General features: G+C 39.6%; 3 protein-coding genes across 6 annotated transcripts; 2 read left to right on the forward strand and 1 right to left on the reverse strand.

Annotated features, from left to right (window-relative positions):
- The first annotated feature begins 237 nt into the window (after positions 1 to 237).
- On the forward strand, positions 238 to 41,157 carry adcy1a (adenylate cyclase 1a). Its single transcript, XM_026944389.3, has 20 exons — positions 238 to 1,209; positions 8,978 to 9,127; positions 13,650 to 13,768; positions 15,078 to 15,189; positions 18,894 to 19,021; positions 22,508 to 22,666; positions 23,534 to 23,675; positions 24,145 to 24,300; positions 24,752 to 24,943; positions 27,173 to 27,270; positions 27,829 to 27,913; positions 28,115 to 28,204; positions 28,342 to 28,595; positions 28,739 to 28,865; positions 30,653 to 30,769; positions 34,503 to 34,649; positions 35,376 to 35,474; positions 36,391 to 36,505; positions 37,751 to 37,875; positions 37,953 to 41,157. The coding sequence occupies exons 1-20, from the start codon at positions 565 to 567 to the stop codon at positions 38,262 to 38,264; spliced, it is 3,372 nt and encodes a 1,123-aa protein (XP_026800190.1). The 5' UTR covers positions 238 to 564; the 3' UTR covers positions 38,265 to 41,157.
- Positions 41,158 to 44,580: 3,423 nt separating this feature from the next.
- On the reverse strand, positions 44,581 to 77,864 carry igfbp3 (insulin-like growth factor binding protein 3). Of its 4 annotated transcripts, none has more exons than XR_008305255.1 (4): positions 76,665 to 77,864; positions 72,647 to 72,926; positions 71,580 to 71,699; positions 44,581 to 44,736 (listed from the first exon to the last, which is right to left on the reverse strand). XR_008305255.1 is itself a non-coding variant. In XM_053242027.1 (4 exons), exons 1-4 carry the CDS (start codon positions 77,041 to 77,043, stop codon positions 44,698 to 44,700), a joined length of 822 nt encoding a protein of 273 aa, XP_053098002.1. In that variant the 5' UTR covers positions 77,044 to 77,860; the 3' UTR covers positions 44,581 to 44,697. The 4 variants fall into 4 exon arrangements, 2 of the variants coding, with proteins under 2 accessions (XP_053098002.1, XP_026800381.2); XM_053242027.1 differs by having other exon boundaries at positions 72,643 to 72,926; positions 76,665 to 77,860; XM_026944580.3 differs by lacking the exon at positions 44,581 to 44,736 and adding an exon at positions 56,873 to 61,010 and having other exon boundaries at positions 72,643 to 72,926; positions 76,665 to 77,854.
- On the forward strand, positions 53,983 to 56,839 carry igfbp1a (insulin-like growth factor binding protein 1a). Its single transcript, XM_026944681.3, has 4 exons — positions 53,983 to 54,575; positions 54,759 to 54,931; positions 55,439 to 55,567; positions 55,867 to 56,839. The coding sequence occupies exons 1-4, from the start codon at positions 54,206 to 54,208 to the stop codon at positions 55,990 to 55,992; spliced, it is 798 nt and encodes a 265-aa protein (XP_026800482.1). The 5' UTR covers positions 53,983 to 54,205; the 3' UTR covers positions 55,993 to 56,839.
- Positions 77,865 to 107,012: the final 29,148 nt, after the last annotated feature.

Below are 107,012 nucleotides of genomic sequence, written 5' to 3' on the forward strand. Positions count from 1 at the left end.
TATGTGGGAACGTTTTTCATGTTTATAGCTCTAGCACATGCAGCTGTCAAAACTGACGTCCCTGTTTTGCGTGTGTATTTGTGTGTGTGTGTGTGTGTGTGGCGGTTTTGGATCAGAAGACGTGCCTCGCGTCTCAAGCCGAAGTCGCGCATGCGCACTTTGCGCAGAGCGCGGGGCCGACACGTAGCCTTGGCAACGTAGAGAGGGGGAGTCCCGGCAACGCGCCGTCAACACTCACCTCGTTTAGGGCCCGAGCACGCAGCACGCGCTCCGAGCGCCCTGTTTCCCCGGAAGACCGGCTCGATAAGGGCGGGAGCGAGAAGAAGAGCGGAGGCGGGCTGCTGCCGGGCTCGTGCGCGCGCTCCGGGCTCGTTATTTTCTCGCCGCACGGCAGACGGCAGTCGCCGGCTTGCAGGCAGTCAGCGGCAGCGCGCGTGGCACGTCAGAGCTGGGCTTTACGCTGGCAGACGTCCTCGAGCTGCGTCGGGGTGAGACCATTCCGGGCCGGTCTGTGCAGAGCCTCGCTTTACTTACACGCACAGATCTGGTGAGGAGGGAGGTCGGATGAATGGCCCCGTTATGGAGGAAGTGCCGGTTTCTCGAGTCCACGCGCGGCGCAGAAAGAGGCGCCTGGCCAGGACGCCGCTTGCGGGGATTCCTTGCGAGGACGAGTTCGACTGCAAGGAGCTAGAGAGCCTTTTTCAGAAGTACAATCTGAAACTCGAGCAGACCGCAACGCTTAAAGCGCTGGCCGTGCTCATCCTCGCTGCGTCCGCGCTCGCGCTGGTCGAGCTGCTGTCCGCTGGCTCGCGCTTCACCGTCTCCAAGGGCTCGCACCCGGTGCACTGCGTCATCTTCACCTCGCTCTTCATCGTCACCAACGTCAAGTACCTGCAGGTGACGCAGCTGCAACAGATCGCCCGGCTCGCGCTGCTCTTCAGCTTCACGTTCGCGCTGCTCTGCTGCCCGTTTCCGCTCGCTCTCGGGCCTGGCACGCAGCACGGCGCGCACGGCGCACACGGACCCGACGCGGCCGCTGCTGCACCTGAGCAAGGTGTGTGGCAGCTCATGCTCGTCACATTCGTCGCTTACTCCCTGCTGCCGGTGCGAACCCTCTTAGCCGTCGTGTTCGGCGTGCTGGTCGCCGCGTCCCATTTTATCGTGACTGCCACGTCTCTAACTGCCCTCAGACCGCGCGTCTGGACTCCGGTAAGACATTTCATGTTTTGTTTGTTCTTAGGAAATTTGCTCAACTCTGGTCCTGTATTTTTCAGCACAGTTTCCCGCCTAAACATACCTGAATTAGACCATTATTTAATGTCCAGGTTCGGTAGGTGTTTGGAAGTCACCAGACTGTGCGTATTGGGTTGCTCTAACCTGCGCAGTCCACGTTGCGTAAACCTCGAGGTTGTTTACACCGCGTGTCTGCGCTGCACGTGCACAGTGACAAACGCAGGCAGGAGGAACGAGTCACGCGCCCGGAGTGGACACAAGTGAACTTGCAGAAACGTTAAAGATCATTCTACTGTACACTGCAAGTGTTTGTTCAGAACTGTAAGCGGTTATTTAATCCTGTAGACCATGACTGAACACTGTAAGAATTAGAGGTGCACGATACCGACTGAAATGATACCCACTAATGTTTTGGTCACCACCAAAATCAGGATTAGGCTATGAATCATGATTACTCAGATAGCTAAGAATTTTTTTCACAAGTTTGTCAATTTAAAGGGATAAAAAAACAAAAAACCCATCTTTTTACGCCATACATTATAAGCCCACACTCACTGTCTGCTTGATTAACACTTGCACATTCATGCATTTATCTAATCAGCCAATCACGTGGCAGCAGGGCAATGCATAAAGTCATGCAGAGACAAGACAAGAGCTTCAGGTAATGTTCACATCGAACATCAGAATGGGGAACAGTGTGATCTCTTTGACCTTGGCGTTGTTGTTGGTGCTAGACGGTTGGTTTGAGTATATGAGTATTCATGCACAACAGTCTATAGAGTTTACTCAGAATGGAGTGAAACACACACACACACACACACACACACACACACACATAAAAACAGCCAGAAAAGAGGCAGTTCTGCAGGTGCAAACACCTTGTTGATGTGAGAGGTCAGAGGAAAATGGCCAGACTGATTTGAGATGACAGGAAGGCTACAGGAACTCAAATGATCACTCTTTACAGCCGGGGTGAGCAGAAAAGCATCTCAAAATGCACAACACATCAAACCTTGCAGCAAATAGGCTACAATAGCAGAAAACTACATCAGGGTCCATTTCTGTCAGCCATGAACAGGAATCGGACGCTACAGTTGGCACAGGTTCACTGAAACTGGACAGCTGAAGATTTGAAAAATGTCACCTGGTCTTTATCATTCATAAGAAGGTTCTTTAATAAACAAGAGTTTCCCAAAATGCTTTGTAACTAATATAATACATACAGATATTTGTAAATTAATGCTTAACCTGACCCATTCGTTATTCACTAAGTACTTCACTATTCGGCGCTGGTGTACGGTTAGATAGAGGCCACTAATTTCTATAAAGAAATGTGCGGAGTTGCATAGCGTGAGTGTGAACCATTGCCCTATATCTGATTAACCACCTTGTCTGTGGCTCGGAGGTGTAGTGGGTATCTTACATACCTCATGAGAAGAGCATGTTAGGTTTGAGTTGCTCAGAGGAAAGTCATATCGTATTTATTAATCATGTTAGCTGTACAAAACAAATGAAGCAAACTGCATTTAAAAACTGTGCGCATGTAAATCAATTCACATGGAACCAAGAAGTTAAATGTAAGAGATGAATTTATGCTGAAGTAAAATATTTCATTTGTGTGGAGCTGATGTACACATTTAAATCAAGTAAATTTAACGAAAATTTTAATTGTGGCATTTGTACTCCCTTTGGTTGTGGTTGTGTACACTGAAAAAAAGTTGACTGAATTTTTCTTAATTTAAATGTGTATATTGGCTCCACGTGAACAAATTGATGTGCATTAACACAGTTAGTTTTTGTACAGCCAACATGATCACAAACAACTTGATCATGTATATTCAAAGCCCTGGAAAACAGCAAACTCCAAGCAGTCAGGATCAAACCCAGGATCCTGGAAGTGCAAGGCCACAACATTACCCACAGCACTACAACACCATATACTGTTTAATCAAATTAATTTAATACTAGTCAGTGCTAAAATCTCTGTGAGATTTGATAATGTTACTGGATAAACCAATGGACCTAGTAAATTAGAAATTTAAATTTTGTTTAAATTAAATTTAGTGTAAGCAATGAAATGACATTTTGAGGAGTAACTATAGTTAGTATAGTTTTGTAAGCTATACATTATAGTTTCTCTTAAATCTGACCGAACACATATTCCCATTTTTCACAGTAGCTCTTCCAGACGAATGTAATTTCTGTAATAAATTTTTGAATGTGCGTGCATCTATTGTCCACTGTTTTTAAATATTGTCTATCTGCATCTATTTTTGCTGTTTAAGTGTCTGATTCATCTATTAAATTTACCTCATGACCGTGAATTGATTGTTTGAATATCGACGCGTGCGGCTTTTCTCCAGACTCGGGCTGCGCAGAGCCAACAAAGACCAGGTTACAGCTCACAAAACAGCATGATAGTAGCATACATCCTGCTTTAAGTTGTTCGTTATTCACTAATATTCATCATTATCATGAAACCCACCCAATAATGATGAATCTAAATGAAACTTAGTTTTTTCCCCATTCTGATATTAGATGGGAACATTAACTGCAGCTCTTGACCTTTTCTCTGCATGATTTTATGCATTGCACTGCTGCCACTGGATTGGCTGATTGGGTAATTGCATGAATGAGCAGATGTTCCTATTAAAGTGGACGGTGAGTGTATATTTTTTTGTAAATATCTCTGAATCAGAATTACATTGCTTCCTAGTCACAATAACTGACTGTTAATCTTAAAATGATAAATATAAACACAATTAGGAGCAATTATTACAAGTAAATAATTAAAGAATTAAGTAAGAAAGTATGTAAATACGCCACTATAGTATACATCAGAACCGATATGCATTTTCAGCTTTAAAGCCTCTAAGTCAATAAACACCGTATCTCAGCCACTTGTGTTTAATTATTTGCAGAAGCCAAAAATCAAAATCACACTCAACATATGATTAATTGTGAGGTCCTAGTGACAGTTAATTCAGCAATGTGATATTTGTGTTGTGTATGTTGTGTTTATGTATAAATGTTGTCACTGTAATAACAAGACCACAGGTCTTAAAATCTAAAGCCACCCCTGTTTCTACGGCTCCATGTGAACAAAGTTTCATAAGCTCAAAGCTCTTTATTATTTCACACTCCTCCACTATTAAAGACTCAGAGACAAATTGAGCAAAATGAGCACAATTCCACTCCTACTTTTTCTGAGATAATTAATATTACAAATATATTACAATCTTAACCCGTAAATGCAACTACTTCAATGATCCAGTACTAATACCTAACATATATATATATATATATATATATATATATATATATATATGTATATATATATATATATATATATATATATATATATATATATATATGTATATATATATATACACACACACACACACATTTATTAACTTATTTTGTCAGACTTCAGACTTCTCTCCTTTTTTGGAGGACAATTTGGACATTTCAGTGCTGGTACAATGTTGAAAAGAATAGAAGAACAGAAAACAAAGAATACAAGGAAAGTGGGGGCCTAACTTGAAAACAAAAGGCAGAGGTGGTAAAAGAGGTGAAGGTTCACTACCCACTTAAGCTATGCATTTAAAGGTGAAACATCTACAATATAACAGCCAGTATCAAAGAAAAACATGTTGATGTTTATGCACAAATTAATATTTCAATATTGAAAATAATATAGTTAATATAATGAGGTAATGTAATGGATCCTGTAGTACTAAAGGATTTAAATGATATGAGAATTTTCAAAAAAAAAAAAATTCTTATGGTACCACAATTTATTTAATAATAAAATTACACTTTTTATATAATATCTCTCTTAGTTGTGTGCCATGAAGATACTGGTGTTTGGTAAGCAGCAAATGATTCAGACCCACTGTGCTGATATATCAGATATTTGAATCTGTGATTATAATTACTAGGTTTGCTTTAAACTTAAACAGTGAAACATTTAGTGCTGTTCTAACCTTTCCATTAGCGCCTGCTAAAAGTTCTGCTATAGTATAAGTATAGTTGAATTTTCAGAACATTTCTGATTTTTAGGATACAATCAGTTCAACATTAATAGCATAGCATATTTTATATATATACACACACACACATATATATAGTGTGCTAGATTCACATTTCTTGTACTATGACATTAAATCAGATTACATATATCAACCATATGAAAGATTCGATTTGAAATATTCTAGCCAAGGACAGTTTGATTCCTGTTAATGTTACCTGTAAAGGACTCTATTCCACTAGGACCACCAGACACTCAGTCATTCAAAGTGAAATTGAAAGTCACCTTTCTGTCTCTTTGTTGGATGTCAATAAGATGCTGCCTAATCAATAAACAGTTCAATAACTAATGCCTTTCATGCAATCAAAGACACTGTTTAATCTGACTTGTCAGTCCATTCTGAGTACTTGTGATAATGAATGTCTTCTGTTTTTATGTCTCTCTACTCTCTCAGGCCACGTCCAATGGCCTTATGGCCTTTTACGATGGTCTTTGGATGGTAATGGAAAATTGTAATATCTGAATGTCTATCGATTGTTCAAGAGATGTTCAGGGTTTTTTGAACAAAACACAAGCAGAGGCTTTAAAGGACTGATGTAATTTCTACAGTGAATACTGTGTTCAAATCAGTGCAGTATGTTTTAACCTGCATGATATTCTGCAAAATTATTTATAGTACTTTTCTGTATCAAAGGAACTTTCTGTATAGCTACTGAGGTTACCATATTGTAATAACACAGTACAACATACAGTGTCATTAACTCAGAGTTTTTCAGTCGTCCATTTTCCCCCTAACAATCAAACAAATCATCATAGCTTTAATAATATCTGCAAAGCAAGGTAAGTGCAACAAATTAAATCACAGGTGAAGCAGTGCAGGAGACCTGGTAGGAGACTACTAAAATATAAATAAAAACAAATTATAACCAAGTTTCTGTTGAAAACTGGATACCCTGCCTGATAATGAGCTAAACTCTTCTTATATCCTGCACCTAAATCAAAATGTAAAAAAACTAAATTAAAGCCTATTATTCAGTAACTACTGGGAAAATAAAGGCTATGTGATTACAGAGTTAAAATTTTTAATTAAAATAAGTATTTCCTAACAGCTGATAAAATAAATTGAATATAACTTTATGTTAATGCTGTATTTTAATAATAAATAAACAAATAAATAAATAAATAAATAAATAATGCCATGTAATATTTTATGTTTTTGTTATGCACATGCGTAAGGTTACAAATTTTGCACCAACTACTACCTACATGTATGTTGGCCTGCGAAAACCCTTCGCATGATGAAATTTTGACATTTCCTATGACATAAAGTTTAAAAATTACTGGTTTTCGTGAAACACAACTGGTTATGTCATTTGACATAATTTGCTGAACCACAAGTAAAGTAAAGTATAGCAAGTTAGTTTACCCCCAAAAGTGAAAAGGGAGAAAATTGCATTTAACAATTACATTTCCAAGTCAACTGACAGGCAGCACCACACTGATTGTCTAAATACAACTGCTGTTTATTTATTTAATTTAATGTCATAAATAAAATATAAAAATATCATAGCCTACATATTGACATGCTATTCAGAAATCCCAACCATTCAGCAGCCATTCCATCTTCAATAATATCCTTTATTTTATTTTAGAAAAGGCAACCATTACAGATTATTAGAATTCATTATATTTACATTATAAACTAGATGTAAACTAGAGTTGCTGTTGTCATCTCTATATTACTGCAGTTGGAATGATCTTAAACTGATTACTCTGAGCTGACAGGCTACATCAAGGAAACAAAGTTTATGATGTAAAATGAGTAATCACTACACCAGCTAAGTAATCGTCACCATCATCCACATCCCTCGCTCTGGTCTTATTACCTGATGTAAATGTCAGTCATGGCATTTAACTTGACTGATTAGTTTTTACTCTCAGACTGACCATTTATACAGCCTCATTTGTTAAACTGGCTCCTTATTTCCTGAAAGTGATCTCTGCAGAAAGCCGAGGCAAGGTTAGTAAGGAAATAAAAAACATTTGTAGATTTTTTCAGTATATTTGTTAGCAGCATCTGGCATTCCCAGGCCGCCACACATATATGAAGTACAGCTTGTTGCTAATAATGGCATTATTAAAGCACTACGCTTCATACAGATATGCGCAAACACCCATTTGACTCACAAGACTACATTTTACAGTTCCATAATCCACAAAACTGTAAAATGAAAAGTATTATGAGGGACCGTCAATGTATTGCAATGTATTTCAAATAACAATGCCAGCCCTTCACTTTACTGCTACAAATGAGAGTTTAGGACATTTGTGATCTGTTTTTGTAAACATTTCTAAAAATATTTAAGGTGTCATCTTAAAATGATGTTGACATTAATGAGAGCATTGAGTAATCTAGACCCTGTGAAATTCTGGCTTAATCAGCAGGATGGTTGACACTGACACTTTCGATTGCTCTAGTCTGCATTAACCATCAGTATCAGACTCAAACCCCCTGGACAAGTCTAATCCCGGGATAAGTTTGAACACACCCCACTCATTATCATATAAACAGCGAGGGGATTAGGAGATGTTGTGTGAGTAAAAACAGGAAGTAGATGAATTAAAAAACACATTCCAGGTAAAGTTTAAAATAAAAAAAGGCAGTAAGTGATGAATGGAGGAATAAAGTACATTTATTTTTAATATACAGGGTGTCCCAAAAGTCTCCATACATAGGGGAAATTAACACTTTTTAGTTTATATTATATTTTAGTTTATATCATGTAGAGAATGTTTTGAAAATTTGTTAAAGTTACATTTTGTTAAAAAGTGTTAATTTCCCCTATGTATGGAGACTTTTGGGACACTCTGTATTTTATTGACTGTTTATTATTAACTTTTTAAAAGCACAATTATTTAACTCACAATATAATCACTTTTTGTATTCGGTCATATTTTTGGGTCGTCAGATAATTAATGACTTTTTTCTTTTAGGCAATTCCATAGATAGGTAGGTAAGATTAAGTTGGAAAACACAGGAATATATATATGTAATATATCTTCTTTTCTTTTCTTTTCTTTTTTTTTAATGAGGTGTGTTAAACTCCTTACCTTTTTAATGTCACTAAGGTAAATCTAAGCAATGCCCCATGAAGCTATTGAGTATGTGAGTTTATGTTATGGTATGTGTTATAGTATGAGCTCAGGTTAATGTCTGTGTGTAGTTTCTCATGCTCTTCCTGTGTCTGTGTGGGTTCCCTCTGAAATTTCTGGTTTCCTTCCACTTCCCCAAAACATTCCGGGAGTGAATGTGTGTGCACATGTGTGTGCATGGGGCCCTGTGATGGATTGGCCTTGTGTCCAGTGTTCCTGGGATAGACACTGGATCCACTGCCACCCTGATGGTTACTGAAGATGAATGAATGAATGAATGAATGAATAATCCCTCTCTGGAAATATGCACATCCTGCTGTTTTCTGTCTCTTGTGTTCTGTCTTCCTGTCCTTTTAGCCATATTTAATTCCTTTGTCTCTTTCCATGATTCTGTCTTTCATCCTCTCCAGAACCCTATCTTTTCACGCCAAACTCTTTTTCTTGAACATGGAATGAGAGTGCTGAATGCTGATTAAATGTAAAATATATACACTGTGTATATACACACAGAAACACACACAAAGTGATTCCCATTTCCCATTACACTTTGTCTCTTTGTAGCTGGTGGCAAATGCAGTGCTGCTGATTGGTGTGAACCTGTCGGGTGTATTCGTTCGAGTCCTTACTGAGCGTGCCCAGAGGAAGGCGTTTCTGCAAGCTAGGAGCTGCATCCAGGAACGCCTGCAGCTGGAAGACGAAAATGAAAAACAGGTCTCAAACACACCACACACAGAGATACCAACATGGTGTCACACCTGTGAATTCATAGCAGTTTATGTTTAGGTTGTTTTACTATTTTTGTGAAGACCATTCACTGACATAATTATATTATGACATAATTAATGCTGTGTTGCAGCTCAATCTAACCATAACCTTAATCATAGTAACTGAAATGAAACATTTTGGCTCTTATTTATTTATTTATTTATTCATTTATTTAAAAATAAAAGCTGTTTTCATCATGGAGACTAGCTAAAATGGTCAAAATTGTCAGATATTCCAGTACTTGTGGGGACATTTGTTCTCCAACAAAATGAAACACACACACATACACACACATGCTTGAAATCAAATAATCATGTATCTCATTTTCTCTCTCAAGTTAAAAAGTCACAAATTTGACAGGTAATTACCTTGCCAGATTGCTTTCATTCCTCCCTGACTACGTTAAAGGTCAACTTTTATCTGCAAACACACACACACACACACACACATACTCACACACATGCACATACACGCATGCATAAACACACACACACACACACACACACACACACACACACACTGATTGGGATCTTGGGTAGAAGTGTAGTGGGCTCACTGAATTAGAATTCAGATCATATGCAGACCAAAGGCCTAATTTGGAAATTGACCAATACGCACACACGGTGCATATAAAATTTAAACAGCTTGCAGAGCTGCAGGACAACGAACATAACAAATTCTTCAGAATATATAAATATCTGCACATGCGATATTTTTTAACAATACCATTGTGAATGCTGAGTGAACAGCTCAGACGTTTAACTAGAGGATTTTCATAAAACATAGCGACCTAACATGCCAGTTCATCAGTGCCTTATTGGGTACAGAAGTAAATTATCACCGACTGATTTGTTAATTAACTAGAATGAGGCAAGAAATGAAGAGATGGTATACATGTTCTTCTCAGATACACTAGAGATAACACTTTCTCCTTGTTCCTTAGCGACTGAAATTGGTTATAATTGTTTGCAAATGACTCATCCACCTCCTACCTAACAAACTCCCCAAATAGAAGGCAACACCACCCACTCTGTACATTAACACACACACATACACACATCTTTATGGTTATATGGTAGTACATACTCAACTCCACAACATTAATATAACTTGTCAGTAGAGTCAGTCAGCAAGTCAAGTCAGTTTTATTTATCATTTGCATGGTTAGTCGAGGCATATGTACATTGAAATTCTTATGGTGAAGCTTGGGTATATTGTTTACAGAATACACAACACACACACAAAAGCGCTTAAACTTATCTCAACTTAAACCTAGCTTAATACAAGAGATACAACAAAATCCAATATACAATATATAATAAGAGAGGAAAGAGAGAGAGAGAAAAAAATAATTAGCAGTACGTAAGACAGTATTGCATTGTTCCAAAGTAAATTGTAAAGTGGCAATGGAAAAAAGTATGTAAAGTGACTCAGTGACCCTGGGAATGTATATGAACTGGCCTACAGTGTATTTAGGAACCTAATAGACAGCAGGTAAAAGCTGTTCTTTAGTCTGTTTGTTCTTGATTGGATGCTCCGAAAGCATTTGTCAGATCTGGAATGCAGTTTGTGTACTAGATGACTGGTTTTCTTCAGGCACTGTGTGCTCATATGGCTGAGAGTCTCTCACCACACTCTGGAGAGCCTTGTGGTTGTGGGCGGAGCAACTGCCATACCATACAGTGATGCTAGTTCGGATGCTCTCTATCAGCAGAAGATGGTGTGGGTGTTAGGGTCCAGTCCAAACTTCTTGAGCGTCTACATGAAATAAAGTTTCAGGCAGGTGGACATTAGTACAGTCTCGGCGTGGAGGGACCAGGTGAGGCCACTGGTCTTCCTGGCTCTTTCTACAACACTATTGTTATTCCAGTCTTTACTTTGGGTTCCGATTCATATCTCTGCCTGGTTTGGCTCGTTTGCTGATTGCCTGACTCTCTGCCTGATTCATGTTGCCTATTACTTCTTTGCCCCTTTGGTTTGTTTGCGTTTGCATCCAAACCTGTGTGCTTTGTGAAAGCTAACAGCAAATCCACCTCTATAACAGGGTACTGGCTTTCATAGATAGTTTTTTTTTTTTTACATGAAACAACTCTATTATAGAACACTTTTCTTTATGGGGAGAAACCAAATAGGTCTATTTGGTCCCCATAAAAAGATGAATACAAGTCCAAAAAAAAAAAAAAATTAGAAGCTCAAGTGTTACAAGTTGCAACATGGGAGGAAGTAATTTAGATAATACAAGTAGACGAAGTAAAGAAAGGTCTAAGTGTGAAGTCTAAGTAAAGAAAAGGCATATAACAGGCAGACAGATTGACACAGGTGTGTCAGACAGACCTTTTACTTCAGCTTGATTGTTGCCACACACACTGACCTTCCTATACTATATAACCCAGCAAAGCCCAGTACAGTCCAAAGCTCAATCTAGTTTCAAACAGCTCTCTAAAGTCTCTTAGAGCAGGTGTCCTGACTCACTGGTAACAGCATGCTTAATCAAGAAGACATTTATCACCTGCTTTTAGCAACGCGTGGCTGACGATGAACTGTAAGTGTTTCCAGGGAAACTTACCTCTGCCATGCCAACCAACTCCAGTGCCAAGCTGTGATCTCCCACTGATATCACCCACTTAGCAGTAATCAGAAAAGTAATGAGCCAACCCTTGTCAACCTAAAACATGTGCACCCCAGATCATTCCAGCACAATTTAGATCAAATTTTTAAAACTTTGGAATAAGAGGAATGGTGGGGTGGAGAAGATTCTGAAATGTAGAAGAACACTTTCAATAAAATACCTATGTAAGAAGCAAAAAGTTCATTTTATTGTCCTGCTGTAATTTTGCATTACATTACATTTCAATAATACACTCTGTGTAATACATACTATAAAAGTATGTGGACAATTGAGCATCACACCCATATGTGCTTTTTGAACATCGCATTCCAAAGTTGGCCTTCACTTTGATATTTCTGGGAAGGCTTTTCCCTAGATTTCGAAATGTGGATGTGGGAATTTCTGCCCATTCAGTCACAAGAGCATTAGTGAGCTCAGGCAGTGATGTTGGGTGAGGAGGCCTGGCACACGGTCAGTGTTCCTGTTCATCCCAAAGGTGTTCAGTGGGGTTGAGGTCAGGACTCTTTGCAGGACACTCAAGTTCTTATACGCTAACCTTGACAAAGGTCATCATGGAGCTCACTTTGTACACAGGAGCATTGTCATGCTGGAACAGATTTGGGCTCCTAAGTTCCAATGAAATCTTAAAACTACAGCATGCAAAAGAAATTCAAGAGAACTGTGTGCTTTCAACTTTGTAGCAACAGTTTGGGGCAGAACCACATATTGGTGTCCACATACTTTTGGCCATATAGTATATGAGAGATCAAAATTCATAACGAGGTTTAATGCTGTGGGAAGTCACAGCTCGGAATGACGTAATTTTTCGACTTCCATGCATTTGAGCTACAAAAGTGGGGAAAAAAATCATGGATGCCTTCATGTTCGTCTTTTGTTAGCGACAATCTAGCCAGCTAACTGTGATGAGTCATATGTATTTTCTTCTTCAAAACAGCGAACTATATAGTCACTGTTATAGATTTAACAAGCAAATATGTCTGATTGATCTGTATGCTGATTGATCTGAAGCAAATACTTGTATATAAATTATAACTCATTTAAAGGTAAGCGGTACTACTTTGTTTACGCTGACGCTGTGAGCAACCACGTTGATTTGATTGCAGTTGATGAACTCGGAGGAATTCCTGAGTAGGAATTCCAAGTTAAGGGGCTGTTTTCTTTGGGTTTTTTTTCCTGGTCTGTTACTGGGAAATAAATCGAATGCAGCATAAGACACATGACAGGAATGACAGGAAAAACAACTGCAACCATATCAACCTATTTTTAGAACTTCAAAACCAAAGGTAATTTTTAGGCTTAGTACAAATCCTGTACAGTTCTGAAGCACAATCTACTTTTGTGGGTTTTATTCCTCTATTACCAGCACAAACACTCAATTTGAATATACTTTTGAGCTACACTTTGCTAATTAAATTGCCATAATTTCTACATACTATCCATTGTTGAGAAGGGCTTTTTCGATGATTTAATGGCTCTCTAAAGTTCTACATGCAACTCTTCTCATTCTCTTCTGAAAGAGAAACCTTTGTTATTGTATTATGTGTAGAACCTTTAAGAGTTCTACCAGAGGGACAAACTGAAGAACAGAAGTGTTTTAACAACAACAGAGAGAATAAGATGGATTAATAGACAATGTTATAACTAGAGTAAATTGATTGTTCATCTGGGGATCAAGGTTCTATAGTTTGCAGAACCGTATGAAATGTAGAACAATTACCTATCCAAAGAACCTCTCTGGAACCCCTTTCAAAGAATATATCACTTATAAACAGATTGGGGAGGTCGATTTAATGGGAGGGGCCTGTTTATGCAAATCAGTGTTTATTCTTCTTCTTACAGGAACGCCTCCTAATGAGTCTGCTACCCAGAAACGTTGCCATGGAGATGAAGGAGGACTTCCTCAAACCACCAGAAAGAATCTTCCACAAGATCTACATCCAGCGTCATGACAATGTGAGGTACAGAGAGAGAGATAGAGAGAGAGAGAGAGAGAAAGAGAGAGAGGGAAAGAGCTAGAGGAAGGGTGAAAGAGTCAATGGGAGAGAATTGACAGTTCATTGACTATAGGTGTCACTTCTATTGCACTTAAATGGGGAATGAGAATGCTCAGTGAGTCAGCAGGAGTCAACTGCTCTCCACTCACTCACACAAGCTCCTGAGTGTGGCTCACAGCCAAAGTCTGCATAGCTCCCAAAGCTATCCCTATCAACTCGAGAGCTGCTCAATTAGCTCTCACTGCCCACACACATTCAGAAAGAGACAGAGAGAGAACGAGGGGGAGGACTGGGGGAGTCATAGCACAGAAAGCACATTAATCACACGCACATGTATCACAGAGACAGATCTCACACTGCCAGTCATTTGTAAGATCATGTATATAGACATTGCCTTTAAAGAATGTGTGAGCGGCAGTGATGTAGTATTTTAGAATACATTAGGAAGCCCAGTGCCGAGCAGCTGGAGGGTTTCTGAGTTGATCCCAGGGTTTGCATAAGCAATGATGGCCTGACCTATTTTCATAGGGCTCTGAACTGAATTTCCCATTCGTGGATTATTTCTGTATGTATAATCAAGACACTTAAGCAGTGTTATATTCAATAGTCATATTGAAGTCAAAGTTAGGACCACTTTCTACTAAAAGTTAAGGTAACTCATGACCAAACTACTTAGAAGTTTCTGATGTTAAATGTTGTTATTTATCAAAAATAATCATAATGCTCTAGTCTTACCATGTTTATATATGTTTACGTATGGTAAAAAAAAATTAGAGTTTTACTGTTGACAAACAATTATTTTATCCCCCCATTTTTTGACAGTGTATTACAGTAATACAATTACCGGCAATAAAGACAAATACATTATGCTTTTGAATATACCTGTGAAAGCAAAATCTAAAAATCTATCTACCTCCTTTTTTTCACTATCTTTTTTCACTTTGCATGTTATAAAGCATTGGCTCGTCAATAACTGAAGGCGGGGCAGAGCACCTTATACCAACTGTTCAACAAATGTTAATCTTCAGAAAGTTCTTATTCACAATTCCATACATTTAAAATTGCATTGCAATACTAATTACCTTTTTTGAGTGACCAATGATTAAAAAAATGTTGCTATTAGTTCCATCGATTTGCTCGCCTTTCTTGATGTTGCAAAATCTTGGGCCACTGTAGGGACACCTGCCCCTGTTTCTGTTCACTAATTTGTCACCCATCTGTATTACTGGTGTGAATTTAGATAACCAACACTCTTTATTTTCCTTCCCTTTAGTATCCTTTTTGCAGACATTGTTGGGTTCACCAGTTTGGCTTCTCAATGCACAGCTCAGGAGCTGGTCAAACTGTTGAACGAACTCTTCGGGAAGTTTGACGAGCTTGCTACAGTAAGTCATGTGCCTGTGTGTGTAAAAGAAAGACAGATGTTCTCTTATCTATAGAGACACCCATGTGCATTTATTTTAATACAGTTACACACATTATGATAATGATATCTGTATATCAGCATATAAACTTCACATAAAAGATTTATTCTCTGAGGTAGATAGGTTTACAATAAAACACAACACATATTGCTATTGTGTGCACAGTTATGGGTAGTTTTATACAGGGATTTTATATGCAAATTACTCTTGGATACCTTGAAACACAGCACTTTTTTTTGATAGTTTTAGGTATTTTGCTTTTTATTGGTTACATATATTTTTCTCAACCAAGTCTCACAGAAAAAACATCTGCATGCAACTTATCTGCGGCAACCTCTATACATTGAATGTCAGCATTCTGGCACAAGCACATGTTGCATATGCAATGCAATGTTACATGCAGAGCATTTCACTTGAATGTTCTGCATGTCATGTTCTGCACCAACGTAATTTAACCAAGCTCACTTCTACCACTATTTTATTTGAACATGATTGATATGTAATAAATAATTTTACCTCTTTTTTTGCGTATTGAGCATAGCGTTTTCATGACATATAATTAGAATTACCATGCTCATGAAATAAGCCTAACTTCAGGCTTGTAAGCAGGCTTGCAAGTTACGTTGTATGGCAACGTGGGTATATTCAAAACATGGAAAGTCCCTGTATTCTCTGTATCCTGAGGTATTTACAGGGTATTTTGAAAATACCTGTGTTATTGTACTGTGTTACCATGTGACTTTCAAGCGTGATTGTGTTTGCAGAGAAGTGGACAAGTTAGGCTTTTTTCATGAGCCCTCTAAGTCTAATAATATTTAGTGAAAAGCATCGACTTTATGTATGAATGCTCAGTATGTTTAAAAAAGATGTAAAATTATTTATTACATATCGACTTTATTCAAATAGTGTAGTGATGGAGGTTAGCTTGGTTATATTATGTTGGTGCAGAATGTGGCAGAGTTTGGTACTTTGCTATGCAATGTAATGCTTGTGCCAGGATGTTGATATTCAACCTATAAAAGGTGCTACAGATGCGTGGTGCTACACATACACTGTCCATGGTGCTGAAGCACCAGCTGTGGTTCTCATAGCAGACTGTAATGATACATTGAAGATACTGACAGGTCACCAATACAGGAATCAGTCTAGTGTTCTCCAGTTTTCTTTTTAATTCAATATTTATATTAGTTTTGCATCTTTATCCTGGTGTGAGGGTTTGAATTTTAATATATTGCCAAAAGTTTGTGGACAACTGACCAGAACACTCATATGTGCTTTTCCCATTCTAGATTTAGTTCCTCTTTAGTTGCTGTTATAATAACCTCCACTCTTCTGGGAAAGCTTTCCACTAGATTTTGGAGCGTGGCTGTGGGGATTTGTGTTCATTTAGCTACAAGAGCATTAGTGAGATCAGGCACTGATGTTGGTGAGGAGGTCTGGGGTTCAGTCGGTGTTCCAGTTCATCCCAAAGGTGTTCAGTGGGGTTGAGGTCAGGGCTCTGTGCAGGACACTCAAGTTCTTTCACTCTAAACTTTGGCAAGCCATGTCTTCTTGGAGCTCGCTTTGTGCACAGGGGCATTGTCATGCGGGAACAGGTTTGGGCCTCTTAGTTCCAGTGAAGGGAAACTGTAATGCTACAGCATACAAGGACATCCTATACAACTGTGTGCTTCCGACTTTGTGGCAACAGTTTGGGGAAGGCCCACATATGGGTGTCATGGTCAAATGTTCACATACTTTTGGCCATATAGTGCATATAGTGCATTTGCTTTGTCCAAATATCAACACTTTTGTACAGTACTATACATTTACCCAAACACTGCTCTTGTTAATCTTCTTGATGATGTTTCTTGTTCAAGATGATTTGATTAAGTGTTTGGTCAAACACTACACTTTGGGATACACTCATTTATTATTTATTCCTGGCGAACAATATCCTTACATTTAACACCTCAATTTAGAATCTGCTCATTCGTGCCATCTCTTATTTTATTTGTTACTCTGCTTTTCTTATCTTTTTGCTACCTCTCCCTCTCTTTCTTGGGATCTGTCACTTTTCATTTTGTATGCCTCATATATCACATTATAGGATCCTTTGCTAAATTCTGTTGTTTTATGAAGAGATTTTATAAAGTGTTTATAAAGTGTTTTACACATTAATATTGTCACAAACAACAGCTTTTTCTTTAGTCTGAAATCCTGGCAGCAGCTGGAAAATATTTCTAGCACAGATGGTGTGTGTGTGTGTATGTGTGTGTGTGTGTGTGTGTGTGTGAGTGGGTATATGTTTGATGTGACAAGGGGTTTCCTTTCTTACTGAGGTAGCAGACATAAGCCCACTCACACACATACACACACACACACACACACACACACACACACATATGCATCTTCATTTCAAAAGATTTTCTTTTTTCCTCCATTTCTCCTTGACAGGCCAAAAAAAATCTAATTTACCAAAACACTCAAGAGCTTAATTAAAAGTGAAATGATATTATCTATGTCCATAATCCATTTCAAATGAATATTGTTTAGTGCAGGAAGTTAGTTGCTGTTAGAACATATCCATTGAAGGTAAACATCATTCATAACACTTGCAAAGAACCATACTCTGTCTGTAAATTTTTTAATGAGAATCTTGGTTTAATGACAGGATGTCCAAATTAAAATTAGTAAAATTGTTGTTCAGTTGGCAGATTTTCCCTCAGGCCAGCGTCCTTATTGTCCGGAGATTGTGAGTTTGAATCCCGTCGATGCCACGGTCAATATTTTCCATCATGCACATGCTAGTCTTCTCCCTGCCCAGTTGTTAGCTGACATAGGATAGTGGAATAAAATAATTAATTAAAAACATTTAATTAAATGAACAAATGTGCAAAATGTCAGGCTTTAGGTTTCATACTGAGTGATGGAATGAAACAAAATGCAAAGTATCTATATTAGGATCTACAGTATAATAGGTCTGAATCTGTGTTCTCCTTCTCTCTTCCTCTCTGTCTTGCTTTCCTAAGCCTGAGTGGGAGGAAATCTACTTCAATAGTTTATCATAGGAATTGTAGCAATGCCCCTGTTTGGCATATTCACTGAGCAACGCATGCATGAGTGCACGCACACATGCACACACACACACACGCACACACGCATGCACAGGTTCTCTTATTTATTATAACAATAAAAATCTATTTCAGGCTGATTAGAGGGCATTGTTAATGTATAAGAGGGCAGTGGTAGCTCAGTGGTTAAGACATTGGACTACTGATCGGCAGGTCAGGAGTTCAATCCCCAGCACCACCAACCTGCCACTGCTGGGCCCTTGAGCAAGGCCCTTAACCCTCAACTGCTCAGTTGTATTTAAAAAAAAAAAAAAAAAAAATGTAAGTCGCTCTGGATAAGGGCATCTGCCAAATGCCATAAATGTAACTGCTTAATTGACTCGCTAAAGTGAATTATTCAGTCACTAGTACTAACAGGAAAGGTATGTACAGAGTTCAGAATGTGTGGATGGAGTTTAGTGTTTAATAATAAATGATGAAAACATGCTGATTTAACAGAATAAAATGATGCCGAGCCATCACACTTTTGACGGAAACACTATTTTTCCATCTGTATCCATCTCCTGTGTGTTTGTGTGCGTGTGTGTGTGTGTGTTTGTGTGTGACTGAAAGGAGAACCACTGCAGGAGGATAAAGATCCTGGGGGACTGTTATTACTGTGTGTCCGGTCTTACCCAACCCAAAGCTGACCATGCCCACTGCTGTGTGGAAATGGGACTTGACATGATTGACACCATCACGTGAGTGTGTACCCACCTTTAACACACACATTTCTGATAAAATACACACTGCTCATGACATACTTTATCCTTGAAGCATCTTTTTTTGCAGATGGTTCATTTGGATGTGAACGCTTTTCTTTTATTCATGCATTTTCCTCAGTTGTAATTTCTGAACCAGAGTTTATTAAAACAGATAACTCTTTTGCCTTTCTAAATGCAAGCGATTCCAAAAACCTTCCAGCTTTGAAACACAACAAAGCATGACCAGCTTTACTAGGACCCACATGGGTAATTGCAGAACAATTGCACTGAATGATTTCCGCTAAATTCTCCTGAGACCGTTTTGTTTGTATGCAAAAAGAATGTAGACTTTTTATTGCTTACAATGTAACAGGGGAATTTGGAAAATGAGATGATATTTCAGTAACTGAGAAAGACTAATTCTCAAATTGTATTATTGTACTTAGAGCAAGTATTACTTCTTGTATCACTGTAGTGCTATGGTAGGCTTTAATAATTACTAACTTCAGAGAGTAGGTGCTTTTGCTGTAATGAAATACATTTTACATTAATTTGACAGTCTTCTTTACTGACATGCATAATCATAAAATAATTGCGTTCTTCCGCAAGTCTGGTAAATCTGAAAAAGTACAGAATTTAAAGGCAGTCATTTCTTCAGACCCAAACAGGCCCTGTAAAAAATTTACTGTAAAATTTACAGTAGTTTACTGTCAGCAGAGGTCCCAGTAAAGTATTCTATATTTACAGTAAATAATTGTAAAACATACACTTTATTTACAGTAAAGTACTGTAATATATTTACTGTACTTTTTAATTACTGTCTTTTTTATAGTATATTACTATATGTACAGTAAGTATGTCCAGAAATATACCGTAAATATAAAATATAATCCACTATGTTTGCCCATTTGGCTAATGCTTTTATTCAAAGCAGCTTACAATTAAGGCAGGATACAACTGAGCATTTAAAAGTTAATAAAGCATTCCTTCATAAAACTAGAATTTCATATACATTTTTGTAGTGGTATGTATTATTCTGTTGCACAGTATTGTATCCCTTAGTGTCAGTGCTTTAACAGAATTCATGATTTTCTATAGGTTTTCTGTTTTCACACTATGATATAGTGAAACTGCAATACCCAGCATGCATTGTGCAAATACGTAATTCATCCATCAGTAATCCCTGCTGTGATCAACCAATCTGGACCTCTGAGTGAGACACATCACTCTGACTTTTCAAAAACAGGAAAAGCAAGCAGTGCTTGCAAAGACAGTAACAGCAAGCCAGAATTTGTGTTCTAAAATGTTGCATGTTGGGTGCCACAATCGGAAATGGGTTCATGAACATATTTGTTTTTCGAATCAGGTAGCTTTCAAAGCCAACAGAAGACAGTTGCAGTTACAGGCAATTAGAAAGGATAAACCAGTAGCATCAGGTTGCCAGGATAATCGAGTCTTTTTGTCTGAAAAAAGTACAGACATGTATGCAATTTTTTTTTTTTTGCTGTTGTAGCAGGTTTGATGTGTTGTGCATTCTGACACGCTTTTTGGCTCATCACAGTTGTAGAATGCGATTTGAGTTATAACGAGTGGTTAGTTGAGTTACTCAGCTATTGAAAATCCCAGGAAATCATCACTTTCTTGATTTTTCACCCTTATAGTCAAAGCAAATTTGATCTTGTCAATTCATATTCTCTGAGACACATGAAGAGAGCCACCGCATCTTTTACCAAAGCACTACCCTCCTTATTCTGCATACATGAGCTCACAGACACCCCTGTCTGGCTAGTGTCACTCCCGGTCATGGATGGCTGTGGCACATTATTTTTCCCCGTTCTGATGTTTGATGTGAACATGAAGCTCTTGACCTGTATCTGCATGATTTTATGCATTGTGTTGCTGCGACATGATTGGATGATTGGATAATTGCATGAATGAACTGGTGCACAGTTGTTTCTAATTAAGTGACACAATGCTAATAGTGTTTAGGCCATTCTTTAAAGGAGCAGTTGGTAATATTTTGTGTCCCTGCTGATTGCAAGGCAAATTGCAATTGCAATGGAAACATTGGCAATGGTAAATGGCAGCCATATGTTATCTATGTTATTTAGCACTTTGTAAGAATGTGTGCGTGCGTTCGTGTGTGTGTGTGTGTGAGAGAGCTGACTGTTATGTCAATGGTTGCTTCTCTGGTTCCTAAGTTGGCTCTTGTGGCTAGAATCTCTTATCACCTAATACAGTTGGACACACACACACACACACACACACACACACAATAAAAGCTCTTTTTTTTTTGCTCACTCTGACATTCCCCCATCTCCGGCTCTCGAGTTTTCTTCCCTCATTCAGGTTGTGTTGTTAAAAATAAACCCAGCAAACCCTTTTCGTGCTCTCTTACCGGCTCTCTCTTTCTTTGGTGTGTGGTGTTATGTAGGTAGTGAGGTGAGAGGAGATTTCTTTGCTTGCTTTAAAGTAGGGCTCCATCATTCTGGGTGAAATAAGAAGAACAAAGTTTTGCCTAGAATTTAGATCACGATCCTCACTCAGAATTCTTCGATCACTTTTTAAGGAATGATATTTATGCTTATTAAACTCATATAGCAGACCATTATAGCTTCATTGTCCTAGCTGATGTTTCTGAGTAATGGCTCATCTGCAGTTTGATTTACTGACTTACTGGAACATTTGTACTTCAATAGCCTAAATCCTAAATTCTATACTGGTATTGAATATAAAAATTTAATCATATTGAGATGACAAGAGCAAACTGAGACAAAAGGCATCATTGTAACCTGCCATCCAAAGTTAAATATTAAACTGAAACCATGAATAGACAGTAATATTAAATGTAATTTTCCTTTTGCTTGCATATGTATATGAGGTTGGCTGCTCCAGGTCTGTGTGACAAAAGCAAACCTATACAGAACCCCAACATCAGTATAGATATGATTTATATCACATATAATACTTGATATCCATGTTTTCATTGTAGAAATAAATTTAACCTCTTTTAATACATAAGAATATTTTTTTCAAAGTATACTAATCTTGCTATTATTTCAGATTGAAAAAAGGAAATAAGTCGAATCGGCCATCCCTACTTTCCATACGCTCATCCCCCACCTCACTCACAGTGCAATCACTCTCACTGTTTCACCTGCACTTCTGCTTCATGTGTGCGTTTTAGCAAAGATTATCAGTCTAAATACCAATCATTTGACATAGCTATTGAATTTTGACAAATATTAACTGTCTTTTTTAAATAATATGATACATTTTATACAGTGTAGATGCAAGAACTGCTTAACTGACCTTGTGAAGGCAACTGTCACATTATTTGAATAGCACACAAAGAATTATTGCACCATTCTTTATTCTTTGCCTTTATAAAAGAACACTTGAAGAAGCATTTTTCTAAGAGTGTACATGCCATGTGTTTGTGTGTGTGTGTGTGTGTGTGGGTGTGTGTGTATTTAATTGCAGGTCTGTTGCAGAGGCGACGGAGGTGGATCTGAACATGCGTGTGGGATTGCACACAGGTCGTGTGCTGTGTGGGGTTCTGGGATTGAGGAAGTGGCAGTATGATGTTTGGTCAAATGATGTCACGCTGGCGAACATGATGGAGGCAGGAGGACTTCCGGGGTCAGTTCCTACATGATCACTTCATGACTTCATGACCACTGGACACACATAGAGCTTTTTTCAACCACAAGGTGTTTGAGCTGGTGTCAGATTCTTTGCATAATCTTGTGAGTGGAAAAGAGGTAACACAACCCTGATTCTAAACTTGTGGGTAAGACCTGGTGCTGTGCTGTGTAATTCAACCAATGAATCCAGCTCAACCATCTAAGAGCGAAGAGGCCTTGATTTACTGAGTGTGTAAAATCCAGAAACAACATGGTTTACTAACCAGGGTGGAGATGTGGAGATTGCACCTTTCATATGAAAATAGCTCATCTTGCTCATTTGTGTATTTGACTTTGCTATATTATTTGTTATAATTGTTTTGACATAAAAGTTAAACACGCTGTTTGATATCTAAGGAAATATATTAAGTTAGTTTTTGGAGTAGAGCACTGGAAAATGCTGCATGTGGTATGAGTAAAAAACTCAACCTAGTCCTACATAGTAGATAGACAATGCTAGCATTCTGGTCACTCTGTCTATGACTAACTATACTTTGCACTGTATATTTATTAGGACCCACACTGTAAAACCCCTCAGTGGAAATGACTAAATGAAAATCGCTACTCAGATATGTTTAAATGTCATATTTTCTTAATCTGACTTGAGTAAACTTACCTCATCAGGTTTTGCAGTGCAGGACCACAGTATAGTAGGGTCCGGTAGTCCACAACCATAAACATATTTATGTTTTAATGTCTTGTTATTTATGTCTTGTCTGAGAAATACTCATGTAAAAATTAAACAAATCTATGTATCCTGTTTAATTGTGAGGTCATATATTTGCTGAAAATGTTTTTTGAGTGTTCTGTGTGTCCTCCACAGTAAGGTTCATATCACCAGAGCCACTCTGGAATGTCTGAATGGAGATTACGAGGTAGAGCCAGGCTATGGGCATGAGAGACATGCCTTCCTCAGCAAACATGCCATCGAGACCTTTTTTATTGTGCCCTCTCACAGACGCAAGGTAGAAGTCACTTGCACATATATGTACAATCATGCCTCATTCATTCAGATGAAAAATTGCCTTTTTTGTTCTGAGGAAAGTGTTTCATTTATGTGACATTGTTATTGTACGATAAGTACTATTTTTTTCAGTGGATTACATGAAAAGATGTAAAGAATGTAAAGAAATTGGTGTGAAATTATCCAGGCCTATCCATGTGGATACACACACACACACACACACACATACAGAGTTAGAGGCTCATGCAAATGACCTCAATTCCTAGTTCCTGAAAATGAAGTCCTACTGATAAGCCTCTATGTCATGGTTTATTTTTATAATGAAAGAAGCTTACGCTTTTTTCTCGTCATTCTTATTTTTAACAAGTACTGATAATGTTTATCATATTCCTTATTCACATTTACATTTGTCTTTCATATAAAAGTGAAAAAAGAAGATTTCGCTCCCTCTCTTTCCTTTTTTAATCCAGATTTTTCCTGGCTTGATTCTGTCTGATATAAAGCCAGCAAAGAAGATGAAGTTTAAGACGGTCTGCTACCTGCTTGTGCAGCTCATGCACTGTAGGAAAATGTTTAAGGCTGAGATTCCTTTCTCCAACGTCATGACCTGCGAGGACGATGATAAGGTGCGTGTTTATGGGTGTGCACTTTTAAAACTGCATTTCCATGTGAATGTGAGAGGGCTATTTGGATTAGCAGCAGAGCTTGAGTGGATTTTGTCTCAATAGATGTAGCACATATGTACATACACACATACTTACATACACACTAATGTAACTCTAATCTGATCTCCTCCTTCATTCCTCTTGAAGTGGTAGACTTAACTGAGAAAATGGTCTGTACAGAGAAGCCCACAAATGGATTTTATATGTATATGTATGAATGTGCATTGTATGTACATATGTGTACGTGGACTATTTATGTTTCCTGTCTATAAATAGCCTTAAGTCATGACTTTCAGGACCTCTCCTAGAATTCAGCACTGATTATCTCATTGATAAAATGGCTTAAGAATTAGAATTTTGATTCGTTTCATGTGAGAGGGTCTATACTGACTGACTTCATCAATCACTACAGAGGCGAGCTCTACGTACAGCATCAGAGAAGCTACGCAGCCGCACGTCCTTCTCGGGAGTAGCGCATAACTCACCCGGCACACGTGTGAACCGCTACATTGGAAGACTGATTGAAGCTCGGGAAACGGAATCGGAAACAGCAGATCTCAATTACATCACTCTGACCTACAGGAGCAGAGAAAGAGAGAGAACGGTGGGCACACTCATAGCCACAGACTTTCACAATCACTTTTACACACATACAAAAAAAAGAGGCTGTGGCATTATTCTGAGCTGGCCTGGCTTGTCCTTTAATCTGTATAGGGCGCTGTTTTTTATTATTATTTTAATTTTTTTTTAAATTATCTATTTTTTTTTGGAAACACACATAACGTGTACCAATAAATTCATTTATAAATTTCTAGTTTTCATAAAGAAATTCAGTATAATTTTAGTTAGTATTGGTGGGGTTTAATTATTCTATTAGTTATTTGTAGTTCAGATGAAACTAAATTGTACTGTTTGGCCATAATGATCAGCATTATTTATGGAGGAAAAAGGGTGAGGCTTTTAATCTGAAGAATCCCAACTGTGAAGCATGGAGGTGGCAGCATCATGTTATGGGGGTGTTTTACTGGAAAAGGGACTGGTGCACTTTAGAAAATACTATAGATGGCATTATGAGGAAAGAGAATTATCAAGAAATACCAAAGCATAGCTCCAAAATTGTAACAGAATGCCTTAAAGCAGGGGGGTCCAATCTTATCTACAAAGGACCAGTGTGGGTCCGGGTTTTTATTTAACTGAGAAACGAAGGACAGGAAAATGGTACCACACCGTTTAATCAGCTTTCAGTAGACTATCAGGTGTGGCTTTTGCCTGGTTGGAATAAAAACCTGCACTCACACCGGCCCTTTCTGGATAAGATGGGACACCCCTGACTTAAAGACAACAAAGTGAAAGTATTGGAGTAGCCATAACAAAGTCCTGACCTGACCTGAAATGCAGAGAAAATTTGTGGACTGAATTGAAAAAGTGTGTCAGAGCAAGGAGGCCCACATATATGACTAAGTTACACCAGTTCTGTCAGAAGGAATGAGCACAAATTCCAGCAAAGTATGGTGAAAAGCTTGTGGAAGGCTACTAAGTGTTTGATACAAGTTAAGCAATTAAAAGGCAATGGCACCAAATACTAACAAAGTGCCAAAGTTCTTACCCACTGGAAATCTGATATGGTAAGTGAAATCTGAAATAAATCTGTCTCTTAGCTATTATTTTGAAATGACCTCTTATGGAAATATAGTAGTTACCCTAACTGACAACACAGGGCATGTATGGTAACATGAAATGTGTGTGAGTTTGAATGTCTTTAGCATAGGTGTATGTAAACATTTAGCCTAGTTGAGCTAGATGTTTTGGTGCTTGATAGCTTGTTGTGTTAGTTGATAATGTTTATAGGTGCTATTTAACAGAGGGCATTTCTTTCATAATGAGATTGAATTTTTTAATTAATTATTGTATAGAGGCTTACAGTCTTTTGTTCTGCATTAGCCCTGGCTTGTTAAAAAAAATTAAAAAAAAAAATTATTTGTCATTTATACAGTTTCTTTTATTATGTTTCTTGTTTTATGATTAGAGCTAAAATTATGTCAGAGAGATCAATTCTCAAGGTCAGTTCTTTTGCTTAGGACCCCAATGACCCTTGGGCTGACTCTGATGGTGAGGGATGTAGAAGAAAAGTGAAGCAGTAACCCTGGATAGAGGCACAAAAAGATTTTCAGCTGACATAAACACACAACATAATCATGCACACACACACACACACACACACACACACACACACACGGTGCATCCCCCACATTGTTCTCTTGTGCTTCGTGACTCTGTGTCTCCTCTCACTTTCATCCACCTCTCACCCCCACATTTACTCCCCTCTCTCATTCTCCCTCTCCCTCCCCCCCTCTCTTTTCCTCAATCGCTTCTTCACACCACCTACTGTACTGGCATAAGGGACCCACCCACCTTAAGAACGGGGGCAAGAGTAACAGTTCTGGGATGTCTGAAGAGTTTGCCCACACATATGCACGCACACTTTCTCTCTCTGGCAACAGGGAGCTGTGGCTTTCCCCAGCCTCAGCGGGAGAGTAATGACAGTGCGTATATATTGCAGCAGGGAGACAGATGCTAGTTTTCAGCACTAATGAAGAGAAGACATCATTCAATGAGCTCATATTCACCTCATTGTCAGGCTGCTGGTTGACTGTAGTGAGCTTCTCTCTCTCATGTGGATTTAGCCATCATCTATCATAAGAATGGGTCATATATTCAGAAAAACATACTGAGGACAGAAGCAATAATTGTGTAATTGCTTTTCGGATCTTGAAATACCCACTGCTCGCTCTCTCTCTCTCTCTCTCTCTCTCTCTGTATCTCTCTCTCTCAGTATCAGCAGGTGTATGATGATGGCTTTATCAGTGCTGTGGTGATCTCTCTCCTCCTCACTTCACTCTTCGCTCTCGTCTATTTTCTGATTATCCCTCAGTATGTAACGCATACAACACCACAACACTCATAACTACACATTCCACTGTTATTATAATATAAATTTTTATATTATTGTTTATTTTGTTTTTAATGTGTCATGTGAGTTTTTAGGTTTTGGTAACTTTTATTAGTTAGTTAAAAAAAACTGCTGTGCTGTGGTTTTAGTTTTAGTAATTTGATCACTCAGTGACTGCTGTCCAATTTTTACATCCCACTTTTTGTGTAAGAGAGTTCAATTCAAAATATTCCCACATCTCTTTCCTTTCTTTATGGACACAATTATTCTCCACTAAACTAGAACTTATTAACCTGAATGTTTTTTTTTTTTTTTTTTTGGAAAAAAGGAAATTAATTTTATTTTATTTATTCAATATCAGGTAGTATTTCTTTAGTCTTACTTTTTAAAATATTATTTCTGTTATAAAATTATTGTTATTAGAATGATTTTATGTTTTGTTGAGAGTTTTAGACTTTGTTAGCTATAATAACACACATACACACACTATATACACAAAGTAATTCTGTCTATGTCTCTCTCTCGCTCTTTCTTTATAGAGGTCTGGTGATTGTTATTTTGCTGGTTATTTGTATCTGTTTTCATATGGCGAGTGTAATGTATCTTCACATCACTCACGTGCAGGTAAGACACATTAACACAGACAGCAGTTACTGAACTACAAAAACACAGTAAAAAGCAAAATGTCTTGACCCTGTGGCTTTTGGCCTTTTAATCTCCTGTGCAATTTGTGGTTTAAATAATCAATTTCTAATTATCTGATAAAATGCATTCCTAATCCTAATTCCTTTTTCCATAACATCACCCCCCTCCGTCTCTCTGTAGTGCTCTCCGGACTGTCTTACTCTGCAGATCAGGACGGTTCTGTGTGGCTTTCTGGTCCTTCTGACGTATTCCGTAACCCAGGGCTGTGTGGTGAGCGTTTTTATAGGGAAATATGAAATGTCCATTTTCTATACAAACCTCAACTTTTGGAACCATTAAAACCTTTGTTATTTGTTGAAATTAAAAAAAACCCATGCTGTGTGGGCATGCTGTTCTCTGCTTTACAGGTGGCGTGCATGCCATGGTCATGGGAGCGCAACTCCAGCGTCTCCATTATCACGGTTGTCATAGTGAACAGCACGACAGTGGGCACAGGTGTGTGTAAATACACTCCGTACGTGTTCTTATCTTGTGTGATGGCATCGCTGTCTGTGGCTCTATACCTCCGCGTGTCATCACTACCCAAGATTCTCCTGCTTCTCCTCCTCAACGTCCTCCATACCGTTGTCATGGAGACCAGTGGCTACCGGCAGGCTGTGGGGTGAGCGGCCAGCAGCAAGCGCACAATGATAACATCAAACCAGTGCTTACACACACCTAAAGAAATGATAACAAGTGTTTACTGTGTTAAGTGAGTCCAAATGAATAAATGTGTTTGGGTGTTTGTGCTTTGTGTGTATGTAGAGGAGGGTTCTTTCACACACATGGGTATGATCCTGTTCTAGCAATGCTCCTCTTCTCTGGTGCAATGATACTCCACTGCAGACAACAGGACCTCAAACTCAGACTTGACTACCTGTGGGCCACACAGGTATGTGTGTGTTTGTGTGTGTGTGTGTGTGAATTTGCAGAATCAGTGTGTAGACTGCTCCATATGTGTCTCTCCATCACCAGTGACAGTCTCAAATTTATCTTAACCACCAGTTTTTTTTTTCTCCATCCAAATGACATAGTCATTAAAAGTGTATTATGTGAAACTTTGCAGCAGTTAATCTTGAATCCAAAGTCATTTCAAGTTTAAATTCCTCCAGCTGTTCTCTTCCCCATGACTTCTTGCTTTTTAAAGCCAGTTTTAAGCTCTCTCTCAACAGATGTTTTAAACTGGATAAATATATCACTTTAAGTGGGCCTGAATCCCTACTGAAGCAGCTGTCATTAGGCCATTGGTAAAGAAAACCAATGTGATCCCCACTGTACTTAGTAGCTATAGGAAAATCTCCAACTTGCTGTTTGTTGCATAAATAATAGAGACCATGGTGACAGTCTTGGGTAGATTACTAAGGAAATGTAATCAAGTACTGATTAAAAATGACATGATTTAAGGTTTTTTTTGTATTATGCATAAATAAAAGTGCTAAAAGAAAGAGGCAAACATATTTTGGACATTTATTACCAAATACACAACCAAATATGAAGTTTAAAAAGGACAAAAGAATTAGACCAAAACAAGGTAGGCAACCCAGTGTCGCTTTAGCACTGACATCAGGAAGATACATGGACATTATTTGAGCTTTTAATCCGAACATAATGTTAAGAAAAAAACAAATTCAAAAGACAATCATCTTTTGCACATATTTTGAGTTAATCTGTTTAAAGATCAATTGTGCATTGCAACTTAAATGCTCTAACTTCAACTTGCTACCTATATATTTAACTAACAGACCCATCACTGAAAATTCTTAGCTGGGATATCTAGATCAACTACAAGAAATGACACACGGTTGTCGTTACTGGCAGCTATTATGCTGGGTATGGACACACAGTAAATTATTCATTAATATACTATGATTTATTGACATAAAACATAATCAAGTAATCAGAAAAAGTAACAATTGTATGAATAGTTGTCATTTCCAATATATACTACTGATTACAATTACTATTGTAATCAAATTATGTAAATCAGATTACCTGTGATATATTATTACCCAGCACACATGCAGACCTGAGCCAGCTTTTCAGATAAATATGATAAATGTAAGTATCTTAAATGGATAAACATGGTGAGACTTAACTTGCTGATGATTCATGAAGCTCACAGTTGAACATTGCCCCCTTGTGGACTATTACAAGAGAATTTACATTTTGAAAAGGTCTTAGAAAAATCTCACTCACTTTCTAACACCATGCACACACCTTCACACACTCATTCACACCTTCGGGCAATTTAGCATCACCAGTCCTGCACAGTTTTGAAACTGGAACACGTGGAGAACATGCAAAACTCCACACAGACAGAAACCCAAGTTCAGGATTAAACCAGGACCCTGAAGCTGTGAGGCAGCAGCACTGCACTACCATGCCGCCTTGAAAAAGCTCAACAAAATTATTTATATTCCCAAACACATACCACATTTTGCCTCAATATTCTCCATAATTTAAGTTTCACTTTTTGAATGACTGTTAGCTTGCGCAAGATGCATATAGGTTTACACATTTCTATAGTATTCTGTTAAAAGATTTTAATTGTAAGCAACATAAATTGTGAGAATGCTTGTGTGTGGAAATGTAGAGATCATTCACACTCAATTTTACATACACAATTGCGTGTGTGTGTGTGTGTGTGTGTGTGTGTGTGTGTGTGTGTGTGATTCCCAGGCTGAAGAGGAAAGAGATGACATGGAGAGGGTGAAACTGGACAATAAGAGGATTCTGTTTAACCTCCTTCCTGCCCATGTGGCCCAGCACTTTCTCCTGTCCAACCCACGCAACATGGTCTGAATACACTCTCTGCAGGAACAGTTTCACACTTTATCCCACTCATCACACTCCTGCTGTGACAACTCAGTTTGGAGCAATTTACAGGCCAATCACTGTATATATACAATATTATTTTTACCCAGCTGATATATGCCAACATTGTTCAGTATTTCAAGGCGACTACACTGCAACTGAGGGTTTCTGTTAGTTATCATAGATACAGAAAAGTGCCTATGAACAAGTACTTTTTGTCTAAAATAAGTAGGAGTCCTGTGATGACTATGACTTCCTCAACATTTTTTTTTTAATCATCAACTACCATTTATGACTCAGATCTTATTCAATACCCTACATTAGTGTAGTTCTCTGTTCAATTGTCCCCGGTTCCACACAGGACAGGAAACAGTCATCTGGTCACTTCAGTCAGAAAAGGGTAAACACTATGATGGTGCTATGACTCACCAGACCTTGAAGTGACAAACACAGCTTTGTTGTTTGAGCCTTTCAATTGCAAATATACACTGATCAACCACTTAGAGTCTGTGTATACAACATGGACTGACATTTAGAGTCAAAACAGTGCTGAAATTTACATTTATGTGTGTTTAGTTGTGTTTATGTCTGCGTAATGGTTTACATTTGAATTTAGTCATTTAGTGGACACTCTTAACAGTTGAAGCAATACAAAGCATTTAGCGAATTTACAAAGATTAATAACATGAAAAACAAGAAACAAATGCTTTGTTTTATCTCTAGTGCTAGGGTGGAATATGTGGTTAAAAAAAAAAAAAAAACTATGTAGTTCTGAGCCAAGGTGCGTAGACAATATGGTGAGGTGCCCTTTAATGTGTGGAAGATAAAGGAAAGCGTTTTTAATTTGTTGTAACCCAGGCAGGCATCACCATTCTGAATGCTCTGTAGAGGAGAACTGGCATATAAACTGAGACCAGTAAGAAGAGAGTTGCAGCAGTCAAGTGTAGAAATAACTAGAGATCACATAAGCAATTGAGCAGGTTCAGTGGAAAGAAAAGTCATATTCTTCTGTTTTTTGAAGAAGAAGAAACATGCAGGATGTAGTTGAATGTAGTTGAAAAGAAAGTAAGTATATATAGCAGGTATAGAATTCATGAAAAAATAAAATCCTAGTCTTGGTAGTCTTTTTTTGTCATTGGGAAGTTGAGATAACTTGAGATAAATCACTGCCTATGTTAATTTACAGTATGTTGAATTAAACGTTAAATGTCTGACTTAGTCTTACAAGTTTAAAAAGCATTCTTAACCAAGATGTAGCAAGTGGGAAAGTGGTTTGACATGGGCCTGTATTCATATTTCCTGTCATGTATACATCAGGCCTGGGGCTGTGCGCAGATTATGATCCTCCAAAGCCTGATTCAAGATGAATTGCTTTGTGTTGGGAGATGAAGGTGAGGTTCTTAGATGGGGACCTGCACACATATCTGGTGGTCCTCAAATTTGAATATGAGGGCCAAATACATGAAACAAATGTGGCGGTTGGTCCCTACTTTTCCCACCCAGTAATCCTGGGAACTGATTGGTCAGGGTTTGTGCAGCTTATTTAGGACTTGGTGTGTCCTGACAAACAAAGCAACATACTGTTTGCGTGGCCTTGGCAGGGGAAGCTTGCAGCAGGACATACGCCTTTGGTGGTTCCATTCCCTCCCTCTCTGCTCACGCCCCTCACAGACTTCACTCTGGAACAGTTACACCACGATACTTTGAAGAACGCTCTCGACCATGTCACCAAGGAGCTAGGACCATACTAACCTTTCCTAATTATTATTAATGATAAGTTGTACACAGTGAGTTGGGACTCTCAAACAAGAGAAACTGACTAACTTGTTGGTCCCAGGTTAACGGATGCTTAAAAATTAATTCATACAATAAGTTCATACAATATGATATCTGGAATTGCAATAAATGTTTGTCCTATTTGCATTCCAAACGTTGCTCCACTTCTCCACATGGTTTTCCCCTATGATACAGGGGTGTGCTGGAGTCACATGATGGGCTGAGGAAGTCCGTACTGAGGAAGTCTGCTGACTCTGCTGACTCTGAGTCTGTGATATTGTGATAAGACAGGGGAAACACAGCAGATTCACCACCTCAGTCTCTTCAAACAGTGCAAAGAAGTGGTCCTTGTTGCCAGAGCAACAGAATCTGCTGTGTGGTGAATGAGATGGAACCAGAGTGTTCACATCAGATCACACTTAAATCCCACTTGGAGACCATTTCTCACTGTCCCAGAGAGATTGCCTTTACACAAAGGAAAAGCGGTTGAGGAGGCACTGGGGAAAATGCTAGAGATGGGAGTAATAGAGACATCACACAGTGACTGGAACAGACAGTGCCCAAGCCAGATGAGTCGGTCTATTGGACTTCTGCAAGGTGAACACTATTCCTAATTTTGATGGCTTTCCAATGCCTTGTATTGAAGAGCTCTTGGATTGTCTGGATGTGCCTAATTTTTTTACTGGACACTGGATTTGCTATTGGCACACCATTTTGTCACTGGCCGTTTGGGACACTGACTAATGGACTGCATTCTACAACCACACTGCATTTGCTGCTGCCTATCTGTAGTAATGACTGGCGGTGGCATATGTAACATTAGAGCAGTCCTGGTGTATGGATGGGTAGATGTATATGGGCTTCCACTTGGTTCATGGGTTCATGTGTGTCCACAAATTATTAATACATCTGTCTGATGATCAAAAAAGGAGGAGACAGTTCCTGGGACCTCATTCCACACCAGCCGCAGATCTTACTAAAAAGGAGCATTAGATCTGGTCTAGTGGTTGGAGCTGTGTCAACTGGCCTCATTAAAGCAGCTTTCTGTGGAGGCACCTTACTTCACTTGATTCCTCTCTCCCGTAAAATCCCCTCATTTTCTCTCTCACTTTTGCTAATCCTGAATTTGTTACATCATACAAGCCAAATCATATGACAAATTACAAATAAATAATTTATGGCTATGATGTGTAGTTTTGAATTAATTTGACTATAATAACAACAGCAACAGCAGGGAAATCTCTCTGGGTCATGGAATTTGTATGATCTCAAGTTGCTGGTTTTACCTTTATGGAGGCTGCTGCAGTTCCCCATGTCTCCACTATGTTGTGGTGTTGCAGTGTTGCAGGCATTATTAGGTGAAAGGTTAATGGCGATTCATTGATGATGCTATATTATGGTTGTGTAAATGAGTCAAGTTTGGGATTAGTGCAGCTGCTTTGCAACTGAGCTTTGAAAGTTAGTTTACAGTCTCTAAGTTTAAGTTCCATCCCAAAGTCTGAATATTACAGGTGTACTGTACTGATGTCCTTCTGTAGTAATCAATATGCTCTTTGGTGTAACTGAAGGGTTAATATTATTGTTGAAAATTTCTATTCCTATCTAAATCTTTTCTCAGGAAATGATGTCAACAAACATCCTGGAATGTTTTGACCACTCACACACATACAACAATCTCACATGCACCCTTCCCCTAGTTTATTCTTTTGACAGACCCAAACATCAACACCTGATCAAGACTGTAATTTATTATGAACTTTTAAAGTTCTTATTATGGGTAATTGCTCATAGTTTGTGAATTTTTGCATTTGCATCATTATTCATATCTCAGGCTTGATTAAAGCTCCTGTAAATGTACTGGAGCACATATTGACTACTGTTATTGTACAGTCAGCACTAGGTTCTGATGGACATTCTTCCTGTTCCCCCTCTGTCACAGGACCTGTACTATCAGTCCTACTCTCAGGTGGGCGTCCTGTTCGCCTCCATCCCAAACTTCAATGACTTCTACATTGAGCTGGATGGAAACAACATGGGTGTAGAGTGTTTGCGGCTCCTTAACGAGATCATCGCAGACTTTGATGCAGTAAGAATCCCTCGAACTCTCTTGAGCTCTCTTGTACAGATACAGGTACATGTCCACACTGGCCCGTTTGTGTCATTTTTAAAGTGTTTTGCAACTCAGAGACAATAGACAAAGGCACACAGTTTACTTTGTGACTGTGGTTTGATATGAAGTACACTGGTTAAGGTAGGTGACCAAAAAAAAGACTCTTTGTAAGATTGGTAACACCCATACAGAGGTCAGTCATACAACAGTGAATATAAAGTGTGTTAATATTATACACAGCTCTGTTGAATTGTAAAAGAGCAACCAAAACAGTACCCACAGTTAAATAACAGTTAAATAAATTCACCCTCTGCTTTGGATTGTTTGGAGATGGGTCACATGATAATCAGGGGCCTAGCACAGGACAATAGAGTTTTGTAATATCTCAGTTTTACCCTTCCACACAAAGGTGAAAATGGCACCATTCAAAAAGATGCATTTTCTGTGGTCAAGAACACAGATTTAGTGTGGACTGGAAGCCAAAATGCAGAAAAAATGGGTGTCTCTTATATATATATATATATATATATATATATATATATATATATTTGCATGTAGAGCTGGCTAACAGAACTGGCAGAATGTTTATGCATGAAACTATATTTATGTATAAAAATTTTACTTCAAACAGACTTTATTTTATTTTGGTCATTTCTGCAGTTGCTTAGTTGCTTCTCTCACTCTCTGTCTCTGTCTCTGCAGCTGCTGGATAAGGAGTGCTATAAGGACATTGAGAAGATTAAAACTATAGGCAGCACTTACATGGCAGCAGTGGGCCTTGTTCCTACCACTGGTTCTAAGGTACGCAAAGTCTGTGAATGTGTGAGCAAAATTGAGAAGTAGAACTTAGGAGACACCCTTCGCTCAAAATATGAATTTTGAATAGTACTTCCATAAAAATGTTTCAAGGAGCATTATATACATATGAGCTGAATTTATGACCTCATGAATCGCCTCCACAGCTTTCGACCAATTACATCAGAAAGGTAAATTATTAGAGGATCATGTGGTACCTAGCAACCTTTAGAGGATCATGTGGTACCTAGCAACCTTTTTTATCATGTTAGTGATTACCAAATCCTTCAGAGGATTGGCTATTAATCATTAAATCATTAAAATATAACAAGATGAAGATACAGATACTTACTTAAGCCCCATTTGTGCCTGCCTGTGACAAATGCAAACTAGTTTTCTAGCAGTTATTAGCTGTCTATGTAATAGGGATGGCAGGGGGAAATGGTGGTGTTTCCAAATTTCTTGGTCATCTCGGCATTTTACTGAGAGTAAAGGTGCATATGTTCCTAGGCCATTTTGCTTAGTTTCTTAGTCATTACAACATGTTAAGTGTGGTATAGATTTTCATGCTTTAAAATCACACATTCAGGACCCATTGGCAGGTCCAGACTTACATTCCTCACTCTTGTACATACATAACTTTCCTACTATTATCATTGTAAATACTGAATAGTTGATAGTAGTTAAAGAGCTTTAACAACAAGGACAATATTGTATCTCATAATACAAACATCTTTGCAGTTTTAACCTTTTCTTGCTTAGGAAACCAAACCACTATAAGAATATGTATTATGTCTTTAAATAATTTTAAGATGTACTGGCACGTTAAGAATGACTCTGGAATAGATTTCAGTGTATCAAAGTGTATCTAATGTAACTTTGAGTCTATATTGCCTATTCTCTGTTGTTCTCTTCCTAAAAGGCCAAGAAGTCCATTTCTGAACATTTATGCACAGTGGCTGACTTCGCCATAGAGATGTTCAGAGTTCTAGATGCGATAAACTACCAGTCATACAATGACTTTGTGCTTCGAGTGGGTGAGTAATCCAACACTCTTGAATAATCAGTGAATAAGAGTGTGTGTTTGAAACGTATACACTCACTGTCCACTTTATTAGGAACATCTGTTCACCTGCACATTCATGCAGCTATCTAATCAGCCAATAATGTGGCAGCAGTGCAATGCAAAAAATCATGCATATACAGGTCAAGAGCTTCGGGTAATGTTCAACAGAATGGGGAAAATATGTGATCTCAGTGACCTTGACTGTGGTATGGATGTTGCTACCGGTCCCTAGAGTTTACACAGAAAAACAAAAAACATTGAGTGAGTGAGTTCTGTGGGTGGAAATGCCTTGTTGATAAGAGAGGTCAGAGGAAAATGGCCAGATTGATTTGAGCTGCCAGGAAGGATATAGTAACTCATATAATAACTCTTTACAACTGTGGTGAGCAGAAAAGCATCTCAGAATGCAATCAACATCAAACCTTGAGGTGGATGGGTTACAGACCACATCAGGTTCCACTCCTGTCAGCCAAGAACAAGTATCTGAGGCACAGACTCATGAAAACTGGACAGCTGAAGATTAGAAAAAACTCACCTGGTCTTTTTCCAGTCTTCAACTGTTCAGTTTTTGTGAGTCTGATAGGCTCAGATTCTTGTCCTTGGCTGACAGGAGTGGAACCTGATATATATATATATATATATATACAGATGTTATTAGGATGTCCTGTGTGTTTGTTTTATATATATATATATATGTATATATATATATATATATATATATATATATATATATATATATATATATATATATATATATATATATACATATACATATATATATATATATATATATATATATATATAAAACAAATGTGTGTGAGCATGTTTGTGGTATGTGTGGAGCCAGAGAACTAAAGTGGCCATGCACAGGACATCCTAATAACATCTGCAGGATACACACAACAATACACACATTCATTCTCTGACGTTTTTCCTCTGCTCAAATCTTGCAAATCTTCTCAGAAATATCCATAAACATTTATGACTCTTCAACATGACACACACACACACACACGCACCCTTGTCTTACCACCCTTATGAGGACCTTCCACTGACATAAATTTTAATGCAGCTCAGCTAATCAGTGCTAGCCCTAAGCCTAAATCTAACCCTAACTTTAACCTCAGTAATCAAAGTAAAATAGAAATATAAAAGTAATAAATAAATTGCATAAACTGGATGGATTAATTAGTTCAGTGTGATTGTGTTTAATCAGGTATTAATGTAGGTCCAGTGGTTGCAGGAGTTATTGGTGCTCGTAGGCCTCAGTATGACATCTGGGGAAACACAGTGAATGTGGCCAGCAGGATGGACAGCACTGGAGTACAAGGCAAAATCCAGGTAAAACACATACACACTCAAACATGCAAAAATACAAAAGATAAGCGTAAAACCACAATCTGATGCTGTTTTGGCAGGTGACCGAAGATGTCTTCCGCCTCCTCTCTGGCCATTACCGTTTCCTATGCCGTGGTCAGGTCAGTGTGAAAGGCAAAGGTCAAATGCTCACCTACTTCCTAGAGAGTTGGTCTAATGAAGGCCCTCTCCAATCCTGCTCCCAGAGCCTGGAGCGCCGGGGAAGCCCGTGTATCCAGACCAAGTTGAGCAATGCCCCCACTGCAACCAGTTATGGGGTCAAAGCACAGAATATTGGCCCTGGTCCCACTTCCTCCAACAACAGCATCCTCTACCTGCCCTCCATCTCTGTCGACATGGAGATGGAGGTGTGACTGATGAGGAGGCACTTTTTATGGCAACCAACCTGTTAGTGAATCAAGGGGGAGTGAGACATGAAGGAGTGATGGGATGATGGAGGACACAGAGGAACACACTAGCATTGAGAAAGCTTGAGAAAAAGCAATGGGAGAGACGCATGACTGAGAAAAAAGAAGTCTTCGCTGTCCACAGGGTGACCGTGATGTTTATGAGAGATGAGACAGACATTTAAATCTCTCATGCAGAGAATAACCCTCCTCCCCACACACATGCAAACATAATGAGCAGGTTTGTCTATTTGTGTGTATGTTTGTATGTGTGCATGTGCATGTGTATGTGTGTGAGTGTTCGTTTTAATGAGTCTTCCTCAGTCCAGCTAGATATCAGGGGCTCCTAAAGAGGAGCATGTGTTTTACAGTAATGGCAGCTTCACACCAACAAAGGAGCCACGCACACTCCTCTGTGTGTGAGTTTGTGTGTGTGTGTGTGTGTTTATTTGCCTATGAAAATAATAAGTAACAGTAGGAATTTAATGCCACAGCATTAACCATTCAAAGCATGTGTATGCAGTGGGGACCAAACATTTATCATTTAAACAGCGCTGTATTTTACATTTGTGTGTTTGAGTTAATGTGTGAATAACTGGCAGGGAGAGTATTTATGAGAATTTAGTACCATTATGAAACGAGTCAGTGCCCATGGCATGACGAGGAAAAAAAAAATCCTACTGGGGTTCTGTTTAGTCAGTGGGAAGTTTATGAAAACATGGGGCAATTCACAGCCTGTATTGATGTACAGAAAATTGAATTTCTGATTCGTATCCTTCAAAGTATTTCTTCTTGTTGCCTTTTTGAGTGAATTGAGTGAGTGTACAGATGCTACAGTATATCCAGAGGCTAAAATCTTGTAAATATAGTCCTGTTACCATTAACAATGGGATAAGCCGTGGGTTCCAAACATCAGTAAAGCTGCTAACGCTTACACACTGGTACTTCGAGTAGGAACATTCTTGACGTCAGTGCACACTTCCTGCTGCTCTTTGACCTTTTATTATGATGGAGATGTCGTGTCTGACACAATCACAAATACAGAAACAGCTTTTGTCTTGAATATACGACACACATTAAGGGTGACTGTGTGTTCCCAGAATTCACTAACAGTACATGTGAAATCAATATGTGAAGCAGTGGCTTAGCTGTTCATGAAGAATGAAATGTACTATATCAGCTGCAAAAAACTTACCTGTCCACTGGGGATAATGAGCAGCTTTTTATAAGTTTGAAAATAGCTCACATGGCTTGTTCTTATTTGTGGAAACAGTTGTGATATTTGTTCTATTCAGAGTTTCTAAGTAGGCTAACACTCAGCTGGATCTTGCTAGTGCTGGTTTCAAGGGAATTTAGCCCTGTGCTTGCACAAGAAGGAGTGCTAGCACAGGATAAACCCTGTATTCAATTTAAATGGCACAGTCAGCTGATGGTCTCTGTCATACATGCTCAGAATATATGGATCTTCATGCATTCAGAGTATAAAAAGGGACTTGGACAGCTTGGTTTTGTGGTCACAAAGTGTATCTGATCTGATCAGTTTGTCTCTCATATTTATTTTATAGCTTTTCATTTCTTGGTGAAATGCTACTGTAACTTTGATATTTCTCCAAATATGCCTAGGGAATGAAGTTGGCTTCAAGCTTGCCGTTCTGCATGTCCCCCTTCGCATGCCACAGTTCTACCTTGTCTTGTTCTTTTTGCTAAGTGCAATGTGACTCTAATGCATGACTAATGCACAAACCTGAACAAAAGGGTGAAACGTGTAATGGGTAATATTTAGAAAAGACTTTTAGTTGCACTGCATGAATGTAGGAACAGTGGCCTTTTGTTCATTTTACTGTGTTTTTGGTCTCAAACCTTTATCGACAGCTTGTTTGCTTTTTTTCTCCATGCATGGTGCTGTGAAGTGTTGGAGAAAGCTTGGGAGTTTTGTAGCATTGCTGCCTTTTTTTGGCTCTTGAGGTGACTGCCTTCTATCCAGGGGTTGTTGGTTTGGGTGTATTCCTTTGTGCCAACACATTTTTGTTACCAACATATCAATTCCAGTGTTCTATTGTAGCACAATTTTGTGATATTGTGTTTGATTCTACTTTTTAAAATAATATAGAGTTTTATATGCACTGGATCCACCAAGGGTACAGTTTTGGCTTCCTATAAAACTTTGGGGTTGGATGTTTCAATGTTGGATGTCTTCTCCTGGGTTTTGGAGAAGTATATTTTCTTGAATATCCATTAGTCCTGGGTAATACATTTTTCGCTATTTAGTGTCATGAAATAAAGCTCTCTAAGCTTGTAATTGGACACGTCGTCACACTTTGAGCATTGTTGCACTTCTTATGGTCAACAACATGTGTTCACCCCAAAAGTGAAGGTTATATTATGGGAATATAACAACTGAGAAATCTTTCTATATGATAAATGTATATGAAAACCATTATATAAAAGCCAAACTTTTATCTCTGAATATGCCTAGATCAGAGTTTATGATCAAACAAATGTAGCCACATGAAAAATTATCTATTTTCTATATACAAACTACAGTGGCCTAATATATCGCCATTCTAAATATTACAACTTTAATAATGCCTAAAATGTTCACAGTAAATAAACTAGATTTTCATGTTAATTAGATATTTTCATATATGATACGGGTTTAAAATATTACATGTATGGAATCTACTGCAGAATAAACTGAAAGTATTTTACTTATAACCTTAAATATATGTGCTATTTTTTGGGGTTGCATATTGATTGCAATGTTGATATATGTGAATGTAAATTTCATATTGAGATCTTTTATACTTGTGTTTGCACTGTTCTGGAATAAAATGACAATGAGAGACAGAGCTGGAATTGACACAGTGTTTGGGTGTTTGTATGTTATATGTCATTGGGTCATTGCACCCTGTTTGTGTGGTAATAGCTGTGTCCTTGAGTCAGTTGTACGTGATTGTAAAGGTCATCATTGGACCTCAGGAAAACAAGTTGTGCAAAACAAGTGTCATTTATGACTCTATCACGCTTGTCCCTGACTCTATCACGCTTTTTTCACAAAAGCCATAAAACCATTTATGGTTGTACTTTGGAGATCTGATCTCATACCTCAGCATCATTGCACCAGTTTAAATTGTCATTGGTACAGCACTTGCAATACACAATGCTAATACAAGGTTTCCCAGCAGAACATTGCCTAGAGCATCACACTGCCTCTGCTGGCTTGCCTTCTTCCCATAGTGCATCCTGGTGCCATCTCTTCTCCAGGTAAGCGACGTACACACACACCCGGCCATCCACATGATGTAAAAGAAAATGTGATTCATCAGACCAGGCCACCTTCTTCCATTGCTCCATGGTTCAGTTAGATGCTCACATGCCCACTGTAGGTGGACAGGGGTCAGCATGGGCAATCTAACCGTTCTGCGGCTACGCTGCCCCATACACAGCAAGCTGTGATGCACTGGGTGTTCTGACACCTTTCTATTATAGCCAGCATTAACTTTTTCAGTAATTTGTGCTATAGTAGCTCTTCTGTGGGTTCGGAACAGATGGGCTAGCCTTCGCTTCCCATGTGCATCAATGAACCTTGGGCGCCCATGACCCTGTCGCTGGTCCAACAGTTGTCCTTCCATGGACCACTTTTGGCAGGTACTAACTTCTGCATACCGAGAACACCCCACAAGGCCTGCCGTTTTAAAGATGCTCTGACCCAGTCGTCTAGCCATCACAATTTGGCCGTTGTCAAAGTCACTCAGATCCTCACGCTTGCCCATTTTTCCTGCTTCCAACACATCCACTTTGAAACCTGACTGTTCACTTGGTGCCTAATATATCCCATCCCTTGACAGGTGCCACTGTATTTGTCAATTAAAAATTTGCATCCCCTCAACTTTGACTCTTTGGGTTTTTATAGATGTTGTTTCTGATTTACGGATATTCTGATTTATCCACTCCATAATCCCCCTTTCCCTATCCTAATCTTTGCAATATATCTTATAGAATAAATTGTTCTGTACATCAAAGGCACACTGGCTGTACTAAATTTAATTCTGATTATTTGCTTTAAAACATATGGTGCGAGTATTAGTGCTTGCTGCAGTTCATATTTTTGACCATTAGGTACAAGAATAACACTGTGGAAGCTAAGTGGGGAAGTGCACAATACATCATATAGAAATGCAGGCAAATCGGTGGAACATTAGCTTTATATCTGTCAAATAGCAAAAAAATTTAAGATATCGGTCTCTCAAAAGTGGTAATTAGTTTTTAAATGGAATTTAAAATGTACGGAGTTGTGAATAAGTACATTATGAAGAGTAACATTTGAATTGAACATTTGAACATATGAATGGCTGATATATACTCACTGAACACTTTATTAGGAACACTATACTAATACTGGTTAGGGCCTCTTTTGCTCTGAAAACAGCCTCAATTCATCATTGCATGGATTGCGCAAGATAGTGGAAACATTCACAAAGGTGTTCTACTGCATTCGGATCCGGTGACTGGGAAGGCCACTGAAGAACACTGAACTCATTGTCATGTTCATGAAACCAGTTTGAGATGAATTTTGCTTTGTTACATGGTGCATGATCATGCTGGAAGTAGCCTTTAGAAGAAGGGTAAATTGTGGCCATGAAGGGATGCACATGGTAGCAACAATACTCAAATAGTCTGTGGCATTCAATCGATGATTGATTGGTATTAATGGGCCCAAACTATGTCAAGAAAACACTCCCTGCACCATTACATCACCTCCACCAGCCTGGACTGTTGAGGCAGGTTGGATTCATGGATTCATGCTGTTGGCACTAAATTCTGTCCCTACCAGCTGTGTGCCTCAGCAGAAATTAAGATTCTTCAGACCAGGCTACGTTTTTCCAGTCTTCAACTGTCCAGTTTTGGTGAGCCTGTGCCCACTGCAGCCTCAGCTTTCTGTTCTTGGCTGATAGAAGTGGGACCTGAAGTGGTCTTCTGCTGTTGTAGCTCATCCACCTCAAGGTTCAACGTGTTGTGCATTCTCAGAGTGGTTATCTAAGTTACTGTAGCCTTTCTGTCAGCTCGAACCAGGCTGGCCCATTGACCTCTCTCATCAACAATTTTCCGTCTGCAGAACTGCCACTTACTGGATGTTTTTTTCTTTATTGCACCATTCTGAGTAAACTCTAGAGACTGCTGTGCGTGAAAATCCCAGGAGATCAGCAGTTATAGAAATACATCAACAATCACCAACAATCATGGCATAGTCAAAAGCACTGAGATCACATTTTTTCCCCCATTCTGATGGTTGATGTGAACATTATCCAAAGCTGCTGACCCGTATCTGCATGATTTTATGCATTACACTGCTGCCACATGATTGGCTGATTAGATAATTGCGTGAATGAGTAATTGTGCAGGTGTTCTTAATAAAGTTCTCATTGAGTGTATATGGTTGGGCTCTACCTTCCATAACCCTATCTGTGAAAGAGAAGTTGTCTGGAAGTTAGTGGATGGATACTTGATTGACACATTTAGTGAAATACATCATTTGCCTGGATTTTACTCTGATCACAGGGAAGAAATGGAAGAAACATTAGTTTTCTTACTGCTGTTTAACTTGAGCTTACATTTCTTCCTTGTGATCCATGTAAAATCCACTGTCTTCTAGGGCAACCACCAAAATGGCTTCCTATTTACTAACTATTTATTTATTATCTTTTTGTCTAAAATGATTTTGTTTCTTAAAAATCATGTGTAAGAAATTTTGGCAGACAGTCATTACTAACTGGAGATTTTAGTGCTGGCAGAAAAGCTACTCGAGCCAGAAACATTAATCAGGACATCTATGTGACTTTGTTTGATCAATCAATGGCTTGCACTATTTTTTAGCTCTACTTGTATATCTTGGCTCAGTTCCCATGCTACCAGGGCAAGAAAGATAATCAAACTCTGCATGGATACTTAGTTATGGTGTGGCCCACATGGCAGTGGAGATCATGATAAGATAGAGGATTGTGGGTAATTTGCCAAACCTTGCCGCAACACCTGGTGTTACAGTGATATTACACTCAATTGCCCATTAAAAAACATGGAATTTTATTTATCAAGAAACCACATACAAATTTGAACTATTTTATAAATGTAATACAGTGCATATTAATAATTATATGAAAAATTAGTGGTACATTAAAAAAAACTGTAATCTTAATGAGTACTTGGATATCTTGGTTCCTGAATATCCTCTGTTTGAAAATGAGAATAAATATGTTAATGGCTAATGGAAAAATATTAACTGTACTTGAGTTGTAAGAGTCTGTTTTATTGCCTGTCCAAGTTTGTGGCATTTGAGTACATGGAAGGTCACTGGAAGGCTGCAGATCCGGAATAGTGTACCCAGTCCTTTTTTCCTGTACGTTCATGCAGCTTTCCGGCCGGAACCCCGCTTTCCCAGATCCTGGAATACAGATTCTTATCAGGCTGGTGTAAGCACACTGCATTCTTCCACAGGAAAGAAATGCTCACAAAATATCCGATTCTGTTTTGGATGCTGTGAGAAATAAGAAAGAAAAAAAAATACACATCCAAAAGTGCACACACACACACACACACACACACAGTAACAAGTGTCCTGGTCATGCCAGTATGACACTAACATCTACTCTGGACAGGTTTACATGATTAGATGTTTCCTTGTCCTGGTATCATGCCCTTCTTTCTGTGTTTACCTTCATCCATTATACCAGTGCTAAAAAAACAAGCCAAGCATTACGTAAAAAACAGTAAACTAGGGTCTGTTGAAAGGAACTTTCCTTTGGACTGTGTAAGACCGACAGGTCTGGGCCTGTATGGCTAATCCCAAGACAAGGATTAGCCATGCCATCGTCATGTAACTGCAACTGTAAGCAGTGAATGTGCCATAGGGTGCAGTTGAACTCCAATTATCTTTCACTTATCTTTCACATTCAGTTCCTTTCTCTCTTCACCAGTCTTTTTTACTGGAAGCTGTAAAGCACTTCCTGTTCATCCCACGTGAGTGTGTCTGTGTGTGTTTGTATATGTGTGGTGCACATGGAGATGAGTAGAGCGTAGGAGTGTTTAGGAGTGTTGTGTCAGGCCTCAGGTCAGGACATGGCTAATGATTTCCACTTACCTACAAAGATGAGTGACATTTACAAAGCACAAATATTTTGTTAGCGGCTTCGCTTTGAAGCCAAGTATCAGAGCAGGATCAGTGTTGCCCAAGAGTGGATAAAGTTGTTTGTGATTGCCATGTGTACAATTTGTGACTGTTCTATTAAAGATGCAGAATGTGATTCATTATATTGAGCAATATTTTGACAGATGAACACAAACTGCACTCCATATTTTGATGTTGTTCAAACCAGGTGGAGGTTAATGACCTCTTATGCTGATATAAATAGAAATATGCATGTGTGTGCGTGTGGTTGCGTGTGTGTGTGCGTGCGTGCGTGCATGTGTATGTGTATGTTTCCACCTGCACGTGCATTCCATCTACCACTCTAAAGGATGTTACACACTGTATATCCGTAACACATGCACATGTAACCAAAACATAAACCTCATAACATTATATGACTACAATTACATGCAATAGCTTTTACGCCCTTACTTTAAACTAATGAATGTGATTTAATATGATTACTGTGCGATTTATTTATTTATTTACTCATTTACAGATGTTCCATCTTTATAACAAGTAACATAAATGATCAAGAAGTTTGTCATAAAAATTTTGTTATTTCTGAATGTAGACTTTTATTTCACCTGAGTTATTTTACTTGTTATTTTACTTCAACTGTTTGGGAGTATCTCTGTTTCCTCAATTTCTGAAGTAAAATTTTTATTATTGATATTAGTATCCTTAAACACTTTGATATGTTCAATATCCTTCTCAAGCTCTGTGGAAGGACATTATTTTTTGTTTTAGGTATTGCGATATCTGTTTTCTTCATTCCCACATTGACTCACAATTGCAGATTGTAAATTTGTAAGAATCCACCTTAGTCAACTGACGTAAAAAGTGATGATGTTCATGGTGAGGGGCGGGGTATGCGGCTGTTGCTTTTCTTACAAGTTCACTCATACAATGTCCAATTAAATCACTCTTATCAATACACTGGCATATTCCCATATATAACATGTCATGTTTCTTGGGACTGTTAATATACATTAACAGTATATTAATAATATACGTTAACAGTACAACAGTACAGCAGGATCATCAGGAACACAGAGGAGGAAAACAGGGGCCTCTAAGCTGATAGGAATGTTCAGTTAGAGTTGCACAACAGTGACTGTTAGGGAGTGACGTACAGCAGCGTCAGTGTAAGTACACAAAAACACAGAAAGACAGCAGCGTGGGAGGAAAATGGGGCTTTTGACAGTTACAACATAAAGTTTCAAACTGACTGATGCAGTGGTGCTCCAGTGTAATAATCAAGGATTTCTTTTGTTTTTCTTATATGGTTACATTGCTTGCAATGGACGTGAACATACAGAGGTTACAGCTCTTAAAATTCATATGGTGGAAGCATGTCCTTGAAGACGTTAAGGAAGTTAAGAAATTGTGATAGTGCCAATGCAGTGGCATGCTGTGAACAATTCACATATGCCAGTCGCCTCTTTTCATCATCGGCTAAGAAACAATCACATTCAGGGAAGTCGTGTTTACAAGTTTGGTGCCAACATTTGTTAGCAGAGAGCACATGAATGACCGTAGCACACCATTGTGTAGAGAGTGTGTGTATGTGTGTGTGTGTGTGTGTGTGTGTGTGTGTGTTTATGTATATGAACGAGCATTGGCCATGCCTGGATTTTAACATTACTCAAATAAACACTTCTCATTTGGCCACTTCCAAGCTAGCCGGAGAGAGGAGTCAGAGGAAGCCATACACAATGGATGCCTGTGCATGGGAGTGTGTGTGAGAAGGGTTTCCCACACATGCGCACACACAAAATACTAATAAAATACCAACATTTCTGTATGGAATATAATTGCTGATTGACAGCATGTATGATAATGACATGATAATACACAGAGAATGACAGTCTGAGTTTAGCAGGCGCTTGTTACATGTAACAGCAGGGCTCTTTCTTTTTTTTTAACATTTACTGTACCTATAGGTACAGTAAGCCTGTATAGCTCTGGATTAAAGAGGCATATAAGAATAGAGGGAAATGCATGCTGTGATGTGAAATCAGTCACAAAGTACAGTTGCTTCCTTAACATGCGTGTGTATGTGTGTACAGTATGTTGTTTTTGGCTCACCAAACTAAGCTAATCACATGAGTAGATGTGTTAGAGTGAGTACAGAGAAAGTGTGTGGGTGTGTGTGTGTGGCAGGGTGATTTAGGATGAACTAATCACATTAGCTTCCTCAGCCATCCCTGACTTTAAAGAACATCTCTCTCTCTCTATCTTTCTCTGTCAATATAGAACACATGTAAACCTGCTTATTCTTGCAATTATCCAATCAGTTACTCATGTGGCACTCACAAAAGTCTCTTGAGTTTACACAGAATGGTGCAAAAAACAAAGAACATCCACTTCTTCTTCACTTCTGCAGGTGGAAACGCCTTGTTGATGAGAGAGGTCAGAGGAGAATAGTCAGACTGGTTCAAGCTGACAGGAACTCAGTAACTCAAATAACCACTCTTTGAAGACTGGAAAAAGAACAGGCAATATTTTTTCCAATCTTCAACCATCCAGGTTCAGTGAGTCTATGCCCACTGTAGCTTCAGATTCCTGTTCTTGTCTGACAGGAGTGGAACCCGACGTGATCTTCTGCAGTTGTAGCCCATCCACCTCAATGTTTGCAGTGTTGTGCATTCTGAGATGCTTTTCTATAGAGTTACTGTGTGTGTGGATGTGTGTGTTTTCCAGTCCTCAGATGCCTTCTCCAGTTAAACACAAGGATGTCTTTTGCAGTTTACATTGCCTTATACGGCAGCAACCTTGTGTCCTCAGACAGAGGGATGGGGGTAGGGGGAAAGCAGCGACTGTATGATTTGTTAGTATCACTGCTCTGTTTTTCGGCTGCAAGCTGCTGGTCTGTGTGTGTATATGTATGTCAGTGCTTGCCTCTCTTTGTGAATCTGGCCTTGACCCCACATGACTCAGCTTTGATTAATTTGGTTTCTTTGACTGGATCAACCCCCACTCTTGGTATAATAAACCTGCGGAAGCAAAAATGCCTGTCACATTCACCAGTTCATTCCTCCCCTCCCCTCATGTACTGTTTCCTCAAAGAAGCTTCCCCAACCAGAGCTATACTGTGATAAGCATGCTAAAGACTGTCAAGGCACATAGTGCCCAGGGGTTTGGAGATGTTCAGTTTGCTGATGTGAAGAGAGAGCTACACAAGTTCCCATAAGGCTTAACCTACTGTCTGCAACTCTTTAGTAGAAAAACAAGGTCATCTGAGGTATAGGATCTGGGCGTGTCTGTGTCTATGGCTGGAGAAAGACAGTTATAGCATGGGCTTAAGCCCAGCTGCACAAACTGGTTCAAGTCAACCATACCATGGGACCCTGTCCATTAATGACTTACAGAAGACAAGTATGTGGTGTTAATATGTACATTTTGAAAAATGAAAAAACCAAACATGGACATTGCCATCAGTAACTTTATGACCACAGCAGCAGGTAAAGTGTGGCTTTATTTGTTGAATTTGTTTCTCTTGTCTCCATTCTCTTTTCTCCATTTCCATCTCTTGTCTCCACTTTACTAGTTTATAGCATTTTTTTCAAAATGATTTTCAAATAATTAAGCTCCCTTGACAAAAGAAATAGTTGCATCCCACGATAGCAGCACCACACCCAGTCAGTGGAAATGTGGGCTAAAACTGACAAGACACTGGTATCATCCTAACCTGACAGGATTAGCTCTGTTATTAAGGTAAGGGAAGGCCTAACCAAGTATTAGGGGAAATAATGACACATTCAGCTATTTTTTTTCTATCTGAGGAACTTTTATTAAAGTATCAGTCTATGCAGGTCATCTAGTTACAAGATTCAAACAAGTGCAAAGTGGTACCAGTTGCAGGCGTGATATAAATTAGGTCTGAATTTATTCATCATATCTTACTGCAGTATAAAAATGAAATAAGAGCACAAGTGTTATTGAGTCACTGTATTATAAGAAAGTCTCATTCCATTTTATTGATATGCAAAAAACATATCAATAAAATTCAGGATTTACTTCACCTAAACGCTACCTTTACTGACTCCAAAATAAAAGCTTTTTAAAAAATTTTTTTTTTTACAAATTAACCTGGAAAGAAAGAAATATGCTTTTATTCATATAGCCACCACTCCATATATCCCACACATCCCACCTTGTGCTGTGCACAAGGCAGCATATCTCTGCTGGGGTTTTAAAATATTATAATTTCATTTCATTTTAAAAAATTAACTTTTTTATGTTTTTGTTCTTTCTTAAATGAACATTTCATGATTTTTTAAGAAATATTAAGCAAAACTTCCTGAAAAATCATACAGGCATTATAATCAGATGCTGCTTACAAAACCCCATTTTGACTAGCATCTGCACCCAGCATCGTAGTAGATTCTGATAGTGTGTCCAGCAAACCCAAAAACTAAAGTAAATCAGTTAAAATATTATTAAGATGCTATTGTTGTCAAAGCAATACTTGCTTGCTTTGGCAAAGACATTGCTGTTTTAAAAGACAGATCCATAGTTTACTCAATCACATATGATGTAGAGGTGCAGGAGTTAAATAAAGTTATCTTCTGCTTTTTGTTAATTGTTTTTGCCATTTGTTGTTATATTTTTAAGAACTAGAAATGACCTCTTTTTTCTGCAGCCTTGGGTATTGTCAGCATTACTAGTGCTTCTGAGGGCATAATGGTAGGGTTCACATTTAATAATTACAACAAAGCCTTCCGCTTCAAATCCAAATGGAGCACTAAACAGACACAGATACAGACACAGAAGACAGCGGCATCGCATTACACTCCTTTTGTATACTCAACTAATGCACATGCAGAAGATATGTAGATTTAAGTACAGTAGTTTAATGGGTTCTGAACTCTTAGGGACACAATAATGCAGCTTTGTAAATGTCCTTACAGCCCAGATTGACTATTGCTCATGAGGTTAGATCAAATCTAACCCCGTGGGCAATAATCCAATATTTACACAAGCACTCTTGACATTCTCAAACCGCTTGGTGAAAGATCCAAACCCATACATGGATTTCCTGTTCAACAACCAGCAGCAATGACTATTGATATGATAAATGTCATCTCTATGGTGCAGTGTTTTTGACCAACAGATGATAACACTCAGATAGTTTAATACTTCAGAGTTAAAGTATCTCATTGTATTGTCTCCGTAAGCAGACCCCCTGAGTCAGAAGCGGGAATCTACTACAAACACTTCAGTGTGAGTGCATAAACAATGTAAGACAAAGAAAGAATCAGCACTCAGAATTACAAAAGCCCCCTCAGTATCCTGTTAAATGTTTCTAAAAAAATTTACGAAAAATGACCTATCACAGACTTTAGGGTATAGCAAATCTGTACAGAATGAAATTGCTTATAGAAATTCTAATACAAACACAATGTTTCCCAACTGTTGTGCATTCCATCTTGTAGCAGAACCTTAATCAGAAGAATATAAGCAGTCCTACTCTTATACTGTATGGCACCTGCACACCTGATCGAAGGTTGATGCGCTGTGCTGACTGATATTCAAATCATTACATTCCAGAAGTGCATCACGAACCTTTGTAGGTTTGTAGGTCACTGTATATGCAATGTGCCCTCCCTTCAGGAACCTGAAGCTAGTAGAACCACTATGGGCTATTAAGTTAGTAGTAAATAATGATCTTATGCCAAACACTATGAGTCAGTGTGTTAACATATTTTTTCGAACAGTAGCCTGATATTGCAATGGAAAAACACAACTTAACCTTTGGCTATGAGCGAAGGAACTCTCCAGACTCACTTTGGTGAAATAAACTGATACATGCATGAAGAATATGGGAACGACTATAAGGAAGTGATGTAGCCAGAGCTAATGTAGAACTACAGGGTGTACCAAAAGTCTCCATACATTGGGGCAATTAATACTTTTAGCAAAATATCCTCCAAAATTTTTCTTACTTAGGTTTTTTTTTTTTTTTCACATAGCTTTTTGACAAAAGAAGAAGGTATTGAAATCATTGTCTTGGCTGGATCGGGAAGTTGTCGCAAGTTTGCGATGAACTTTAACAGGAACCATGGCAAGCACATCACACACAACACTGCTGCCAAACTTTTAACAAATTCAAAAAGACTGCAAGTGTTGCAGACCAACTGAGAAGTGGACGTCCACGACCATCCACTGACGAAGACACAACCGACATGGTGCTGGCAAACATAGTCCCCTATGTGTGGATACTTTTGGGACACCCCATAGACTGTAGACAACCACTAATAGTTCTGTTGTGTTCTTTCTGTTGTCTAGTTGTCTCTAGAAAGTAAGCCATTTCTATAAGCATCCTTATCTCTAGAACACATAGAATACATTCTTACAAGATGTCTTGATAAGTCTTTGTTTAATGTTAATGCAGTGTGGTCTCTGTGTGTACTCCCATAATGTATTGTAAGCATATACCTTTAACACAGAGAATTCCCTGTGAGTAGCCATTTGGTTTAGAAATGTAACTGATATTTTCAATGTGTAACTCACTACATCATCTGCAACATGTACCCAGAGTTAATATTTATTTAGTGTCTTTTATAGGATTACACTTGCCTCAGGCTAGGTTTATACCTGTTATGTCTTAAATCAAGACTGTATCCTTATTTTTAACCAGATGCCTTTATAATTGTCTCCATCTCCAGTGAGCCAGAACGAAATCTGGCTGCTGTATGGCAAGTAATCTGCAAATGAGCTCATTACACTTGACAACTAAATTGTGTTGTTCCCTGTTCTTTTTTTTTTTTTTTTTTTTTTTGCGAATCATGATTTTGAATGCAATTTTTAATTTCCTTTAAGCCTGCTAACTTTGGCAGTCCTGGATCATGTGCTTTTTAACATAACATACTGGGACAGTTTTGGTTGTCAGGTGTGAAGAGTCTGATGCATTTACACTCTAGCTAAAATGCCATCCAGAGATCCTGAAGTTGTTTGAGTGGTATGATTTGAATGTTTTAAATGTGTCTGGGGTACATTTACACCTGCATTTTTATGTGGATAATCCCTGTATGGATATAATCCTGATGCTCAAGACACATGTGAATGGAGTCTGAGTGTATTGACGGGTGAGTGCAGAATATTGGACGTTAGTGCGGAATGGCAATAATTACTGGATAAGCTTTAAAAATGAAAAGTTATAATGTTCCAGAGATGCAATGTATACATCTAATATCCCATAAATCCAATGAATTTAGCTTTACTCAGCAACAGTATACTACTACTGAGTAAATATACTCTTTTAACATAGCCTGTTGTTCAGTAGAGCAGATTTATCGAATTGATCTCCATTGGAACAATGATGGACAGCATGTAAAAGTGGTGGCACATGAGGGAAATGGAGCTGTATTGCAGTATGCTGTTTCAGACACGGCATAGGAGACGTGCCAGGGTTCTTGTCGCTTGGTCGGCATAGTGTTAGCAGTTTCTGTCACTACCCGGGAAACGGACCGGTACAATAGCACTCCTCTACTTCCGGAACGGGCGTCCATCCATTCCGCGCGCAAGCTCACGTATCCCAGTTGCCGGGCAGCGGCGCGCTTTAACTGCGCGCTTTAACGCCGGGTTCACTGAAGCGCGCGGGAACAAAAACGAGCTTTGGATGGGAGTCAGTCTGACTGACTGGGGTGCGAGCAGAGCACCCGAGACGCCGTCATATGGCGTCATAAATTAGTTTACAGGGGGGTTTTTGGGTGTGTGCGTTTTCTAAAGAGGGAAACCTGAATGGAGGCAATTGTTCATCTAATGCCAATATATAGACCATTGATTGTTCTGCGCGCCCCAAGTTAACATTTAAATGGCAGTAAATATATACACATTAACTAATTAAACCATTTTAAGCAAGACATTATCATTATTAACATAACAAGCTTATGATCATTCATTTTTTTTGTCTGAAATCCGGCACTGCTCAGTACAGGGGTAACTGGAGTCTGGTAGGAGGTGGGGGAGCTTTGCCATGAAACAATGTGGAAGCAGCAAACACTGAGCTCACATCTGGTGTAGTTCTGATATCACAGAAATGATGATTTGTTGCTGTCCTAAGGGTTTGATTTAACTCATTTCAAGTGGGGAGCCAGACCTTATGATTTATTTATTTATTTATTTATTTATTTATTAGTTAGTTCTGGCGTCAAGTGTAAACAAACACCTTGCTTTAATGATCCAGTGTACACAGCCTTCACTAAAGGAAAGCATTTACACTTTTGAAATGAAAATATTATTATGCCATATCATAGCATATCATGCGCCTTACCAGGTTCACCCCTGCTGCTGTATGAAGTAGCCTAACTGGAGGCACGCAAGTCCAAAAAGAGATTGCATCACTAGTTAGTGTTATGCTCCCCACTCCGGCACCACGTGTCATCAAAATAAATAGGCGTATTGACGCATTTTGCGTGTTGTATGAAAATAAGCGACTCGAACCAGTTCCAGGCTGTCCAATCAGATCGGCGCGGGATTTCGACTCCTTCTTTTCAGGAATCATTAATATCTCCGGGCGCGTCAAACATTAACGTGCCAGCTGCTCCTGCAGCGTATAAATACTCGAGCGTTGAGGGCAGAGCTTAGTCATTTCACCGGGCGCAAGGAGAACAGCACCAGTCAGTCCATCGGCGAAACAAAGCCAAGTAGTCGTTAGTACTTACGCGTTAGGATTTATTTATTCATTATATAGCTATTTGTATTTGATCGCTTTGGAATGAGCGGAGTCTTTCTGAAGTTGTTCCACGCGGTGGTACTTGGCGCGGTCCTCTTGGCGCCACAGCTCCGCGCTTCCCCGCTCCTGGAGCCGATCCGGTGCGCGCAGTGCACCGCAGAGCGCGTGGCTGAGTGTCCGCCAGTGGATGCTGCTTGTGCAGAGGTGCTGCGGGAGCCGGGATGTGGCTGCTGTCTGGCGTGCGCGCTTAAGCGCGGGGATCTGTGCGGCATCTACACGGCGCCGTGCGGCTCGGGGCTGCGCTGCTTGCCCACACCTGGAGAAGTGCGGCCTCTGTATGCGCTCACACGGGGGCAAGCCGTGTGCACTGAGATCGGGGAGGACGTGCAGAGCCGCACGCAGCCGGCGCCAGGTAGGCAGCCTGTCCTACAAAATCCTTGTCACGAGCTTTAGCTGTCGGTAGACTAAGAACGGATAAGAAGGCAGACAAGATGCTTGTGTGATTGCACGTCTTCAAGCCGCCGATTAGTGTCTGGAGTATTTTTGTTTGATCCCCATGTTTTTAAAGAACAACTCTTTCACTTTTCTCCTCCAGATCAGCCCGAGGTGGAGGGTGATGGTCGGAGCGAGGCTTCTGCGGGTCCTGAAGCCGCCTCACCGATCGTCGTGTCGGGCCACATCAAGCCCTACGACCCGTGGCTCCTCAGCGGCGCTCAGGAGAGCATGAAGTCCAAAGTGAACACCTACAGAAGGAAACTTGTTGAGCTGGTGTGTACACTGCACAGAAACTTAAATTTGGTTATTTCAAAACAGCTTAGTGTAAAAACCAACCTGGGACACACAGTCACGTGTTGGTAGCATTTCTAACCACTAGAGGGCAGGATAACACTTTAAAAAAAAAAATCTGAGTTGAAGCACAAGTTTGTATAGTTGTATATGACATTAGGCTGGGCATTCATTGTCCTTGCTGAATGATATTGTGTGAGTAATTACATCATCTCTGATACTAGAGGAGCGCCAAATATAGCATCTCCTACTACTGAAACTTATGATCCAAAGTGAAGTGCAATAGGATAAGTGAAGCTTAGCTCATGAAAATAATGCAGAAATTACAATATCTATAAAACCTTGTATCTAACTTGAGCTTTGTAACTTTTCGTATGAATTAAATGGGGTGAATAGTTACAGATGTGCAATGTGAGACAATGTTTAACAGGGCTGACAACAAATAACAACACTGATAATAAAATGAATATCTTTTTCCTTTTGTCTCAGGGCCCCTGCCATGTGGAGTTACAGAGAGCTCTTGAGAAGATTGCTCGATCCCAACAGAAGCTGGAAGAGAAGCTGACCAAGTTCTACCTGCCTAACTGTGATAAACAAGGCCTGTACAAACCCAAACAGGTAAGCGAAAAGCATATAGCTGATAAAGATTATTCTCAGTTTAATAGTAACATATCTAAACCTTTAACAGGAAAAGAACTAGAATGCACAAATCTCTGTGTTTGTGAAGTTACCTGTGTCAGATTAAGGTTGAACAGGAGTATATGCCAAACACATACACACACATTGTTTGGGCTGATGTAATTACTTTGTGATGTTACACAACACAATGCAGCTCACATACTAACTTGGTATTAGATCCACACTCTCCACTGTTAGAGTCAGAATCTGTACAAACACAGTTTCTTGTCTTTCTGCAGTGTGAATCGTCTCTGGATGGCCAGAGGGGGAAGTGCTGGTGTGTGACGTCGTGGAATGGAAAAAAGATTGTGGGATCGAGTGAACTACCCACAGATGCTGAGTGCCCTCAGGAGCTTAATCACTGATCACACAACCACACACACATTCAGGCCCTAAGAAACTCTTCCACTCATGGACTATTTCCACACACATATACATACAGAACAATATGCCACTGATTTCTTTTCTACTTTCTATTTATTTATTGTAGCCTACATGGTTTTGTTTTATACAGGTACACTGTTATAAATTAGTGAATATTAGTTCACTAAACCCACCAAAAGAAAGAAAATCTTTTCATTTTTTCTCATTTCTGAAAGGATTCTTTATTAATATGTTTATATTTACTTAATACATCCATGCATATTTATTTAAACTGAATGTATTCATATAATTGTTGGGGTGAGAATATTTATACCTTATGCCTTATTATTGTTATTATTTTTGTATGGTGTATAAATGTATATGTTCATTGTGTTTTTATCAGTGTCAGTTGTCTTATCTTTCCAACAAACTGTTGGTAGGAATCTTAAATGGAAAAAAGCACTGCATGACCAAACCACATTGTCACTGCATATAGCTTTCCATGCAATTTCTGTAGTTACACGATTGACATTTTTTTGTCTTATTTCTTTTACACTATTGCACAACTACGTGAAGAAGATAAAAGCTTTCACAATTCTCTATTTTGTTCTGCAGTGCATGATGGGTATTGGTCTTCATATCTTCTGAAACGGGTAACTACCTGTTCCTACCTCTGTTTTTGAAGATTTATTGTGTCTGTGTGATTTCTGAGAGACTTTGCTTTTGCCAGTGTGGCTTTTTGTCCATGGACTTAGGACCACTTAAGTTTGTATTGGTGGATGTACAATGTTATAATGGTATATATATTATATATGTGTGCCTTTTTAATAAATTGTGGGGGAAAATGTCTTTCTTCTGGTGTCACTCTGTGTGCCCTGAAATATAGCTCAACTCATCTGTGGTGAAACAACTACAAAACAAAGCATTAAACCCAATTTGCCAAACATGGTGTCGATAAATTATATTATGTGATACCTGAAATGACCTTAAACCATAAATTCTCTTTCTTCCTCTCAAAATATACCTTGCCAACTCATGATTATGTTCCTTTTTTAAAAATTGCCTGTGGGCAGAACTCTATTTGTGAGCTTGTGCGTCCTTATCGTGGTAATCGCAAACGGAGCTGTGCACTAATTTTAGCTCGGTATTTGGGGGAACCAGGCTCTGCTTTCTGCAGTGCCTTTGACCTGCTCTCTGTTTGTGCTGGTTGGGCACAGGAATGCCCCCCTCCTACTGCCCAAGCAAGCAGCCTCTCTGGCACCATCCACTGCACTTTTTTCCCCCATCTTTTGCACTCATACACAATTAAATACCAGAGCTTATAGCAACAAGTAATATTAAGTGACATTCTGTAAGTGACACTTCAAATGCAGAAATTCCACCTGAACCTGTGAAATTGATTTATACAATTGAGGTAGTCCAATGTGAACTGTGGCCTCTATATGAAATGCGGTGTCATGGTGTCTGGACAGAATTGCCTCTTCATTGGATGAAGAATAATAACTCTTTTATAGGTATAAATATTATGTTCATTTAAAATGACCATGTGCCAGCAGGCAAGATGAATGAGATCTCATTCCCCAAAAGTTGTCAGTTTAAAATATGACTTAAAGCTATGCACAAGAAAATAGTCAACATGTTTGTCAAGTGCCCAAAAGACTTGCTGTCTGAACATGCTGTTCTAATATAGCCTACAAACACAGAAAACAAATGTTTTGGAGAAAAATGTTATGAATGTTATAAAAAAAATCTCTATTTGTTATTTCTTTTATGAACTGTATAATGAACCAACCAAACAACAACAACAAGAAAAAAATAGTCGCATTCTGTTCGGGGTTCCACATGTGGAAGTCTAATGAATTTCTTTTTTCAGTATGTTTTATCATTGGATAATATCTAAAGTAATTGACAAGTCTACACATAGCACATCTATTTGTGATTGTGAAGTTTATTGAGCAATGACAACGAAAGAGGATTGTATATGAACAATTATGTTGCTGGCAGCTTTTTATCCATTCAAACAGAGACCTGAAGTCACATATAAATTAAAATAGTGTTTATTTTTATTTTAAAAAATACATTAAATACAAATCATATATGAACAAAACCATTTAAACCATTTTCCTTTCTTAAAGAAAGGCATAGCTGTGTAATATTTATTTTAGTAACATGAAAAGCTTCTTAATGAATCAAAATTCTTTCAAATGATAAAAAAATGTACAATTACCCGTGAATGGAGAGATCCTTAAAAGTGACTTGCGACTATAAGTGGCCCTAACATTGCACAACAGAATGAGGAACAGTTTTTTTTTCTTAACTCAACTTTTCATTAGCTTTAATATAAGCCAAGGTGGAGCTTTAAAAGTTAGCTTACAATTACCTTAACCAGTGCTGGTCCTTCCTACATGCATACTTTTCAAGTTGTGCTGTTCCCTCCTCACCATCCCTGGGGCCTGCCATGCTAATAACAATACTGTTCATTATTATTTAGCTTAGTATCAGCATACGTCTAATGAATTATAATTTTCTTTTATTTCTACCATTATCCATATTCATTATGTTTTTATCATTCGTATGAATTGTTGCCTCCTAGCTAGAAAACCAGATTACAGAGACATGATGTAGATAATGTAATAGAAAAGGTAATCGTAATCAAGTTGATTTACAAACAGCTACAGCACAGAAGATTCAAATAAAGTAGAGGCATGGCAATGGTGTAAAAGTAGCTGTTATTATGAGTAAGCAGAATTCTGCTTTTGGCCCCAGACAGATTAGGAGTGGCACTTAGCTTTAACTTTAATTTTAAGCAAATAAGTAAATACATAGCTTAAACCTTACTAAACCAAAGACTATCTTCAGATTGACTTAGGTAAAATTTAGCTTAGATCTAGCTACTTATCTCAAAGAGAAAGACCCAAGAAACCTGAAGATGTCTCATATTAGACAACTTAACCGAGGACAGAACCATCTCTTAAATTATCATTTTGTACAATGCACTGTTGATATAATATCTAAAAACTCATTAGTGATTATATTCCCAAAATATGTTGAGTTCTATCTATTACCTGTTGTGCAATCAGTGAGTCACTTAATCCTCAAAAAAAGAGAAAAGGATGAGCTTATATGCCTTTTGTAGATAAATAACTTCAATATTTCACATGCCTTTTCAGACACAAAGCTGGCCAGAAAAAAAAAACATATATCTATAGAAATATAGAAATGACACAAGTTCAAGGAGGGACAACAATTTTTGTACTTGTTATACTCTTCACCCAAAATCTAGCTGTGAAATAAGAAAAGGTGTAGCACCAACATATCTTAATCCTTTAAGTCATTTTTGTATATTGTTTGTATAAACATATACATATATTTTGAACATTTTCTATGTTTTTTTTTTTAGTTTTTGGGAGGGTGTTGAGGGGTCAAGCTTTTGGCTGATTCTGTGCTACTGAGCTACTGGGAGTGGGGATACCTCTCCGGCACCCTCCATATTTCAAGTCTTTTCTCAGGAGGTCAGACAAAAAAAAAAAAAAATAAAATAATCCCAACATCCTTACTGTAATATAAAGACAAGGTATCCAATAGGGTTACTGAGCTAATCTGTAAGCTTTTAGTTTGGGTGAAGCAACTGGATAACATTCAAAGAGACAGAGCACTAAACACTAATCATTGTCAAATTTCACCCCTGACTTGGTTAAGGCAGTGATTTCAAGAAGGAAAATAACTGCCAGTGATCATTATCAAGCTTTGGAGCACATACAAAGGTATGCAGTAGTAATGCTAGATATTGTTGCATTTTCTTACATATTCACTGAAAACTCACAGAAGGATAATTATAATGCAATTTGTGCAATTGTTGCACAAAATGCACAAGATGTCAAAGATACCAAACGGCATTTTCAGCACTGGGAGAAATATCATGTCAAGTGCTCTGTGGTGTATTTTAGTGCAGTAAATATATGGTGTGTATTATATACATTTGGAATCCACTTGGGAACATGCTGCATGCTGTAGCTTTGTTAAATCAGTTACTCTCTCTTCCTTCCAGCTGAACAAAAAGCTGGTAGGAAAACAGACATCAAAAAGTCATGTAGTTATTCTCCTACATGGTTAACCTGGGCATAAATCAGCAAGTGATCACACAAGCATATGCAGTGAATAAAGGAAAATATCTACAATGAAAAAAAAAACACTGAAATGACTTTTTGAAAAAGTCCTTCAGTGTGATTAATAGGTCCTAGAATAGCATAAATTTAAACACTTTCATAATGCTCTTAGACGTATTGCGAGATATGGCCACTGTAATAGACTGGGGTAGTTGTTCAGTGAGGGACGAAAGTGCATCAAGTGCTTGTGCTTCAGCTGGAGCCAATGGCAAGAGCAGGCCAACACTACTGAGCATGCCCATTTCAAACAGTCCTACACCAGAAGGGCAGAGACAGGACGCGTTGCTACAAGAGAGACAGTGATAGTCATGGCAGTGATTTACTCAAGGTGCTTCATTTCACCAGAAAAGAGAAAGGGCCAACCACATACTTTCAGTCAAACCCATATAGTTAAGAAGCTATCACACATAACCGAAAGGTAATGAAGCCCAAAGGGTAATTTAGACATTTCTTTTGTTAGTGTAATCCAAATGGTGCCCTCATTGGGCTATAATAAAAATAGAATAGCGCAGACCTTCCCCTCCCTCCCTCGCTCCCTGCCCCCTCTCTCTACTCCCCTGATGTGTGAAAGTGACCTGATGAGTCCCTGCTCCGGTGCATAGGTGGGGTGCTCAGAAATAGGGCACCACCTTTAAAAATCTCCCTTTCCCCGTTTTCACTGTGGATTTATACTGTTTAGAGGGAATCTTCCTCCCTCTCCCATTTTACTTCAGTCTCTCCTGTGTTTCTCATTTATTTTCCTGGTTATAACAGTGGACTTGGTTTTGTTCTTTGCCCTCGTAGCCTGGTAGAGCCTGTCCATACTTGTCCACACACCAACACTGACCACGTTTATGGCCTTTGGATGGACGGCACTGTAGGGAGACAGTAAGGGAGGGAAGAAATGGATGGGAGTATTATGTTAGAGACATGTATATGTAAAGAAAACAGCCTCCAAATGGAGGAAGGAATAGACATGGGCACAAAACACATTTCTCCCAGCATATCTCACCCAGGTGACAGAGAGTAACACCAACACTAGAAACTAGAGTGAGAGAGACAGTAAGACTGAGACAGAGAGCAAGACAGGGAAAGAGTAATAATGCAATTCAAATAACAGTACTGGTATATAAAAATGTATTTAGCTATTAATTATTAGTTACATTTCTCTCTTTATAATTTCAGACAGTATGGAAACACCATACTTTAACTTTTTCACTATTTCTCTCACTTTTTGACGCAGTCATTTTGGCTGTGAGTCAAAAACGGGGCAAATCAAATATCACATCTGAGGGAAGAATGTATTGCTGCCATTGGCTCAGTCTGCATATGTGCACGTATATGTGTGTGTTTGGCTCAGCTGCATATGTCTATTTGCATTTGTTGTATTGATTCTTAGGCCATGAGGAAATATGACAGTTGGAGAAGCTACTCCAGCCACCATGACCTCATTGGAAAGTGCAGGAATGCTACTGGAGGTATAAACTAATTTTTAACTATTACTTTACCTATTAAACTACTTTACCTGAACAGTGTAGGTTAATTACAATAGTAATAGCAAACTCATCATCTTACAGCTGCAACAAACAATTTACTTCCTTAAAAGCATGAACATTTAATTAATTTAAACTTTTATTGCTACCTATGACACTTATATCAGTAATGCTCTTTGAGAAGATGATGCATGACAACATTTGTGTAAAGTAAGGAATAAAACACAATGGGGCATGGTGTTACCATCCAGAAGCACAATAACAGCACATCCCAAAGTGTTTTATTCCTCACCAGTTTATTCCTCACCTCTCTCTTTTTATTAAAAATACAAAAACGTAGCTTGTAATGCTACAGAGAAAGAAGAAAGTGCAAAGACCTGAAGATTTTCCCGTGGTGAAAAATGTACTGACTGTTACAAAGTGCTGGCACCTGAGACTACTTCCATAAATGTTAAATAAACATCTCTTTACAGATGTCAGGTAAGCAGGCATGGACACAAGTGCAAGTTGACAGGTTTCAAAACAAGAATGAGATTCAAATGCAGGGTCGAGGTGCAGGCATAAACCAGGACAGACAAGAGCAAGTCAAGGAAACCACAAACAATATCTAAACCAGGGTAGCAATCCTAATCAAAGGCTTGATAAGAACTGGTGAGAATCAACACAGAGCATATATTTTGCAAAGTGCATGTGAACTAATAGTCATTTTATACTGCGAGTGTGTCTTTGACTGTGATTGAGTCCAGGTGTGTGCAGTCAGTAATCGGGTGAATGTGAATATGAGAACGTTTGAGATGGTGGTGTGTTGTAGTCCTTGGAGGCTATGATTGTATGCCGCATTGTATTCTGGGACCTGTAGTTCGAAACGGTTTGCAGTGTAGACATGACAGAACCCCCCAAAGTACCACCTATGGGAGCGGGATTCTTCTTTGACCTCCCCCGGGCTGTGGAGCTGGGTGATTTGTGTGGTGGGCATGAAACTCTTGGCATGGAAGTGGGTTGAGTATATCGTGAGCTGGAACCCAGCGTCTCTCCTCAGGTCTGTAACCCTCCCAGTCCATGAGGTACTGATGTTTACACTCTCTGCGTCTTGAGTCCAATATTGCTTTGACGATGTATGCTGGTTCCCCTTTGATTTGAGGTGTTTGGGAGTGGGGGGGGGTGCCTTCTGCAAGGGGTCCTGGCTTGACTGGCTTGAGATGGGAGATATTAAATGAGGGGGCTATGCCGCTATGGGAGAAATTGAGCCCAGTCCTCTTGGTTCTTGGCACAGAAGGTATGCAGGGAGCATCCGTTCTCATTATTGGCCCATTCTACCTGACCATTGGCTTGGGGATGATACCCCAAAGTCAGGCTTACCGAAGCCTTACCAGGCTTACTGTATATAGGTTCAGCTGTTTCAAAAGCTGAGGGTAAACTGGGAAGGAGTATCAGACAGAGGGATTTGGAAAATTGGTCTATGATTACCAGGATAACGGTGTTTTGCTGGGATGGTGGAAGGTCAGTGATGAAGTTGATTGCCAGCTGTTAACATGGTCGTTGAGGTGTGGGTAATGGCATGAGTTTACTTACTGGCACAGTGCAAGGTACTTTGGCCTGGGTTAAATTAAACATGTTGAGATTAACTTGTGGACTTGGGCCACCAGTATTTACTTTGGAGTAACTGTTGTGCTCTGTGAGTGCCGGGGTGTCCCGTGGCAGGGGAGGTGTGAGCCCATGTGATTAGCTTGTCACAAAGAGCTGATGATACAAACTTCATCCCTACTGGGAACTGTCTAGGAATCCTCCCTCCTGCCGCATTGTCAATCTCTTTGCCGTGATCCCAGGTTAGAGCTCCTATGAAATGGGATTCAGAGAGGATACATTCCTTGAGGGCCTTGACATTCTTGGACCCAGGACAGTAAGAGAGGGTGAAATTAAAGCCTGCAAAGAAAAGTGCCCAGCACGAGAAAAAAAAAGTGCAGAGCCTGACGAGAGTTCAGTCTCTTGGCAGTTTTAATGTACTCGAGGTTCTTGCAGGACCCCATCTGACCAGTGTTGACATTCCTCCAGTGCTAGTTTGACAGCAAGGAGGTCTCTGTTGCCAATGTCATAGTTTCATTTGGCGGGGTCAGCTTCCTGGATAAAAAAGGCCACTGAATGGAGCTTGGGTTTCTCTCCGAACTACTGAGAGAGTAGCAACTCCCATCTCAGGGGCGTCTTCACAATGAAAGGTTTAGATGGGTCAGGGTGTTTCAGGATTGGAGCTGAGGTGCATGCTTCCTTGAGCTTCGTGAAGACTTATTCAGCCAATGGGGTCCACTGCAGCCATATGCTTCCCTTTTTTAGCAAGGCAGTCAGTGGCAAAGCTATGATGCTGAACCCCGCATGAAATGACAATAGAAGTTTGCGCAACCCAGGAAGTGTTACAACTCCTTTATTGTGGAGGGGACTGGCAACTTTATTTTGGTCCATGAGCATCCTCTCTGGCCTAGTCATGTATCCTTGTGCACATTAAATTCACATTTCTCTCACTTGACAAAGTGCTGATTAGCAAGGAGCTGGGACAGTATCTGTTTGATGTGCTGGGTGTGGGTGGCTCTGTCTGGGGAACGTATCAAAATGCCATCGATGTAGGTGATGACAAATTTCCCTAGCATGTCCTCATTGATAAGGCACTGGAACACTGCTGGCACTGAAGATAGCCCACATGGCATTATGCAATACTCGAAGTGGCCAGAGATGGTGCTGAAGGCTGTTTTCCACTTGCCCCCTTCTCTTATTCGGACCAGGTTGTAAGTGCTACAGAGGTCGAACCTAGTGAAAACTTTGGCTTTGTGTAGTTGTTCAAAGGCTGCTGGTACCATGGGCAGTGGATAACGGTACTTGACTGTGACTTGATTCAAACCTCTGTAATCTATGCATAGGCATAGGACACCCCCTTTCTTCTCCACAAAGAAGAAGCCTGAGGAAGTCAGAGATGTGGAGGGGCATATGTACCTGTGGCAGCGGGGGCGTGGTCAAGCGTCGGCTGTGAATGGAGAGAAGGCAGGGCAAACTGGCAGGTAATGTGTAATGATTCTCACCTGTGTGTGATTAGCCTGAGTTTATTTGTGTCTTTTTTGTGCCTTCAGAGTCTCCCTTCAGGAGCCAGAGAGAGAGAGAGAGAGAGCACCAAGCAGCACAGAGCCATGTGTGTGTAGGAACGCGTGTGTGTGTGTCTAGGAAATAAACCCAACGACAAGCAAAAGTAAAAGAATAACGCGCCTTTTGAGTTGTTCCAAGCCTGACTCCAGCTTCTTTATTCCCTACCCGAACCTGGGAACTGTTACAGTACCCATGTTTATGGGCTTCCTTGATGTATTTCTCCATGGCTTGGGTTTCTTTTGCAGACAGGGGGTAGATCCAATTCAGAGGGGGTGTGGCTCCCACCAGGAGCTTGGTGGCACAATCATTTGGGCGATGCGGTGGGGTCTTGGTTTTACTGAATAATTCACAGAATTCATGATATTCAGGGGGTATTTCCACATATATATGATATTCGGGTGTATATATTGGACTTGAGGTTCAGGGCTTTCTATGGAGGTTGAAGCAATGGCTACGGAGGCAGTGCTGAGACAACTGGCATGACAGTAGGTAGAACAGCACATGATCTCATGGCCCTTACAGTAGATTTGTGGGTTATGAGTCTGCAACCACTGAAAGCCCAGCCCAACCAGAAACTTGGATGTGACAGTGATGAGGAGGAAGATGCATTCGCGGTGCAAGGCACTGACACTGAGGGGGATGGGCTTGGTACAATACATGATGTAACCTCCTCCAGTGGCTCCTCCATCCAGGGCTTGGACTTTGGGGGAGTGTTGCAGAGGTTGTAGGGGCAGCTGGAGTCTTTCTGCTAGGGAGCGGTCAATAAAGTTCCCAGTGGCCCTGGAGTCGATCGATGCTGTAACGAAAGATGCATTCCCTGAGTGCATGATCTGAACGGATTGTTCAAAATCTGGGTGAGAAAGAAACTGAAGAGGACTCACCATGTTGGAGTGAGGTGTGGAGGAGGCTTGCTCAAATGTGGACTGGGGAATTTTGCTCTGTGACCATGATAGACACTGTGCCAGTGTGCTGGGAACTGCCACAGAAGAAGCCTCTTCCAACATCGCCTCTGGCGTTCCATGTCATTCAGCTTTACTTGTCCCAGCTGCATGGGTTCTACAGTCTGAGGGTTAGGCATAAGGGAGATGTTTGTTTTTGTGGTCCCTCAGTTACGGATGTCAATCAGCACCTCAAGGGATACTTGGTCATCATGTCATACAAGCTCTGTGAGAAGGTCGGTGTAGGTGGTAGGAGGCTTTTAGTGCCGGGTCATTCCAGCTGCTGCCCGCTGCCAGTGTGAGGAAGTCGTGAGCTGCCAGTGTGAGGAAGGGCAAGAAGTCGCTCTGTCAGTGGTTGAACATGCACTGGAACAGCTGGAGAAAGTGACCATAGGAAGCTGTATTTTTCCTTGGGACCACACAGCAATGGCCCAGGCTGATTGTAAGCTGATTGATGAACTAAGCAATCTTGGTGTGCTCCGGGACCCCTTCTTGGCTTGCAAAGTAGAGCGAACATTGCAGCATGAACTACTTGCATCCAGCCGAGTCTTCGGAGTACTTCTTGGGCTGTGCTATGAGAGATGTGGTAGGCTGAGGAGTTGCCATTGGTGGAGCTGATGGGGCTGGCATGGTGGCTTGGAGCTGTGCCATTTGCAAGGTGAACTGGTCAATCTGCTGCTGCTGTTCTACGACGATGCGGCCCTATGCCTCAAGCGCTTGGTGCCAGTCAAAGTTTCCTGCTTGTGCATAAGTTGGCGAAGTATTCTGTCAGGTAAGCAGGCATGGACCCAAGTGCAGGTTGACAGGTTTTTGATAATCCAGGCAATCAAAACAAGAATGAGATTCAAAAGCAGGCTCGAGGCGCAGGCAAAGGTCAGGCGATCAACAAAGAGCATAAACAAGGGCAGACAAGAGCAAGTCGAGGAAACCAGTAACAATATCAAAACCAGGATAGTAATCAATAATCAAAGGCTGGGTAACGACTGGTGAGAAACAAAACAGAGCGTATACTTCGCAAAGAGCAGGTGAACTAAGAATCCTTTTATACCATGAGTGTGTCTGTGACTGTAATTGAGTCCAGGTGTGTGCAATCAGTAATCAGGTGAACATGAACATGAGAGTGTTTGAGATGGTGGTGTGTTGCAGTCCTTGGTGGCCATGTTTGTAGGCCACACTGTATTCTGGGTGCTGTAGTTTGACACTGATTCCAGAGTAGACATGACCACAAAAAACCTCACCATAACAACGATTAGATGTTTTTCTTTGTTAAATAACAACACACATTTAAATAATTTATTATTAGCCAGAGATTATTATGGATTGTTCACCAGACAAGTCTCTGTAAATGAGTTACAGAAATGGTAACATATTAAAGAAAGCACATTAATTATATCTGTGATTTGTTTTGTTGCTGTTGGAGCTGCTGTTGTATAAAATTCATTTATACCCACTGACCAATCAGATTTGAGCTTTCAGCAGTGTTGTGATACAGTAAAACATAGACAGAAGAGTTGGGCTCATTGCCTCCAGGAATGCAAATAAGGAAATACAGTCCATATAAGATTTTGTGGGTATGAAATACAAAAATGTATCTATAACTTCAATTATAATAAATAAGTGATTTGTCTACAGAGTAACAATCACTGAACTAACCAATGAAATATAACCGAAAGGCTTATATATGAGAAAATTAGTAATATGGTGATGTAATACCACTTCATGCTTGAGTCAAATGAGTTTTAAGAATAAAAAGGAAACATCATCTGATATCAGGCTTTCTTGTAAATGCTGTATATAGGCATTTTAAGTTTTAATACAAAACTTTCCATCTTACAGATAAAAAAAAAATAGTATTAGACCATAATTCATGTAATTAATTGCTAATAGTGGGGCTATTGCATGATAATCATGCACATATCCAAGAAGACCTGAATTCTCCATGGTCTTGACGCTACAGCACAGACTAGTGATGGAAGTAGGTGATTATCACCTACAGCATGGAAAGACACTGTGGTCTCGTTGGAGTCCATAAGCCGAGACCCAGACTCCGACCAAGACGGACTAATGAGACCCAGCTCTAGACCAAGGCAACGTTTATGTGGTCTCAAGAGCCAGCTACTCTCCAACTCAGCCTGGTAATTTTAACAAATTGTGCACATACCCTCACACACACTGTGTGCACATATGAGGGCTGAATATACAGTATATGCTGGCTTGAGTAGTGTTTTTATGATGTTAATGAAAAAGCCTAAGGGTATATTTGGCTCTGCTAAAACATTTGCCCTGCACAATTAAAGAGCTGTCAGACTATTTTAGGAAACTGGTACCGATTAAAAGTCATCTGGAGCTTATCACACACACACATTTACAGAAATGAATGTACATAGATAAATAGAGCAGGAAAAGGTGAATTACTTAATGAAAGTGTGTACAGAATATTTGGGAGAGAAAGAAATAGAGCGAGAGTGAGATAGAGAGAGAGAGAGAGAGAGAGAGAGAGAGATCAAAGGGACTTTTACTGAGAGGGGACCAAATTAAAATACCTCAAGCAGAACAAGAACAGTTTGGGAAATAAAACAGAGCATTCATTCTGTCCTTTTCATGCCTCCTCCTTTAATCATTCCTTTCTCTCTGCATCTTCTCTGCATGTTTCCTTCCCTTCTTCCTCATCTCATCACACATTCTTAGCCTTTTCCCTTTTTTATCATGGCTGGTCTTTTGCAATAAATAAACTTTTTTTTAAATCTCACAGAGCAAAGAGCATGAGAAGGAAAAGTTAGAGGGACAAAGGACGATTACTGGGAGAGAACATGCAGAATGTTACACAGAGCTTTCTGTGTCTCCAACTGATGTAACTGCTCCAGTCTGACTCTGACTTCTGTGTGCCAGAATCTGTTCCTGTGACATTTCTATCAACATATATGCCTCAAAAAGTGCTGCTCTGAGATCTCTGCTAAAACGGCCTTTACTGTAAACTTTCAACTCTGCTATACTGACATCTCAGAGGGCAAACCCAATACACAGATTAGTTGTTATAGGTGTGTGTGTGTGTGTGTGTGTGTGTACATTTATGCAGATTCCACACATGCAGGTGTGTCTGCATGTGTGAGTAGTATGTATATTTGGATGGATAATGCATGTGAGTATTGTGAAATGAAGAAACTGAAAGGTGCCTGAGTATAATCCTGTCAGTGAGACAATGTCTTGAGGATATAACACAACAGCCTTGTGTGTATTGAGTGTGTGCATGTGTGTGAGTGCACTAATGTGTGTTTTATGTGTCACAAAGCAAGCCTCAACCATTGCAGGTCCATAACATTGCTCTTATGGGCAACAGGAAGGCCAGGAGGACATTAAAAGCAGCCACAGCGTAAATTCACGCTCATAAAACGCAAACACACATATGCACAATATGCAGGTTAACATCTGCGTGCGAATATGAACAGAGGCTGTTTTCCATCCAGACCCTGTCCTGGACTACATATGTAGGTGTAGATCTGTCAATTTGTGCATCAGTTCTGCTTGAACATGTGTGTAGAGTTTTGTGTAACTACTGTCCTTGAAGTGCATGGTCATTAAATGTATAGTGAAGGCATACAACAACCAGGCATGTAGTAATTTGGCTAATAAACCCAGGCAGGGTACATGTGCATGTGTGCAGTAAAAGGAGACTGTGAGAAAGCAAGACCCCATACAGCTAGAGAAGTACACAGAGGCACTCTGCACACTATCTGGAGTGTGTCTGTGCCTGAGTGTGTATTTGTGTACAGCCCATTCCCAGCGTGTCTTGCAGTTCACACCTCCCTCTCTTCTCATCTTTCCCACTGCATCACTGAGATCTCATTCAGTGTGAAAGCAGCAGTGGAGACGGGCTTGGGTGAGCCAGCGGGTCAGGGGGGTAGTGTTTGTCTCCAGCTCAGCAAGAATACTCACTGCCTGGGGCAAAGATGAGCGTGGCCTTGGGGGGTTCAGGGGGTGGGGGTGGAGGATGGGGGCCAGCATGCCTCGCCTCTACTTGCACACTAAGCCAATTCATATAATCAGAGCTAAAATTACCCTGGACTCGACTGTGCCCTCCAAGGGAAAGGCCTCCAACACACACACAAACATGCACACACAGTCATTACCAATCTTATTTTTGGGGGGGGGGGCTGGAGGCGGAGCCCCAAGCATCCAGGATATCTGCAGTTGTGCTTACTTGTGTTTATATGAGGCAGCCAGTGTGTATGCCTGTGTCCCTCTTCTCTTTTCCCTCATTAAATTTATGAAAAAATGTTAGCTTAACTAGCCAGCTAGTTTACATTTGTCACAGGTAGATTTCTGTGTTATCTGAGTCTCGATTTATACGATCATACTCTAATGCTGCATTCGACTTACCTCAGAAGTGGGATGTCAGGGCTCAGAATGATTTCATTTTTGACCTCCATGCATTCGAGCTACAAAGTGGAGAAAAACATGGATGCCCCCGTGTTCGTCTGAAAAGGCTACCCATAAGCCCCAACTAGAAATTCTGAGTTGAGGGGGTGTTTTCTCTGGTTTTTCCTGGTTGGAGGTTGGGAATTACAAGTTACAACCTCTAGTCAAATGCAGCATAAGCAATTTGTTTAAGGATAGCAAAATGTAGCATAGCATCCATCCATCCATCCATTTTCGGGATCACTTATCCTACACAGGATTGTGGGGAGCCTGGAGCCTATCCCAGTGGACTCGGGGCACAAGGCGGAGGACACCCTGGATGGGGAGCTAACCCATCATAGGGCACAATCACACACACTCCCAACAATTTAGAGATGCCAATCAGCCTACAACACGTCTTTGGACTGGGGAGGAAACCGGAGTATCCAGAGGAAACCCTCAATGCACGGGTAGAACATGGAAACTCCACGCACACAGGGTGGAGGCGGGAACCGAAGCCTCAACCCTGGAGGTGTGAGGGAAATTTGCTAACCACAAAGCCACCATGCTAACTACTAACTCACCCATAGCACAACGTTCAGAACTATTTTGAACATCAGTACTATTAGTCTAGTTAACCAGCTAGCTAGGACTGTACACAGGTTCTGTAGCTAAAGGTTTCTGAGTACCACATCATGCTGTAACAAAAAAGCTGCAGAGCTTATTTTTTGGCATCAATAACTGAGCTCCAGCCTTTATCCCTTTTGTACTGAAGTACTTAGAAAGTCTCCAGTCTTATCGGAATAAGCCACTCGAGAGGTATTAATCACTTACAAATCACATTTTTTGAGAACAGAGGTACTTTTTAGTGTGTTTTTCTAGCACAGAGCTCTTGCATGTACTCTTGTGCATTTGAGTGAGAACATGAGTGAGAGCATTTACAAGCAGCTTTGCATTAATTTACAAAGCTGCTTGATTTGCATAGACAGCAAAAGCGATCATGTCATAGTCTCTGTTTATTGTCTCATGTCAACTCTGTACATGAAACTGACTGTCTTTTATTCTCTTTTCCCCCCTCCCTCACCCTATCTTTGCATGAGTGAGAGCGGAAATGCTGTAGGGTCAGTTTAATACAGCTGAATGTCAGTAATCAAGCATGCTCTACCAATGTCTAAGCCTCAGTTCAGAGAGTTCAGTACAAGTGTCTTTATCGGTAATTCTACAGGCTTCCTGTTCTGTAAGCTACTGAATAATCCTGTTTGCCTAAATTCACCTAACCCAAACACCTCAATTAAACATGCTCAGACCTAAACTCTGACTCATTCTTTGTACAGAGGTGGGGGGGAGTCACCAGATGACTCACACATCTCCAAAAGCCCCTGATTTCCCCCATCAACATCCTCTTCCTTCTCAGAAGCCCAGATGCAGCCTGGCACAGATGTAGCTCAATATTTGGGATAATGTTTTAGCTGGTGGCCATGGCAGCACTCACCTGTTTCTTCTTGTAGAAGCCCTTCCTGTCACAGTTTGGAATGCGAAAAACTCGAGGGTTTATCACGCTGGATATCCTAAGACTCTTCAAAACGCTTTCCATCTCTCGGCGACATGGTCCCTTCAAACAAACAAACACACACAAATATAAACCAAAAATCAGTCCAACTTATAAAAATCAGTCCAGAGTTTACTATATCAAGCATGGGATCTTAGAAATGATACAAACAAGCTGTTTGTGTCTCTTTTTTTTTCCATGGCAGACACAGCCAGGCTTCCCGACACTGAGCAGTACATACACTGAGAGCTGTCCTCTGGTAAGGATTTCAAATATAAAGAAGTAATATATTCATTTCTAGCCTAGCTTTCATCTGTGGTTGTTTTTTTTAGTCACACTTCATCCAAATATACCACTTGAACACACCTCTCTCTGTACCTACAGAGCTCACATCACACAGAGTACTCTGGTCTTTCAGTAAGATTAAAAAAATCAGAGGGTCATCTTCTAAACTATGAATAAATATATTGTTAAAATAGTTTTATGTAGCACTTCTTTGTGAATTTTTATTATTATTATTATTTTTAAAGATTTCAAAAAGACAATTTTCTTGATACATTCATAGCATGTTCCAGCTCCATGGGCCTTTCCCTTGTCACCCAATACTGGCCTGCTGTAAATGAGAAAAGGGACGGCTGCACTCTAAGTGACCTCAGGCCATGAACGGCATGTGGCACAGCTGGGACTGCAATCTTAAAGCAATCTATAAGCCGGAAGAGTCCTTCTCTTTCCTGACTCCTAATATATCCTGAAATACCATTCGCTGCTGATCAGTTTAAAATCTCAAATATGGTAAATTTGTCAAATATGGACTTTTCTAATGATCAGAGTTTGTGTTCGGTGATGAGCCTGAGCTTATGGCCAAAGCAACACTGCAGAACTGTGCTTATGCTCCAACTGCACTCACACACACACACACACACACACACAGACAAGCACATGCACATTTTCCAGCTTTATTCTTGTCCATCTTTGACCTGCTGTCAGGAGGTAAAGAAGCACTTACATACTCGGTCTCTCTTTTGGATTCCAGGCTGAAATTGTGGATATCAGGGTGGACTCCCTTGGCCACTGGCTCCACTTTGTAGATCTGTCTTTGCTTAAACTGCTCCATCTGGATCATGCCGAGCTTAGTGTGCAGCAGAGACCCTTTAGGCTCCAGCTCTGTTTTCTGCATACCGTCTTCAACCCCCGAACCTGTTGCTGTGTCCTGCACCACCTCAGTGCCCTTGCTGACTGTTGCAATGGTAGTGGTAGGCAGATGTTCCTCTACAGGTTCCTTAGGGTAAACTGAAGCACGGAAGAGGAGTAATGGTCAGTGTTAGATAACACATACACAAAGATTCACCAAACACAGACTGAATGAGGGCAAACAAAAAGAGAATAAAAGGAATGTTGGTAGAAATGGTCGAAGTGGTGTTTTGATAGCACTCTTGGTTGGAACCATTATGGATTAAGTTCCCAGCAGCCGAGCTAGAGCGTCCAAACATTGGTGCAACTGGCTCAAGAGTGTCCTTTCTTGAAAACTATTCTAGTTGAATTTGAACAGTGTAAATATTATCATTTTAATTGTGAACCGATCAACACTCAACAGTTTCTAGGAAGAAAGTTTTGTCTAGGCCATCACAAAGATTAGCAAATTTCTACTGTACTATGATAATCATTACAAGTGACTGAAATTTAAAAAGCAGACCAATCCTAAAGTCACTGGACTGTGTAAATAGATATGAATGCAATAAGGCAACTGGTAAAATGAGAGAACAGACTGAAGAACATTGGGGAGTGGAAGAACTGAGTAAAATTAAATTTAATCCCAAAGTGTATGTAAGAGAGATTGTGGCTAGGCCAGAATTGTAGCATCAGCAGATAAACCATGTCTTTATTAACAATGACATAACAGTAACAACAACAACAAAAAAAATATCAACAGCACCATCAACACCAACATAAACAACACAATTGTTTATGCCTAACAGGTTTCAATGACAATGTATAATCAGAGACAAGGGCACTGAAATCATACTAATAACCTACTTTCTCTGCTTGACCCACTATAATTTCACTAGAAATAGAAAAGAAAGTCATATCCAGGGTAGAAGGGTTAAACTGAGCAACATCTAATTCTGGATCCTGCAAAACATCAATATTTAACCAAAATGTAAACTTTTGTAAGTTTTTGTGGCCTATCCCAGCAACACATTTGCCATTTTTTTATTTAAAAAAACAAACACTTGACCTCATGTGTTTGGTCAATCTCGGTAAACAGGTAAACAGTTTAACGTACAATATAAACACGAGTAAACGTGTACAACAGACACACACACAGAGAGGGAGAGAGAGAGAGAGAGAGAGAAAGAGGTAATGGACAAGAATTAGACAAATTTAGACCCGGGATGGAGCAAAAAGAAAAGACCAAACACCAAAACACCAAACCAAATGAAGAATATGAGTTATTGAAAAGAATATTTGTGCATATCCAGATTCATTCCAGTTATGCACCAAGAAAAAAAAACACCATTTGGGGTGGAGCATAACGTATCAAGCAGACACAGCCCTGCTCACTGGTTGGAGGAGATATGTAATTACCATAAAATGTGGTATGATGGGAAAGGAGGACGGGAGAGACTAAAATTAAAGACCAGAAGGAGAGAATATGAGGTAAGGCAATACTGTAAAACGGCTGGCACCCCCAAACTGCTTTTTAAAAGTGACTCTGTATCCTAACAATAGTTTTTGTGTGTCACATTGTCATAGTTGATTGCTTCAACACAACACTTGTGGCTACATCATATGGCTGCATAGGGAACCTTGCTTACTGGGGGAGGGGGATACTGACGTCAGATATGTCTAAAAACACAGACACTCCTATGGGATTTTGTTTTTATATCTTCGTGGGGATCAAATTTCCCCACAAGGATAGGAATATCTTGTTTATGGCTGGGACATTTGGCTGGTCCCCATGAGGAAAACTCCTTTTTTTCTGAAAAAAAAAATGCAACTTTTATTAAAACAAATACCTAAAAGAACCAAAATGTTTCCTTTTGGTTACTGAGGTTAAGAATTAAGGTTAAGATTAGATTAGAGATAGAGTTAGGTGCAGCATAGCATTCGTTAGCTGCATTAATAATTATGTCAATGGAAGGTCCTCTCAGGGAGAGTAAGACAAACTTACTGTAAGTACTGCCTCAGAAATATGCATGCTAAGTGCCTACATTTACTGACTCATGCAGCACATATTCACAAGCACAAGCCTGCAGTCTCATGCACATCATTATAATGCTTCACATTCTTCATTTACTCCAAGAGTGTTCAACTTTTTGTGCCCAGCACTGCTGCACCAATAACTCTAACCATTTCCAGATCATGGCTACAAATACTTTTACTATGTGAGAAAAGCGTAACAATTCAGTCTGAAAATGGAATATTCATGGAGTACACTAAAAGAGCATGTCTCCGGAGGATGATCATTTGTGGCTCCAACACTTTTTTTTTTAAATCAGAGGTACAACCACAATATTTCAAGGGTGGCCACCACTCTTTAACCTGCACACACACACACACGCACCACTGTTTTGAATGCTAGACTAATTAAGCCAAGAGAACAGAATGTTCTGGCGTTGTGAGAGTGTGTGTAGGATGTCCTCAGTGTCGGAGGCACCGCGGGTCTGTCAAGCAAAGCCTTCCAGCAGATAAACTGCAGAGTGTCATTCACTAACCCTAACCCATTCACTTCATTCCATTATTCATACAAATAAATAAAATAAAATAAACACACACAGACAGAGAGAGAGAGAGACTCGCGCCCGCGCGCACGCGCACATACACACGCGCGCTCGCGCACGCACACACACACACACACACACACACATAGACACACACAGAAACAAAACAGTGATCTCCGCTCCACTCTAAAAATACACGCGCGCGGCATTCTTAACGATCGGGTTGGAGAGGCCAAACTTTAGCGCGCGCGCACCCTGTGTACACGCAGACAGCGCGGCTTCTCTCTCCCGAAAACACACACATACACACACATCAGCATAGAGGGCTCGCTGTAGCGCTCGGCCTCGGACGGAAGAGAACAACGGTGCCAGTGTGGGGCCATGACACGGTACAGCGAGCTGTTTATGAGCGGGGAGAACTAGCGGCCGGCCAGGTGGTGCACAGAAGTCACCGAAGTATCACTGAGCCAAAGCTTGCACTGTGATATGGAGAGCAAATCTAGCGTTCATAATAAATCATCTCTGTTTGTTTGCGTGCATCCAATCGGAAAGCCCATGCACGTGGTCATCTACAGCCTCCCACTAAAACCAACCATGAGAGCTGCATTCACAGGCCGGATCTGTGTTAGCCCGGGGCCAAATAACTGCCTTAATCACAGTAGAGTAAACCGGGAACAGCACAAAACCAAACGTTTGAAAGCCAGGAACACGCAGTACCATCCTGATCTGATGAACAACCAATCAAGTTCAGCATGGGGTGGCAGGGTCTGCACTGAGAGGCGGAACCACTCCTGCTTCATTAGTGCATTAGGGAGTGCATTCGCAGAATATATGACTTAGGATTTACTCGTCTGTGCACAATGAATGAGTAATTATCCTCTGTATTGGATTCAAATTTTTTTAAATATGCACTCAGTGGATCTGGTTACAATATTAAACATAATCGTATGCACGAGCTGTATGTGATTTAATAAGTATAGAAATCACAGATCTAATACTAGACCACTCAGAGATGTGATTTAAGGACAGAGTTGAGGTGGAAGCCTGTGCACTCGTGAGCACGAGCCTGTTTCAGCCTGATCCTGTAGAAGTTTCGTTCGATTTCACGAATAAACTCTAAACAAACATAACTTTTAATACTAACTGATGAGTACGAATTGGTTCAAATTTGCAAGTGTGAAGAAACGTGAAATGGAAAGGTTGCATTGAGGTAGTACACGCAAATAACACACGCTGGGGAGAAAAAAACAAACAAACAAACAAACAAGCAAACAAACCAGAGAACTAATGACACTGGGGCGCTTACCGACTCTCAGCGGGAGCTTGTCCGTGGCTCTGGTGCACACACCCCTTCCCTCCAGCAGCGCCTGCAGCGGTTTGCTCTCACCGGGTCGGTGTTGACACCGCAGTCCGGCGCCGCAGCGTCCCGTGTACACGCCGCACGCCTGGCCCTCACGCAGCGCACACGTCAGACAGCAGCCGCAACCCGGCTCGCGCACCCGCTCGGCGCAGTCACGTGGCAGCGGCTTGCACTGGCCGAGCGCCTCGTCGTCACACGGCTCACAGCGCACCACGGGCCCCGCAGCATGCACCGTGCGGGCGAGAGCCGCAAACAGCGCCGTCAGCCAGAGCGCCCGCGGAGCCGCCATCCAGCCGAGCCGGACAGAGCGGAATATGGGCTTCATGTTCACGTGCACACGATGGAACGGTGGTCGGTATTTGAGGGGAAGTGCTGCGCCCTCAGAAAGTCGACACAAGATGCTAAATGTAGTGGGGCAGAACCGGGGAGGAGCGGGATGTCGCGTCGGGTTTGACTCGAGCGTAGAACCCGGCTGAGCGGCGAGGTCTCTCCATCTGTAAGTGTGATTTGCTGGGAACTTTAGGTTTTATACAGGCAGGGGAGAAAAGGCACGGGCAACAAGTCACTCCCCTCGGTATGAATTATGTAGACCGCGCTCGGTCTTAAGGGACCGCGCACATCCTTCATAGTCACTCAGCGTGGAGCGCAGAGCGCAGGGTGACATCAGCAGCGCTAATAACCGCCAATCGTGTTCAGTTTGAAGAGCCTGGTTTCAGAGAGGCACGAGCTATACAACTGCCCTTGTCTGGCATATCATATCAAAACAGTGTGTAATGCAGTTCATTATCGCCTTGCCTGCTTACATGCTTATTGAAAAGACAGAAAGTGAATGAGAGGAATTTCCTGCAATCTGAGACTTTTTTTTTAACTTTACAAAGATCATATAAACCTAAATCCTAATCTTGAGCATAGATTGCAAAGGATATTTATTTGGACTCAAAAACCTAGAGGTATCGAATAGTCATTGTGTAACACGTACAGTGTTCAGTTAGGCTACATGTCCTTTCACACAGTGTGAAAAAATTAAATTAGTAGGAATTACATCAGTGTTTCTGGGGTGATGTTATTAGGTTAAAGGAGAAGAAGAGCAGTACCTTTATAGATATAAGTTTAAAGTTTGAGTGATAGTCAGGGAGGGTCTCATCACCCCCCCCCCCAAACAAACAAACAAACAAACAAACAAACAAACAAAATCTCAAACATTCATTTGGTAAGTATTCATCTGGTAAGTATTCATCTGGTAAGTATTCATCTGGTAAGTATTCATCTGGTAAGTATGAATAAGTATCTGTCCTCTTTTATGAAAACAGGCATAGGTCTATTTTCCCCAAAATTGCTTAAGCAGCGACAAAAGTTTTAATTCATGTTTTCACTTAAGCACTTCAGGCTTCTTGGTGCTGGAACTGTTTCCCTGAATGATGCAGCATGTCAGAATTTTCTGTCTCCTCGTTCAAAGGCTTGATTACATTTGTAATATGTATCCGTATGATGAATCAGTTGAGAAAGAAAAATTCCATTATTAAGTGATAAAAGCACCCAGAGTTGCACATGTTCACCAAATTGAAATATCTTTTAGATGGCAGATAAGTACAGCAGAGCACTAACAAAAAATATCATCATTTATCTTCAAGTATCTGCTTTATACTGGCCAGAGTCACAATGAATCCAGAGCCTTATTACCATGCACACACATGCACTCGCACCTACAGGCAATGTAGTGTAGCCAATGCATGTTTTTGGACAATGTGAGGAAATCAGAGAAACCAAAGACAGTAACCCTTGCTCAAGATTGAACTGGTGACCCTGAAGCTGAAAGGCAGCAATGCTACCCTCTGGATTCACTGTGCCGCCCACTAGGGAAAAAAAAACAACATTACAAATAATTTCCTGCGATTGAAACATTACGTGCACGACCGAATGTACCCCACAGTTTAAGCTAGAACTCACTCTGATGAAAACCACTATAGGTGACATGGGAGTAACAGCATAATTTTGGAATAATGTCATAAAATTACCAATAGTGGTGGCAGGCTATCTGAACTATTATCAGTAGAGATCTTGACAATGACTCGCATTATTAAATCTAAAGTTATGCCCATGACAGAAAACATCTCTATAACATACTTTATATACTGGGGTCCACAAATCTGATACCACATTCATTTAAAACTGGAAAAAACCCAAGTCTCTGAATTTTGAAAAATGCAAAACAAAGAAAAGAAATGTCTAATATTCAATATTCAGGATTCGGCACTATTTCTAGGTCACTATTTAAATTCAAGGAAATTTTATGATATTGTCCATGTTAATTCCTTTGTACAAAAGGTCAGAATTTCCACATCCATTGAAGCATATGCTTAAACAACACTCTGACAGATTTGATCTAACATGGATCAGCAGGTTTTGGACAAACTTGGGGAGTCCATGCCAGCTGTCATTAAAGCAAAAGGTGAGCATACCAAATACTAAAAAATTCTGAACTTCATGTATACATTTCCAAGATTCTACTTTCCACTCAAGTTGCTGCTGATAATATTATTTGTAATGAAAAGCATTTTGAATAGAAATATTTTCACTATAGGTCTTTCGGACTTTCGGGACCCCACTTTATGTATAACACAACTTCTTGTGGTGCCCATGCCAAGGAGAGGGCCATAACACACACATACACACACACACACACACACACACACACACACGCACACACACACACACACACACACACTTGGAGAGGGGAAGTCAGCTTGTGCCTGGCTTTGTGGCGCAGTAATAATGACAGAGGATATTAGGAGAACTTCAAACTTCAAAGTCTTTGATTTTGTCATGGAAAATTTGGCCAGCCACACAACAATGATTTATATATACACACACATATGTACATGCATATTTGGAACATGTATAACCATGCCACAGTGGGTCTGAGTAATGGGGTTTATTGTTTTACCCCTTTCATGCTCAGAAATGTTTTGTTTGTGTGTCTATCTATGTGCATGTGTGTGTAAGCACATGGCCTTACTTTAAATAGACCAATGCATCCATTCATTTAACCACCTCTCTCTCTCTCTCTCTCTCTCTCTCTCTGTGCGTCTGGTGGCTGCCCTGGTGGGTGGTAGAAGATGATTAGAGTGTGGCTTGGATGTTGGATTTTGCTGGGTCAGCACTGCATACCCTTCTTGCAGTGTTGTGCTCTGCAATAACAACGGGCCCTTGCAGGCTGCTGAGGCATGTGCTTCAGTTCCTGGAAGGAAGAGAGCTCTGGGCCCATCAGTAGAACCTTGTGTTGAGACTGGACCACTGAAAACAAGCAAACCTACCTCTCACACTCCACCAGCCGTCTTTGCAGCTAGATTAGTATTTTTTATTACTCGGCACATTTCTTCCTCTGTTTCCCCCCTCACGCTTTTTTTTTCCACCTGCTTCAGGAATTCCTCCTGAGGAATGGAATGCTGAGAGCTGTGCTGTGTGTCTGACTGGGCTGCCAACATGTGAGAGGAAGTAAAAGAGCATCAGGCAGCACCTTTGGGAGTCCATAAGAGTAGTTTATCTCTCTCTCTCTCTCTCTCTCTCTCTCTCTCTCTCTCTCTCGCATGTGTTTGTGTGTGTGGCTGTTTGTCTGTTACAGTTATGGCTCTGAGCCAGGGTGGTGAAATCTATGCATATTATTGCTCCTAAGTGAACGTTAAAGGAGCAATCTGCAATTTTTAGAGCCCTCTGGAACCCGTGACGAAAGTAAAACCAAAAAGCCATCCCTTTATTTCACCTGATCCTGTTTCTATGTTGAAGCTGTGCTGCCATTTAAAGAAAGTGGGCTCTATTCCACACATCCTGGTTGGAGCTAATTTCTGGGTCGGAAAAATGTAAACAGAAGCCTCACACTAATAAACTACCCAGACCTAATGCATGGCAATATTGCAAAGCACCATTTTTTTTACTGAAGTCTCTTTATGAACTATATGTTTAGAATTATTATTATATACTATTAGTATTAGTATATGTGTAGAAACATTTAAAATGACAAACCACAACTTTAAATTGTTTGAATTTACATAAGTAAATTTCTAACCTCTTACATGTTCGACCCGCTCACCTCTTTAGCTGTCAGCACTTCTCTAACTCACTGAATTTCTCCCTCCAGCTGACCTTAGCATTCCTGTCATAATTCTGTTAGTGGGTCTGTTACTCTGTGGAAAGTAAATCATAGATTGGAAACATGGAGGCACAAACACTAGACTGCCTACTGGTTCTGCTGAGAGCTTCAGAGGTATATCAGACCTAATGGAGGGATGAAGATAATGAGAAGGGAGAGGGATGAAGAAGATCCTACACAATATTTTATTTAGTATGGCATGGCAGATAGCCTAAACCAATAGCAAATATGCTCTCTCTCTCTGTCTCTCTCTCTCTCTCTCTCTCTTACACACACACACACACACACACACACACACACACAAATTTACCTGTTCATATTCCCATGTTCAGTGTCTTATCTCTCTCTCTCACATTTGACATGTTAGATGTTATGATTCCAATACAGTAAATTGTTAATTTCTAACCTGCATGTCTAACCTACATGCCGTCATCTCTGATATAGATGGATGAATCAATGTTCAATTGTTTTGAACCCCTAATTGCTTTGTTTACACAATGATTGCTTGTCTCGTTATACCCATACATCAAACTGCATTCGGTCCCGAGCCTCATAATAAGATGAGCCCCCTTGAGCGATGTAACAGAAATTGACTTCAAGATTGAATGTGTATACAACAGAGCTGATATAAACAAGATTGTTTTAAAAATCGCAGTGTAGCTTTAAAATATGTAAACAAGTTCTCAGATGGCCTAAATTGCAATGGTAACATGTTTAAAGACACGGCTCGAATAGATCACACTCAAATATACAGTATCTTATGCCAACTAAATCCTGCCAAATGTCATCCTTGTTTACACAGCACAGAGACATGGTCCAGGCACTGAAGCGTAATTAAAACAGGAGGAACATTTTTTTTCCAGGCTAGCGCTATTAAAGGCTGAACAAAATCTAAACCCCCTACTCATCCAGGTCCAATGCTCCTTTCTAGCACTGCAGCTGCATGTGACTACCAGCAATGGGATCAGATTCCAGTATGCCATAATCTCTCAGTATTCTGGCACCAAAGCCAGTTGCGCTGGAGCAGAGCACTGAAAAAGGAATGTTCACCCACTATTAACTGGGATGATAAAGGAAGTAGGCAATGGTAGATATAAGGCATAAATGCTCCAACAGGTGGTTTTTCACCACTTACTGTTCAACAATTATCTGTTTGGATGAACGTAGCATTCTGTATGAGATTGCTTCCTTAGCAAAGTGGATGGGTGGGATATAGTCCAAACTAGAAAATTTTTCGAAACCTGTGTATAATTAGTGGAGTTGTATTGTCCATATAGGAGACAGTTTGGCAATGGTACTTACTGTGCAGTCTCAGGAGGAGGACTGGAAATGGAAAGATTAAGCATACAGTTGTAAAGCGACAGGTAGGGCTGAACTCAGTGCAAGACCTCATCATCATTCTTGAAACAGATGGTTTCATGGTGACACATGTAACCATCAAAGACTTCCAAAACACTCAGATCTTCATGGATCTCTTTTATACTTCCCTGTCTCCACTAGGAGCTAATAACAGAGTAGGAAGTTCATGTGTGTGTGTGTGTCTGTATGAGATTTGGCTGCATCCTTGTGTAGGCAGTTTGATAGAAAAGAGTAAATAATGCTCCCACACAAGAGTCTTTTGTCCGTTGCCAGGATCGTTTGGAGAAAGCGAGTCATAGCAGTCCCTAACTCACTTAGTGTGATGACAGAATGGACAGCTTCCACCACTTACAGGCCTGGAGCCATCCACAACTGACAGGAAGTAAGGGCAATTGGACACATCTTCCAGTCTACACTGTGAAATAAACTGTCATTTATTTGCCACATTCCTATTTTTGTCAAAATGTTCCTTGGTCATGGTTTCCACACAGTGCTGAGTTGTAGCTGTGTAGGGGGTAATGCATGGGCAATATATATTTATCCAAAGGTATGTAATGTCTCATTTGCTTAGCCAGGTCAGTGGAGAGCCTGATGTCACCAACTAAAACTTCAGCAGCAGGCTCAGGGATTTATGAGTCTTCTGGCAGCTCAGTCTTAACATACAAGTCTGTAATGCCACAGCTGGGCCCAATGGGAAAACACAATCTGATTTAAAGGTTGGTAAATATTTTCTAATGTCAATATGTTGTAACTTCTAACATTATTGCTTTCTTTATTGACCCAAGACGTACCCGAAATGAGACCAATAAATACATGAGAGAGTATGTTGTTATTAAAAGATGTTGTGTTAATCATACTGTTACAAATGTTTTGAATTTGGCTTTGATGAGTTTGCAGCAGGGATTTTGTAAATGGGAACCATGTCATCCACATCTGTCTTCTCTGTCTTTCCAATCTTTTTTTAAATGTGCTGAGACACAACTGTGTGAAACATTGCATTGATCACCCTTTAAGTGCAGATAAAGTCACTTCTTTTATAGAGCCAGTAATGGTTAGCCATGGCAATAAGAAACCAGTGCCTACTTATTGTCTATTAGCTTCTCTGCAATAAACAAGAAATATATCTTCTTTAAATAAATCAATGGTATTAGTTCATCCACGAGCGATGATGAGAGTGTTTGAGTGTCTGTGTGCTATTCCTGGGAAACATCTGGTGCAGGATTACATGAAACACCCAAATGAGGCATTGACCATTTTTGAGCCAGCAGGAAGCACATCTTTTAACTTTAAATATCAGAGAGAGAGTGAGAGAGCGAGAGAGAAAATCAGTAAATGGTTATGATATTATTAAGAGGACAGGAGCAAGACAAAAATGGGACAGGACTACAAAGTTCAATGTTGAAGTCAGGCTGTGTGACTGCGCATTTGTGTCATTTGTCTGGGGCCTGCATGGCATCAGAAGTCCTGGAAAGGACAACAAGCCCAGCAGGAGGCCCTGCCTATGCCCAGCTATAATTCACTCTGATCGAGCAAAGGCTCTCTGCAGGGTCCCTGGCCCTGAAACACACCGGACCAGTTCGTGCAGAGAGTCATGCTCTACTCAGGCACATGCAGTCCTCACACTCGAAACACACGCAATGTACACACAAATCGACCTCCTGCAATCATTAACTGGCAACCACTAACCTAAAGTAATAGGAAGGATATGTGATTCACATGCAACACATAATGGAAGTCAAATCAAAAAGCTTCCAATTCAGCATGCTGCGATATTTCCACATTCTGTACAGCACAGAATCACAAGTTCAATCAGTAAAACGGAAGAATAAGGTATAATAGAAACACGCAGACCATGTTACATAACACAATGAGAATGGAATGAGTTGTTGACAGAGATGTTGACAGTAACCTAACACTGCCATTCCTGTGTAATTACTAAAAATAAATTTGCTGCACAAGTCTTCTAATGCCTTTCACGCAGATGCGTGCAACCGGATGGACTCCAGTAAACACTTCAGCAAACTGTTTGATGTCAGGATGCAAGAACTGATGTGAAAGGCTGAAACAAACAAACCAGCTCAACATCTGAACTCTGCTTTGTGCTTTGTTTGGGGGATTTTTTTTTTAATTCATTCATTCAGGGAAAAAAAAATTAAGCTACTAAGCAGCCAAGCTACAAATGCAGTGAATGCCCTGTGTCACATTCGAAGCTTAACTTCAGTAACTATAAGCAAAGCTTTGGCGCATTTATTAGTTAATTTATTTTTAAATAAAAGCTTCAGTTTTCTTAAAAACAAGTTAAGTGGAGAAAAAAGAGTGACCCACAAGATCAAACCTATCACATATTCCTACCCTTGTTGGGACATTTGGTCCCAACTAAGATATAAAAAATGACCGCCCCCCCATAAAACACACACACACACACACACACACACACGATTTAATCACACAACAAACTCGGCACAAGACAGTCAACAGCTGCCCAGTGTGGCACACAACAGACCCCACCTCCACTCCATGCTGAACACATCCAGATGTAAATGAACACACACAGACACACACAGACACACACTCAGTTGTGCAACAGTATATGTAGTGGATAGCAGCTTGTATAAACTAGGGGTGTTAAAATAGACTGGTGAACAAACCCATTCTCCAAAGGTCTGGTTTATATGTAAGTGCATGTCTGAACACCTGACTGGTGTCACTGCGGAGTGACAGATGGTCCTTCTTTTCAGCCTGTAGCATGTGTGTGTGTGTGTGTATGGACATGTGTGTGACAGGTTGTATAGGAAAAAGAATGCACTCCACCAGCTACATTAGTCCATGTATATACAGGTGTCTCTTGGGCATATCCCGTCAAGCACACACTTTGTTCCCCTGTCTTTGCCATGTGAATGTTCCCTTCAGCACTAAGCTCGGGGTGCTGCACTAGACATAGGAACAAAACAACGCAACAGAGACACAGGGCCTGAGGGTCTGGGTCTGCCAGCATATGGATGTAGTTTCCATCTACCATCAACCACTTCTCAACGACTTCCTGGAAAGATAACGTTTGGCTCTGCTTTTCCACAGAAGTCTGAGGTTTTCCATTGTGTCGGGAACTTCAGCGGCAAATGTTGCTTCTGATGGTTTAGTCACAAAGGATCAGCTCTTTGATCAAAAGGTAGATGGCTGTATACATTATACATATGTATAAGAATTCCAGCTAGATCCTCATGTGATTTTACACCCACTGCTTAGCTTTCCAGCATAGAAGCTGGACTTTTTGTCAAACAAGTGTCCTTTAAGGCAGAGGTTTTTAAAAAGCTAGGGACCATTTATAGTGTAAAAAAAAATCCATAGTCCCATTTTTCACAGCTCACAATTTATAAATGTAATATTACTTTACTCATGAAATCGTCTAAAGAAATCTGACTAAATAAATGCTAAAGTGGAGTAAACACTTACATTCTGGAAGATTTCATTAATTTTACATATAGATTATTTGCTATTCGGGTCTGGTTTATTGCCATTGGTATGGAGGTAATCAATCCAATCTGACAATCCTGACATCCCGTTCGGAATGAAGGGACCTTTCACCAGAGAGCAAAAAAAAAAAAAAAAAAAAGCTTTTTATTAGTCACAGTTTTGTACTTTAAATAGACTCTTTTGTGAAAGATAGAGCAAGAGAGATTGATAGAGAGGATAAGAGACAGAGACAGAGACACTCATATGCAACAGATGTGTGTGATTTACAGTACAGAAGATAAAAATACTCCCAACACAATTTCTAACACAATACAACAGGATCCCTCTCCCTTCCGAGATAAATAAAATCACACCCTGCCTATTTCAGAAAAGGCAAATTTCCTTAAATATTCACCTCTATGATATGTTATACACTCCTAATGTTTTCTCAAAGGCTCTTGGGAAGAGTAATGGTTCTAGCTTTCTAAAGCTTTCTATGTAGAATCTGTAAGGGTTCCACATGAGGGACAAACTGAAGAACCCTGAGTTTCTAGCTTCATCCTTTTTCCCCCTAGGAGTCAATACAGGTCCATTAGGCTGTAGGCTCTAGGTGAAGCTGATAACGTTAAAGGAGATTAAAACAACATGGCTTCTCCAGCATGGCAGGTGTGAGGAGATGGCTGGTGGTTAAAGGTCATGCAGACCACTGGTGTGTAACACACCGCTACTCACTGACTCCTTATTTATCTTTTCAGGGGTTTTTTTTCTTCATTTCCTTCTCTTTTCAATATTCCAGAGACTCCATACATGCAAACAGGAAGCACTGCTCACCTATCACTCACTAACTGATATATGGTTTTCTCTCTCTCCCTCTCTCTCTCTCTCTCACACACACACACAGACACACACACGCTCACGCACACACACACACACACACACACACACACACACAATTTATCAACTGGCCAAACAAAGAGACATAACATGCTGTTAATTAACCCAGCAGATGGGAGAAGTAATTTAAATGGGTGATCTGTTTTTGGTTTTTTTGTCACATGTGGACAAAATTAATATACAGTGGATATAAAAACAGCATATAAATATAAATTACTATATCATGGTTGCATAAGTGTGCACACCCTTTTATAACAAGGCATGTGACTGTTCTCAGAAATAACCAATCACATTCACACTCATGCTCAAAAGGAATTATCATACACCTGTCATCAGTGAAGTGATTCTGATTAACCACAAATAAAATCAGCTGTTTCTGTAGGATTTTCTTGACATCATCTTGGGTTCATCCGACTGCTGAAGCCATGGTCCGCATAGAACTTACAAAGCACGTACAGATCTCATTGTCGAAATCCGCATCAATCAGAAGAGGGATACAAGAGAATTTCCAAAACATAAGGTGTACCATGGAAAACTGTGAAGGCCATCATCAACAAGTGGACACCACAATAACATTACCAAGAACAGGACCTCCCTCCAGAACTGATGAAAAGAGGAAAACTTATCAGGGAGGCTGCCAAGAGACCTACAGCAACATTAATGAAGCTGCAGGAATATCCTGCAAGCACATCTCTCATTGTTGGAGCATTTTTGCAAAGAAGTGTGGAATAAAATTGCCAAATCAAGATGTGCTAAGTTTATAGACTCTTACCCAAAAAAGACTAAGTGCTGTATTACAAGCAAAAAGTGCTTTAACAAAGTATTAGTTAAGGGGTGTACACACTTATAAAACCAAGCTATTTCTCTTTTTCCCTAAAACTTTTTTATATGTTTCTCACTTGACTTCTGTTGGCAGCTATATCACATTAAATGTGGTTTCAGTTTTTACATCACAAAAACCTGCTATTTTAACAGGGTTGTGGAGACTTTTTATATCCACTGTATATGAAGAATATTTGAATATACTATATAAACAATTTTGTACCATACACTACAGGAAGAATTACTTCCTGTGAAGGAGAGCATGGCACTCATGCAGAATTTATCTTTACCGCTAACACTCAGCTTGAAGTGATTTGTATATATGTTAGCAATGAGTTGAGGTGGGTGTTTTTCTGCAGGACTGCTACAAAAATCTGCAGAACGTCAGGAGTGCGATGGCCCATCTCAGCCTGCTGGAGCCTGAGTACAGTGATTAAGGGTTTGGCCGGGAGCATACAGGAGATGAGTTTTTGTCAATGCTACATATTTAGAAAAACACTTGACAGAGTGACCAAAATCTGCAGAGATTAAGGGGCTGTTTCTAATCATACCGTATGCATGTCTTTTTCATTTTCAAATCATAAGTGTTGGGTGTGAATATGATTTTCCACTGGTCAGTGTTTGTACTCCAGTGTACTTCTGTTGATTCAAAATAGAATGTGTGTGTGTGTGTGTGTGTGTGTGTCTGTGTGTGTGTGTGTCTGGGTCTGGTGTGGGTTGCACTTAAGTGATTTGTAATGATATGCTCTTCTGTCTGTACAATGTGTATTTGTGCACTAGTGAGACGGAAGGAACATACTTTCATTAAGTTAAAAGGACAGACTAAGACCACAAAGTGTATGTTTTAGTGCAACACACACACATACACACGTACACACACACATACACACTCGTGCACACTGACCAACACTCTCACAGGAGTGAGAGTTCATAGGCTGCAAATGACAAATACACAGACACATAAAGAAAAGGCATTTCTCTTCCCAAGCTGCCTTTCACAGTGCACACACACCAACACCCTTCATACACACATACACCCCAAACACAGAGAGACAAAATGTCTAAGCCTTATAGAAAGCAAAAAAATTTGGATAAGGAACTACATGTTAAAAGTCGACTAAAGATTAAAAGCACTTTGGATTGATCAGTCTTCTGATAACATTTAATATGACTTTTCACAGCTAATAAACGCAAACAGTTTGCAAGATTCTTTAACAATAAGTTTACTACCATAAGAGAAACATAGTCACTGTTAGTTAGCTTAGACTGATTCCTCTCACAAAATGACCCAGAATACATTTCTGTTTTAGCTACAGTATTCATAAAAAGCAAAATTCTATTGCTTTTTTAAATCTGCATGCTTGACATTTTTTAATATTACATAGAATTATAGAATCCGCATAATGTAGCCTCAAAATGGCTATTGTTAAGCCTCTATAGAAGAAATGGTGACTCATGCTTAGTGTATATAATAACTACTAATTTGCCATTTATACTCAAAAGATAAAGTCCATCAGCTGAATAACTACCTAAACATAAATCTTCATTCCATTTCAAGCTGATGTTTCAACCAAACATAGCACAGAAATAAATATATAAAATATGAAAAGGTTTTATTGTATTTCACAATGGTTTAAGTAATCTGAGAGCTACCAGCTTCACACATGGCCTTACATCTGATTTACTGGAGTAATGACAGAAGGCAAGCAATATTTTCCAATTATGAGAGTCAGTAAGAGTGTGTGTGTGTGTGTGTGTGTGTGTGTGTGTGTGTGTGTGTGTGTGCATGAAGCACTAAATATTTAATTCTCAAGCTGATGAAGTCGGATAGGGTGCTAGCAAGAAACCCAACACTGCTTATTACCCTGAGAACACCATCCCCCCAAGAAGCATGAAGCATGGTGGTGGTTGCATAATGTTCAGCGTTACCATTGGCCTCTTGGTTACGTCTTTTTTGTGCTATTTTGTGCAATACAATATGTTTTTTTCTTTCACTTCAGCCATAGGTTTACCAGTTTACTGGACATTGATAAGGTATATGAAACTGTCAAATCCAAAACCCCACAATCCAGTAGTCTGTAACTCTCTTTTATTCTTTATTTTTGGGATTTATGTCTCAATATGAATAGGTTCTAATGTCATTATTTTTGTACTTATTTGTCATAAATCTATGTCTATGAATCTTTCTATACATGAAAATTATTGTTTTAATTTGATACTTCCCTGGGGGAAAGAAGGGAAGCAACTAAAGGCACTGTTGTTCTATCTCTACTCTCAATGAGCAGTTTGGGCCTGACTGTGCTGTGTAGTTTTATTCACTGCACAATGAGCCACACTTACTGCTCATCTCTCCCCGCCAAGTCAGTTCCTCCCTCTGTTGCTTGTTAGGTTGAGTGATTTTCCCTCGACATACCACACATTGTATATTGCTGAGCCAGCTAATTTAGCTCAATTCCCACTAATTTACAGCTCTTTATTTGGAACTGGTTTCCCCCCCACACAGCATACCTATTTTCTCTGCACTTAGGTCAGATTGCCACCATAGTTCACACTATACTGAATGGGTAGCCACAAATACCTAGGGTATAAGACTTGCACTCATGCAGCCAATGAATGAACATTTTAAAATCCAAGTCTGGCACCAGTTATGTCATCACCACCTTGGAATTGACCATCTGAATGTCTCATTAGGACATCCACTGGACTGACAGTACGTTGACACAAGGCACTCAGCTGGCGGATTCGAACCTTGCCTCAGAGTCTAATCTAGCCCAAGCCCCTCAGCTTAACATAGCTTGCTAAACACCCACATTCAGCAATGACCAATAAGCACATGGCTCAGCTGAAATCAATGATTCAGGATATGACACTGTGCAATTCAGAGGCTTTACTTCTAAACGGATCCTAAACAGATCCTTCCTTATACTAGAATGGTCAGTCATCCTTATCAGATGAGTATGAGATCTAAAGCGGCATCTGGGAGGTTCTTCCAGGCTGATAATGACCTACTAGTTGAGCCACCATTTTTGAACCCAATCTCGGCAGGAGCTGAATGTGGGTCAGGTTCAGCCCCTGCCAGCTTGTAGGTGCCATTAGCTATGACTTTTGTAGGTAAGGACCCCTAGCACCCTTAATCATGTATGTCCTTCCTAGGATCCTGATTTGTCTCCAGGGATTACTAAACAGTAGCAAGTCCCCATCTACACTAAAGGTGACATTCATTGCCATGCACCACAACACCCTGGATGGCCTCACACAATAGGGTCCCATAGACTTTTTGTATTGGCAGAGCCAAGGCGCCTCTATCCACCATAGTCCGCTAGGAGTCTGCCTTGAGATTCATAACCTTGGCCTATAGACTGTGACTACAAGGAGCGCCTCCTCCTCTTGGACCTTATTTAGAGGTTTACCACTACAGGGACCTTGTGCTGCTGCTACCTGCATGTCACCATGCACTTTTTCTAGATTTTACAATGTTAACATTGCCCCTCCTAATGGTGTGAATGCAGGAGCGATCTCCGATTACCTTTCAGGGTAGTCCTAAAGTAAGTCCTATTTCTCATGAAATTTTTGGCATACATTATCCAGGTGTTTCACACCACCAGCAGTTATGAGGGGTGAAAATGTACAATAGTTACATATGTAACTGTGGTTTATGAGCCCCAGATAGCACAAGATAGCCTCCAGGGCTCATTGTCTTTTGAAACCTGGCAGTATTATTGCAAATACTGTTTCATACATCACTACATGCTTTTATTGAAAGATTTAGGCATGCATGCCCATACGCACAAGAAGGTATCAATGTGTATCATACCACCCCTGGTGGTTATACCACCCCTGGTGGTTATCTGGGGCTCGAAGAACCATTACATATGTAACTAGCGCTTTGTTGCTGGCTAGCCAGACCTCAGCGTCAGTCTGCCTGGAATTTTCATGTATAATCTGTGGTCAACTTTTAGACATGAATTTGCATGAGATCTTGTGGCACATGCAAAGTTTATAAAAGGGAGTGTGGCCATAGGCTACAATTATTTGACAACTTGAACTTGTTTATTGAGCTAAACAAACTAGCAATCTAACTATAGTCATATCAGTTTATCAATGCATGCCTAAAGATTGTAATGTGTTTAACTCTCATTGTACTTTTTTGACTGAACAGTCCCTTAGCTAATGCTACACACAGAGAAGTAAGTAAACACTGACATTTAGTACTCGCTGCTTGATATCTCAACAAATAATTACTTTTCGCTTCTAGCAATCAGGTAGTTTGTGACTTTTAGTTAAAGAATGTTTCAGAACTTTGTGAGTAAAATAATGCTTTTACTGTTGACCCCTGCATGTGGCTGTGCTTACAAATTGCAGTAAACTTTTCTGAATTTGACTAAAAACTGCTGAAGCTGTTCCCGGTGAACCTCTGCAATTTCTCACCTGATCTAGATTTTCCAAAACAGTATGATTTTTGTAAATAAATGACAGCTGACACACTTTTGCTTTAATACTAGATGCCTTTAAAGGTTGATTATTATACAGGGTGTCCCAGAAGTCTCCATACATAGGGGATTATGTACGCTAGCACCATGTTGGTTGTGCCTTCGTCAGTGGATATTCGTGGACGTCCACTTCTTGGTTGGTCCGCAACACTTCCAGTCTTTTTGAATTTGTTAATAAGTTTGGCAACAATGTTGTGTGTGATGTACTTGCCATCTTTCCTATTACATTTACGTTTACATTCATGGCATTTGGCAGGCGCCCGTATCCAGAGCGACTAACAATAGTGCTTTGAAGTGTATCAAAAATACATTCTGATATTGGCTCACTAGGTCAGAAACTAAGAATACTATCAGTCCAAAACTCTGTTAGTGAGGTAATAGACAAGCGCTCAGACAATATATATATTATATATATTATAGTTAATATATATATATTTTTTATTTCAAAGGTGGCAAGTCCATTGCCACCTTGCGACAGCTTCCCGATCCAGCCATGAGAATGATTTCAATACATTCAAGGCATTTTTAAATATGTTTTTTTATATAAAAATATTATATTTATTATTATATTATATTTTTAAATATAATAATATAAATATATATTAATACTATAAATAATAATAAAAATATAAATTAAGTATGAAATTTAATATAATATAAATTAAGTATGAAAAATCTTGGAAGACATTTTGCTAAAAAGTGTTAATTTCCCCTGTGTATGGAGACTTTTGGGACACCCTGTAGATGATCAAAGAAGATGAATGAATATATGCTGATGTGCCTCATACACTACCAGTATCACACACATTGATAATGATCCTCCTCCCAAATAATACCTAATCACTGGTGGACCTGTGGAGGTCCCTTTCCACTGATGGACAGGGTAGAGGGGGTTGACAAACTGTGCATAGCAACAACAGGACTACATTCAGTACCTATATAGTGCACTACCCTACTTCTTTTCCTTCGTCTTCTTCTTCTTCTTCTTCTTCTTCTTCTATTAGTTAGATAACCCACCTCTACACATCTCCCACACATTTCTACATGTGCTGTCAACATGAATACAATCCAAATTAATTGGAAAGCCATGCTGAAATCTTATTATAAAGGTAAACCTTAAAGACATGAGGTTTTTTGTCATGTCTCATAACTAATCTGATATGAATGAGACAATGGAATTCAGTCAATCAGCCCATCATGCTGATTATAGAGAAACTGATTGTACAGATAATGAATTTTGCCTGGCAGGACTCGTTATTGTCATGCTTGAATCTGATATGTATGCAAGCAGGGGTCTTTCACACGTCATATGGGGTGACGTGTGTAGCATAGTCTTTGAGGATCAGGAGATTGTATTGGCCAATGAGAAGGATTTTAAATTAACATGCAGTCTGTCAATCAACCTAGCAAGCCTGACTCAACCCCCCTACCCTTCTGCTCAGCTACTAAAGGGATAATGACTTTTATATGGGCCTCTTAGGATATTTGCGTTCATATCTTTTCTGCATGGTATGATAAGCTCATAGTTTTATGCTGGTGAGGTTTATGCTGGTGAAGTGCTGTAGATTTTAATCTATAATTGTCTTCAACAACAAAGTAATAAATATTTAATAACAGTATATAGCACATTTGTAACTTGTCTAGAAACAGGAAAACAAGAACTATGCCAACAATTTAGTTGTTTAGTCTAATTTGACCCATTACATTTGGTAAATTGTTTGATTGGGTAACTAATGGTGCAATTACTTTTGCACACAGAGCCAGTTGTCGATCTTGTCCATTCATTTAAATGCTATAATTAAATCACTTTTTCTACTCAGAGATACTGTATATACTCAGAGATACTGTGAATTGTTGTACATTATATTATATCTGTTGCTTATTAATTTAAATATTTCACAAGTACCATTATGACAGAGGAAACAGACACACATGCTCAACTGGGAACAGTATTTCTGTATTCTGATTAGTTAGAGGTGAAAAAGTGTTATAAAGGCCCAGTGACAAAACCTACAAAGCTGCTTAAGCACATACTTTATGTCCATGCACTTTTATGCAAAATGTAACAGCATATAATTGTGAATGAGTTAGTGTGAATGGAATACAGAGTTGAATATCTGGAAATTTTGACACAGCAATAGTTGAGCCCTAATATAACTCCCTGAAAATTATCAAAATTTATTATTAGCAGAGTTAAGCTACAACTGAAGGATAAATCTAAACACTGTACACTGGAATGGAAATTAGAATGATTCAGAAAATAAGGAGCTTTTACCACTGATAAAATCCTGTGTCAATTCTCCACATCCCTGTTAATGTTGCCGGTCTTTGGATGTAAAAAATGAAACCAGTATAAATCATATCAGATCTTTTTCCACCTTTAATGAGATAAAATTCAAGTGAAAACAAATAGAAACATTTTAGAGAAAAGCTAAAGAAAAAATTTACCATAACAAGTGAGGGGCGTGTGACTGTGCTCAGAATTAACCAATCACATTCACATTCATGTTCAAAAGCAATTATCATACACCTGTCATCAATGAAGTGATTATGGTTAACCCCAAATGAAGATCAGGTGTTTCTTTAGGATTTTCTTGACATCATCATGGTTTCATCTGACTGCTGAAGCCATGGTTCACAAACAGCTTACAAAGCATGCATGGGATCTCATTGAGGGGAACTTATCAGGAAGGCTGCCAAGAGACCTACAGCAGCATTAAAAGAGCTGCAGGAATATCAGACAAGTACTGGTCACTCCCTGCACGTGACAACAATCTCTCATATGCTTCACATGTCTAGGCAATGGGGTAGGGTGGCTAGACTAAAGCACTTTCTTATGAAAAAAAAATCGAAGCCAGCGTATCCTCTGTCAGACAGCTGAAGATAGAGAAAAATTTCACTTTCTAATGACCCAAAGCGTTACCCCAAGTCAACAACGGAATGGCTTCAAAGAAAGAAGAACAATGGCTTGGAATCACCCAGTCAGAGCACCAGATTTAATCCTATCGAAAACCTGTGGAACAACTAGAAGATGGCTGTGCACAGAAGATCTCCTCATAATATGAAAGATGTGGAGCATTTTTTGTGAGGAAGAATGGCATAAATAAATAAATAAATAGCTAAATTAAGATGTGTTAAGATGTTAGACACTTACTCAAAAAGACTCTTATCTTTCTTTTTTTTTTCCTAAAATGTTTTCTATTTATTTTTCACTTGAATTTTGTTGGTTGCCATATCACATTAAATGTGGAAAATGAGCTAACATGATTTATTGTGGTATCTTTTTTGTTACATTCCAAAAATCCTGCAATTTTAACATGGGTGTGTAGAAATATTAGATCCATTGTAGATCCATTGTAGATCCATCCAATAAATAAACTCAAGAGATTGTATCTAATATCTCATTTGATATATGTATCTCATATAATTGTGGCAGCATTGGAATGGTCAAGCACCAGCTATGAAGTGGAGAGCGAGTGGTGGAGAACGATTGGGTAATGAGTGATTGTCTACACCAGCGTGCGGACTATTGCAATCTATTTATGTGCTTTTTTTCCTCCTCTGTAGGCTGCCAGACAGCAGAGGGACATGAAGCTGACAGTATCTGCCCTGAAAATATGGGCTGAGTTGAAGCAGTGAACAGAATTGAGATGAACAGTGAAACGCTGCAATTGATTTTATTTCTTTTCTTTTGTTTTATGTGTGTGCACTTAAGAGAAGAGACCTTCAGAGAAAAATAAAAAAAATCTCTGCTCTCTTCATCCCTTGCCTCCTGTGTCCTTATACCCAACCCCATCAACCAGGGTTGTTATATCCACCAAATCCATTGATTTGTTAGACTTTCAACAAATCAATGTGAATGCATGTATCCTGGTAAAATACCATATGAATGCTGTAAGTGTAAATCACACAAAGCCCTAACATACTTTTACCTGTAAAAAGTATACTGGTTTGAGTGTGAAAACTAAATTCTTTAATCCGGGGCTCTCGAAATAAAGCCCACAAGATTAACATTAGGGGAAGCTTAATGATGATTATCTGATTCATCTCAAACAAATTAAACAAGAAGAATGAAGGAGAACACTTACACTGCAAGTCTGCAAGACTACACAATGTGGAGGGAAAAGTGGAGGGAAAGAGTGAATGGAGTGAGCTGGAGAAAAGAGCGGAGATGGCTGGGGTGGGGGGGGTTGGCAGAAGTGGAAGGGCACTTCTACAGTAAGACGAGCCACAGGCTGTGTGAAAGATTTACTGTCTGACATGTGGAATGCTTCTGACATACAGAGAAACAAGAGTAAAGGCACAAGGAATCTGTGTGTGTGTGTGTGTGTGTGTGCGTGTGTGGGTATTTCTAAAAGACACAGAGTGGATATGATTAGTTAGTAACAGCTAAATTTCATACTAATCTCAATCTCAGTAACTAAGAAGGAAACATTTAAATTTAAAATTAAATAAAAGCTACAGTTTTTGAGTTTTCCTTGTGAGGACCAGCCAAATGTCCCCACAAGGTCAAAACTGTCAGATATTCCAATCCCTGTGGGGACATTTTGTCCCCACCAAGATATGAAAACACACCCCCACCCCCACACACAATAACTCACTCTCCCTCAAACAGACATACACACACACATACACACATGCAAATTCATCAAAATCAGCCAGAAAGGACCCAGACGACAAGCATTTAGAATATCTCAGGAACCTAAATACTCTTCCAGTTGCACATACTCAAATATGCATATACACACACACACACACACACACAGTCTTAGTTTTGGGGTTCCAAGAAGAGCTGTTTCATACGTTTCTCTCATAAACATATTGGGTTCTGGGAAACCTGAAAGGAAGCAGCATACCCCAGTGCCGTGGGGGGTCTTTTCTGACATTTTATTACTTGTTTCTAAAAGCGCTTGCATTTATTTATCCTTCACCCCCATTGCACTCTATTAGGCACCGCAGCTCTATGTTTAGACCAGGCGTTTTTCCCTCCTAGTCATAGATGGAAAAGGCTCTTTCTTTATCTAACATGTGACCTCTGTTGAGAAGAAGAGTGTGAAGATTTATTTTGACCTGTCAATAGGAGTTATGGTGTCTATCATCCTCCTTTCCACCCTCTTCCACCCTCATTTCCACCCATAACTCTTGCAACACCCCCTACGCCCCCACCCCTCCTCCCCACCAGCCCTTTTCCGTCCACCTTGGCAAATAATAGGGCATCAGCTGATATCTATAGCAGAAAGGATCTGGTGTTCCACGAAGTCTATTTAAAAGTGCCAGTATAGCTCTAGCTCTCTAGCTCTCCTCTCTCTCTCTCTATCTCTCTTTAGCTCACCCGATCATATCTCTGCAACAGGAAAATTAATAATCCTTTTTGGTTACTATATCCTGTTACTCATGTCTCCCTTGTCCACATGTATGGCCTCACTTTCTCTGATAATTAATTCTACCTTTGACTTAACCATTAAAGTCCAAGAAAAGTTTATTCTCCCTTAGTACAAGAACAAGGCCATGTTCTCCGGGATGTTGTAAGCAACAGGAGTGAAATGAACTTGGGACATGTGCATTGCTGTTGTCGTCATGATGCATGCTTCTGCTGAAATATGACATTGAGTTTAAAAACTTTAAATGTTAAATGCAGCAAAGCTTAAATTCAGTAAGTTGTCTCTATTGCAATGTTGCAACTGCACCAAGCTAAAGGGCAATTCTGCAAAAGTCACTGATTTCAAGACAGTGAAGGTATATGGGAAGTTGTAAAGAGGCTCGTAACATTTTATTGTTTATCATTAGGTTTAGAATTAGGAAATGCTGCTCTAGATTTTGTGCTCAGACTGCATTTAAGGAAGTATTCACATTATGCATAGCTTTCATACACCTATTGGTTGCAATCCTTATTGCAAAGTACACTCCAGGCCATTTAAGGGGTTGTATTTTTGGAAAAAAATATTGAAGCAGTATCATTTACTATCATCATTGATAATTTATTTAATTACTTTGAAGTCTGTATGATAGAAGAAGTTAGGATAGTTAAATACCCTGACATGATGAAAAAAAAAAAAACCCTGGCAGCATTAAAAATTTGGAGCACAGGCCAGGGTGCGACAGGCTGTAATTCTACTTTCAGTGCCAGTTTTGAGAATCCACCCACAATGCCTTTGCCATTCGGTGTTCACGCTCAGCAGCTGCAGGGTGTACAGAGGATACGAGCTACCACCCAAATATTACCTTTCTCATAGAGCGTGACTTCTCTAATGACTGCATGCAATGCAATGTGAAAAGGATCAGTAGGTTGTCAACATGGATAAATTTATTGTCATTTTCTTGGCAACAAGATACTGACATGAATCTATATTAAGTATCTAAAAATGATTATTTAAACAGCATCTCAAAAAGGACTATCTGTCTTTGCATAGAGGCTATGGCTGATTGTTTTTTACAGGTCCTTTCATTTTTATTTCTTCTTCTTCCTTCAACAAAGCTAGGTATATAGGCAAAGTGCTGTCATAACAGGACAAATCCTGCTTTGATTCTGTAACATTAACATTCCATGACTTAACATCAGCAGTGGCTCGTCCAAAGGGCAGGTAGGGCAGAGCTCCACCATCTTTATCACATAAAGATCTCATTCACAATTTCATACATTTTAAATTCCCTTGAAACACTAACTACCTCTTCTGAGTCATAGATGCCTTAAACAAATTGCTCTTGATGCTCTAATTGCTCTTGATCTGCTTGCATTTCTATCGTCGAACAGCGGCTCACTGCTCCATAGAGTTAGAGTTTTAACTAGTGTTTACAAATGGGAACTACATGAAGCGCTTATAGAGGCCCAATGGGGCAGGAATCACTCTGCCCATGATCGATCCATTAATGTTTTCAATGGAGGAGGAGACATTTATACTAAATTGGGCTAGTTTAAAAATACTCAGCAGCTCCCAGGGTCTTGTTTTATAGCACATAATTGGAATTAAATCTAATATAAAGAAAGGCAAAGTGTAAGTGCAGACATTGTGTCTATGATGTACAAAACCATTTCTATTTTAAGATGTATTACCATGATTTGGAGTGGGAAAGGTGAATTATGGAATATCTGTACGTCAGAAATGCGTGTGCACCATGAGGACCTTGTTTCCCAAACAAAAGCCAAAAAAAGAAGAAAAGTGCGTTTCCGTTTTCCAAATTGTTTGGACTAGTTTCATGTATTTTGTCTGTTTTTTTTTTAGATGTAGTTGGGCTGGAAATTTTGCTGAAACCTGGCAACCCTGCTTAATGATATTAACTGTTCTGCATGTGCCTTGCTGATGATGGGAAACATACCTGCTGTATCGATCACAGCTGAAAACCACTCAAAACAAGCTGCTAGACTGTATGCTTGATGACTGTATGTTGCCGATTTTCAACTGCCTGTAACATGCTTACTCTAAAAACAAAAAAGTGTGATAGCCTCTCAACTTAATTTTATTTGAGACTAATTCATTATTAAGGTCATCTTGCCCCACCAAAATCTGCTGCTTAATATTTAGGTGCACCACCAGGGTTACAAAATCGTTGCCACAAATGCACTGGCCCAGCTATAATCCCCAGAATCCCCACTGACATGTAACTTTTAGGGCCCAACTACACCACACCAGCTGTCAGCCAGTTAACTGGGTGTGTTGTTGACCATCAGTGGATAAAAAGTCATTTGTAGTTTTTGAGGTCTGCATTGTTGGCACTTGCCATTGCTACTTAGTGGCAAATCAGCATTGGAGCCTGGGTGGAAGAAAAAGTTTTCTACTTGGCTGTTCACCCTAGCAAATCAGTGCAGCATAAACAAAACTGGACTGAGCAAAGCAAAGGAACAACCCTTTTAGCATGGCACAGACAGCTTATTTGAGCAAATACCAACTACTGGCACTTATGGAGAGTTACTTCCTTTTATGCAGGTTAAGAATGTGAGTGTGTACCAAGGGTTGGCTTTGGCTACTTTCCAGACTGTTAAAGTGCACATCCTCACAGAAAATATACAGTAAAGGTAACACTGCATGAGAATTGCTATATATGGACCAGTAAACTCCAGCACACACTGTTTAATTAGGTCCACATTTTCCCAGATTTGCTCATTTTTATGCAGGGCAATTAGATGTAATCATCAGTCTGCTCAGTTGGCACTAGTTCTGTACCAATCTTTGCCAAGAAAAGCAGCCTACCTTTTGGATTATTTAGAAGGTAGCATACTATTGTTTTAATTTTTTTGATGGCAGCCTAAAAAAGCTAGATTTAATAGTAGTCATAGACAATAACCACATAAAATGTAAAACAGGGAAGTCGAATATTTCAAAATGAAATACTTTTCAAGTAGCTGCTTTCAGTAGTTTCTTCTGGGAGGACCCATGTAGTTCTCTTTAATTTACAGGAAATTTCAGACTATAATCCTTCAGGCTTTGCATGTTGCATTCTGGGAAATGGTAGATTTTGTTGCCATGCAACTATTTCTTCTTCCTTCTACAACTCCTTGTTTAGAGGAACAGATAATTGGCCTATTAAAGAGTAGGCCAAAGTTAAAGATGAAATAGACAGACAGAGAAATTGGAGGAGGGGGCAAAAATGTGTAACATTATATTAAGACTTCTCAGTTATTTGAAATGCTATAACAACTTCCTGTTTTAAAAGTCCAACGTGTACAGTTAAATTCCTGGCACGCTTGAGCTGTCTTCACAGAATTACTCCTGGCTAGCTTCAGTGTATATGGCATGACTTCTCAATTGCAAGCCCAGGGAGCTGCTGCCCTGCCCAGTTTTCATGTTTTTCCTGCTCTAACACACCTGATCCAGCTTATCAGCTAATTATCGAGCTCATTGTGAGATGGATCAGGTGTGTTGGGAACAGGGGCAACTTTTACAATTACACAGCCAGAGGGGATTTAACTTGTATAACGCTTCAGTACCTATGCTTAAGTAAATGTATGCACAAGTGAGTACTTGTGTGGAGTTATTTTGTGTGCGTGTGTGTGTGTGTGTGTGTGTGTGTGATGAGGTAATGGTTAGTTGAAGCTCTTATCAGATAGAGAAGGGGGGTGAGATGCATTTCCTGCTGAATTCTGAACTGTGGTACCACAAAAGCGTCTTTGTCAGAGTTGTTTCTCCATCACCATGCTGCACGGTGGATTCAGCCAGGCTCCTGACCCTCTCATCCTTCCCTTCTTTTTCTCTCCTCCCGCCAGGGAGAGACCAATTAGTGACAATACAAGTAGGTTAGGCTGCCCATTCAGAGAGAGCATTATTGAGCACAATGCCAAGAGGATTGTAAGCTAACAATAGGACTCATAGGCCAGTGCTAGAGTGTCACTGACATTGTTGGACTGAACCAAGAGAGCCATTTAGTTCCTGTAGAGCAAGAGGAGACACCTGAGCTCCCTCTGTGTCTAAGTATGTGTGCGTGTGTGTGTGTGAGAGATGGAGAGACAGAGGGGGAAAGAGACTTGAGAATGAAAGGTTTGTGTTTCATGGCAGAGACTTTTTGTCACTTGCACAGCCACTTTTTTCTAATGCTCTTTCTCTCATATCATTCCATTACAGTTTCCATCAAGGGTTGCTACACACACACATACACACACACACACACACACACACACACACAATTGTTCGATGCTCCAAATACTGATGGGAAAGGGATGATGTAATGTTCCCAGTCTGCAGGTCAGGGGTGAGAGGTTATTTGAGTCCATACATAAAGGGCCAACTCTAGTGGCATTGTCTGGGGTCATAGCCTATGACCCAAGTGAACTCAATGGTTCACTTTCTATAGAGTTTTAATATCACACTATTCTATCTCCCTCACTCTCACTCACTCTCACTCTTTATCTGTCTCTGTCTTGCACAGTAACCTGTGTCACATATATGGCTCAGCCGATGCAAATTTTTAATTTGGCTGATTAACTAACGCCAAGCTGAGCCATTATTTCCATATTTTCAGTATTCAGTGATGCGTTTAACTAATAATATATAATAATAGGGAAAAAAAATTCACACAGCAAAATTCAGCAAGCACTGTGTGTGTTCCTGCCTCTAGCCCAGTGTTCCCAGGATAGGCTCCGGATCCACCGCAACCCTGACCAGAATAAAGCAGTTACTGAAGAGGAATGAATGAAAAGTGCAGCAATTGTGGTGGCATTAGAGTGTTGCTTTGTAGTGCCTACTAAAAAGAGCCTAAGGTATAAAAGTGCACATCTGTGTGTTTGTTTGTGCATGTGGGTGCATGTGGGGGAGAGAATGGATGGTTACGCTTACAAATAAATAGTCCACAATGCCCATGAAAGTGCTGCCATCAACAGCGACTCTTAAGCTATTTATAAAACCACCAAATGACTTTAGGCCTCTTTCTCTCAAAAAAGCTCTCTTTTACAAACACACACACACACACACTTCTCTCTTTCTCTTTTCCCCTTTTCCCTGCCACCCCCAGCAGTCAAAATTGCCTTTACATAATGTATATAGTTTGCATTATCTAACCTTGATACACCCCCTAGTAAAAATATATGTGCTTAATTGTATTCAAAATGTACTGAACTTTGTCTGACCTGGATAGAGCGAATACTGAAGATAAATGAATGAATGTGTGAGGTCGTCATTTGTAATGGAATGTGCGGAGGAGAAAAGTGGTGCATTTGTCATTTGTAAGTTATTAGCATGTTTGTAATGTTTCAAGCACAGTAGAACTGTTTAATACATATTAACATCTGTTTATATTCAATATTCTGTTCGTACATTTTTTTAAACCAGTGATAGCTACAGTATGTTAGTTCTGTCTGTATTTGAAGACACTTTAAACATATCATGGCCATGAGTGCTTTCCTACTCGGCGCCGGGGGTAGGTATTTTCAATATTGGGTGGGATTTGTGTCTTTTCCCATTGTTCACCGACCCATTCATGCATCTTGCTAGTTATAAGGATTTACTACAAAGCATGTGTTCAAATAATTGTTAAAACTACATTGTAAATGTATTCCATTGAAGTGTGTTGAAAATAGCACTTTCAGTTTGGAAGCATAGCTTTTTTAAGGTTTAACCTGTTTTTATTCATATAGTATTATGCTATGGGAAATATATTGTATATTATTGTTTTTTAAATATGTGGTATACATAATGGCGAGCTTTTTTGTGTTAGATAAACATGAGGAATAGATAAGTATAGCATGTTTTTAGTAGATTTCTAATAAAAGTGCAATAGTAATACTTAAAATAAAATTTAATTTCACCCCAAATATATGTTATACTTAGTACTCGAAGTGTATCATGGATTCAAACACATATACCGTAGTATATGTAAAGCCTACTGAAGTATACTTAAAATAGTTACATTTTAGCATGGTTAAGTTGGACTTTAATACTATTTTTGTACAATTAAATTATATGAAGTACAAAAATAATGATCATTAGTTATTACTAATTAGTGTGTTGTAGCATAATCAAGTTTAGTGTACTTTAGTTAACATTTTTTCACCTTTTTTTTTTTGTCCAACAAGCTCAAGACAAATTCATTCATAAATTCTGACAGTCAGTCAGCTTCAGTAACCAGTAACCTACAAACAACAGATACAGGGATGTAACCACCATAGATATTGAGGGGAACACATCCCCCCAATAATCAGATATGGCCAAATTGTCCCCCAATATTTGATATTTTTGATGCTCCTCTGCTGCACTCCATTATGCACCGCTATGTATGCTGTTACAATGACAAAAAGTTAAAAAAGTTACATTTTTAGGGTGGTCTGCCTTGGCAGCTTAGCAGAATCAACGTCAAAACGTTTGAGATGGCCAATCAAATTAAAGAAGGTGGGCTTTACTGTTCACAGAAGCATCAGGGGTGCAAACATTTATGTGATTCATGTAATGTAATGCGTTATTGTTAATGTGACAAGACAAGAAACATTAACTGAGCTGTTTTCAGCATATTAGGCATAAAATTAAAAATGAATATGTGCATATTTTTAATGAATTTAATGAACATGGTTACCTAGCCTTCCTGGTAGCCTTTCAGTAAATTCACTTGTCTAAGAAAATGGTTCATAAAGCTCAAAGTGAGAGAGTTATCATCCTCAGACTTAAACTAGAACATAGTAAAACATGTGGATTTGGTTCAAGTGTGTTTTTTAGGTTGTGGTTGGAGGGCTTTCTTGAAATCCCTGAGCCTAGGGGCCTGTGTAGACTGTAATCTGCCCCTGGTGGTTCTTATGGTGCAGGTATCTACCTCAAATATATGTATCACTCACTTCCATAAGTAATTTATAGTTAAAGATAAAAGGTAGGTAAATTTCAAGGCTCAGCCTAGTGATAAGCAAAGACACTGCTTAATACCTCTTCATATAAGTTTAGTAAAATGCTCGTTTAAACAGTTGTCATTAAATGTATCACTGATAACAATAGTATCCACCAGTTCAGCTATAATAAATTGTCAAATTAATTGATTCACTTAGAAATGTCTAAGAATGACATTTTGCAAGAGGAAAACCTCTGGTTTGTGATGTATTAATATAGCAAGGGGATCTAATAAAAATGGCAATAATGGTAAAGGGGGTGCAGAAAGAAAGTATGACACAATGGCAGTCATAGCCTTAGATTACACACAGAGTTTGAACTCTGTCATTCTCTCCTGTGATTTCAATCTATCCATTTTTCTCACATATTCACACGTTTCTCCAATCACCTCTGTCACTATCTCCCTCCTTCCTTCTCTCCATCTGTTTAATTTGTTCTTTCACCTCCCCCTTTCATTCCTTGACCTTGAATCATTGGAATCTGGGTCAGAACAAGCAACTGCTCTGGATCTCAGGCCAATGTGACCGCAGAGTTTCCTCTGAATCGCAATCAACAGTAACCATATACAAACATATTGACTTAATAGCAAATAATTCACGTCAGTATTTCGGTCATAACCGATGCCTTAATTTAGCTATGATGCACATAAACAAGTGCTAGCTAAAAATAAATGGAAATCCTAACAGAAACTATTAAACCATTCTCCAAATCCTGTGATGATACCATCACTATGATATTGTGCCTGCTTACTATTATCAACATGCTTTTCACAGTTTACATGCGTAATGTTTCTCATTGCTAAATATAAGCTAAGTCAAGTAAAACCCGTAGGAAACCTTAATCATTTTTTCATTGCAACATATTGAAAACTCACTATGCCACATTTACATAGTAATGAGGTTAGTTCATTCTACAGACAATGTCAGTATTAGCTAAAGGAATGAAATACTGATTCTCTGCCAGGACAAAGAGAGACACAGCCCACAATATGGGATATTAGATGCTTGTATCATATTTGGTGTACCTTTTTCAGTCTAAGCTTTTAGGCTGAAAGCAAATGCCAAGAGCAGGGATGTTCCACACTCCTTTGAGACTTTATCACACCGTGAACAAGTGCTCTGCTCGCATAATACAACAAGTTCAGCTCACATAGCAGGACAGGTCTTATCCATGGCTGATGAATTTGATTGTTTCGTCATAGTACAGTGAGGTCCAACAAAAGTGAATCTTGTGTTATTGAGCAAAGAAACAGAAACTTTTCAGAGATAGCAACAACTTCACATGTCTGACACAGACACCCAAACGTCTTGCAATAAAGTAGGTAATACGTAATATGACTACAAGAAGGATATTTTTTTTCTTCGGCAGCCGCCATTACGGGCCATGGTGGATCATTGATCCACATATTTGATGACTTTCCTGACACAACCCTCCCCAATTTTATCTGAGCTTGGGACTGGCACTGGAAGTGCACTATCTTGTACAAAACCGGTGACTGGGGTTGGTTCCCTGGCTGGGAGTTGAACCCGGGCCGCAGAGGTGAGACTGCCGTGGCCTAAACACTAGTCCTCCAGGGACCTGAGAATGAGAAGTATATTTTCACAAAATCCTCATTATGGAGAGCCATATGATGATTATAATCCTAGACAGTGTATAGACTCAAGAAAAGCCCTCCATCGCTTCTGATCCATATTTCTTTCATTACTCTCAAAGGAAAGAAAAGCTGGTTTTTGGAAGAAAAGTGTAAAGACTCCAGTTCCAGTGTGGCAATATGCAGTAATGACATGGGCTTGATTTGATATCACCACAAGGTCCTGAGTCAAATGGACAAAGTGTCTTCTTCAAAATAAAAAAAAAATGGATATAGTAATGGAGGGCTCTGTTGAAAATGCATCCAACTAAAGCATGTGCCACAGACCATTAATACAAATATGACAGTTTTAATATAACTATAAATATTTGAACTACATAAAATAACTTTAAAAGCTTCCAGAAAGCAGTCATATCTCTATTACATAATTCAAGGGTAATGCACTTTGAAACCTGTTCAAGACAGATTAGGAACATAGGAAGAGGAACGACCCAAATACCCTCTTGTTACATGGTAAATTCCACCACAGTACATTGAAATGGGAGATATGGAGTTTTCCTTCACTGATTGAATGGAGAGAAGGCAACAGCATACAGAGATGTTAATGTTTAAATTGTCTGTCAAATAATTTTTATGCCTGGCTTCTTATTATTACCTATATCTTGTGTGGTGATCTTACGATTGACTATTAAGCAGGGCAGCATTTGATGCATTCATACCAGCACCATACACAGTAGGCTGATTGAGGCTGATTGTGTGATTGTGCCCTGTGATGGATTGGGCCGCCTTGTGCCCCACGTCCCTTGGGATAAGCTCTAGGCTCCCCTGTGATCCTGTGTAGAATAATGGATGGATGGATATGACAAGTTGGAGCACTAAATAGATACAGATCGTGGCATTGCATTAAACCAGTAATAGCAAAATATGAACTACAGTCAGTTACTGTAAACACACATAAAGTTTACCTGATACAACAGCAAATGCATCTAGTTATGAAGTCACAGAAACTGCCTCAACAGCACCATGAACTTTTTTTTTGCAACATTTTTAGACTTTTCGTGCAGCTAGCCTACTGATCCGAAACTTTGCTAGATCATTTCCTTCCACAAAGCATTTATAGCCTGGGAATTTCATGGCCATCATTCAATTATGGAAATCAGTTATCCCTCTAGTGAGCCTCAAAGGGAACTACAAGCCCATGGTCTGGAGGTCGAGGTGAAATGAGGCGTACACACAGTCTTTATT

The sequence above is a fragment of the Pangasianodon hypophthalmus genome, chromosome 19 (assembly GCF_027358585.1).
Source record: "Pangasianodon hypophthalmus isolate fPanHyp1 chromosome 19, fPanHyp1.pri, whole genome shotgun sequence".
NCBI classification, from domain to species: domain Eukaryota; kingdom Metazoa; phylum Chordata; class Actinopteri; order Siluriformes; family Pangasiidae; genus Pangasianodon; species Pangasianodon hypophthalmus.

Bases quoted from the DNA above. Each gene is read 5' to 3' on its own strand.
- adcy1a (XM_026944389.3), top strand. From the start codon at position 565: ATGAATGGCCCCGTTATGGAGGAAGTGCCGGTTTCTCGAGTCCACGCG. The intron at 24,944-27,172 runs GTGGGCACACTC...TCTCTCTCTCAG, and splicing joins GCAGAGAAAGAGAGAGAACG to TATCAGCAGGTGTATGATGA. The intron at 28,596-28,738 runs GTGAGCGGCCAG...GTGTGTATGTAG, and splicing joins GGCTACCGGCAGGCTGTGGG to AGGAGGGTTCTTTCACACAC.
- igfbp1a (XM_026944681.3), top strand. From the start codon at position 54,206: ATGAGCGGAGTCTTTCTGAAGTTGTTCCACGCGGTGGTACTTGGCGCG. The intron at 54,932-55,438 runs GTGTGTACACTG...CTTTTGTCTCAG, and splicing joins GAAGGAAACTTGTTGAGCTG to GGCCCCTGCCATGTGGAGTT. The intron at 55,568-55,866 runs GTAAGCGAAAAG...GTCTTTCTGCAG, and splicing joins GCCTGTACAAACCCAAACAG to TGTGAATCGTCTCTGGATGG.
- igfbp3 (XM_026944580.3), bottom strand. From the start codon at position 77,043: ATGAAGCCCATATTCCGCTCTGTCCGGCTCGGCTGGATGGCGGCTCCG. The intron at 72,927-76,664 runs GTAAGCGCCCCA...TCCGTGCTTCAG, and splicing joins CAAGCTCCCGCTGAGAGTCG to TTTACCCTAAGGAACCTGTA. The intron at 61,011-71,579 runs GTGAGTGCTGCC...GTCTCCCTACAG, and splicing joins GCTTCTACAAGAAGAAACAG to TGCCGTCCATCCAAAGGCCA.